At 39.7% G+C, this 125857-nt stretch overlaps 11 protein-coding genes and 1 long non-coding RNA gene across 22 annotated transcripts; 9 read left to right on the forward strand and 3 right to left on the reverse strand.

The window, feature by feature from the left end:
* The first annotated feature begins 2804 nt into the window (after nucleotides 1-2804).
* Nucleotides 2805-8827, forward strand: tmpob (thymopoietin b). Its single transcript, XM_038705437.1, has 6 exons — nucleotides 2805-3415; nucleotides 3561-3678; nucleotides 4672-4824; nucleotides 5073-5182; nucleotides 5269-5369; nucleotides 6870-8827. Exons 1-6 carry the CDS (start codon nucleotides 3182-3184, stop codon nucleotides 7252-7254), a joined length of 1101 nt encoding a protein of 366 aa, XP_038561365.1. The 5' UTR covers nucleotides 2805-3181; the 3' UTR covers nucleotides 7255-8827.
* Nucleotides 8828-9488: 661 nt separating this feature from the next.
* On the forward strand, nucleotides 9489-16579 carry LOC119893346 (L-lactate dehydrogenase C chain). 2 transcript variants are annotated; one of them, XM_038705439.1, is made up of 9 exons: nucleotides 9489-10823; nucleotides 11021-11161; nucleotides 13045-13181; nucleotides 13967-14084; nucleotides 14305-14478; nucleotides 14558-14731; nucleotides 14834-14951; nucleotides 15481-15604; nucleotides 16133-16579. In XM_038705439.1, the coding sequence occupies exons 3-9, from the start codon at nucleotides 13053-13055 to the stop codon at nucleotides 16298-16300; spliced, it is 1005 nt and encodes a 334-aa protein (XP_038561367.1). In that variant the 5' UTR covers nucleotides 9489-10823; nucleotides 11021-11161; nucleotides 13045-13052; the 3' UTR covers nucleotides 16301-16579. The 2 variants fall into 2 exon arrangements, with proteins under 2 accessions (XP_038561367.1, XP_038561366.1); XM_038705438.1 differs by lacking the exons at nucleotides 9489-10823; nucleotides 11021-11161 and adding an exon at nucleotides 12522-12666.
* A 2220-nt stretch (nucleotides 16580-18799) lies between these two features.
* LOC119894148 (spexin prohormone 1-like) lies at nucleotides 18800-22024 on the reverse strand. Its single transcript, XM_038706708.1, has 6 exons — nucleotides 21498-22024; nucleotides 20927-20998; nucleotides 20801-20846; nucleotides 20641-20700; nucleotides 19059-19142; nucleotides 18800-18975 (listed from the first exon to the last, which is right to left on the reverse strand). Exons 1-6 carry the CDS (start codon nucleotides 21609-21611, stop codon nucleotides 18926-18928), a joined length of 426 nt encoding a protein of 141 aa, XP_038562636.1. The 5' UTR covers nucleotides 21612-22024; the 3' UTR covers nucleotides 18800-18925.
* Nucleotides 22025-22845: 821 nt separating this feature from the next.
* golt1bb (golgi transport 1Bb) lies at nucleotides 22846-28144 on the reverse strand. The gene is made up of 5 exons (XM_038706948.1): nucleotides 27990-28144; nucleotides 26893-26984; nucleotides 26599-26777; nucleotides 26429-26510; nucleotides 22846-23429 (listed from the first exon to the last, which is right to left on the reverse strand). The coding sequence occupies exons 1-5, from the start codon at nucleotides 28012-28014 to the stop codon at nucleotides 23391-23393; spliced, it is 417 nt and encodes a 138-aa protein (XP_038562876.1). The 5' UTR covers nucleotides 28015-28144; the 3' UTR covers nucleotides 22846-23390.
* A 1454-nt stretch (nucleotides 28145-29598) lies between these two features.
* Nucleotides 29599-35136, forward strand: slc35b4 (solute carrier family 35 member B4). The gene is made up of 10 exons (XM_038705576.1): nucleotides 29599-29840; nucleotides 30868-30981; nucleotides 31085-31187; nucleotides 31316-31365; nucleotides 31502-31583; nucleotides 31693-31753; nucleotides 32877-32986; nucleotides 33111-33186; nucleotides 33270-33345; nucleotides 33441-35136. Exons 1-10 carry the CDS (start codon nucleotides 29764-29766, stop codon nucleotides 33688-33690), a joined length of 999 nt encoding a protein of 332 aa, XP_038561504.1. The 5' UTR covers nucleotides 29599-29763; the 3' UTR covers nucleotides 33691-35136.
* Nucleotides 35137-35309: 173 nt separating this feature from the next.
* Nucleotides 35310-44692, forward strand: LOC119893435 (proline-rich extensin-like protein EPR1). 4 transcript variants are annotated; one of them, XM_038705572.1, is made up of 9 exons: nucleotides 35315-35498; nucleotides 38167-39479; nucleotides 39597-39711; nucleotides 40913-41093; nucleotides 41208-41222; nucleotides 41434-41517; nucleotides 42826-42896; nucleotides 43144-43279; nucleotides 43949-44692. In XM_038705572.1, exons 2-9 carry the CDS (start codon nucleotides 38555-38557, stop codon nucleotides 43970-43972), a joined length of 1551 nt encoding a protein of 516 aa, XP_038561500.1. In that variant the 5' UTR covers nucleotides 35315-35498; nucleotides 38167-38554; the 3' UTR covers nucleotides 43973-44692. The 4 variants fall into 4 exon arrangements, with proteins under 4 accessions (XP_038561503.1, XP_038561502.1, XP_038561501.1 ...); XM_038705573.1 differs by lacking the exon at nucleotides 41208-41222 and having other exon boundaries at nucleotides 35314-35498; XM_038705574.1 differs by lacking the exons at nucleotides 42826-42896; nucleotides 43949-44692 and having other exon boundaries at nucleotides 35311-35498; nucleotides 43144-43274.
* Nucleotides 44693-55585: 10893 nt separating this feature from the next.
* Nucleotides 55586-62555, forward strand: LOC119894391. The gene is made up of 2 exons (XR_005442916.1): nucleotides 55586-55859; nucleotides 59611-62555. It is a non-coding gene; the product is annotated as an uncharacterized LOC119894391 (long non-coding RNA).
* A 3314-nt stretch (nucleotides 62556-65869) lies between these two features.
* LOC119893672 (neuroepithelial cell-transforming gene 1 protein-like) lies at nucleotides 65870-77024 on the forward strand. The gene is made up of 12 exons (XM_038705981.1): nucleotides 65870-66156; nucleotides 68398-68464; nucleotides 68611-68670; nucleotides 69222-69329; nucleotides 69416-69583; nucleotides 69683-69745; nucleotides 69851-69947; nucleotides 70066-70142; nucleotides 70244-70501; nucleotides 70654-70824; nucleotides 70943-71129; nucleotides 76005-77024. Exons 1-12 carry the CDS (start codon nucleotides 66011-66013, stop codon nucleotides 76331-76333), a joined length of 1731 nt encoding a protein of 576 aa, XP_038561909.1. The 5' UTR covers nucleotides 65870-66010; the 3' UTR covers nucleotides 76334-77024.
* Nucleotides 77025-77719: 695 nt separating this feature from the next.
* On the reverse strand, nucleotides 77720-84674 carry LOC119893673 (ankyrin repeat and SOCS box protein 13-like). 4 transcript variants are annotated; one of them, XR_005442834.1, is made up of 9 exons: nucleotides 84097-84674; nucleotides 83125-83324; nucleotides 82857-83007; nucleotides 82123-82257; nucleotides 81373-81564; nucleotides 80336-80949; nucleotides 79996-80048; nucleotides 79630-79913; nucleotides 77720-78162 (listed from the first exon to the last, which is right to left on the reverse strand). XR_005442834.1 is itself a non-coding variant. In XM_038705982.1 (6 exons), exons 1-6 carry the CDS (start codon nucleotides 84137-84139, stop codon nucleotides 80780-80782), a joined length of 891 nt encoding a protein of 296 aa, XP_038561910.1. In that variant the 5' UTR covers nucleotides 84140-84674; the 3' UTR covers nucleotides 80149-80779. The 4 variants fall into 4 exon arrangements, 1 of the variants encoding a protein (XP_038561910.1); XR_005442833.1 differs by having other exon boundaries at nucleotides 77720-78165; XR_005442835.1 differs by lacking the exon at nucleotides 79996-80048 and having other exon boundaries at nucleotides 77720-78165.
* Nucleotides 84675-87965: 3291 nt separating this feature from the next.
* Nucleotides 87966-101718, forward strand: LOC119893670 (protein TASOR-like). Of its 3 annotated transcripts, none has more exons than XM_038705977.1 (17): nucleotides 87966-88512; nucleotides 88800-88948; nucleotides 89186-89281; nucleotides 89374-89446; nucleotides 91144-91235; nucleotides 91342-91479; nucleotides 91786-91919; nucleotides 92041-92057; nucleotides 93002-93101; nucleotides 93210-93304; nucleotides 93424-93530; nucleotides 93878-93950; nucleotides 94070-94141; nucleotides 94269-96416; nucleotides 96795-97544; nucleotides 97717-98165; nucleotides 101265-101718. In XM_038705977.1, the coding sequence occupies exons 1-15, from the start codon at nucleotides 88485-88487 to the stop codon at nucleotides 97487-97489; spliced, it is 4017 nt and encodes a 1338-aa protein (XP_038561905.1). In that variant the 5' UTR covers nucleotides 87966-88484; the 3' UTR covers nucleotides 97490-97544; nucleotides 97717-98165; nucleotides 101265-101718. The 3 variants fall into 3 exon arrangements, with proteins under 3 accessions (XP_038561905.1, XP_038561904.1, XP_038561906.1); XM_038705976.1 differs by having other exon boundaries at nucleotides 87967-88518; XM_038705978.1 differs by having other exon boundaries at nucleotides 87967-88518; nucleotides 97233-97544.
* Nucleotides 101719-108344: 6626 nt separating this feature from the next.
* On the forward strand, nucleotides 108345-111228 carry LOC119893675 (protein TASOR 2-like). The gene is made up of 5 exons (XM_038705983.1): nucleotides 108345-108488; nucleotides 108574-108727; nucleotides 108823-108928; nucleotides 109912-110093; nucleotides 110476-111228. The coding sequence occupies exons 2-5, from the start codon at nucleotides 108691-108693 to the stop codon at nucleotides 110571-110573; spliced, it is 423 nt and encodes a 140-aa protein (XP_038561911.1). The 5' UTR covers nucleotides 108345-108488; nucleotides 108574-108690; the 3' UTR covers nucleotides 110574-111228.
* Nucleotides 111229-112575: 1347 nt separating this feature from the next.
* LOC119893671 (transcription initiation factor TFIID subunit 3-like) lies at nucleotides 112576-121252 on the forward strand. Of its 2 annotated transcripts, none has more exons than XM_038705980.1 (7): nucleotides 112576-112953; nucleotides 113417-113659; nucleotides 114795-116623; nucleotides 116706-116788; nucleotides 118216-118465; nucleotides 118763-118869; nucleotides 120386-121252. In XM_038705980.1, the coding sequence occupies exons 1-7, from the start codon at nucleotides 112788-112790 to the stop codon at nucleotides 120498-120500; spliced, it is 2793 nt and encodes a 930-aa protein (XP_038561908.1). In that variant the 5' UTR covers nucleotides 112576-112787; the 3' UTR covers nucleotides 120501-121252. The 2 variants fall into 2 exon arrangements, with proteins under 2 accessions (XP_038561908.1, XP_038561907.1); XM_038705979.1 differs by having other exon boundaries at nucleotides 112577-112953; nucleotides 118216-118480.
* Nucleotides 121253-125857: the final 4605 nt, after the last annotated feature.

Consider the following 125857-nt stretch of genomic DNA (forward strand, 5'->3'; position numbering starts at 1 on the left):
GATGCACTTTCAGTGGCTCTGACAGATCAAATTTGTCTTGATCCTTTTATGTCAGTGCATTACATTTTGAGAGGATGGATGGCCTACATTAAGTTTTCCCCCCAACGATCCAACATGGCATCCCATGGGTGCCTCTCTGGAGTCTTAATGGAAATGCTTCATTCACTACATGAAAGTTCACACACAGTAATGTTTGCCTTAAGTTCAGTGAGGACATGAGCAAGAGTGTCTCTGTACTCAATGGCCAAATAAAACGGGAAAAGCCCAAATCATAATAGCAATGCAAATATATGGAGGACTACTTATGATACAAATAGGCAGGAGGCCAACTAAGCATCAACAAGGGCAGAGAGGGAGTCTCATTTTTCCTCCTGACAGATATGTCTACAACTAAGCATGTGTCCTTTAAGTAGAGTTTGGATTGTCAACAGATGAAAATATACTGTGAGCACTACTAGATGGCTGTTCCTAGGCCAGGACACACAAATCTCAGCTCCTATGAAATACACTGCTCCTGCTGCCCGCATCCTACCCTCCGTTTTGCACAGGAAACTGCCCAGTACTTGATCTTAATTAGTTTGGCACTGGAGTAACAACATCCACTGAGGTTTAGAGATTGTTGTGATAGATTAGTGCTGGAAAACTTTTTTTTTAGTTTTGCATGGTACAACAAAATTTCTGGTAATGTAAACATTTTAAACGTGAATTTTCTAAAACAAAATAAACATGGAGAAAACAAAGTATTTATACATCTAACAACACATGTATGCCCATGAGGTGGCAAGGTGATCCCTGTGATCGTACATTGCGCTGAAATTTCATAACTTCAATTAATTTCACAAGTATGTGTTTTGTTGTGTCAGTGGAATTGGAACAGACATTCTCTGGGTGGTAAAGGTTGACTTTTCCTAAGCTACTTCTGTGGTTGGCTCAATTGGGATTTAGAAATGCCTAAAATCCAAGATAAACTCAACCCAGGAGTCTGTGTTCAACATTTGTCTAAGTGATCAGAAATCCACCTTTATTTTCCCATAAATTGCCTTTTGTCTTTCTCCAGCCACTTGTTTAATTTGTTCACTAGATTTATTTTACAATCATCTGTCAAGAAATGATTATACTGACTGTTCGACATCAGGTGGAACAATTCCACTTTAAATGAACTCATTCTGAAAATGTGAATGTTGACGATTAAAGAGCAGGCTTTGATCATTTTTCAGAGGCCATGACTGTTATGCTTAAAGAGGCACTCTCTATGATTCTTGGCCCGTGCCTTATTTTCTGTATAAATTACATACAAAGAAAGCTTAAGAGGTGTTTCTCAAGGGCTCAACATTTTTTATGCCTACACTCCATTGGCATATGTACTATGGAAAAGCTGAACTATACTTGAAGTGCCATATTTTAGTGTGGTTTAGAGCTGAGGTGGGGATCAATTGCTTGGTTTCTGCAGCAGCATCCCAGAAAGCCTCAGAGAGGCAGGTCTGAAAGACAGGTGGGGAGCCACATAGTGCCACCTCAAACCACTGTCCCCACAGCGGGAGGCGGGGGGGGCTTGCCGCAGAGTTAGAGACCTGCCCAGAGACTGAAGACAGGCGTGAGGTGGTCAAACACTGCCATGACTGTGTGTAGGGCTGCAACTTTATTTATTTTCATTATTGATTATTATATCAATTATTTGTTTCAATTAAACATTTAGTCTATAAGATGTCAAAAAATATTGAAAACTTTGCCTGCCTCCAGACCTCTGAATTACTGCCCTCATATTTATTCAGCGATTCCATAAGGTGAAACAAAATGGCATTTCAAGTTGATTATAACAAAAAAAAACTACATTACAGTTTCCCACAGCCCAAGGCGATGTCTTCAGATGTCTTGTTTTGTATAAAATAGCCTTAAACCCAAATATATTCAATTTGCAATAATATAACGACAAAGACAGCAAATCCTCCTCACTGGAGAAGCTAGAACCAGTTTATGTGTGTTCCTGTTGTGTCCCCCTTGTGTCATTGATTTTATCATTTTAATTAAGACTGTGTCTGACCACTAGGTTCCTCAGATCTTTTGTGCAGATTAACTGTTACAAGGTCAAGGCTGAAAACTAATGGTGATGCTGCTGTTGCTCCTCAACTATGGAATAACCTCATACAAAGTCCTACAGAAGTCCTAGAGAAGCCAAATCACTGCACATCTCTGAAAACTTTTTTAAAACCCAAATATCCTATATTAACCTTTATAACTTCTGTGCTATATAACTTGCTGGCTTGATATTGAACAGCATGACGCCTCAAATAAGACTAACTCGTGTTTCTTTTGAATAATGTGGCTCATGCTGCCCTCTTCTGTTACAGAGGCAGATTTCATCTAAATGGCTTCACATTCTCTCACTGCGACATTATGTATAATATGAAAACATTTAGTGGCACTGTAGTTATGTTGTATTAACTTCTAATCCATTATTTCATACAACAGACATGCTAGAGACTGAAACTGGCCATATATTAACTCGAATAACACCCGGTGTTATTCTCCCGCCATTAACATTGTTCTGTCGCCACTCAATGCGACTCGAATTAATTACTTAAACTCGCATTTGTGTAGTTATTAAAATCAATAAGGTCAGTAACGTCAGATAAATCAAACAACAGTGGAAATATCGTCGGTAAGATTTACATAAAGCTGTTATCTAAAACACACAGCCTGCGGTTTCTTTGTGGCGGCGGCCTGTGAATCTTCCATTCATAGCAAGCCAATCAGAGTGGAGCTTACTGGGGCGCTCCGTCCAATAGCGGAGCTGGTTGTTGTTTGGCCCTGTTGCAACCGCGGACAGACAGAAGCAAGTGGGACCGGTTTGAAGCTAAGCTAATTCAGTCACATTACAGCTGGTTAATTTAGATTTTTGCATTGGTTTCACTTGCAGCACACGCGTGGATCGGTTTTCGAAAAATACAAGCTACCCGCGAATGTTTTAGCTTTCAGGCTAACACGCAAAACTAGGCGTATATTTTGTTAAACCGCTTCTGTCCTGCTAGCTGAATTGGCAGCGGGTTAGGCGCCAGTCGTGTTTGACAACAGTGCTATTCGGTCACGTTCCCGGTGTTGTTGCTCATAGCTGCCGAGTGAACGCGCTAATTTCCGTTAGGTGGAAGCGGCAAAAACAAGAAACTAAAATAAAAGTTTAAACATGGCAGAATTCCTGGAAGATCCGTCGGTTCTCACGAAGGATAAGCTGAAGAATGAGCTCGCAGCAAACAATGTGCCACTTCCCAGCGGAGAGCATAAAAAAGAAGTGTATGTGCAGCTGTATCTGAAAAACTTGACCGTGCTTAACAACAAGAAGAGCCCACCTGCAGACACCTTCTCCAGCGACGAAGAGTTACCTGCCCCCGTGGTGTCCAACAAAAGTCGATCTGGAAGAGTAAGTTTTGTCAAACTGGGTCTTTGTTTTTTTTCATTTGCGGGAAGCGCTGTGATATGATGTGGTTGCCTGCATGATAGAACAAGTGTAAGGTATGACTTGCTGAGTGATATGTAACTTAAATCTTTATTTTCATTTTTTGCAGAAAGCTACCAAAAAGACAGACAAGCCTCGCACAGAGGAAATGGAGGTGACAGATCTCACTGATGAAGATTTAAAACAACAGCTGGCAAAACATGGTGTGGACTCGGGGCCCATTGTTGGTAAGGGCCGTCTCAGACTTTTGTGGGAGGGAAGAAAACTTATTTTTCCAACATGAGAAACAAGATTAGATTGGAGTTATTCTAAAATACAAAGAATCGAGGTAAGGAATACATCTATTGGCAATATTAATTCGTTTAGCATAAAGTAATTCACCTAAAAGAAAATGTATGTACTTTGTCTTTCTGTTGACCAGTTTATCCAATTTAACCAGTCATAACACAACTGACTAATTTGGCAATTTATTTGGTTCCAAATAAGTTTTAAACCATAGTCCAGCTGATATATAAGTTTTAAAGATCTAATAAATAAAAATACAGTATCTAACTTTCTTATATACTTGTTTGGTATGAATTCCTTAAAAAAAAATTTTTTAAAGAATCTTGACCAATAGGTGTGTTTTGACCGGGACATTTTACAATTGAAAAATAGACTGACTATGTAGACACCATTTCTGTTACCTCAGACATATCTATGGAATTTCAGTACTGCAAATTTTTGTTACTTATTGATCAACATATACATGGATACCACTTGATATGCAAAATGTTAATATCACCTGATCTATCAGCCCAGCTCAATAAATGAATACTCTATTGCCCCAGGGGTATTTGTTTTGCACAAAGAGCATAAAAGATATGAATGTCAACAACCAGACATAACAGCACATTGTATAACATAAACTTTGTAAAAACATCATAAAAAGCATTATTTTGGGAACTTGATAAAGGACATCAAGTGTAACTTCAAGAAAGTGCTAAATTCAGACCATGTGATCAGAGCTAGTTAAGCAGCTGAATGCTGTGTGAGACAAAGGATCTAGTTTGAACCCTCAAATTATCTACTAAAAAAAATATAATTTAGGTATTTGGAAAATATTGTGTGTTCAAGTAATCAAGATTTAAAAAATGACTTAATTTAACAAATGTAGAAATCCTTGAGTTAAAGTACAATGTGTTATGTCATTTAACCTTTTCTTCCTCTCCTCCACTCAGCCTCCACCCGTAAGCTGTATGAGAAGAAGCTGCAGAAGCTTTTGGACCAGCCTCCAGCTGAACCTCCTACAGACGTCACAGTTCTCCCCCCCAAGGCAGACAGTAACCAGAATGGCAACACAAATTCTGACCAGTACAGTGACAAGGAAGATGGTGAGCTCTGACCCACACATTCCTCATGATCATTTTAAATTTCACATTACTTACCAAGACAAATAACATGACCCGATTATGTCAGTATATTTTAAAACATGTTTTCTTTTATTTAGTAAAATGATCCAGACAGTTTGGTAAACCTGCTTGCTGCAGCAGGTCCCTGACTAAATGTTGAAAAAACACTGATTACTGTACTGATATTGCAATGTTGTCACTGTTGTTTTTACATTACGTGTGTTTTTCAGAGGAGATTGTTGCCCCTGAACCAGAGCCAGTTCCTGTGGTGGAGAAGCCAGTGAGGAGCAGGGGTAAAACCCCAGTTACCGTCAGAACCAGCAGCAGACGACAAACCAAGGTGAGGCAGTTTTGCCATTCCCACCTTCAAAGGTGGAGGAGTAAATTTTAAGTATGTGTGAACATGTTTTTATATTACACCAATAGGTGGTGGAAGAAATTATTACTGAAGAAACCCCGAAGAAGGTCAGCGAGAGTGTTGTTGAAGATATCCTTGCCAATGAAATAAGCACACCAACAGGCATGAGGTAACAATTGATGACTTTTCTAGCAATCTTTTTTTCCCCCCTTCTTTAGAGACCCGCACACAAATCAAGTTCTGCTAAATATTTGTCTTTTATTATAAACATTGAACATGAAAGAGCATCCTTTATCTTGGAAACTCAAGTTTCATTTAAGAAGGAGGAAAAAAAAAACAAACATAACACTTATTAGCTTATTCCGGGAGCTTTCAATTGCATTTCAAATACTCACCAATGGAAGCAGCGGGGTCACAGGGGCCGTGACCAAAGCTTCTTCAGGGTTGGTTTACGGCATCAGATGTGAAAACTGTGCAAACTTAAACTGCTGTTTAAGTGCAGCTGTTCTCATGAGGGAGAGGGATGGGTGAGCGAAAGCGAGAAAGGGAGGATCAAATCAAATCCAATTTAAATAGGCCTAGTAAGAAAATAATTCAAAATCAATATGTGGCCGTCAGCGTTGATATTGTGGCGGGCCGCCACAAATAAATGAACGTATGGGGAAACACTGAAAAAAAATTTTCCCAATAACATTAAGAAATGTTCAATAAATATTCATTTTTATTAAGATTTGATTTTGTTGAGGAAAAAGTACTAAAAAAGCATTTACCTAATTTTACTTGTGCGTATTTGTTAACAAAGATTTTATCATAATTGTTTTGAATGTTCTACCTCAGATTTATGAAGTGACCCACTGTTTGGCCTCAACTGTTGACCATAACGAAGAGTTTAAACCACAATTAACCATCAAGTTTCTTCAACTTTAGCTCAGGAGCAAAAATCAGCCTTTAAACTCGAAAGAAATAACTATTTGATACTTATCGTGATAATTATCAGTATCGAAAGATATGAAACTATTTATTGTGATAACATTTTTGGCCATATCATCCAGCCCTAGTCACTAGTAATTATTCCATTAGTTACTAGTAACTATTCCTGTTTTACTGGTGACAATTGATTAGATACTAGTATTTAATTTTAAGTTACTAGTAACTGTTCCATGAGTTACTAGTAACATGTAATTGCACATTTTTGCCATTGAAATCTATGGGGCTCCGTGGTTCATCTTTTCATTAGTTACTAGTAACTAAATGAATAATTACTAGTAGCCATTTCCATTTTACTAGTCACTATTATTTAGATAGTAGTGTGTATTTTTTTGTTACTTGTAAGTCTTACTAGTAAGAATTAAAATGTTACTAACAACATGCCATTTTACTAGTCATTAATGAATAACTAGTTACCAAAACAAATGTACTAGCAAAAATGAAAACGCTACTGTTAGTAATGTTAGTTAACTAGTAAATAAAAATTAAGTACTAGTATCTAATCAATTGTTACTAGTAAAACGGGAATAGTTACTAGTAACAACTAAATAAGTACTAGTAGCTTCTAAATATTAACATTTAAGTTTTAAGCAATACATTTTAAAAAGGCCATAGACCTTGAGTTAAAAAAAAGTTTGGTGTTGTTCTAGGCCTTAAAGTTTGATTCTGTTTCCCTAATCAGTGCAACCTGCAGGCGTCCAATCCGAGGGGCGGCTGGTCGGCCACTAAAACCAAGCGAATACTGGCTGGATGAGTCCCGTGTGCATCACGACGTCCACACTGAGACCCGCTCTTACTCTGAGTCTTTCTCCAGAGTCGGCAACACCGCCTCAAGCAAAGCGCCAGCTCGACGAGGAGGCTTCCTGTCTATTTTGCTCAAGCTCCTGCTCCTTGTTGTGGTGGCTGGTTCTCTCTACTATGCCTACCAGAACCTGGACGTCGATCACATCAACACCCTCAAAGGCCTCGTGGACACCGTCGTCGTCCCCCTTGAGGGAGCTGTGAACAACGCAGCCACCTACCTGGGCATCAGCAGCAGCAGTGCTACCGAGAGCCCCGGCAAGTAAAGACCCTCGGCAGTCTCTCGCCGTGCCCACGCCACATCCCTGCCTCAGCACACCACAACTCAAGCAGTAAACTTGGCTCACCTCTTCGTTTTACCTACATGGTTGGACAAAGGACACAGATTTAATTGGAACGATAAACTGTCTCCTCTCCGGACTCCAGCTTTCCTCTCACCACAAGAGGACATAGTAGCTTCTGGATAACGATGTTTTGCGGCAGTCAGAAGAGACTCATTTAAATGTTGATTTTAATCTGTGAATTGTTTGTGTCTGTGTGTATTTAACCCTCGTATGTAGAATCAAGTGCAGAATTGAGAGGCCAGTTTATCCGTGCATGGTTGTAGTTTTTGAAGGTCATACTGTAGTTTCTAACTCTCTGTGCCAGGTGTTTTTCTGACTGTGAAGTGCCTGGACACTGTTAGCACTTAGTGCCCTCCCATTTTCAAGCACAAAGCAGTGCTACTACTAATACCAGAATGTCTACATGTTTCTGTATGACGTTCAAAATTTGCTCTGTAGTTATAGGGTTAGATAGAGTGATTCATTATTTCTATGGTGCTCAGGTCAATTTAGATCAATCTTTTTAATGTGGTTTGTGCTGGGAGGAGACACATGGTGTAATCCGGTCATGTCGCTGCATGAGGAAAATCCGCCCATGTTCAGGATGAGGTATGAAAAGGTTTGTTTTTTTGTTTGTTTTTCTCAGTGGCTGAGCGCTGTTTGAATCATTGTATTTGGGACTCTATGATTATAACTAAAATGATTATTCTTGCCGCTTTGTATTGTAATCATATTTACTGTACTTATGGGATCGTTTATCAACATCTTCATCAATTTACAAACTATTCTAAATGACACTGCTTTTTAGTATTGATTATCTACCATTTATTTGACAATTACTCCTTAAACTGAAATTGCAGTGTTCGATCATAGGTTATTGATTTTTCCAGCGCTGCCAGTGTGCCCATTTGAGTTTACATGCTTTGGGTTTTAGTGCTCTGTTGTGCTTTTATTTTTATGTTTTTGTTTGTTTTTTTTTAAATTAGATTTCTGATCCTTCAGTCCTATATGCAGGATTGGCTGTTGCAGTGCACCCACATAGCCCACCTCAGTGACAGCATGTGTCCAGACATGACAGATCTGCAAAGAAGACACATGGAGAAAGTTAATCCTATTGGGACACTTCTGCCTGTGCAAATTACCACAATTAAGACACTGTAGGTTATTCTGAAAAGCGGGGTTGTTTATCGAGGAGGGAGGATGCATTCACTGCAGGTGATGTGGGTGGGAAGATTTCGGGGGCATCTTTATTTCTATTTTGATATTTTTCTAAAGTGGCGTGTTCAACTTTTTTATAGCAGATTTTAAAAGGTAACATTTAAAAGCAATATGTGATCCATGCAATTGATACTGTATCTTAATCTGAACCTTGCTGATTTAACACAAGTGATTCAACTCCAGGCAGCTCTCCCACGATAGACAGAAACGACAGGGGTTATGTGGGTAAGGATTTTTAATCTGTTTATTTATGATAATGTAGGCAGTGTATCATTAAATAAACTTGGTTGTTACCAGATAGTTTTTCTTTTTCTTCTGTAGCTCCATCTGGGCACATTTGTAATGAGCTATATCAGTATTTTCCCTTGTTTTAATCACTGTATGGCAACACGTATAAAATGCCACTAACAATTGCAAGTAATCCATACTTTTAGTATTTTTGAAAAAGTTTTCCATTCTTCTAGGCTGGTTCAATGTTTTGGGGGGTTTTTTCCACATTAAGGACCCCTAAACTGACACAAATTAGACCATGGGCCCATGTTTTGGCTTTTAGATGTTTTATTACCAAAAGTGTTTGAAACCCATGACCAAAACAGTCCTACAGTCTGTCATATTACATATAGATGGGATTACAGTGAAAATCAATTATTCCCATTTTTGCTGGGGACTCCCTGGAGCCCCCTCAAGGACCCCAGGGGTTCCCAGAACCACACTTTGAGAATCACTGTTCTAGGCAACCATTGCTTTCCACTCATCTGTATGTGTACGTTCATCACAGAGAATACCATGGCTACTTACAGTAATAAAAGCATGGTGTAATGGAGCATGTCGATGTGTTAAAGTGGACGTGGTGCATACAGTCTATGCGTGGTGCTCATACTGGAGGATTACGTTGCAATCTCAAACAAGCTGATTTGTTTTATGTAACGTCACTGAAGTCTGAAACCGTGACGGACCTGACGGGCGGGGCTCTCGAACTGGACCTCTCGCAGTTCGAAAAGAACAAAGCCGGCGGCAGAGCGGGGTTAAAATCAAACATCTTATTGTTTTAAAGGGAAACCCGTTAAACCGACCTAAACTTTTTACGTTGCTACAGACGGTGGTGGTAACATAGATGTTCGCTGAATACAGCCTGACAACAATATAACGTAATTCCTTTTAAACGCAGCTAGTTGACTAAACATGGACACCGGTGAGTAAACGTAACGGAAGCATTGCCAGCAGTTGGCCAACAACATAAACGTTAAGGTAATACATGCTAGCTCACGTAGCAGTAACGTTAGCTTGCCAGCCGTTTGGACAATGCGAGTGGAATCAGTAAAGATATTTCACCACAATGAGCGTTTCATTTAATTTTCTTACCGTGCTATGTCCCCCACTCGTGTCCCCTGTACATATGAATGTGACATAACTGCTTGAAGAAGAAAGATTAGGTCGACACCAGTCAGATTGGCAGCGGCGGCTGTGCATAATAGGATAGGATGACACACCCTGCTAAGTTTCCTCTGTTTATAGTGAATTTAAAGTGGAAACACACTGTGCTTACACTTAAAAGTATTCCTCTCCCAAGTGTCTTGCAATATCTCTCCAGATTTCAGTTTTTGTTTTATCTGACCATCTCTGTAAACCTTTTCTTATTCCACTCAGGGACACCATTGTCTTGCAGTGCTGTGGTGGCCTTTGTGAATGCTGCAAGGTGGCCTGGTGTCCTATATCACCTGTGTATTTTTCATTTCTACTACTAAAAAGTGACAACATTTGCCCTTTTTTATTCAGATCATCCTCTGAAACCTTACTTAGGCCATGGGACACTAAATTCAGACCCAGATTAATTATTCTTTCTTGTGTGTTGGCAGTTCTTGACAGCAGCACGTCTGGAGAAATAAATACAGACTCATTTTACATTTTGCATACTTATGCAGCCGTGGTTAGTAAGGAACTTTTTCATAACTGTGGTGGACAACATGACAGGCTCTGTCTTCTCTGGTCACCCTACTGTTTGTTTCTGTCTACCCCTGCTGGCTCAGTGGTGTCTGTGCTTGAGTAAGAAATGCTCAGCAGTCAGTGTCCTCAATCAGATCCAAGAGTGAGTAAATGACTGAACCTCAAAATCTGTTGTCTGTGGTAATAATACCTAAATTAAACCTAAACACATACTCCCAAAGTCCATCTGTTCTGGAGCAGCTCCCTGGCTCTGCAGTTGGAAGTTCTCGAGTAATTTTCATGTGAAGCAGCCAAAACACTGCAGTGGTCCTTCACTGGACCTTAACCAGTGCAGAGAAGCTATGAAGCAGGTATTTATTTGCAACTCCAAATGAAGTGTAATACTCAGTATGAAAAATAGATTTGATTTTTTTTGTAGGTTTGCAAAAAAATCTTATTTAATCAAACATGGGATTTAGGTAATTTATGACCTTTGTGGTAAATGGAACCATTTTTTCTGTCTTTTTCTCTGTTTTCTTTTTTCGAGTAAATATATTTGTTGTTGTAGGTGAAGGTTGTACCAGCTGACTGAGGTGACCAAACTGAGACTTTGTAGGGGATGGAGAGGCTTAAGTCAATTAAATCCAGCAGGCTGCAGTCTGACAGAACAGCAGGACGAGGAGCAGGCACACAGTACAGCACTCCAAGGGTAAGTCTTCCTGTAGTGCAGGAGAAAGAACAAGACATTTACACTTAAACTAACTGGACCAAAAATAAGTGACCAGCCCTGATATTCATTGTTATGTTTAACATTTGAAATATCTGCCGGAGGCAGATATATTTAGTCTGGATATGGTTGGATTTTGGTTTGTTTACACTAAACATGGGAAAGGTTATACTGTAAAACCTGTTCTTTTTGAAGCAGCTGAATTTGATGTGTTTGTGTCTTGCTCTTCATGCGCTCTGTACCCCTTGTGCGGATTTTAGGTTTTTCATGTTTTCTTTAAACCTCTGTAGAATTGCAAATTAAATGCATTTTAGTAATATTTTTAATGAAGTGGGTCTACAAACAGTTTTTTCATCACTTGCTTCCAGTTTTTGACACCATGTATTGTCCCTATAGCAGGCATACCGAAATTACATTTTTCAAGTGCTTAATGTGTGGTCAAACATTCAACAGTTGGCTCCACAGCTGTCTTGTCTGAAAATTTTGCATTGACAGGGCAATTCTCTGATGATGCTTTGGTTCTCTGATTATTGAGGTACCAACCATGTTTTTATTTTTCTGTAATTAACAGTCATGAAATGTACTGTCCCGTGACCTTGCAGGCTAAGCCCCCTCATTAACCGCTCGTGTTTACATGCGTTGAGTGTGCAACGATTACTCTTTGTAATCCAGTTTCATTCAGGGTGAATGAATGGGCAGTTCATCATTGCACTTTCAACGGGACATTATCCTCTTGCAGAGATGGAAATTTGTGAGATATATAGCTATCTTTTGCAGATTCCCAATAGTATGATTTATTTCAGGTTTGGTACACTGGCATCTTGTATAATTATTTATTAACTTTATATTCTGAACACCGTTGTTAACTTTAAAGGTGGAATCTCAGTTGGAGAGACAATGTAGTGCCTTTTGTACTACACAATCTGCAGCATAAAGTAAGACCAATTCCCAGATGTGTAATGAGCAGTAAATTCAGAGGCAGCTAGATCAGAAATCTGCCTATTTAACAGTGGCAATATTGTATTTGTAGTATAGGACAATGCATTATACTGTTAAATAATTTGTAGAAGAAATTTGTTATTGTGGTTGGGAGACGTCCTTTTAGTCACAAGGTTAATGTTCATATGTAGTTCAGGTGCAGCAGATGGAGACAGCGTTAAGGGATTACAGTAACTCCTTAACCGTCTGCAGTCAGTCAGTCAAGTTCAGCATCAGATTATAGTGCTTCGTCCTCCATTTGGGGAGGAGGGTGGAGGCAGAGGAAAGGAGAGGGGCCGGCCCAGAGTCACATGTGCTCTGTGCTACTGCTGCAGCTGACCGGATACCGGCCTCGGCTGTCTGGATTGCACAAACAGTGGCTGTGGGAGGTGTTGTGGATGCAGGGGGTACGCAGCTCTGTGAGAACACACCTTAGGTATCCATTCAGTTTGCCATGCTGATTACATGTTGGTATTTATACCTCGCTGCTCGGAGCATCGCAGAAAAATGCAAGTATTGCTGATGTTTTTGTGTCAGGCCGAGTGTCTTTTCAAGGTGAACTCTGCAAGGGGATAGTGTGTAGGACAGAGCTCAGTCAGTGTGTTTTCTTTTTTGTCTTGTAATGGATCTAGATGTCAGAGAAGTCATGCTTCCACTGACATAAATGTCAGGCTTAAGTTGTAATCCCTCTACACAATATAACACGCAATGTCCTGAATGCAGTATTTATGCAGTTTGAGCATGCAGCCTGCTCTCTAGGTGCAGGACTGTTTCCCTCAGTCGTGTCTCTGCTTTTTAGTGTCTGTCACTTGTCCTCAACATGTTTCATGACCAGGAACACTCTTCTCTTTTTCCTTCCTCCCCTTCTTCAATGTTACACTCCTCAGCACTGAGAATGGCCTCAATTATGCAGAAGCTGATCACCCCACTGTTCAGTGGTCCTCCTGAGCCCCCTAGGAATAAAGTGACAGTGGTGGGTGTGGGCCAGGTGGGCATGGCCTGTGCTGTCAGCATCCTGCTCAGGGTAAGAGCCCCACTGGTTATTGCCTCTGCTCGGATTACCTTCACGCCTGCTGGTGTCACAGGATGGGGTAATACCCAGGATCCTCCTGGACTGACACCAGATTACTGATCTCTTGGTGTCTGATGACTTTTATCCCTTCACTGTCCTTGTTAAAATGTGGGGACAATGACAGAATGACAGTACAGTAATAGTAGCAGCAACTTTACCATATTGGTTTACTACATTGAGAAATCCCTTTATCTAATTTTAACTGTCATTATACCATGTGCAAAGCAGATCACTGCTGACAAAGTAGCTAAGAACAGGGAGAGGTAAATATAGATTTATGATCAGGTTTTGATTTGTGACTAAATATATGTTCATCTTGTTTTATCTGAATTGAGTTTGAGAAAATCGTCAGACTGACCCATCCAGTTTTATATGCTAATTATCCTGCAATAAAATAATATTAATTTAGTCATTAGGCTTAATTTATGCTGTATATATATATAATTGAGTGTGATCTGTGTTAAAGTGATATAAAATGCAGCGATATAATGTCTTCTTATGGGAGAGCATGCATGCAGAAAACTATAGTTTAAAATAACCACTTGATGTGCCAGATGGAGGTCGTACAACAACAGTGAGTCAGATATATTTAATCCCTCAAAACAAACAGCTTGAACTTCTTTATTGAGGTTATTTCAACTTGTAACTTTGGCCAAAACAAGATATGGTGCTGAATGAGTGTACTGTGGGGTTAAAAGTGTTGTGTGTGTTGTTCTGAACGTCTGTGATGTGTGTAGGAGCTGGCTGATGAGCTGGCTCTGGTGGATGTAATGGAGGACAAGCTGAAAGGAGAGATGATGGACCTGCAGCACGGCAGCCTCTTCCTCAAAACCCCCAAAATAGTTGCAGACAAAGGCAAGTTTACGCGTCAGACATGGCAAGAAACTCCATCTTAGTTTGATAAACACAGATCGGGTATTTACAGGGTGCAGCTAACTGGCAAGCATTGTGACTGGAGCATTTATGTCACTATTGGCATTAAAAAAAGACATTTGAACCTCTGATTATCTAACTGTACCTGGGTAATCTGAAAGTGAGGACAAATCTACTCCTCCTCTTCCTCCCTGTCTCTCAGACTACTCTGTGACAGCAAACTCCCGCATCGTGGTGGTGACAGCAGGAGTCCGTCAGCAGGAGGGAGAGAGCAGGCTGAACCTCGTCCAGAGAAACGTCAACATCTTTAAGCACATCGTCCCTCAGATTGTCAGATACAGCCCTGACTGCATCATCATTGTGGTTTCCAACCCAGGTACTGTCCAACAAACATTTCTTCAGTCTTCTTTCTCTCACATACAGACATACTTTCTAATAACAACACCCTTCAACAGTTGACGTGCTGACCTATGTAACCTGGAAACTGAGCGGCCTTCCCAAACACCGCGTCATCGGCAGCGGCACCAACTTGGACTCAGCTCGCTTCCGCTTCCTGATGGCTGACAAACTGGGAATCCATGCCAGCAGCTTCAACGGCTGGATCCTGGGAGAACACGGAGACACCAGTGGTGAGCAAGCAAAACAAAAGTGTCACAATATATTATTGAGAACCAGATTATGACGGTGTGATGTGTGAAGTATGTAGTTAATGGTCTCACTGCGTGTCGTAGTGCCTGTGTGGAGTGGAACAAACGTGGCTGGAGTCAACCTGCAGACGTTAAACCCAGACATTGGCACCGACTGTGACGAGGAGAACTGGAAGGAAACCCACAAGATGGTGGTGGACAGGTAGGCTGAAGTTCACCTGGGTTACTCCCATCTCCTTGAGTAATACAATGTTTATTATACGCCTCTCGATGTAATCATATTGTGACGAAGTACTCATCTGTAACATTTTTGCTCACTATTCTCATGTCTAAATGAATGGTAACATCACAATAAGCTCAAAGTTTTATTAAAATCAGGTCACAACATTAGACCTTAAATAATAATTTAAATATGTTTATTTTTCAGCACATGTTTTGAAATGTAAAGGATTTTTTTACACTTTAGTTAAACTTTTTATCATCTGAATTTAAATGTTTTGATAATAAATGTCACATATCAAAACAGAGACAAAGTGATAACTATTGATATATTATATATATTCATAAATGTCATTATGCAACCAACCGCCAGCAGATGTTGCTTCTAAGAGTGTTATTGTGTGTGTGTTTTAAGTGCCTCTTATCTGCTTTATCACCATTTAAATCACCAAACTCTAATAAATCCAAACATTAAGCAGTCTGAAAATGAACTTGTGTCTTATGTCTCTCAGTGCCTACGAGGTGATTAAACTGAAGGGTTACACCAACTGGGCCATTGGTCTGAGTGTAGCGGACCTGACAGAAAGCCTCATAAAGAACATGAACAGGATTCATCCTGTTTCCACTATGGTGCAGGTAAAGGCTGCTTCCACACACAGATTCATTTTTGCATAAATTTTAGAAACTGCATCTTTAATTTAAAACAAATGCATCAACACATCCAGTTTGGAGATAAACCAAAAGCTAGTTGCTATGTAGCATCATCTAAAACAGTTTAGTACTGTGCACTAAATTACTTTTATGTTACTTTCTTAGCATTTTAGCATTTACATGTTCATTATTTTTGATTTATTGCAAGAAATGTCAAATGTCAGCAAATGTGGGTTTTAATTTTTATAAATTATAATTTTTCATGCTCAAATTGAGGTGTCAACATTTTTTATTTGTAAGCCAAAATCTGAAAGTAAATATTATTTCAAGCTGATTAAAATACAATGTTGAAAGTGTGCGTGTCACATTTAAAACATGGTTAGAACAGACAAATTAAGTAATATTGACTTTTAGTTTCAAACCTTTGCTTTCAGCTTGAAGTTGTGGCTTGGTTCAGTCTTTTCAAATATTAAGAATTTACATTCTCTCCTGACACTTGTTCATTGTCAACAGGGGATGTATGAAATCAGTGATGAGGTGTATCTGAGTCTGCCCTGCGTGCTGAACAGCGGCGGTGTGGCCAGCGTGGTCAACATGACCCTGACAGACGACGAGGTGGCCCAACTGCAGGCCAGTGCCAACACGCTGTGGGACATCCAGAAGGACCTGCAGGACATCTAACTAACAGCTGGGGGCACTGTACCTTCCTGGCTTCTCATCACCCGCAGTATTACATTCAGCTTCAATCCACTGCCCTTTGTAGATTCACAGGCGTATGGGAGTTTCATCCCGCCAGATTTAGCCATAGCTGTCAGTTTGCACACTTCTGCTCGCTGGACACCAAATGTGACATCAACTGAGTGAAACACTGCTCTGACTCATTTGTCCTCGACTATGCTGAAGTGCGGGACCCCTCATGTTGCTTTGATGTGTAATAAAGGAAGTTTGTGGTTGCTTGAACAGGAAGTGCATGTGGTCAGTTATTCCGCGCTAAAGTAGAATTTACAAGATGTTTCTATAATGCTTTTAGTTTAAATTGGTCAAACTGAAGCAGCATTTGGTCAAAATGAGCGACTGGACACATTGTATTATTCACAGCCGCCTACTATCAGAACTCTTTTCGGATGTCAGAAACTCCTGAGAAAAGCTGTAGTTCAGGTCTTTTTTAATTACATGGGCCCTTAAGTGAGTCTTTTCCAATTTAAAGACTTGGCAGAATGTCTTTAATCCAACAAGAATAAGAATATCACTCATCTTGCTTGCTAACAAGGAGACAAAAGCTACAATGTCCTTTTATACAGGTGTGGTGCAATTGTTTCTCCAGTAATATATCTCTGTCCACTCCATCTTTTAACAACATTAAGGATGGCCTAAACATGTGCTAAGGTTTGCAGGGGAACACTGACACATCACATGTAGGGGAAACATAGATTTTAGATATCCTGGCATTCATTTATTAGTTGTGGTGTACAATTTTGCATTGTAGGAAGGCATTTCTAGCACAAATATAAAATATTAGTGCATAGGTCGGTTGATATTTTCTATCTAAATCTTCCTCCCATTTCTGGTCAAGTTTGATGTAAACTAATGAAACTAAGCCATTAAAAGAACAGTGTGGTGTCATAGTATCACCACCAGTTGTGAAACAGGAAACCCAGAAAATTCAGCCTGTCCTCACCAGAAAAATTAACACATAGGCTGTTTGTTTAGGCATCTTATTACAACCCATATTTACTAGGGGTAGGGGGGAAAATTGATACAGATAGTATCACAATATTTTTTTGTGGCAAAAATGTATCGATACACAGACACCAAATAACGATCTTTTATAAAATAAATTGCTCGTGAGAAATTAACTTTTTGGCACTAGATTAATAAAATCAATTGCCTTAGATTAGAGATAACTACTAGATGGTGCTGTTGAGTTCTTTTTCTAGTGATGTCAGCCTGGGTGACAGCGGAGGAAAATACCATTCGTGTTTAATTAAAATCTATGGACTTTGGGGTTTTTAATAAGGAGGGGACGACGGAAATGGATATGAGACATGGGATTTGCAAGAAATGTCGTTTGAAAATAAAATACTCTGAATACCGCAAACATGATGGCTCATCTTACATGCCACCATTCAGAGGTAGTGAGAATGATGAAGCTAATGCTAAATGAGCTCCACCGAAAGTGAGATGAACAAACAGAAATATATTTTTTTAGATAAAACAGATGTTGACAAAGTTGATTGTGACAAAAGTATCATGATAATATCATATCGTGGGGCCTCTGGTGATTCCCCACCCATAATATTTACATTTATTGTGGCTGAGACCTCTAGTGGTCGTATGGCTTGTACTTGAGTCCCATGTGAAACCCAGTAAATGCTGAGTTTTTTAACATTTCAAGTAAAATAGCGTTACTCACTTTGCGTCACGTAGGCTTACTTACTTACTACCCAAAAGGTTTCCTAAACCTTACCAAGTAGTTTTGTTGCCTAACCAAAATGCCACCATTTCACAACGTTAACTACGTGTTAACTATGTCACCTGACTTAGGTAGCCTGTAGGTGGACTGGTAGGAATCTTATATGTGTCGTTTTGGGAGGTATTAACAAATTACCTATTTTGTCATCTAGGTATGAGTATATGTTGTATCACAACCCAGTCACAGTTGGGAAAATCTCTGTAGTGTCTTGGTGGAGATTAGTGCAATTTTGTAGTTAACTGGATAAATTCATGTGTTGCTGACTGATAAGCCTATGGTGAACATCTTCCCAAACTAAATAGTTGCTTTTAAAGAAAATTGTTCTGATTTATGTCAGGTCAAAAAAATACGATAAATAAGATAAACACTTAAATATGTCAGCTGGTGACCTTTGTTTGACCCAGTCAAGGCTAGTTCAGGCTGCCATTTCCAATAAAACTCACTGGGGCTCATCTCTCAGACCTCGGTGTAGACAGCGTGATGAATGACTGAATGGTGTTTAGCATGGTGTTAATCACCATGTGGTGTGAATGATGTAAGTGTTGCCCCAAGCGAACACAAGCCTTTTTCTTAAATCGATAACAAGTTGTACATACTGGATTCTTCAAGCTCATTAAGGAGAAGACAATCATAAAGTCCAACAATAAGTAAACACATCTCATCTTGCTCAGAGTTGAACAATCCTACTCACACACAAGGCAAGGGAATTTGATTCACAGCACATTTAATTTCAATTTAACTCAAATAGTGACAAATTCCTTGTTTAAAAAAACATAAATACAAGAAAGTGCAACAGTGAAAAAGAAAAGAAGAAAACAAGTGTAGTGAACGCTTCACAAATAGTTAAAATTCAGCTCTGGGTAACTCTCTGGATTGCCTCCACCTGGGGAAGAAAACAGATTAACAATTCAATTTGCTCAGATGAAGGTGAGACCAAGTGTTGGTGATAACTTTCAGGGTTTTTACCTTCTTCCACAGCTCGCAGCAGAAGCTCCAGAAGAATGGATGACAAAGACAGTCCAAGTCCATCAATGCTCTGGTTGAGAGTCACTGCAGATGCAGAGCAAAGACATTTGAAAAGACAAGAAAGGGCACAACCAAGACAAGAAAGAGAGAAAATACAAACATAGCCGGATGAGGAGGAGATGAATATAAGAACAGCTTTAAATAATGATATCAAATTGATATCATGCAAGTTCTTAAGTACCACTTTATAACAAAGACTCCTTTAGAAAGTGAATGTAACCATTAATAAGAGCAACTTTTGGGAAGCCAGGTTGTGAAACATTTAAAACTATTTTATGTAGGACTGAGTAAGCCATTTGATTCATTGAATGGTTTGTAAAATTTCAGAAATTATTGACATCTTTTCTACTCTCATTTAGTCCGAGCAATAGCACAAACCTCAAAATTATTAATAATAAAAAAAGCGAATCCTCACATTTGAGAAGCTGGAACCATGTAATGTTTTTACATGAAAATCAACAAATCGTTTCAGTTGTACTGTAATAATAATAATAATAATAATCCTTATTTGTAGAGCACTTTTCAAAAACAAGTTACAAAGTGCTTTAACAAGTGTAAAGAATAATACAAAAAAAAACAAGATAAGAGCATGAAAAATTAATATAAAATTAGTAAAATACAATAAAATAAAAGGGATAAAATAAAGTCAAATAAGATCGGGAAAGGCTCTCCTATAAAAGTATGTTTTAAGAAGGGACTTAAAAGAGTTCACTGACTCAGCCGACCTGATTTCCTCAGGCAGGCTGTTCCAGAGCCTCGGGGCCCTGACAGCAAACGCTCTGTCCCCTTTAGTTTTCAGTCGAGACTCTGGAACAGACAACAGACCTCTGCCCGAGGATCTCAAGGTACGTGCTGGTGTGTATGGGACTAAAAGTTCAGAAATATAACAAGGCGAGAGGCCATGAAGAGCTTTAAAAGTGATCAATAGAATTTTAAAGTCAATTCTAAAACATACTGTGAGCCAGTTAATGAAGCTAAAATAGGAGTAATGTGGTCATATTTCTTTGTTACTGTAGACCTATATATTGTTAGGTACAAGAGTGTTACACTAGCAGTACAGTAGTTACTTTATAACAAAACGTAATATCTTATAAGATTATCAAATGTTTTGTATATAAATATCTTAATTTATAAAGCAACTAGTTACTAAAGCTTTCAAATAATTGTAAAGTGAAAAGTATATTATTCCCCTTTGAGATGTAGTGCAGTAGAAGCAAGTGGCATGAAAAGAACCCAGTACCTTACACTGGTACTTAAAGTAAGTACAGTACTTGAGTAAATGTATTTGTAGAATGTAGTTATATTCCACCACTGCAATTAAAAATGTAAATAAGACATCAAATAATGATTTTTACTATAATCCAAGTTTGCTGTTATGTTAATACATTGTTATTAAATTAATTATGGTTTTCAGCTATACTGCAAATTTTTAAGACGCAAAAATAATACTGCACCAATGCTTACATAACTATTTTGTCTTTATTTATACCATTGGCTGCAGAGCATCACATTTTACACTCACCTAGATGTAAAGTGTCCCCTTCCTCCCTGCCAGTGCGCTCCAACACTGAGCGATGTCCTGCTGTAACACATCAGCATTCAACATTTATTTCTCTTCATTTGACAAGACAGCTAAAAACAAGGCAATTCCACAGTTTTACATTTCCTCTGCAAATTCTTACATGCTCCTTTTAGGTATAAGATGGCCTGAGGGGTCCAGTTTCTCCGCTGAGAAGTAATGAGAAAGATATGATTTTATTTCTTAAAGCATTTATACATGGAAGAGGAAAAAATCAACTTTTACCCACCTGAGGTGCACTCCAACACTGGGTAACCAATGTCACCACAAGGAATGAGACTATTAGAGACATTGCTGAACCCTGTAATGACATTTAGTTTAATTAAAAATAACATTATTACCACTACTACAACTACTACACCCTCACCACCACCATTTAATAAATAGTTTATAACACACTATGTAATTGTAAGCAATAATGAACAGTATTTGTCTGCAATTATAACTTCTTCATTAAAAACTTTTATATTGTTATATTTTATTTTCATTTAATTTTCATTCATTATCTGCTTACATACACATATGGGTGCCCACAGAAGGAGTAATAACGATAAACTCTTATTTCTGCTTGTAACTACATTACAGCGTGTTATAAAATTTTTACATATGCTGTATGTTTATAAGTATTAAATAGGGGGACTTTATGTTTTACTTATAACTCAATCTCAAAGTGAAGCAAAAGTTTAATTAATCCCTGACTTCTCTGGTATTTTAAGAAAAAGTAAAATAGTACAAACACTGACAAAATACAACAACTACTAGTACTACTACTAATAATAATAATAATAATAATATATTACCGTTAATTTCTGCTCTTCTGCAGTCTGCAGCTTGAGTTTAAATGTATGAGTTGTGCTTCGTTCTCCTCTGTCACTGCTGTTACATGACTTAAAAAACAAAGCAAAGCACCTCATTATACTGCGTCAGTGATGAGGGTGAAAGGTGGCTTCATTACGTCTCAAGCAATTTATCAATTGATGGCAGTGACAGGTGCTGTTAAAGCTGCCACTGTCCATTAATAAACTGTCAACGTGCAGTGGCAGCACGCGAGAGAGGTTTAAACCTCTGTGAACAGCAGAGTCTCTTCACAGGGTCGCCAGCGTGCTGACGTCACTGGTGAGATTTATGAATGAAGCGGATGTCAGTGAGGTAGGTGGGTGTTGACCACCCCCTGCACAGCAGTGTTGGGGAATGTAATTTAGTTGTGTAATTTAATTACAAAATAAATGTAACTGTAATTCTTTACAGTTACTAGGAAAAAATGTGTACTTAAATTACAGTTACCGAAAATGTTCATGATTACATTGGGGTTAAATCTGAATATTTTCTGTAAAAAGCTAGGCTATATGTTTAATAATAATTATTGTAATTTTTCCAGTGCACAAACTCTTCCTTTGCCATTTCCAGCCGTTTAGTAAAGTTTGATGCTATTCTGATGCTTTTGATTGATTCTCATGTTTGAATTTGCAACGGCCCGTGTCTGCCAGTAAAACTGCCTTTGTCTTTTGAAAATGGTTAACAGTTGAAAACATTCATTAGAAATTTAGAAAAGTAAATAAAAATAATTAAATGTAAGACATTATATACTTTGAAAAGGGAATTAAAATAGTTACACTACTATTACATTTTAAATAGGGAAACTTGTATTCGGTAACCTATTACATTTCCAAAGTAAACTTCCCAACATTGCCTGCACGATACCTGGGGCTCAGGAGTGCGTAAAAGAAATGGTAAAAACACTTCAAATTGTTGTGTACTGTATTGTTAATGTGGCTGTTTATATGTTCTAAAAATAAAAAATTATTTTAAAAAACAAACCAGTTCCTGTAAACATTTGGTGTCTTTATCCCTTTTCATTTGAACGTAACAGGTCAAAATGCACTTATAATTGCCTTCTTGCCACAAGTCAGATGAAAAGATTGTAGCACTAGCAGCCGGTTAGCTTAGCAAAAAACAGAGGGTGGACTGCTAGTCTGGCTATGTCCAACAGCTCCTACCAAAACTTCCAAAACTCACTAATTAACATGTTACATTCAGTCTATGGTTACATCTCGTTTGTTTTATCAGTACAAAAACAAAAAAACCTTAAAAACAATGGGAGGACAACACACTAAGTTACTGCTGTGTTAATGCAAAAAACACCTTTACAAAAAAAAAAAAAAAACACACTTTATTTCAAGTATGCACTTACAAAAGTTACAGTAAAACATATCCATAACAATCATCCTAAACCTTTTTACACAACAGGTCAGGTTTCCTCACCCACATAACATTTAGCTCAACATTATTTATTTTTTAATGTACAAAATTCCAGTAACACTTCATTGAAGAAAAGCTCTCAGTGACTGTTCAGGCACACAATCTGGAGGAGTATACGCTGTGTAGAGCTCCTGACTCTCCGCTGAGTTCATCCAGTGGCCCCAACTTATAAATATCAGACTGGAATGATACAAAACAGGAGACCTGCTTCCAGCTTTTAAAATTAAAGTTAAAAAAACTCTTGGTAACGTTGTCCAAGTGGCGGTCGGATACAAAACATCATGATGTCAAACGTCCACAGATACACTTGTGTCTTCTGTGCAGAAACATGTTTGGATTCACAGTTGTGGAGTGGCAATGACCAAAATATACAGTCACTATTGGAAACTAGGATAAATACGGAAACTCTTCTCCAGTACAAAACCAGCCCACTGTTATACCATATTGTTGCTCTCACCAATTTTATCCACCAGCTGAAAGAGAATAAGAGACCAATCTAGAGTTAGTTTTTAAAACTTTAAAAAATTCAATGCAAACAAAGTTTAAAGCTCAGAGGAAGATCACGAGGAAAATGTCTGTGAGGAGGTTCGTTTGAAAACAAAATATTTTACCTGAAAAACATTATTAATAAACTGATTGGGTGTCCGTCAGATTTTTTTATTTCACAGTTGCAGTTTCTGATCCATTCAATAAGACTTTCTGGTGTGAAATTACTTTGTAGAAATTGTTAAAATGATAGTAATGAAGCAGCTGGAAAGCTTTAGTTTTTCTTACCCTTCCTCTCCAGTGAAAACCATGTATCTCAATATTGTGATTTTGAATTAAAATAATTCTGGATAACTGAAGTATATCTATCCTAACTTTTTTTATTAAACTGGGATTAGCTGGAAAATGCATCATTACAAAGCTGACCACAGAGCTACTACAGAACAAATACTTTGCTTAAAATACTTAACATGCTTATACTTAAATAAGGTTTTCAATGCAGGACTTTTGCTTGTAGGGGGTATTTTTACAGTGTGGTATTAGTATTTTTCCTTAGAAAAAGAAGTAATATATTGACTGAAGTGTTACCATATAATGTAAACATTATTAAAACAAATAAGAGAACAAGAGGAGGCCTACATTTTAATTATCAAAGGTATGATTTAATTAAAATATAATGCACCACACTTCTTCCACCACTGGGAACAGATGATATCATGGTCTGAAAGTCTTTGGAAAGTACTAAGAAGGAAGTTTTCCCTAAAGAGGCAATTGTATCTGAAACTAAAAAACCCTCCAGATTTGTAAAATGTCTTTACCCTTTAAGTGTCTGTGGCTGAATGACAACAGTACACCACATACACCAGAGTTACCATGTTCTGATAACTGATCCTGAACACTTACAAAAGTCTCACACAGACAAGAGACTCTAAGTGAGGAATCCCACGAGGACGCGTTCAGAATAGCAGAGACATTGTTCTCCAGACAAGAGAGAAAGACTCACATTTCAGTAAAAGCCTTCCTATCAACACGTTTTAAAAGAATCTACAGGTTGGCAAAATAATCCCAACTATCCTAGTTTCATTCAGACCTTCATTAGTCTTCATTAGCAAATGGACTTCACCAAGTTCAAGAATCAACTTTAATGCTTGATCATAAACGGTATTTATTCCTGTTTAAGAAGCTAAAAACTGTGTTTACTTTGCAGTACTCTTTGCTATTTTAAAATGATTTCCAACTTTCCTGTCAGAAATTGATTTTAGTCTGTCAGTACTATATTAAAATCACTTGCAGAGACTTGAAACTTGCTTGAGATCTGTAATCTATCACGTTGAACATTTACTCACTTTTATTTACTTTAGTTATTTTGTTTTTGTCAATTTTCACCGAAAATTTTCATGATTACATTGGGGTTAAATATGAATATTTTCTGTAAAAAGCTAGGCTATATGTTTAATAATAATTATTATAATTGTTTCCAGTGCACAAACTCTTCCTTTGCCATTTCCAGCCGTTTAGTAAAGTTTGATGTTATTCTGATGCTTTTGATTGATTCTCATGTTTGAATTTGCAGCGCCCCGTGTCTGCCAGTAAAATTGCCTCTGTCTTTTGAAAATGGTTAATAGTTGAAAACATTCATTAGAAATTTAAAGAAGTAAATAAAAAGTAATTAAATGTAAGACATTATATTACTTTGAAAAGGGAATTAAAATAGTTACACTACTATTACATTTTAAATAGGGTAACTTGTATTCGGTAACCTATTACATTTCCAAAGTAACCTTCCCAACATTGCCTGCACGATACCTGGGGCTCAGCAGTGTGTAAAAGAAATGGTAAAAACACTTCAAATTGTTGTGTACTGTATTGTTAATGTGGCTGTTTATATGTTCTAAAAACAAAAATCATCATCATCAAAAAAAAAAAAACAGTTCCTGTAAACGTTTGGTGTCTTTATCCCTTTTCATTTGAACGTAACAGGTCAAAATGCACTTAGAATTGCTTTCTTGCCACAAGTCAGATGAAAAGGTTAGCTTAGCAAAAAACAGAGGGTAGGCTGCTAGTCATGGCCAACAGCTCCTACCAACACCTCCAAAACTCACCAATTAACCAGTCTATGGTTAGATCTCGTTTGTTTAATCAGTACAAAAACAAAAAAACTTAAAAACACTGGGAGGGCAACACACCAAGTTACTGCTCCTGACACAAGAACTACGTAGGTACATATTTACTTTAGTTATTTTTTGTCAATTTTATTTTGTCAAGCACTGTCAAGGTATTGTCCCCCATGTTGGTGCGTTTCAGACCTTCAGGGAAGAGATTATGGATTATATTTATTGATGCATGAACATGTTCACGGCTTGCAGCTAGTGAAGGTGGGGTTAAAATACTTAGATTACATACTGCCACATATTTAATAATACATCATAATTTATTAATTGATTTGTATTTATAATGTAAATCTGTAAAGTAACTAGTAACTAAAGCTGTCACATAGTATAAAGTAGCATAAAATGGTAAAGTACAATTCAAATACCTCAAAACTGTACTTAAATACAGTACTTGAGTAAATATACTTCATTCCACCACTGGTTTCATAAACTACTAAATTAATCTTTAATTACTGCTTGCCTTGGCAGCCTAATGTTTTTGTCAACAGCTTGTAAACGCAGTGTTTTTCATGATGTCCCTAACAATTATAGGATGTTGTTACTGCTTTTGATATGAACCAAAACCAAAGTCAAAAACATCCCTTAACCACATTAACACATACAATAAAGTAAAGGGGGCAGAAAAAAAACGTGTTAAATATTCTTTGTAATGAATTAGCCATCTCAAACAAGTCTAAAGTCTCAAATAACTTAAAGGGTAATTCCTGTACTTTTTAAACCTGGGCCCTATTTTATATATTAAAATACCGAAATGATCCTTTAAAGGGATGTTCAGTTTGCGTTTTGCAATTTATTGGTGGTCATGATAAACTTACTGTACTGATTCCTGGTAAGCCGAGCAAAGACCCAAGCAAAGGTACTCGTCTGATGAAGCCTACTGCCACCGGGAAGAATCCTCTGTTAAAGAGAGAGAGGACCAGGTGAGACCAAAACATATTAATCATGTTAATTAAAAAGGTTTTTACTTCTTTCTGTGTGAGCTGACCTGAATAAGAGGAAGAAACCATAGATCTCCAGAACGACTCCAATGATCGGCCAGCCGATCAGAACCACTAACACTCCTCCCAGGAAGAAGCTGGTGGCTTTTACTTTGTGTCTCTGGAAGAAGAACCTGAATGTTCGCTCCAGGCCGATAACGAAGGACAGACCTGAGACAAACAGAATCTGCACAAAAAAGCAAACACACACAATACAATCAGAGGTGTGACGTCTATCAGGTCATACAAGGGAGATGCTTCACTGTCACACAGTGTGGTAACAGTGTTATTGATCAACTTACATTTCCAATGGCGAGGAGAGCTTTATCAAAAAACAGCATCATCCCAAAGAAGAGGAAGAACACACCGAACCCTGTCAGCCCCATTCCAATTTCTGTAGATTTTAAGAAACAGAACAGTTATTATTACAGCCATGTGGTAACATCACACATCATAAACTGTTTTTAGGAAACTGAGCAGCAGCAGACACTAACAGGGTACAACAAGAAAGAAAGACAGAAGAAAAATAAGACGTTAAACTGGAGTTACTTAAGCACACAAAAAATATCATGGATAAATGTATTACACACGTAAGTAAAAATTACTTAAATACTAATAATATGGTTGAGACTATATTCATTTTGCCAAACTGTTTATATAAACATAGCTTTTCTTTGATTATCACTGGCTGTATGAGGTCATTGTTGGCAATGTTGCAAATCACCAAGGAGGACTGCTTAAGGACAATATTGGAAATAAGAGACAAAGTACCTTGATCTGTAAGGTATCTTATTTTTTTCCAGCTTAGCCCAAAAACAGACATTTCAATCAACAGTTTCTCAAATGACTCAAATTCAATACATCACACTAAAATAAATATGTTATCCATATTGCAAACTCCCAATTCAGTGTATTAAATATTCATTTTCTAAATAGTTTTCAATCAATTAATTTTAATCTAGTTATTTGTTGAAAATGATAATGTTAAGACTTGCTCACATTTCCATATATGCAATTACTTTAAATGGATTACTTCTGTATATTTTATAAAACCAGATTTAATACTTCTTTGCTTTTGCATGGGTGATTTATATAACTGAGTTATTAAAATGTTGATAAATTAATAAAAGTAATAATACAAAGCTTTAATGCAATAAAACCAATCAATAGTTGATACCATGAATGCATATCAGAAGGCTATCAGAAGTCAATAAATCAATATTTTCCAATACGTCCAGTTTTTTCTTCATTTAAAAAAACGTGTACAGCTACGTGACGTAACTATGCCCTCAGCCAATGGCGTTTGAGCTGCTTACCTCATCCACTCTGTTAAACCGGGTTTTACGCACAAACACTACAAAAACACAAGAACAGCGGAACGCATATAAACTGGTCTTACTTTGTGAATCCGTGAGGGAAATCATTTTGGCGACAGCTGGACAATTTATCAAATCACACGAAGCTCGTAGCGACTCGAACCTGCTGCTGCCGCCGTTAGATGCCAGCGATGAAGGCTAACGCTAGCGGTGTGTTACGTGACGTCTTCCGGAGCCACGCAGGCACGTATTCTTACAAAGATCGTCTATGTGTACAGATGTTCTCACAACCTTCAATTATTTTTCTGACAGCGAAATAGTTGCTTGTTACTTTGCGGGCTAACATCTACATTAGCTACAAATCATATCAGCTTTTACTGCAGGTCTGCTGAAACTCTCAGTTCTTTTAAAACAAGACCGTAGACTTTTCTTTTTTTTCGCTGCCTTTTATTAAATCAAATTTCAGGATGTAGAATAATAAATTACACTGCAATGTAACTTTTACTGTCTTGTTTTATCCTGTTTTTATTTTCTATTAAACTCTTTAAAAAATGTATCCTGATTTTAATTACTATTCTACTCTTTTTAAGAATATATAATAAAAAATGTATCCTGTTTTTATTTTCTATTTAACTCTGTTGTTTTTATGATTTATGGAAAGCACACAAATTGCCTTGTTGAAATGTGTTATACAAATAAACTTGCCTTGCCTTTAAAAAAAATGCACTTTATATGATAAAATACCCAACAACATATTAAATGGTCTCCCATCATTACATTTATTCATTTAGCTGACGCTTTTATCCAAAGCGACTTACAATTGCTATATAGATCATAGGTCGTGCACCTCTGGAGCCTGGTCATATTTTATTTTATCATTATTTGCTACATTAAAACCAACTGACCAGAAAACTGTTGTCAGAGCTGCACTGCTCACTGTTACAAGATGTTAGACCAACAACATTTCACATTAAGTCAAAATATTGAGAACTTGCATATGAAATTCTTTTGTTGACAGTCAAATCAAATATTCATTGAATGGCCTTGAATATTGTCTTGTGATGTTATGTTTATTGTGTGTGTCTTGGTCTCTGGTGTATGTCTGGTGTATGTCTATGGTGTATGTCTGTTATGTTGCAAATGGAGCTGCTTTGACACAAGAAATATTTCAATCTAACAGTAAAGTATCAGCATCATCAACATAAGGGCCCAAATATGTCCAGTTTTTTCACATTACAAGTATGAGAGACCCCTGCTGTTACAACATTTATTAGTGTGTGGGTCAAGAAGTGAAACATGCTTGGGAGATGTAGTCCATAGCGAGCAGTGTAGCGGTGTTTTCCTGCTCTGTCTGTCTCTGTTTTGATTCTAGAACTCAGAGATCCGGGCGGAGTGAGACCTCTTCACTTTTTTTAAACGAAACTACTAATCTGCGCATGCACGGTTGAACATTTCTGCGCTTCACGACTGCGCAGCGATTGCGCCGTTAACTCATTAATTAAAACAAATCTGTTCGTTAATTTTCCCACATTTGACTAAGATTTCCTCCTCCTATTGTTGACCAGACAATGTATTTAATTTGTAATGTTGTCTCAAATACATAGAAGGTCAAGGACTCTGCGTACTTTTATTTCCGGGTATTTCAGGAAAGGAACTACAATTCCCACGAGCCCAGATGACAAGGAAGAGCGGCGCGACCTCATTCAGACGTGTCCAACAGAAACAGGAGTTTGTGTGGAAGCAGAAGACCTCCTGCAAAACATAAACTGCTGCGTATTTGCAAAAATGTACCGATCGGGAATCTGTTTTATCAAGTGACACTTTTTCCCGCCGAGTTTTTATAAACAGGGAACAAACATGGGAACAGCTTTGGCTATTGGTCTTGTTTTTATCGGATGCTGTAGCAATGTGGTGTCTCTGGAGCTGCTTGTAAGGTCAGTGACAAACTTAGACTGCTAATGAACTCATGTCGACTATCCCGCATAAAAGGTTTCACAGCCGAAGCATATTTTTCTTGTGACTTCCCACTGCACAAATATTTGTTACTATGGAATTGATAAATTAGCATGTTATCAGAGGTGGAAAGTAACTATTTAGGTACTAACTGCTAAGTGGCCTTTACATGTTTTTCTACTCGGGTAGAACTTGTGTACTGTTCATGAAGTGGTAAACCGAGTGTGTGAAGGCAGTTACTGTAGTTAACCTGTGACACAAACAGCAGGACGATCCACTTAAGTTTGTCCTGGAACTGTTTTTCCCATTAATGCAATCTGTGAAAACGTTTAAAGATGTTTCCAAGAGCAAAACATAACTGTGGAGGACGAGGTTGGAAAGCTGTATTTACCCTGACATCACAATGGTTATTTCCCTGGTACTATCATAAAATAAGATACTAGAGAACTTAATTCATTCCAAAGGTAATTATTTTGGCCAAGTTGTTTGATAAACATAGTAAAATGCATATATAATATAAATGTAAAACATATGTATGATAAGAAACCAAGCAAGTAAAAGTCAGATAAAATGAGATAAAGTACGGCGCGAAGTATGACCTAATGAAAAGAAAGTATTAATGAAAGTGCAGACACTGGTTGGTTGGTTGTTTTATTGGATCCTCATTAGCAGTCGCTAATCCTCCTCGTGTCAAATCAATGTCCAAAAGAGAAAATACGAAATAGATAAAGAAGCTTCATACAACACAACCAAATCAATAACAACACTAAACTTAAGTATTTGTTTGACCACATACTGAACTATAGCTCGCTAAAATGTAACTGGATCTGTCGATGTTAGCCCGATTTTTCAAAGAAATTTCAATAATAATTAAACAAGCACATTTCCCTGGCCCATTTTAAAGTAGTCACTTTTTTTGCAGCTGCATCATATACAGCTAAAACATTTTTAGCTTTACTCTTGAATCTGGGTATTTTCTTGCCTGATATCTGTTGTTTTCTTCTTCAGAGAATTTCCAGGATGTGGCAACATAGTCACCTTTGCTCAGTTTTTATTCATTGCTCTGGAAGGTTTCATCTTTGAAACTAACTTTGGGAGGAAGAAACCAGCAATTCCTGTAAGGTAAGAAAAAAATCAATACATTGATGGAGTTTGAACTTCCTGCTGCAGGAAAGATTTTGAACAAACGCTAAAACAAACCTGTTGCGTCCCTTTTTACCCCCAGAAACTATGTGATCATGGTGGCCATGTTCTTCACAGTCAGTGTGATCAACAACTACGCTCTCAACTACAACATCGCCATGCCATTACACATGATCTTCAGATCAGTAAGAATTGTTGTTTATCTGCTTTTCACCTCCATTTTTTGATTTTTCACATTATCGCTTAACCTCCATCTGTCACCTTCACCTCTGTCTGATCTCTGAGGTCAACCTGCTGTCTTGTTTGTCTGCAGGGATCGCTAATCGCTAACATGATCCTGGGAATAATCATCCTAAAGAAAAGGTATAACTACTTTCTCTGACGTCTGACAACAATAATACTTAAGACCTTGGCTACATGAGGACGTGTCTGCAGGTTAAAGCATCACAGTGCATCAATATGCAGTTTGATTGCAGTGTTTCGCCTTCTCACCCTGCAGGTATTCTGCCAGTAAATATCTGTCTATAGCTTTAGTTTCAGCTGGTATCTTCATCTGCACCATCATGTCAGCCAAACAAGTGGTGAGACCTCTGCAGAACACATTGCACTATAATAATGTCTCGATTTACGCTGTCTTGAGCTTGACTTGTAACTATTTTTTATATTCATATTGTCATTTTTTTCATGCAGAATGTGGCCAGTGAGGGATCAGAAGAGCAAGGCTTTAATGCCTTGATGCGCTGGCTTATAGGTGAGTTTGCCTTTAAATGACATTTCATTTGGAGTAGGGCTGCAATTAAAAATTATTTTCAGAGAAAACGGCTAATCTGCACATTAAAGGTGCAATCTGTAAGCTATGGCAAGAATTTTAATTTAAAACATTTTTGTTACATTATCATTATCAGGAAAAATTAAGAAGTAACTGTTCTGTAGTTCATTGCAGAGATATCTACTAAAGTTAGCATTCCAACCAGCTAGCTGCGGGCCCGTCCTCTGTTGTAAAGTTCAGCCCCCATAGTTTCAGCTGGGAGATGTGTGTGAGCAGTGTGTTCGCCATGTTTCACAAGCTCTCTTAGCTTTTTTTTGTCTAATAAATAAACATAATAAACTTACAAAATGTCAAGAAAGGAAATATTCTTACAGCTATTTTCCTTATCAAACTGAAAAATATAACTGTACACCTTCTGAAATCAGGATTATCCCTTTTTGACTGAATGAATTGCCTCGATTACTTATCGTAAAAAAAACTTCATTCATACTCAACAAAAACAAAATAAAACTCACCAAAACTGTCTTGGTTAGTCTTTACACTGTTCCAGACTCCACTGATAAAAACAGTAATTTTACCTCACAGAACACAGGAGTTGCTGGTCGACCGCTGCCTCGATCGGTTGGTTTGTTATTGTGTGTTAACCAATCGAGGTAGCCGTAGACCAAAGAGATAAAATGTATTATTTTTGCCAAGGTGGCCTTGACAAGAGAAAGGATCTTACTCTTTGACTAAAGATCTGTCTCTCTATGGATATTTTCCAGGTTGTCAGACACTTATAATAACAATCTATCCCTGTCAGTGGCGAAAACAAGCACTTTAGTGGATGTACACTGACAGGGCACAACTGCCCACAAGGATTACGTTGCAACCCAGTTTCGCTGGAGTGCGCTCACTCAATACTGGACCAGTTTCAAAAAATGTTTTCCCAATTAGTAGACAAAAGCATGGGGAAATATATTCGATTAGATTAAACCTTATTGTCATTATGCAGAGTACAAGTACAGAGCTAATGATCTGTGAGTATATGAAAAGCGTATAGAGGAGAAGTGGACAGGGTTAGAGATTTGATTAGAGATCTGATTTTTGTTTTCTGTCCATTCAGGTATTGCCATGTTGACCTTTGCTCTGCTGATGTCTGCCAGGATGGGAATTTTCCAGGAGACACTGTACAAGCAGTATGGAAAACACTCCAAGGAGGCCCTCTTCTATAATGTGAGTTTTCTTTCTGCTCCGATGTACACGACACTCCCAAAAGACTCAAATAGCTTCAAGGAAATTCAAGCTTCATTTGCGTTGAATAAGTTAGACTCTGTTTGTCCATCTTGTCTCTTTGTAGCACTGCCTGCCTCTGCCGGGCTTCCTGCTTTTTTCCACAGACATCTACAACCACTGTGTCCACTTCAGTCAAAGCAGTGAGTCTCATCCATACATTCAAGGAAAGGTTGTTGTGGGTGGAAAGTTTTGTATCTTTACTAACTTTAAACTTGTTTCTCAGCTCCTGTAGTTGTTCCTGAGGTTGGATTGACTGTGCCGATAATGTGGATCTACCTGCTGGTCAACGTCATCACACAGTATCCTGCAAACAAAAGATTGTCTCACTGGCTTGTATATATTTATTGTATACATTTTCTCACACTCTTGTTGCAGACTTTAACCAGTTTTTCAGGTATGTGTGCATCCGTGGTGTGTTCATTCTGACCACCGAGTGCGCCTCGCTGACTGTCACTCTTGTGGTGACCCTGAGAAAGTTCCTCAGCCTCATCGTCTCCATCATTTATTTCCAAAACCCCTTCACTACCTGGCACTGGGTGGGCACGGCCGTGGTCTTCCTGGGCACTCTGCTGTACACGGAGGTGTGGAGCAGCGTGCAGGCGGCTCTGCGTGGACCCGACGTCAAGGAGAAGAAGGCGGAGTGAAGAAGAAGGGACTGGTGGTCAAATAGAAAAACAGCAGCTATGTTGGACTTCAGCAATTTTATACAGTTGTTTCATTTTGTTTTCATACTTGAACACACATCAGACACACAACGGTTTAAAGGAGAGGGCTGGTGAGATTATATATTTTCATCATTGTAAATAAACCCAGGAAAAGACCAGAAATCAACAGTGTTAGTTTGTATCAAAATACTATTCGACCTCCCGACTGTCTCTGTGTAATTCAGGACAAAGGACTTTTGCTCCAGCTACCTGCTCAGCACCAAACAGCAGACAGACACAGTTAGCGACCAGCTGGTCAACATAGTGGAGCATTTAGCCGACAGAGCTGGTGGAGACCAAAAACAGAGCAAAAAGTACAGTGAAAATTGGACTTTATCAGGTTGCTCTATAAATGCTGTGTGTAAATAAACTGGTTGCAGTTTTACCATATGAACTTAAGATGATATGTCTAGAGCTGCGTAGATTAATAGATTAAAAGCAAATAAATTGGCATATTTTATCTGTAAATAGTTTTTAATTTTTTAAGCAAAATCCCAAACAGTTGATAGTTTCAGATTCTCAAAAAATGCTGCTTTTTGTTTTTGGTCTTCACAATATCGTTAATTGAATATTTGGGGGCTTTTGACTGTACAACAAAATGTTTGATGATGTGACCTTCTGCTCTAAGCTATTGCGATGGGCTTGTTTCACTGTTTTATGATCTTTCATTGACCAAAAGGTTATTGGATAATGAAAATAATTGTTAGTTGCAGCCTTACTGTAGATATGTTGATGTTGTGTTCACAGTCTGTTTCCACAGTTATTGCAGGTTTAAAAACAACTAATATCTAATTTTATTTTTTCAAAAGGTTAAATAATTTCCTAAAACAGTTGGGAACTGTAGTTTTTAGCCAACACTACAGGAATGGGGGGAGCTATTTTCAGCTGCAGATTAATACACTGTTGGTACACTGATCAGTATTTAAAGCAGCAGGACTGTGTTTTGTTTAGGCTTGACTGAAAAACATACATTGGGCTTTGATCAATTCATTGTTGGTTTCAGTCTTTAAATGGGAGTTGTTGATAATAAAAATATTGAAAGAAAATATAGAACATCACCATCCCTTATCTTTGCCATTAGTATATCACATCCATAGATGCAAACTGTTGCAACTTTTTTTTTGTCTAGAATGTTGTTCAAATATTTATTTTCTAAAGGTGACAGCTAGTTTACTCCATACTAGCATCGATGCTACCATTCATCCAGTAGGTTTACACTGAACACTTGCACTGTTGGGGATGATTTATGGACCATGTAGTAGCTGTAATTTATTTTCTCTTGTGTCAAATTGTCTCAGGTGTATTTCTCATCTGGAAACAGTAGGAACAAATCTTTACACTCCGCACCCGCTGAAATTAAAATGACAACCTGGCTACAAACATAGAGTATAAGAGTCTCTGTAGCCCTCAAATGATTTATCATAAAATGTGCTTTTTTTAAGATGGGACACAATGTTCCTTTAGGTTTCACTGACTTTAAAACGCGTCAACCAATCCAGAGAGGCGGTGTTAAGCTCCATCCAATAGCAGCTGCTGTTGTTGTTGGGAGGGGCAAATTGTTGCAGCTGCTGGGACATGATTTCACTGAGGACACTAATCCACGTTGTGGGATTAAATCACTTCAGTATCAAACACAGTCTTGGTAGTATCTGCGGCTACAGGTGTGGATGGGGGGGAACAGCCCGAGTCATTTCTCTCATGAAGATGATGAAGAAGGCAGAGGAGTTACTTTTGTCAAGGGCATTCGGGTGAGTTTGAACTGGGAGTGAAATATTTAAGGAAAATGTATTTAACGCACAGTCCCTGCAGAGTGCGCGAGGCTTAATCAAATTCTGTGATGTAGGCTAAATCAGAATTATTGATCTCGCCACCATGTCTGTTGTCACTCTCCAGCACTGGTGGGGTGTCGGTGTTAGGCTATATATAGAGAGAAAATGGTCGGTTGTCACATGGACTAAAACAAAAATTATTCTGCTTAAATAATTGATGATATTAATTATAAATGCAGTTTTTTAATTTCTTAAAACTAAAATCACTATAATTAAAGGAACTTTAAGTCTGTAAAACAACACTTTTAACCAGTGGTGGAAAGTGGTGAAAACTAAATACATTTACTCAAGTACTGTTCTTAAATATAATTTTGAGGTACTTGTACTTGACTATTTCCATTTCATGCTACTTTGTACTTTCTTCTACTCCACTACATTTCGTAAGGAAATATTTTACTCCAATAAATTTATCTGAGAGTTCTAGTTAAGCCTACTCATAAATTTGCATATTCTGATTATAATTATATCAATACAAAATATTAATCTTAGGATGTGTTATTATAGGTTAAGATACCCAGCAGTATATAAAATAATTCAAATTATTCAAAACTTTGATCAGATATAACTTAAATACTTCAAATATATAACCCTTTGGCTTCTTTTCATGTGTCCAAGAGCCTTGTTTTGTAAAATCAAATCAAAGAAGAGGGATATTTTGGATAATAGCCAAAAAGCTACGGTGGCTCCCAGGGCTCAGTGAGGAATATTTTTTTGAGGACTACTTTGCGTTACCTCGCAATATGTTTTGCATTCCCTCGCAATATGTTTTGCATTCCCTCTCAATACCTGTCTTCTTCCGTTAGCCTACTTCCGAGCCATATGCTCAGCTGCTCTCAGCGCAACACTCCAGCTTTTTGAATTTTACTTTTTTTATTGAACGGAGAATTTCCTATGTTGATATAGTAGCCTGCTACTGCTCAATAGGCATATTTATGTAGGCTTTAATCAAAAAGGACACACCGGAAAATTGAAGACTGTTAAGCCGACATCTTTACACAGACCTGCCCCATCGATGTCCTGGAGCATGCAGCGGGCACACCGTGTTCTGTCAGAGCGCAAGGCTCCGCCGAGATGAGAGGAAGCTAATGTTAAGTAGCCTACTTCTGATGCTGCTATTATTTAAATAGGTTAGAAATGGGCTATACAGGTGAACATACTTCAGATTTGGGGTTGCACTATTAGGCTACGCACTTTATAATGCTCCAGCCCTGCATGCCATTCTCACTCCCCTGACAGTATACAGATCAGCTGTCTGGTTTAGTGTCATACTGTAAATTACCCACTTATTTGTGCGGGCCTGACAAATAGTGAAAAGCTCATAAAATAACCTACTGAAGATGCATTAAAAATTACAAATGATTCAATAAATGCCATTCTTTCTTTTGGCTGGCCAGCATGTCTATTTTTTGTTTTGTGTCTTGTAAGTTGAATAGGCTATTGTGACTGTTTTTAGCACATTGGACCGCATGAAATGGCATTTCGTTATTATTCGGTATGTGGATCAAGACCTTGCAACTCACATTATGCAATACTGTCCACTCACTAGCCTATAGGCTACATGTTCATGCTGCTACGGCAAGGTATTGCGAGGTAACGCAAAAGTATTGTGAGGGAATGCAAAGTAGTCCTCAAAAAAATATTCCTCACTGAGCCCTGGGAGCCACCGTAGAAAGCTAAGGATCTGTCAAGCAAACTGCAGGATCGCTATGCAGAATGCTTTGTCTTTTGTTGGCTTTAAAAAAAATAATCTTTTTTTTCTTTATTTCTCAATTTCTTGTGAACATGTTTAACTAGTTGTTGTGGATTCCAATAAATGTGCTACTGCACTGCATCTCTGGAATAATATAATATAGTGTAGTATAATTGTTAGCGGTGTTGAAAGAAGTAAGTAGTCTTTACTTAAGTAAAAGTACTAAACCCACTCTGTGAAAATACTCCATTACTGGGAATTGTCCTGCATTCGTAACCTTACTTAGGTAAAAGTATGTATTATCAGCAAAAAGTACTTAAAGTATCAAAAGTTAAATTCCCCTTAATGCAATAAAATGGTCCCTGTCAGTGCTTTACTATGATATATTATGTTTTTGGATTAATCTTACTGATGCATTAATGTGTTTCCATTTTACTGCTGTAGATGTTTATGATAGTGCTAATTATAACTAACTTATATACTCTTGGGTAGTTTAATCTACAGCAATGCATCATATTCTCAGTTTGTAGTGTCACTGTGCTGTGAGAACCACATATCTCTAAAAAGTCAACTTTTCATGAGGTCAGAAACTGCCCTGTTTTCAGTTTTTTTTGATGATGCATTTTCCAGCTGAGCGGGGGTTTAAATAGTTTAAGCTTAGGATTTTCTGAACACTAAATCTCTAAGTTTATTCGAAAAAGTTTTATTCAAAATCACAAAATTTGAAGCTACATGATTTTCACTGGATAGGAAGTAATCGGTAATTGTAATCTTAAAAGTAACTTGTAACTAAAGTACAATATTCACATCAAGAGATGTAGTGTAGTAGAAACTGAAACAGGACAGAAACAAAGCTGCATTTAATAAGTATTTCTGTTGCTTCTCTTCTTTTGTCAGCTTTCGGAAAAGTCATCAACCGGATGAAACCGCCTTCAAAGGTCGTCGGCCCTCGGCTCTCACAGAATGAAAGTCCTCCTCCACCTGAAACACAAACACCCACTCCAGTTCCCGCCCCCTCTGTCAAACACTTAATACCTCTTCTGACACCGCCTCCTCCATTTATCCCCCCTCCACCTCGTCCTCAGGAAGCCCCATCCACGCCTCTGTCAGTGGAACCTGCTCCTCCTGTAAAACTCATCCCTCCTCATCCTGTGAAGTTTCAGTCATTTCCTCCTACCGCTGTAGAGCCTGCAGCCCGCCTCCACCTGTAGAGCCCAAAACTCCACATGTAACTGAGCCTGTTGTCTCAGCCCCTCCTCCACCCCCTCCTCAAGAAGCCCCATCCATGCCTTCTGTAAAGTTTCACTCCCTTCCTCCTACGTCTTTGGAGCCCGCAGCGCCACCAAAAACTCCACCTGTCACCAACCCTGTTTTTTCAGCCTCTCCTCAACCTCCAGCTGTACCTACTCCTCAAGTAGAAGCACCTGTACAGCCTGAATGTGCTCCTCCTCCAACACCTGCTGTAGTAGAGCCAGTAGTCTTACCTCCTGTTGAATCCTTGATCCAACTTCATGTGGAGCCAAAAAGCCCATCTACACCCCCAGAAGCTGACCACATCATCAACCCTATTATTCTACCTCCACCTGTGGAGTCCTCCACAGCAGCTGTAGCTCCACCTGAACCTCTAGCTTTATCTCTGTCCTCTGAACCAACTCCTGCAACTACAATTGAACCTGCTGCTGTAGCTCCCTCTGTTGAACCTCTTGAATCCCTTGTCCTGTCGACGCCACCAGTGGAAACGGTCCAGCCTCCGCCCACTGTTGAATCTACACCAGTAGAAGCAATAATCCCACCCTGTCCTGTTGATTTAGCTCCAGTTGATGCTGTAGTTTTGTCTCCGCAAGTGGAGCCCACTCTTGTGGAACCTGTAGTCCCATCAGCTGCAGTTGAAGAAGTGCCTCCACTCATGGCTCCAGCTGACGACACACTGCCTCCATGTGAACTGGCTCCACCTCCACCTTCTCCAGAGCCTGTCGCAGCACCCTCTGCTGTTCCAGAGTTCATCTTTGAAGAGCCCTCCCCACCCTGTCACTGTGTGGAGGTGGCAGTCGTGCCCGCTGATGCACCTGTAAGTGAACCTCTCATAGACCCTCTAGCACCACCTCCACTTGATTCAGCTCCACCTGCTGAGGAGCCCACTATCACCCTGTCTCTGCCGCCTGTTGAGGATGAAGTGCCTGTTGTCGCCTCTGTGCCAACACCTGCAGCAGGTGAGCCAAACATCACAGGGTGGATGTTCATGATTGTAGCAACTGTTTGAAATCAATCAACTCAACTTCTTTTTCTTTTCTTTGTTCCATTCACAAACTGAATGTGTTTACATGCAGCTTTGCCCATTTCTTCTGAAGTGTTGGAGGAAGAGATGAGGCAGAAGATCAAAGAGGAGATGCAGAGAAGTCTGGAGGAGGAGATCAGCCAGAAGAGGCACGAGCTGCAGCGACAGTAAGAATTAAAATTACTGTTAAGTTATACTGTGTTTCTGTCATTTGGGTCCTGACTTTGACTGATAAGATAAAATAAAGATGAACCGTAGATATTATGTCAACCTGAAGTAAATTTTTGTGTAAATTGAATATCTTTTTGGTTTTATTTGAACAAAACAAGGAATTTAAAGACGTAAGCTTCTTGAAAAGTTAATTTTCTTACATTTATATAGACGAAACAAATTTTCTATTTAGAAAATAATAAGCAGATTAACTGATAATGAAAATTGTTAGTTGCAGCCCTAATACATGTTACACTAAATGTATATGAATGTCGGTAGCGTAACATAATTGTGATTGTCCCCAGTGGAAATATTTTTCTTGTGGCCCTCGCCCCAAAAAGCATTTTTGTGTATACACGGGCGTACGGATGCACAGCGACTCCACACAATCGCAAACCTTCAGCACCACAGACGGCAGCTAAAATGCAAATCTTATGGGCTGCCCTTGACTCAAACCTGCTGTCTCCGACCATCAAATAACAAGCACAGCAACTCCGTATATGAATGGGTGACAGCATCTGATCACAATCCAGGTGGCAATTATTCCTGTGTCTGCACTTATGCCACTGATGAATATAGTAAAATAGAAATTAGAAAAACTATGAGGCACAACATACAAGTGTGGGTGCACCACATGAATGAAAGGGCAGGTTATTGTGGCACCATGGTCCCGGCGAAATGCTGTCTTACTTCAACGTGTACTGTGTATATGGCTGAAATGGCAATGAAAGCCTACTTAGTTAGTTACTTATCAGATGCTATATTTCAAATGACAAGCAATGAATTAACAGAAAGAAAGTGTCAACTGCCGGAGGTGTAAGGCTGCAGCTTAATACTCCTTTCAGTTAACTGTCAAATACTGTTGTCGGCCGATTGATTTGAATTGTTTTGTGTATAAAATATTAGAAAATAGTGAAAAATGTTAATTTAGTCACTTAAGTTTCCAAATCCCATGGTGAAATCTTAAATGTCTTTTGTCCAACAGACAGTTCAAAACCTAAAGATATTCAGTTTACAGACAAACTAAAGCAGGAAATCTTCGTGTTTCAAGAAGCTGGAACCAGCTGATTATTGGCAATTTTGCCCGAAAAATTTGTTTTGCATCACACTGCAAGAAGAAAATGTAATAAAATGTGATCTGTGTGTGCACGTGTGAAGGCTGGACGAGATGAGGGCTCAGGCTCAAGCAGAGGCAAAAGCAGCAGCTGAGGCTCAGGTGGAGGAGCAGGTGAAGAAGACGCTGGAGCTGGAGAAGGCGGCGTACATGGAGAACCTGACAGACGCCATCACAAAAGAGCGAATGAAGACAGAAGATGAGAGGCTCATGGTGCAGCTTTATGTAAGCACAAAGAAAACATGCCTGATCTATGTGTGCCATGATCACTCTTGTAAATATGTAGTTCTTTCCTTCCCTTAATATCTGTTTCTTTCTTGCCCTCTTGTCTTATTTCAGTGGATGGAGATGAAGGTAAGATGGGGGAGAATTTATACATGCATGACTCACTTTTTCCACTTTCGTTCTGCTATAATCTCACTTTAAAAAGCTGCCACACAGCTGTGTTTTTTCCCGTGTGGAAATTTGGTATCGTCGTCTACAAAATATGAAATGATTAAAATGTAGTACTTGCATGCGTGTACTGGTTTTAGAGGTGTGATAATGCCATTTTAAACCCACACAGGCTCATCAACTGGAGGAGAGGGAGAACCATTTGAAGAAGCTAAACACTCTGTACAAGGAACATGTCGCAAAACTTGAATCAAAGGTGAGCAACAGTTTGAGTATTTCTCATCCTGACAGCTCCCTCTCTGGACTCTTTCAAAAACCTTCTAAAAACCCACCTCTTTACAAAGGCATTTAACCCTAAATGACTTTTATTGTTCTGTCTCTGCAATTATGTGTAAAGCGCCCTTGGGTCTCGTGAAAGGCACTATATAATAATTTATTATATATATTATTATCTCCTCCATAACATTAAATATTTATGACTCAAGCAATGCTCGGTTAAAGTTTCGGTGTTTATTAGTTTATTAGCTGTTACCGATATTTTTATACTAGCAATGTATCAAATGACAATTTGAAAGGGGTCGCTCATAGTGAGGAACCTACAAAGAATTATCAGCTGAATCTGCAGCTCCCCTTGGCTTTAAAGAACTGTATAGTTTCAAGTCTTTGTTTATCTGTCCAGCCCACAACTTTACTGTTTTGGATCACTCTCGCTGATCCCATAGTGTTGCCTTCAGTGGAAAAAGCTCTAAAATCCACAGGCACAACCTGCTCAGCACCAAACTGCAGACAGACACAGTTAGCGACTAACTGGTGAACACAGTGGAGCAGCTGAAGAGCCACATATTTCCCTTAGGAGTTGATAAGAGACTAATAAAGGAGCTAAAAGAGTGAATATGAGACTTAAATTCATCAAGCGATCAGACTCCAAAAAATGTTGCCCTGTAACAGCTGGATTTGTAAATAAGCAACTCTTTAACACAGCTAACACTTTGTCATATCAACTTCAAAGGTGATGTCAATGTTCACAACTTGTTTCTGCTGCCTCCCAGTGGCCCAAAAAATCTGTTATTGCAGGTTTAAAGTGAGAATGTGTAAACTTTAGTCTGTCGTGTTTTAAACTTGTGTAAACACTATATAATAGTGACAATATCATTAACAGTAGTGGCAGTAAGTGAGAATTAAAGGATAATGGTAAATGCGTAAACATAATGTAGTAATAGCACAGGTAGAGAAGAGTCATAAAGTTTGGTAACATTAGCTACCGTAAGATACTGGTGATATCAGACTAAGACTAAGACAGATTATTTTGTGTTTGTGTAGAGCCCCATCGCTCTTAGTAAGAAGGTGATTGGGAAAATGTGTTTTCAGGGCCTTAAAGTAATGTTTTTGATCAGTAAGGGGCAGTGCAACTCAACAATTGGATTATACAATTTTTCACAGACAAATATCAGCTTTGTGCAAGTAACTTCCCTCAGTATTTGTTTACAAATGACAGTTTGATTGTATGATGCAGCTGTGATATTTGACCTTAGTGGTAACGTGGTATTTTTACCACTTTTGACAGTGTAACGAGTTTTACAAAGTGACCGCTGAGAGCTTCCAGAAGGGCAAAGAGGAGACTCATAACCGTTTTGCGTAAGTTCAGAATCACTGCGTTTGTATAAATGCAATAATTATCTGCAAATCAATAATCAACTCCTAATGATAAATAATCATTTTTACAGTTCATGGGGTTAGATTAGTACGGTTACAATTTGGACTGACATACGGTACAAGGACAAAATAACTTGAATTAGTTTGAATACATTTGTTGGTATTAACTACCAAACCAACATGATGTTTTGATATTTGCATCTGTGTTTTCTCTCTCTCTCGCTCTCAGGCGCTTTGATATCCAGCCAGTGTGTGGTGACTTGCAGAATCAGATTTTAAAATGCTATAAGGCAAACACAGGAAAGACTCTGTCCTGCTCGAGTATCGCCTCGGCCTACATGCAGTGTGTGGACAACGCCAAGAAAGTACGGCTTGATATATAAAATGATTTTTTTTTTCTTTCTTCTTTAACCTCTCCCACTGTCCCTCTTTACTATCCCGTTGTTGTTGAAATTCTTGGAGCAGTTTATTTTTTTTTTTCAGAATAAGATCCTTAGGATGTCTTACAAAGCAGTGTTTATTGAAGCCTAGCCGGGTGTCTGGCAGACAGAGTGAGAACATAATGCAGTGACTACCAAATCTCATGAATACCACTTGGTCCACAATATTTATCTCTCTGCTGTCCCATAGTGTCTATGGCCTTTCCCTACAAGGTCATTTTTACTGGCCTAAATCTGAACAGCCAATCTGCAGGAAACATTACCTAAGTCACGTTGAGATCAGGAGGTCACATGTATTGCATTGTAAGAGGACACAGTGAGTCTGTACATGCGAGATGGGAGAAACCACCGTTATCTGCTAGCCTTGAGCCTGAACTACAGTGTCTCCCTATCAGCCCAGCTGTCGTCACCCTGACAGGGAGAGGGACAGAGGCAAATAGCTATGTCTAAGGAGTCTACTTCTAGGCCTACAAGTGACCCCGAGTGTGACCTGTATATGACCTGTTCCTCTCCTGTTACCCACAAGTAAAATTTCCTCACACCCATCACTCAGAGTTGGTAGCATTTTAACCCATTTCTACCCTGCGTCTACAGAATAAATTCAGCACTGGAGGTTAATGCGGACCGCTTGGTGAGGACGACAACGACACCTGAAAGCAAAGACAACTTGATGGACAGAAATCAGCAAACAAGACGAGTTACAGGAAAGGCAGGAGAAACAACTCCAGCTTTTACGTGCATCCGGAAGAAGTGCCAGATATCAGTCAGACTTGTCAGGTCAGTAGACAGGTCTGGCACTGGTGTCACAAACATTAGCAGCAGCTGGGTATTTAGCTTGGAAGCCATGTTTGCTACCTCTCTGGTTCTTGGGATCGTCTTAAAACCAATTGTGCCGCAACAGTAACCGATGAATGACATAATTTTTAAATGTTCATGTTTGTAAATGAGGCAAAACACAACAATCAGAGGAGCAGTTTGTGTGTGTGTGTGTGAGAGAGAGAGAGAGAGAGAGAGAGAGAATGACATCCTGCAAAATCAATGTTTGTGTGCCTTGACATCTATGAAGGTTAATTATCAGATTGCAGATGCATGGAAGAATTGTTTAAGGAGCAGAGTGTGACATAACAAAGACCAGTACGTGTTTTTGGTTATTGGATTGTACATACATTATTTCAGGGGTTATTTCTAAAGCATGTAAAAATAAATAAGTCTCAAATTTTGTTGTGACACTTTTTGTAGAAAGTGTTGGCAGGTGGTTGCTGCCATCTTGATGTAAATTAGGAGCACAACTGTGGAGGTCTAATCCATATGCCATTAAAATATAATTTAACCACATGAGATCACAAGATCTCCAGTATTTTCTTCTGCTGTTTAGTGCAATCAAATCCCAGTTTAGATGCAGAGAGATCATGAGCAAATATGGACTCTATGATATCAAGAATGACGAAATTATGTACAACCAAAAGAAACTACATTAATTCTTTAATGTGGCCCATGTTTTTGTTTGTGACAATTAATGACAAATGAAGAGCTATATTGAAGAAAAAGCCCAGTGGCAGAGAAAAAACAATACGGGGAAAGCTTTAACAGAAACATCTTTGTCATTTAGTAACCTTTCACCTTTTTATGGTGCAGCACAGCTGAGATTTATACATTAATTCGTATTAACTGTCCAATAACATAATAACCAGTGGTAAAAGAAGTACTCAGATCTAGGCAAATAAAAGTAGCAATACCACATGTTAAACCCAAATACAGTTATCAAAATAAACTAAATTAAAGTACTCATTAGGCAGAATGGCCCACATCAGAATATTGTATATTATATCACTGGATTATAATTATTGATGCACAAATGTGTACGTAACTTTAATGTTGGAGCTGGTAAATGTGGTCGATCCTGTATAAATAATACTGGGAGGTAGAGTGATGCACTGTGCAGGACTCATACTGAGTAGAAGATTTTATGAGAGGATTTTGAACACGTCTTCATGTCATTGAAGTTCTGAGGAAATCCTCCATGGATTCCCCTCATCGCCCACCAACCCATGGATGAGATTGGCTTACTCAGCCTCTTGACAACTGAAGATTAAAAGCCCTGTCTGCAGTTCAGTGTCACCAACACAAAGATTTATTTCAAATGATCAATCTTATGAATTTAAGAATAACAAATCATGAGATTTCTTACAGCTTGAATTCTCTCCTGAATTTTAGAAATTTCCAAAGGTCTCTTAAGTCCCAGATGGTTGCAACACAGACCTGACAGTACCAAATATCATTAGTCATGATAATAATAGCAGTGGTGGCCTACTATTTACATTTTATTTTATATCTGCCAAGAGGTTGCAAAACTGTTCCTGTTTTAACAACAGGAACAAAGCTTGCATCTTTAATGTCTGCCCTTGTCAATTTGGTGTTATTAGTATATGATTTCCTGATGTGTCTCATCCATCAACAGCAGAATTTCCTTAACATTGATATATGACATGCTATATGTATAGACATACATATGCTGTACTGTGCATAAGTACTGTTTTGAAGGCAAAGGGGGATCACACCAAATATTAATTTGATTTAGATGTTTCTTCTGTTCACCCACTTTGTCTTGTGTTAACTGATAAATATTAACATGTACTTGACAGCATTTTTCCACACCTGCCTAAAATGTTTGCACAGTACTGTAAACATGAGTAACATGTAAAAATTCTATCAAAGAATGAACAGTAAGGCAGATGTAGGGCATATCTTTATTGTTTTCCCAATTCCATGCTACACACTAAATCTAAGCAGGTTTTGAGTATATAGTGTACATTGGAAAAAGGAAGTATATGCTTAATTTTTAAATGCGCTGTTGATTATTGTCCCACAATGCAATGCACAAAGGAAAAGAAGTAACTCCTCCCTGCTAGCTGGTTTGTTTCAACGGACCTATAAAACAGGTAAGTGTGTTGATTTCTTTTTATACTAACTACAAAATACATACAATTAGTATGTACAGGAGTATGGAATTGGGACACACTGCTCGATTGGCTCTTCCTGTTCTGAACATACATGTGATTGATCACTTGAGACTTGCGTGACAATGTGTGTCACAAAGTTCAACACCATTAAACCGGACACTCTGATAACGTCACCAGTAGAGGGCCCTCCACCTGCAGCTACAGGCTCCCAGTTAGTCATTAATTCAATTTCTCGGACAGCTGCTTGAGTTCAGTGTATGTCTATTTTACAGGCAAATGCAATGTCATAGCACATGTCAACAAGGCAATTGAGTGCTTTACATAAAACCTAAACACGGGGGATAATAAAAATCCATTTAAATACAGAGTTACATAGAAAACAAAACCAGACAGGACAGTGCAGTGCAGCATAAGATAATAATCAAAACCCTCATTTAAAAGAACTGAAAGTTTCAGCAGACTTTTGTGGAAGTTTGCTCCAGATATATGGTGCATAAAAACTGAAGTACCCATCACAATATTTGCTGCTGAAATGTAGCGAAGCAGAAGTTTAGAACAGCATAAAACGGAAATACTTGCAAGTAAAAACAAGTTCTTCAAAACTGTGCTTATGTACAGTACTTTTTAATTCTGTTTAATTACATTTCAACACTAGTCATTATCCAATCTTTGTGTCTTTCTGCTCCTAACTTCGGTAAAACCACATTGCAGACTTGCGTGTCTGTTAACATGTGAGTGTCTCATCTAATTTTAGGTACACCATGTCTTGTTCGATATGAAGAGGAAGTGAGTGTTTGCATGTGTGTGGTTGTGTGTGACTGCAGACATATACAGAGATGACGGGTAAAAACTCAAATTTAATCTTTTGCATGTAAATTCCCAAAATTGGAGGATTTCATGCTCTTTATTTAAGTTGAGGAAATTCTTGAGGCGTGGAAACTTCCTGAATAAATTGAGTTTTGGATGGCGGTCAAGTTAAAAACAAGGCCAGTTCTGTAAGTTCGTACATTTTTTGACAATTTGGAGGTAGAGTTTCTATGATGCAACTACAAGAACATTTTGTTTCTATTTTCAGTCTTACGGCATTAAGTTGACTAGCTCTGTTGCGTTGACCTCATATGGTAGTTTGTCAAAGCTTTAATTTTTGATGCCTTCAAAAATGACTTCTACAAACAGCGATGCCTTGAGACAGACATAAAAATGTTTGTTTTACTTTTGCATTTTAGAGCATCAGCTTTTTCATCCACTCACTATACAAGAAAGGCCAGGAAAGTAAAACAGAAGTGAAGCTGTGGTCTGCAAACCAGACCTGACGTCATGATCTCTCATTAGCCACAGAAGAAGCAGCAGCCAAACTCCACAATGTTTATCTATGGGTTTTTGTGTTTATGCACATGAGTGGCATGTGTTAAACATTACGTAATTGCATTACACCCATTCCTTTTGGGAATAGCACTTCTCTATATGTATCAAATATATAATCCAAAAAAATACAAACATGGAAGAGTGTCCTTTGTGAACAATGATTTCACTGATTCCCCAAATTTGGTTTGGTTTTTGAGTGACTGGTTGATTGTTTCACTTCTTGTATATGCAAACATGACCAGATTAGAACAGTTTTAAACCAGAGGGTAAGACAAATTCACAGGCAAAGTTAAGCTGCTCTGATATTAATCAATATACTGTAGGCCTACATCAATATTTTTGTGTCTCTAGGGATGGCAATGTCCATCTGTTGGTCCACCACATTAGTCCATACCAAAATATCTCAACTATTGGATGGATTGCCATACAATTTTGCACAGACATTCGTGGTCTCCACATGATGAATGCTACTGACTTTGGTGATTCCCCACACTTTGTGTTAGCATTACGCCCCATTATCTGGTCAAATGTTTAGTTTGGTTTACCAAATACCTGCAAAACTAATGACATTCCCATCAGCCTCTACTACACTTTGTGTTTAGTGCTAATTTGCAAATGTTAGCTTGCTAAGATGGTAAACATGCCTGCTAAACATCAGCATGTTAGCAATGCTGACATTAGTATGTAGAGGAGGGGCTTTGCGTTTCAAAACTTCGGAGGGCGTTTTAGTGAAGACGGGCCAAGGACTTTAGAAACGATGACGCAGCCGCTCACGCTCGGCTCTCTGATTGGGTCTTGCAAAGCAGAAACAAGATGCTGCATCATATTTTTATTAAAATATTCTGTACCGTGCAAGTAACACTCATCTGCCTACACTTGTACTGTGCATGTCGCTGTTTACTTTGCAACAACTCCCAGTCTGTTTTCTGCCGCCACATTCTCGTGTTACATTCAGTAACAGTCCCAGCTCGTTATTGATCCATGCAACAATAAAACTGGTCTGATGCTTAGTCTGTATTTATTTATTCTTTAGCCAAATCTTCTGTAACTACGGAATAGACCATCTGCTTTGTGTTTACACTGGCACGCGCATGCCCTGAATGGGTCCTAGCTGTGTGTTTTCAGTCGTTTTAATGTAGACAACCCTGCTGTGGAAGGAGATTGTATTCATTTGTAAACTAAAATGGAGTAGTGTGGATGGGGCCTAAGTAGGTCCTCACAGAGCCACCAGCATGGCCACTCTTGTTATATTAACAATGGATGAAATTAGTAGGCCTGTGTATATATACACTGCTCAAAAAAAATAAAGGGAACACTTAAACAACACAATGTATCTCCATGTCAATCACACTCCTGTGAAATCAAACTGTCCACTTAGGAAGCAACACCGATTGACAATCAATTTCACATGCTGTTGTGCAAATGGAACAACAGGTGGAAATTATAGGCAATTAGCAAGACACCCCCAATAAAGGAGTGGTTCTGCAGGTGCTGACCACAGACCACTTTTCAGTTCCTATTCTTCCTGGCTGATGTTTTGGTCACTTTTTAATGCTGGTGGTGCTTTCACTCTAGTGGTAGCATGAGACGGAGTCTACAACCCACACAAGTGGCTCAGGTAGTGCAGCTCATCCAGGATGGCACATCAATGCGAGCTCTGGCAAGAAGGTTTGCTGCGTAGTGTCCAGAGCATGGAGGCGCTACCATGAGACAGGCCAGTACATCAGGAGAATTGGAGGAGGCCGTAGGAGGGCAACAACCCAGCAGCAGGACCGCTACCTCCGCCTTTGTGCAAGGAGGAGCAGTAGGAGCACTGCCAGAGCCCTGCAAAATGACCTCCAGCAGGCCACAAATGTGCATGTGTCTGCTCAAACGGTCAGAAACAGACTCCATGAGGGTGGTATGAGGGCCCGATGTCCACAGGTGGGGGTTGTGCTTACAGCCCAACACCGTGCAGGACGTTTGGCATTTGCTAGAGAACACCAAGATTGGCAAATTCACCACTGGCGCCCTGTGCTCTTCACAGATGAAAGCAGGTTCACACTGAGCACATGTGACAGACGTGACAAAGTCTGGAGACGCCGTGGAGAACGTTCTGCTGCCTGCAACATCCTCCAGCATGATTGGTTTGGCAGTGGGTCAGTAATGGTGTGGGGTGGCATTTCTTTGGGGGGCCGCATAGCCCTCGATGTGCTCGCCAGAGGTAGCCTGACTGCCATTAGGTACCAATGAGATCCTCAGACCCCTTGTGAGACCATATGCTGGTGCGGTTGGCCCTGGGTTCCTCCTAATGCAAGACAATGCTAGACTTCATGTGGCTGGAGTGTGTCAGCAGTTCCTGCAAGAGGAAGGCATTGATGCTATGGACTGGCCCGCCCGTTCCCCAGACCTGAATCCAATTGAGCACATCTGGGACATCATATCTCGCTCTATCCACCAACGCCACGTTGCACCACAGACTGTCCAGGATTTGGCGGATGCTTTAGTCCAGGTCTGGGAAGAGATCCCTCAGGAGACCATCCACCACCTCATCAGGAGCATGCCCAGGCGTTGTAGGGAGGTCACACAGGCACGTGGAGGCCACACACACTACTGAGCATAATTTTGACTTGTTTTAAGGATGTGTCAGGTGATTATTGGCAAACATGTTCAGCATTGACCTTATATGTCAGTGCTGTGTTCACAGCTTATTTCTGCTGCCCCACTGTGACCAAAAACAATGAATGATTTAATCAAAACTAAAATATTGTCTCTTCATTGATATATAGTTTCATGTCAATGGCGCACATCACAGACAGGATCATCTGACCCTCCAGATTGTAGTCAGACATACTCCATTTGCTCGGGCTTTGTGACTTCACAAACTTCCTCCCCTCAAACTCCATGATGGTGAAATGATTGTGGTTGCCCCAGGGCCTGTATGTCGATCTGCTCCAGGTGAACTGGAGTCACCAGTAGTACCCGCATGCTCTCTAGCTGGTGAGGCCTTCTTCCCGTCCTCTCAGCTCCCTTGACACTTCCGTCTTGATGATCCTTTGCCTTGGCTGTACATGATAACCACCTTTGCTTTTACCAAATCAAAAATAATTCATGTAGTGTTAATTTTTTTAATATTGAAAATGTATACTTGCAAAGTCACTCAGGGAGTTTGGATTCTCTGTAAAATGTGCAGAATGTTTAGATTATAGCATACCTGCAGGATCATTCCTGTGGCATTAAAGCAAGTATCAAATAAATATTAGTAAATATTTCTTCTCTTTCAGTAAGAACTTGTTCAGAAACAGATTTATGTGTTAGCAACACATTAGCTCCAGACAGCTAGTATAAAGGCTTGCTCGTTTAGCACTAAGGTTATTACAGAAAGATTAGTTTAACATCTTAAATTACAAACAGCAGTCACAAAATAGCTTTAAGAAAATGAGCATCTACAAGTGAGACCCATTAGGACATTTAGATGCTAGTTATTAGAGATGCTGGTGAATATTTGCTTGGTCATAGATTTGGCTTGGTGGATGTAACAATGTCAGTTAAACTCTTAACTGCTACAGAATGTGCCGGTGGCACTGCTGGTGGCAGAAAGGGCCAATACTAATTCTCTTTTGCTGTTGGTGTGGGGAAGTGTGCGTTTGGCTTTGCTGAAATAACAAAACAATGCTAAATGCAAAGCTGCAGGGCTGCATGTACACTATATTGATCATAACATTGGTGACTGAAACATAAAGATCCAAGCATCCAATTCTTCACAGTATCACCTGTACTGTGCAGGTTGAAATCTGCTTTTGAAAGGCATTGAGGTTGTTGTTATGCAATCCTGTCCTTTTGTGGTGCTACAGTGATTGTTACCAAGGACAAGCCTGCAGACTAATCCAGTAGTATTGTTATATAATGGTACTTGTTTTGGGGTGTGTGTGTGTGTGTGTGTGTGTGTGTGTGTGTGTTCTCTTGTTGCCTGCTGGCTGAACCCTAGGGAGAGTGTGACATCTGATGGGATATTACATTAACCAGCCCACCAAGCACAGGTCCTATACACAGTAGGTGCAACATAATCCACTTGAAATGCAGAGACATACAGTAACCATGCAGCAGTGCTGTTTTTGCAACTTAATGTTAACTGGGTAAAGACTTTCCTTACCCTCCATCTCTAACCCATTTTCCCCCTTCTGTGCCAACATCCTACAATCAGTCTTTGTGCAGTCTGTCTGCACTGCACTTCAGTGGCAACCATCCTTTACCATTCACCCACCCTATCAGTCCTTTTAAATTGCACTCTTAAAAGTAAATATGGAAAATGTGTTATTGTTAATAATATTGTCACTATTCAGTCAAGTTTAAATGTTTTCACTTTAAACCTGCAATAATTTTTGGCCACGTGGGGCAGCAGAAACAAGTGTGAACACAACACTGACATATCTTTGAAGTTGACATGATAAACTTGTCAGCAAACAGTTGCTTTTCACACATCCAGCAGTAACATAGTTACATCATCATTCATTTGTAGTCATGTTTCTGGGCACTTGATGAATTTAAGTCCAATATTCATTCTCTTTTAGCTCACATTTTAGTCTGATTGATAATTTGGTTGATTGATTATAGCCACTTTAAAGGAATAGCTTGACATTTTGCAAAATTCAACTATCATCTTTCTTGCCAAGAGTTAGAAGAGAAGATTGATACCACTGTTGTGTTTGTACGCTAAATATTAAGCTACACCCAGTGGCCACTTAGCTTAGCATAAAGAATGCTGTGTAAAAGTGTAAAAAAACACATTGTTTAACAGGAAATTACGTGCCATAGTATTTCTTGGCTGTGTGCAGTAGCTTAACTTCCTGGAGTCTCTGCTGGTTGCCTGGAAAACCTCACTGTGACAGTAAGACACGTCACAAACCACAACTTGTCATTTTTATTCTTTGGTGGTTGTACCATTTATAAAACAAGACATTTTGTTAATTGGCGCGCTTTAGAGGTGCTGTTAGGCAGATGTTGTTACTTTTGGAGAGAACCTGTTTCCCTTTGTTTCTAGTCTTTGTGCCAAGCTAAGCTAACCAGCTACTGGCTATAGCTGTATATGAGAGCGGTATCGATTTTCTTATCTAACTCTCAGCCAGAAAGCGAATTGGTATATTTTCCAAAAAGTCAAACTATTTCTGTAATTCCACTCGGATACTTCAACTTCTGCTTTACATTCCCTCAACAAGGACAAAGGTTAACACCCACCAAGGCAGTCAGGCTGTCTTTATGTGGCTCTAAGTTCAATGCAGACTGTGATGTAAAGCGGAGCATTTGACAGTGCAGTAGGCTGGGTCATTACAGGATCTGCACTGGAATAGCCTCGATATAGCTCAAGTCTGCTGGTTGTCAGAGTTACACAAACAAAGCGATAGAAGAAGAAGGAGGAGAAACACTGAGTGCGTCAGAGTGAAGAAAGGAGAGATATTTTCAGTTGCTCTTTATAGCAGAGCTGTCCACTGGTGATGATTGGAGATCGTGCTAGGATGGTCAGGATGTTGGGTAGCGGGTGGAGGCTGACCGCAGGACTGTGGACATCTAGAGAGGCATTCCTTGCAAATGCTGCGGCTGTGGATTCACACACAGCGCGAAGGATGCATTAAAGTGAAAGATAGGAGAGTAAGTAAGAGGAGGAGAAAGAGTAGTTGCACGTGCACACAGCGCTGCAGGAGGATGCTGGATGACTGACAGCAGGAGTGTGGATGTGGTTGTAGGGATGAGGAGGAGGGGTGAGACCAGGGTGAGAAGTTGATGTGACTCAGCCCTCACAGCCACTTCCTTTGGCATCTTCGGGATGGACAGATGAAAGAAGAGAAGGACCCACTCATCCTGTGGTCAGCTGACTCACCATATAGGAATGGATACTGGTAAAAGAAGCACGTGTTTGGTAATGGGGGGGCTGGGCTTATGTATGCATGTATACGTTGCTTTGGTCTTTGACAGAGGAACAATTATTCCATTTCCTGTCACAGCAGACGAACACAGGGTGAGATTCCTGCTCTGTGAGTTGTGCCCTCTCACCTGCCGTCACCATGCGGATACTATTTCATCTGTCCATTTCCCCCTTGGCCGGGGAATTACCAGTTTGTTTGGTTTTACTCACGGAGGAAGTTAGAGAGATTGTATAAGCTGTGCTGTTCTGGTAATAATTAGATACTTGAAGTTGTGGTTAGTTTAACAAAACTATGTTCCTGTTCTCTTCTTCTGCACACAATTTATTATGCTCATTTGAAGGTCGGAGTCTTATCCAGTCGTAAATTAGGGAAACAAAGGAAAAATACTGCTGTGTGGTGTTTTCACAGCATTTTGGAGCTGCTCATGTACAAGCATGGAGGTAATAGCTCTGGAGGATTATGTGGGTGAAGTGCATAAATGGAGTAATTGCTTGTTTGCGTTGGTAAAAGCAAGGGTGCTTTGTCATGCTGGGTGTGTGATGTTTGTGAGAGAGTGAGTGAGTTGAAGAAGTTGATACTGTAATTTTGATTTCCTGTATGGTTAATTATCTTGTGAGAGCCAGGGCTGGCGGAAGTATTTACTTAAGTAAAGTAGTCCTGCATTGAAAATGTCATTTAAGTAAAAATATATATGTATAATCAGGAAAAGGACTTAAAGTATTAAAATTAAAAGTACTCAATGCAGAAAAATGCTTCCTGTGACTGATTTTATCATTGGATTATTATTGTTCAGGCATTAATATAAAAGCAGGAATTTGCTGTAGTTGTTGAGGTGCAGCTAACTTTTAACTACTTTGTATCGGACTGCAACTAATGATTATTTTCATCATGGATTAATCTGCTGAATATTTTCTCTATTAATTTATTGATTATTTAGTTTGTAAATATTAGTGTATTATAATAGTGAGAAATGCTGTCACAAAGTGACACCTTCACAAGGCTTGTTTTGTCCAACCAGTCCAAACCTCAAAACCCTCACATTTGTAAAGCTGGAATCAATTAAATAGTTTTGCTTAAAAAAGACTTTGAGACAATTATCAAAATAGTTGCCAATTAATTTTCCTAATCTTAATTTGTAAAGTAACAAGTAACTAAAGCTGTCAGATATATCTAGTGAAGTGAAAAGTAAAGTTTTTCCCTCTGAAATGTAGTGGAGTAGAAGTAGGAAGTGGCATTAAAAGAAGTTCTTAAAGCTAGGATAGGCAATTTAGTTCTGAAGCATTTTGTGTTATATTTGTTGAAATTCTCTTCCTATATCCTGACAGCAATTAATACATCAAATGCTCTAACTCAAAATCCAGAATCTGTGGCTGCCGCAGGACTGTAACCAGCAGGGCTTACCTGCCCTACCTGCCTGTCTAGCAGCCTGCACGCGCTCAGCCCGTGATTTCAATGCCTATAAAAAACTGTTTTGGGGGGAGTGGCTTTGGAGGGAGGCCAGAAGGGAGGTCTAACGTTATCGACCCCAGCTTTAAGTACAGTGGTTGAGCAAATGTACTTAGTTACATTCCACCACTGGTGAGAACTGGTTTCTAAGGCTTATAAAACATTCATACCTTCAGTGTTTACATCCTTATAACTTACTGAAAATATAGATATTAATATACTGTGTGTGTGTGTGTGTGTGTGTGTTGCTCTTATGTCAGTTGGAGACTTTAACCTGAATGCACACTAAATCATGGGGACTTTTGTCAAAAATGTAGGTCCCCATGAGCAGAGACTACTTTTTGAGGGTTAAGATTTGGTTTTAAGGTTCAGTTTACCATTAGGTTAGGGTTAGGGTTAAGGGGCTAGGGAATGCATTATGTAAAAAGGGATGTCCCCACAGGGATAGGGGAACGAACATGTGTGTGTGTTTTTGTGTGTGTGGGAGCCCGTGTTGACTCACAGTTACAATAATGACTCTGGCTGAGTGGTGGATGAACAGCTCACTCTGACTGTAAAGAGCAGAGAGCGCGAGAGAGAGAGAGAGAGAGTAGAGGGGGCTGTGTTCTCCCTGGCATCTCCATCTTATAAGTCCTCATCCGCTCAGTGCGTCCATACACACAAACACACCCATACAGAGAGAGAAGACAACCGTGAGGATTACAGCACCTACAGTGCAGTAATACAGTACACCTCAGTACAGTGCGGGGCGGGACAAGCTTTCAGTCGGAGCAGCAAGTGTCTCCAGAGAGGAAATAGTGCATTGTGTGGGAGATGACAGATCCTTTGCAACAGGTTAGTGTCACTGTGCCCATATATGTATTCATTTTTGTGTTATTCAGTGTTGTAAAGACAAATTTTTTATATTATTTACCTTTCTACTCTTTCACAACTTTTGTGATAAATTGCGTCATGAAATGGGATGTTACACAAAGTGACATAGCAGTTTCACTTTCTGTCTATTTTTGAAGCACCTGTAGCTATGCTGGGTGACTTGACTTCTATCATATCTTGAAAAACTTGCTTTCAAGGCTTGTTTAAACAAAGTAAATGCTTACCTGTTTACTAAGAAAAGAAACTCTACTATAAACAAGAAGAACAGGTTTGTGATAATGGTGGAAGCAAATGAATCAGCAATCTCTCCATGAGGAGATCTAGCATGGAAGTTTCTTCTGTAAGTTGCTATCTAGTGATCTCAAATACAAAGATAAAAGCATTAGACACAGTCCTGTCTCTTAACTCTTTCACATTTTTGTCTCTGTCTGTACTCTCAGAAAAATGTAATGCCACTTTGTGAGTCTGTGAGATTGATTTTAAAAGCTCAACATCCTTCCTTTATGCTAAATTATCTTGGGTATGTGTGTGTCCATATGGCACTTTCTGTCTTTATTCTGCTGTCTTGCCAGGTGACCACACCTGGATTCTGTCCTACATTGGTGCGGGTTTATATATAGCTACAGAACACACTCCCTGCAAACCTCATTCTGTCATTTAAATCCTTCCTGTGATGAAGTCTTCCTTTGTCTGCACATAGTCACTGATCTCAGGCAAGGCGATAAAGGTCCAGACTAATTAACGGCAGGCGAACAAGTCTCTAAAATCCCCTGTTTACTCATCCTCCAACATCAAATATGATGACATTTATTCATTTAAGTAATTCAATTTCCATTCTGTTTTTGTCTCGCACACTTGTCTTCATACATAACCATCACCAGGAGACTGTCCACCGCTGCCTCTTCAAAATGTAAAGCAAAGGAAATATTTTTTATGACTCATCTGTCACAAGGTTGATTCCTTTAAGTTAAGGTAGGAGAGCTGTTGTCTCAGCACATGAAGCACATCGCAGTTGAAGTGTTGACATCATAGACTTAAATGGACTTTATATATTTTAGGAAATAAGCCTACTGCGTTCTTGTCAAGAGTTTGATGAGAAGATTATTACCACTGTCTATTAATTAAGAAGCTGCAACTGGTTAGTGCAGCTTAGCATAAAGACTGGGGAGAAACAGCTAGCCTGTCTCCTCTGTACAAAGGTAACATATTCCGCAGTACCAGCACCTCTAAAGCTTACTAAAACAACAGCTTGTTGTTTTAACACTTTGGTTTAGTATGGATTAAACAAATGGAACAAATGTATTGATTTGTGAGCTTTATGTTACCTTCAGACAGAGCCAGGCTAACTTTTTCCACTGTTTCCAGTCTTTGTGCTAGGCTAACTGGTGAGATACAAGAGATACGAGAGCAGGATCAAACTTTCAATATATCTTTAGACTGGAAAGTCAATATAATTTCCCAAAATATTAAATGGCTCCTTAAACCTGAGGGAGGTACCTGATTTTTCTGCTTTAATGACTAGTAAAAGTGTCATTTTGGAGGGCAAATGCTTCAAATCATTGGTTTACGTCACTCCAATTTGTTTCTGGCTCATGTTCCCCTCACCCTAATTCATCAGTCAATACTTCAGGAACCTAAGTGGCAATTCTGAGCCTGTGTTCATGCCATGATGAATAGGAAACCATTCTACTAGATTCACTCCCTCCTCCCTTCCTCATCTCTCTGCCTCACGAGCACATGATTGCACATGATTGCACATAGTGGGGTTATACCTTCTGCCATTAAGAATAATTGCCCAGTTTGTCCTAGGTGTGAACTCACTTAAGCACTCTGAAGGGCATTTATTCTGATACGAAGCTGCAACGAGATACACACCACCTTAAGAAAGAGCACAGGGGAACAATACACATCATATCCTCCTCCTCCATTGAGCGGAGTCTCCGCCGACTTCTGCTCCTCATATCCGAGTGATGACTGACTGACTCACCTCTAAATTCTTGGAAGCTTGATGACTACAGACAAAAATATTGGAGCAATGAGAGACAAATTGATGACTACAGTTTCTTTGAAAGTCCCTCGGGGTCTCTCTAATTTAGCTGTGGCTCAGTCATCATCCCAGTTTGTTGACACAGAGCATTTACCATCAAACCTAGGGGAGGGAAGAATTTAATTTCCTTTCTCTTAACTCATCCAGGGTTGTTTTTGTGTGATGTGGCAAGATTGCTCTGCGACAAATCTTTTCCTTGAATGAAAACATATATTATCCTGTCTTTTTGTCAGTGTCGTGTTTATGTTTATTTAGATGAGATTTATCCCATCAACGTGGTAGAAAGCAAGGGGAAGAGTAGATGTGATGAGCAGTGTGTCAGATGATAAACCCTCATTCCTCTCAGCTCCTGTTCGAATGAAACCATTTGGGAACAAACATGAGTCATAGCTAGTATGATGTAAGCATTATTATTAGCCCTGCTATACCTTTATGTTGCACCTTTAATGTCAACAGTCTCTCAGTTATTTCTATAGATCATGTTTATTCAACCATAAAGCATGTTTTTTAATCCTATTCCTGTTCTCCTCCAGTTTTCTGTCACATTTCTATGTTTTCATATTATGGCAGTAGTTTATAGACGGCAGCAATGTCATAAAACCTTCTTTGATATTTCAGACAAACCTGAATGGAGGATTTGTCCTTGTAAGAGGATGACTGATTTTATTTTTGGCGAGAGACAGAGGAGAAGAATGAAACCCCTCTCTTCTTTCCCTTAAAAATGAAGCTACAGCCAGCAGCCAGCTACCTTACCTTATCATAAAGACTGAATAAAAGGAGAAACAGCTATTGCCTGGTTTTGTCCAAAGGTTACAAAGTCCAACCACCAGCACCTCTAAAGCTGACTAATTAACACATTATATAAGCTTTAGAGGTGCTGGTAGGTAAAAATTGTTTATCTTCTATCGGACAGTCAGACTAACTGTTTACCCCTGTCAGCAGCCATTTAGCTTAGCTTAACATAAAGACTGGAAGGGAAACAGATAGCCCGACTCTGTCCAAAGGTTACAAAATCCAGCTACCAGCACCTCTGAAGCTTAATAATTAACATACATATTGTTTGTTTAATCAGAACAGAAATCTAGTTGTGGTTTTATGGGGTTGCGTGTGCCAGAAATCATTGTGTCCTGTAAAGATGTTTGTAGGAATTACACAAATGAGATATAATGTGTTAATGTGGAAACTTTAGAGGTGCAAGTTGTTTCCCTCTGTTTTCTGGGTTAATGCTAAGCTAAGCTAAGCTAAGCTAACTAGCTGCTGGCTGTAGCTTCATATTTAGCACACAGACTTAAGAGTTACCAATCTTCTCATCTAACGCTCAGCAGGAACATTTTCCAAAATGACAAACTAACAAAAATGACAACTTCTTTCCAGACGTATCATGATGTACAATGCCATGTCAGTCTGACACCTGATTTGACTGTTTGTAATGATGTTTGTTTGTGAAGAGTTTGGTCTCTAGCAAAGGACTCTGGGTGCGGCCTGCTGACCTAGGTAGGTGGAGTACCAGGAGACACCAGGGGGTTTCCTACAAGCTCTGCTGACACTGCCTGTTGCTACAAAAATATCCCTTTTAACTTCATGAGGTTAAATTTCTTCCACCACTGGGTCACTAGTTTGACTCTTGCTTTCAATGTAACCACACCCTCTGCTGTTCATTTGTAGAATGGACCATCGTGCAGGGAGAGGAACAACTACAGACAGCTGCCTTCTTCAAACAACAGCTACTTTTGACCTACATCTGCATCCAATTAGCAACACGAGGCTCACCGCTCCGTATTACACAACATCACAAGGATCTTTTTTCCATATCCAACATGTCTTGTAATGCATGTTTCAAGCTTAACATGCTGTCTATCAAATCGGATGACTTGTTGAGTTGAGGACTGCACTCAGAAACTGATTTCATTTGGTGACATAGATGTTTGTACCCAGTCTCTAGCACCATATGAAATCAGTGTTTTGGGAGGTGGACTATCAGCATGTGCAGACGTTGTATATGAATAAACTGAAATATGAGATGTTCTTGTGATACCAAAAAGTAGGTCACATTTGTATAAATTACTCTCCTACTTCATTCACTGGTCACAGGTGCAACCTGCTTCTTATTAAATCTGTTTCTCCATCTTTGTGTCTCTGACTCAAACATACATGCATCATGAATCCACTTTCACTGATAAATTCTGAACCCATAAGCTTTGTTGTTTTCTGAAGCCCAAAGCGGCCATCTATTCAAATATTTTTTTTATTCTGTTTTCCCATGTTAAGGGATAATTATCTCGAGATAACGAATATTGTTTTCCTGTGATAACGGGATAATTTTCTCAAGATATCAAGATAATGAAACAGTAGTTTAACACAAACACACCCATATATCACAATGGTTTAATTGTAATTTCAGTGTGAATGTTAGTGTTACTGGTTAGCCCAGTTGGTAGAGCACATAACTCATATTCTTAGTGTTGTTGGTTTGATCCTCACTGAACACCAACTTTTTATTCTTTTATTTTTTTCATAATCCTCTTCAAGAAAGTTCATATGGAGAGACTGTTTCACATGCTCACAAAAAAGCATGTGCTGGACTGTGTGCATCCCAGGGATTGGTCTACATCCATCAACCTATGTACTTTTCATTTCCCCATCATTCCCAGGCAGACGAAATTCCTGCTTCTCATTCAGGGGAATGTTTCACATTCTTGACTGCTATTTCAGAACCTTTGAAATAACCATGGAAATGTATGAATGGATTCCCTTGAATCTCTTCATAACAACTTTGTTGAAGAGGATAATAAAAAACACACAAAAGAAGAAAAAAGTTGTTAAAAGCAGGGGTCAAACACACAATCTTGGATTACAAGTCCTGTGCACTACCAACTGAGCTAACAAGTCACACTGAAAAGTACTAATCCTAAAGAAATACACAGGTTGACCCCTGTATTCAGCAATGTTTTGTTATCTCAAGATCCCAAGATAATTATCCTGTTATCACAGGAAAACTGTAAACTTTAATAAAAATTTAATGGATGGCTGCTTAGGGCTTCCGTAGTTGTTTAATATATAATATTTAAGTCTTCCTGAACAGTGGCCATAACTGCCAATTAAGAGATGATGGTGAATGCAAAAGCATTGTGTAAGTAGTAAGTAGAGAAATCAGAATTGGTGATGTAAGTTACACAAGAATACCTAAAGTTTGCTAACATTAGCCACCATATGTCGATATGTTATGACCACCAGCTAATTGTCATAACATATCAAGTAAGGCTGTAGCAGCAAAGCCCCTGAGTGTAGCTGTAGTGCCTTTGAATTCAACTTTTCCTTTATAAGCGGAAGAAAACAGCCTTTTGTATTTTAAAAGCTAGTCTCACACTGCAGTGAGGTTTCAGATTGCAACCACCTCTCCAAGCGTGTACTCCTGCATGTGCTCGAACTAAGAGCGAGCACTCCACATCGGCCAAAACAGAGACTGACCTACAAGAGATGGCATCACACGAAATGCTGGAAACTCAGGCAAACTCCCACTACAACGTTACAGTAATATTTTAACAGCTTGACATTGAACTAATCCATTATGGTTGTGTGATTGTACGTTACATTAGCTTGCCTGCCGGGTTTTTAATAACTATTTGTGTATCATTTACGGAGAGGCTCAGCAATGTCAGCACAGCTAAATGTATTGGATGAAACTGTTAGTGAGCTAGACTTAGTATTATAAATGAGATTGTTGCCAAACTTTGGTATAACAATTAGACCGCAGTAAGTAACATTACTCTAGTGAATGGGTCTTCCACCATGTTGTTGTGTTGCACTTTTATGTTGCATTATTGTATATTATGTGGATCATGTAAATTACAGCGATTGAGACCGGCGAATCTGAGATCCGTGCTAGTCTAGCTAGCTGGCCCTGCCTTGCATCACTGTTGGCTTGTATAAACTGTTCCACATTTGCTTTGTACTGTTACATTATTTCTTGCAGGCTAAAATCAACACTCTGACATAATACTGATGATACACAGGATAGTAATATAGGTCGCGTTAGCTAGTGAAGTAAAGTGGCAAACGATACAACTATAATATTTTTCAATGGATAACTTTAGCAACGGGGCGACATTAAGGCCGGTAAGCTAATGTTAGCAAACTCGAGCCAACTAAAACACAAAATCAGAATATATTCACATGCTTTGTGGTAATGTTAGTTTACCTGTCCAATAGGATGAAAATCAACTCTGGGTCGTTTTTTTTTTTATTTAAAACAAAACGGGGTCTCTCCGTGACTCAAACATCTTTCCTATGTTGACCTGAATTTTCCCTCGACTTTGATCTGATAGGAAATGAAAAAGTGATTGATTTAATTTTAAAAATCGCTGACATAAGTCTGTTACCACCTACTTGCATGCTTTTTAGATTGTATTAAAACAAACAAGTGTAAGTGACAATACTTTATACAGTTTTGGGGCACTCAACAGTTGCTATACATATTTATGAAATTTACTTGTATTTCGATGTAATAAACATGTAAAATAATATTTAGATGTTTGTCCTTAAACCATGTCGGATAAAATAACTACATTTCAATAAAGCTTTTCAGTGCAGCTACCTGCAGCTACCTCACATTTACATGTCCCTGGTCTTCTTTGTTACACTCACCAGCATCAAGGTTTTTTAGCTTAAGCTGAAATGAATAGAAATGGCTGCATTCAAACCATCTGCCTCATTTAACCTGATTTATTTCTTTAAAATATATTACATAACATGTTATTACATCACATAAGACCTGTTTAAAAGTCTGATCACCTGTTAATGGAGCAAATAAATGACTTGTGAGTGAAAGTTTGTTCTTAACCTTGGAAACAGCTGATGACAAAACATTCTCACTACAAAGTCTATTGAGTAGTTGTTATGGAGCTTTTGATCGCGCAGTCTTCCTCAACAGTGTTTGACTAGTTGTCTTGGGATTGTAGATTTTTAAAACACATAGACTTCTCATTCATGTTGTTTTAAATTTTAAGATTGACTGTACACGACTGAAAGCTCCAGAAAAGCTACTAAATGGACCTTGTGGTGAGATTGTTTTGTCAAATACTGCTTCCGAGTTCAAAAATGAACTTTCAGTCTCAAAAAAAGAATTCAGGACAACTGGAGAAACATCTGCTAAGGAAGATTGTGAGGTACAGTTGCAAGCTCCAAAAAGCTACTGAATGGACCTTGAGAGGGGATTGTTTGGTCAAATATATCCATTGAATTGTTTTTTTATTTCATCCAATTTCAAAATGGTCTCTCCACCTTGACTTCATGAAGACACTACAGCAGTGATGTCAGGCACCATATTTCATGTGACCGACAGGTTTGCTGATTGAAGTGGTATGGATGGCTCCACTAAGGGGATAATGTGCTCATGAAGAACAGAGCTATATGGTCCATGGAGCTCATCAAGTCATGTTTGACTGATGGTCGGGCTGCCAATAGAGGACGGTCCAACAGGCTCACAGAGTATCTATAAAATCTAATCCTGATCCTTACATGGAGGTACCAAAAAGTATCACGAGTATCATCCAAGAAATTTATAAGCAAATATAGACCTCACAGTTTTCATCCAGTATTTGACATGTAGTTTGACAATAGTTTCTGAGTGGTAGATTACATATCAAAAGCAATACACATGAGAGAAGTTACAGGCAGGCATCCTGATCTAACACTGAAATGATTACATTAATTTTCATATTTTTTACATCCCTGTCTTTGAATACAAACCAGTATTTGTATTCAAATGAGACATTTTACAAACTGGTTTATTTTCTTTGTGATGTCATACAAGTTTACACTTTTTCTCACTTCAGCCCTTCAGTTTAGCACTCATGGCAACATTAACCAAGAAGGAGGACTTAAGATGTGGGCCCCTATTGACCCCCCTCTCTACCACTCACCACGTACCCCAGCTGTCATGAAGACTCTGTTGTTTGTTTATTTTGCCTGGTCTGGCTCTCTGTCCCTGTTTCCAGCTCCTGCTGACTTCCCCCAGGCCATGTACTCTCTTCCAACCCCCAAGACCTGCCATTTTGCCTGCCTGCCTGTATGCCCTACGGCCATAACTTTGTAGTAAAAAAAACAGTTAGACATACAGAGACACAAAGACAACACAGCTAAACAAAGTTAAAGCTAAACATCAGAATGTTGCTGCTATGTACAGGCTTGTATGAAAATTTTAACATATGTAAACATTTTGACAACAAACGTATAGCAGCTATATACAGGTCAAATTGTTACTGTATATTGTTTACATAAGGTCTTGTCTTGTTGTTGCTGTGCTATAAGTCTCCAAATAGTGGAAAAGTGTATGGCAGAACTGACTACTAGAATAAATATTGGATGAGTAATGGAGTAAATGAATCATATGCAGAGGTGGTATGTGCATTTATTGATGAACACATTGTAGTACAGTATATTACATTTTACTTTGTGCCCTAGAAACCATCCAGTGCTCCTCCTCAATCTGTTACAGGTAAAACTAAATGAGTGTGAACTCCTTTATAACGATGTTCATTCTAGAAACTACAACAAATATGATTTATATAGAAATCATATTAAATTTAAAACTCATTACATTTTTGCAGTTTTCCTTCAAATTCTTCTCTGCATACTAGGGCTGTAACTAAACACAATTTGATCCTGCAATTCTTTTCATTTTCTTTCAATATGTTTATTCTTTTTAGATTATTGGGTTAACAATTTAGTCTGTAAAATGTTAGGAAAAAATGAATAACACCCATTTATCAATCATCGATTATCAAAATGAATTAAAATATTAATACTCTGTATTTGTACATACACATTGTTTTGGAATACAATTTTCACTGTTGTGTCACATGCAAACAATCTGAAATAACCAGAAGTGTCTTACCTTTATCAGAATCAGAACCAGGTTTATTACCAAGTAAGTTTTCACATAGGCTACAAGGGTTTGGCTTTGGTAAATTGGTGCATAACAATAACCATAGTAAGAGAAAATAAAAGTAATAAATAAAAAGCAAGTACTGCATTCTAAATACTATCTGTATTTAGAATTAATATATATACTTGTCTGTGAATGAATTGATGGTATGGGTGTTGTGCAATCCACTACTGTTTAATTACCTGCAACATATACTGTATACAGAACAAAGAAATATGACCACATTACTCCTATTTTAGCTTCATTACACTGGCTCCCAGTATGTTTTAGAATTGACTTTAAAATTTTACTGATTACTTTTAAAGCTCTTCATGGCCTCTGGCCTTGTTATATTTCTGAACTTTTAGTCCCATACACACCAGCACGTACCTTGAGATCCTCGGGCAGAGGTCTGCTGTCTGTTCCAGAGTCTCGACTGAAAACTAAAGGGGACAGAGCGTTTGCTGTCAGGGCCCTGAGGCTCTGGAACAGCCTGCCCCTGGAAATCAGGTCAGCTGAGTCAGTGAACTCTTTTAAAGTCCCTTCTTAAAACATACTTTTATAGGAGAGCCTTTCCCGATCTTTGACTTTATTTTATCCCTTTTATTTTATTGTATTTTACTAATTTTATATTTATCTTAAACGTGTATTTTAGTCAATGTTTTCATGCTTTTATCTTGTATTGTTTTTGTATTATTGTCTCTTGGGTATTATTGTCTTTACACTTGTTAAAGCACTTTGTAACTTGTTTTTGAAAAGTGCTCTACAAATAAAGATTATTATTATTATTATTATATTATTATTTATAAATCGTGATATGTTTTACGGTTGGCCTGTTTCCCATTATTCGTCGCTGGTAAACCAAAAACAAAAAGTCAATAACATGATTATGCTACATTCATGGTCCTCTTACAGAAGCCCCTCCCACCTCATGGCTCTGAGCCCTCTCCTGATTGGTCTATTTCCAAGAATCCGCCATATTCAAACTTCCGCCGAAGTGTGTGTATGTCTGTTGTCATCGATCTTATGCTTTCTTTGTACACATCGGGCCAGTTTTCATACGTCTGGGTTTTATCTTTTATTCGTTTGGTCATAACTGCGTATCGGTGTAACTGATTTCAAAACAAAGCCTCCTCCAAAATGGAAGAAAATGAAGAAGTTTGTGGAAGGACGGTGGAAAACAATAAGCGTAAACTTCGCAGGATGTCATCGAGGACGTCCATTACCAGTCACATCAGCGCAGCAGAGCCGTCTCCAAAAACACTCCGGAGAAATAACTCCAAGAAGTAAGTAGACCATGTCAAAATAGGCGATATCATTATATATAAGTATGTATGTATTTATGTGTAAGCTTTGTTTGCAATATAATACAACTTTACCACATTTCGAGCTAACGTTAGTCAACTGTGACGGGCAGGGCTGGTATTGTAACTGGCAAACGATGCCTTCAGGTGCAGCTCGGGAGACGTAACGTCGAATGTTGTGACCACGATTTGACATTTAACGGCGTTGGTGTAACTAAATGTGTAAGAGAAACTGAATGTATGAAAGAAACTGAATGTGTAACAGAAACTGAAGGTATAACTGAAACTAAATGTATAACGGAAGCAGAGAATCACCATGTAGTCAGTAGCATAATTTATCAATAAAAACTTGTGATAACGTCAAGTAAAACTAAGAGTGAAGATATGATCTACAATAGCTGTGACTAATGATTTTTTTTCAGTATTGATTATTTTTATTATTTATATACAATACACAATGTGAAATACCATTTACTATTACAAGAATTTTTGAAATCGAAATTACTTAAAATAAATCAGTGGCATTTTTATTAGTTGTCTAATAGATCAATTGATCAGTCATTTCAGCACTTGTGTAAGTCATATGCAGAAATACGTTACATCAGCATATGTTAAATATCTGCGATTTGATCTTTACCCATTCTGTATTGTTTGTCCTGCCCACACTGGCCGACTGGAGAATTTCTCTGCCTGTATTTCACTTGTAGCAGTCGCTTGAATAGCGACACAATAGTATTTCATCATGGTCTAATATAAACTCAGTTGCAGATAGAAAGACATGTCAATGCTGTTAAGCCTGTACTGGACCTATATTTGTTCTTGCAGATTAGATTAATGTCTGCAGGTTGGGCTGAGAAAATATACTCAATATTTGTGTTACAAAGTGCCAATTTAACCCAAGTGATTATTAGCTTGTAATTATTACTCTACACTTTGACCTTTTATTTTCATCACTTTCTTGGAACTTTCACTATCCACTCATAATTCTGTCATTTTCAACATGACTTTAAGGCAGGATTACAAGAAATATGTTGTTTAGCAGTGTGGTCAGCTGACCTTGGCCTTAACAGCAGCCTCAGGGTGTCAGTCACTAACAAGAAGACATTGTAACTGTCTGTAGCTGCATTGTTTTGTCACCATAACTGATTTTCTTTTTCTGCAGCAGAGAGCGGTCTAGCTCCTTATATGGTTTTAAATATTAACATTATTCAGTTATTATCCACAGTGTTTGACATATTTGAAACAAAACAGTGACTATAACAAAAGTGGCATACAGAAGGCATCCATCATATGAACTAGGACTGCAACTAACAATTATTTTAGTTATCTTTTGATTATTTTCTTAATTAGTTGTTTGTTTCTATGAAAATGGTGATAAATGTTGATCAGTGTTTCCCAAAGCCCAAGATGACATCCTCACATGTCTTGTTTTGTCCACAACCCAGGGATATTCAGTTTACTGTCATAGAAGAGTAAAGAAACTGGAGTATTTTCACATTTAAGAAGCTGGAATCAAAGAATTTTAAACCTTTCTTCTCCTTGAGCTATGAGGAGTTATAAGCTAGCAATCCAGAACAAACCAAGGTGTTGTCTTTGAAATTCAGGTGATGTTCAGTCATGTTTGAATTAGAGCCCGACCCATACATAATTGCAGGAATATCAGTATTGGTGTTACAGCTGATAAATGACAATAAGAGACAGAAAGAGGGATCTTCGATCATGTTATGAGTGTTGTCATGCATAGTTTGTCCACCAGAGGGACTCTGCACCTCCCCTGTTGGTAGTTGTCAGGCTGTAGTTTGACAGCCTTGACTTGTTGTTTGTGGTGTGTTTCAGACGCCATGTTTGCAAGTGTAATTGGATTCTGTCCATGTTTATCAATAGAAAACAAAGAAACATCCTCAGCAGAGTATTTGATACTCTGCAGTAAAGTAAATATGAACTTAGGGCTAAACGATATGTTTATAAAAAGTTTCATATCTTTCAATATCGATAATTATTAGGCTCTGTTTAAAATCATTATTCTTTAAAGGCTGATTTTTGCTTCTTTATGGTCAACACTTGATGCCAAACAGTGGATCACTTCACAAAAATGAGGTAGAACATAACAAATATGATAAAATCTTTGTCAACAAATATACATGAGTAAAATGAAGTAAAAGCCTTTTTTCAATTCAGTTTTCATTGTGCATGACCATTGCTTGTTTGTCTCTTTTTCTGTAGACCTCCACTGCAGAGAGGCAGCTCCTTCACCTTTCTCACTCCTGGGACTCCGTGGGACTTCAGTCTAGTGAGTCTTCAACACTATCATGTTATGAGCCCTGCATGTGTGTATTTTGGGCTGTGACACATTTATATTGGAGATGTTGCTGCAAATGTCAGACTTCACAATCAGACTTGTGAAAGTAACCAGTGTGTATTTTTTTGTTGCTGCAGAAGAGAAAGCGCAAAGAGAAGGAGGACGACACAGTCAGTCTGTCCAGCTTCCACCTCAAGGTGAGAGTCAGGACAGTTTCCTGTCTGTCTGTTGGGTGCACCCACCGAACTTTAATCCGTCTGCATGACTCAGGTAGTCGCCGCAGATAGCCATGATGCTCTCGTTTGTTATGAGCTCAGGATAATCCCGCTATCCCTTACAATGGCACAAGTGTCTGTCTGAGGAAATGATATTAATTATCCACTGCATGGGGGTTAGGTCAGCCAGAGAGGGAAATCTCTACTGAAACCTGATCCTAACATTTAAATGCCAACAATATTTCAAGGTTCACAACTATTAATAACCCCCCCGGAGGAATTTATGCTCCCCCAACATTAACTAAGGGATCTGGGCATGTGAAAAGGTTCCCTTTTGAAATCTCAAATATTATATTGTAAGCATTAAAGGAAAACCTAGATGCGACAGAAATAGTAAATATCTTATTTCTGCAGCATTTTTATTAGGTGCAATGAGTTGGTAACAGTTTTATTCACAGTGTGTAATTAAGAGCCAGTTTTCACCTCACTACTATCAAGTGAAACTGAAGATGTTTTATTTTCGTGATTCCCAGGAACCCAGTAACAAGCGTGTGCGACCCCTGGCCAAAGTTACATCCCTGGTCAACTTGATGTCTCCTTCAAAGAATGGAGCAGTGAGGCGCTTTGGCCAGACCATCCAGGTAAATGCTATACTCTTCTGACACTCAACTCTATATTGAATAAGTAGAATTTGTGTTTGGCTGTAAAATCTTTTCCATCCCCCTAGTCAATATCATTACGTGGTGATGCCAAGTCACCAGGGATGTCCCTCAAAGCCAGCATCAAGACAGCAGGTCCCACTCCCACTAAACGCAGAAACAGCACTCTGTGGTCTGAGACACTGGACGTCCATCAGAAGAGCACATTCTCCACCAAAGAGATCAAGAGACAAGAGGTTTGTAGTTCAGTGTTTTTAAAGTCTTAAGAGCGCGGCCATCTTAAAAGTACGGAGAGCAGAGAAAGTAACTTGATTTCTGTTGTGTTTCTTCTCCAGGCAATTCATGAGCTTTACAGGGGAGAGCAGGATCTCATCGAAGATCTCCAACTTGCGCGGAAGGTTAGAACATTTTTATTTAAACTTATACAAAGAAATAAAACACTTATGCTCCCTTTTGTAAACTTTTTGTTTTTGTGCTTACGATGCTGCTTTTCTCACATTTAGGTATACCATGATCCAATGCTAAAGCTCTCCATCATGACAGAGAAGGAACTAGCTCAAATATTTGGGGACCTCGATGCATACATCCCCTTACATGAGGGCAAGTTACCACCAATCTTACTTGGACTTAAGCTGCTAGTATAGTTAGACTTGTTGGTGTCTCTTTATGTGCTTACAAGTGTTTCTGATCATGTGTGTATGCTTTTTTTAATCTGCAGACTTATTGATGAAACTGACTGAGGGAACTGGCCCCGATGGAACAATCAATCAGATTGGACAGATAGTTATAGACTGGGTATGTATGGTAGCACACTATGTTTACTGTACACCCATTATCTTCAAATATGATCAATTTCAGCATATAAAAAGATTGCAATTGCTACTTTTTTTTGTTAGCTGCCTGGCCTGAATGCTTACAAAGTCTACTGCAGCAACCAGCTTGCAGCCAAAGCACTGCTGGACCAGAAAAAGCAGGACTGGCCGGTCCAGGATTTCCTGCAGCGCTGCTTGGAGTCCCCCTTCAGCAGGAAGCTGGACCTCTGGAGCTTCTTAGACATCCCACGTTCACGCCTGGTGAAATACCCACTGCTGCTGCGAGAGATCCTCAGACACACTCCTCCTGATCACCCAGACGTACCCAGTCTGGAGAGAGCTGTATGTTATCCACCGTACCTACCTTTGCAGTCACATACAGTGTTGTAGCTTATATTTAGCTGATAAACAACATGGCTATAACATGGCACTTATTATTTGGTCTTGTGTCTTTTGCCAAGTTGCACAACTGACATGTCTCTTTAACTATCCAGATTACTATAATCCAGGAGATTCTGTCTGATATCAACATGAGAAACGGGGAGTGTGAGTGCCAGTACTATATAGACAAACTGGAATATCTGGATGATAAGCAGCGGGACCCTCTCATAGACAACTGCAAGATCCTACTTTGTCATGGAGAGCTGCGGAACAAGAGTGGCTCGGTGAGAATTATGATACTCTGCTTATTATTACTATCCACATGCAGTGATGTTATGATCCATATGTTGTTTGTCGCATATACAAATAAGTTTCATTCTCTGTTAATGTGTTACTTCACAGAGGCTGCATGTGTTCCTCTTCTCTGAGCTCTTGGTTCTGACCCGACCGGTGACCCGGAACGACAGGAGCTGCTTCCAGGTGTATCGACAGCCTATTCCAGTCCGTGACTTGGCTCTAGAGGACCTGCAGGATGGAGAGATTCGCATGGGGGGGTCCTTCAGAGGGGCTTTTACCAATGGAGAGAAAGGTCGGTTGAGCTGCAGAGCCTCTGCAGTTACTCAGTTGTGCTGAGACATTTTCTGTAAAGGTTTATGTCACCTATTAACTGATATTTTTAAGTGTTTGATTGTTTCGTTTATCCGACAGAGATGACTAACATGCTGAATTCAGCTTCTCAGATGTGAAGAGTTGCTGTTTGCCTCTCTTTTATATAACTGGAAAAAACATTTTTGGGGGGGTTTTGGACTGTTGGTCAGACCAAGCAATTTGAAATATTAATGATATTATTAATAATTCACAGATTAATCAGTAATGAAAACAGTCATAAGTTGACGGCTTATTGTGGTAGTAGAGGATCCTACAGACTCTTTGGATTTTCAGTGTTTGACACCTCTTTGCTCTCTGCATGGCCTGAGCTGTAAGTGGGAGGGATGGTGCAGGACTAAACTTGACTTGGATCTAGTCCTATGTTGCAACATTAGATTTGCTGTTGCACAGGTCTAAAGACACTGCAGGCCTTCCTTGTGAAAACTTATATCGATTTACAGTATAATGATCTTTTTATACGTTTGATAAGGCAGATGTGTTAGCTAACAGTTGCTAATTTATTTACACATCAAACAGATACATAGCAACACTATCATTCATTTTGAGTCATGTTCCTGATCATGTTGTGAATAGGGATGAAACGATTACCGGTTTAACAGTAAACCATGGTAAAATTCCCTCCAGTTATTATTACCATACACATTTTAATTACCATGATAACTGGGTACGGTTAACCGCGCGGTTATAATCTCACGGCAAACACAAACACTGTCCAACTTCTCCCAGAAGCAGGTGCGCATGCGCAGAATGCAACGTGTGTTTGGGTCATTGACAACACTATGAGAGCGCTGAGGGAAACTTCATTGAACCTTATAGTGAACGCAGGGTGAGTTCACTTTTAGCTTTGGTTTGTCTCTCTGACTTGATAACAGCGCGTAAACTGAAGCTATCAGTGTTGCTGCTCTTGTAAAAACGCTACACGTTGTTCTGTTTCTGTGTGCGTCCTGTGTAGGCAGAGTCTATTCGTCCACTGCACATGATAACACGTTACGCAGTTCAGTCAGCCAACCAGCATATCTAGAAACGCTACAGACTCCTCTGTATTTATCAGTTGTCAGTTTTTGGGCTCATTGCAGTAACTATCACTGTCTTCTAAAGACTTATTTGTTTTCATGTAATTTTGCACAGGGTCATTGTATTACCATATATATAATGCACACTTAGCTGATTTTCATATGTTTACAAAGGGTATTTGATGTTGTTTTATTTTTTATGCAAACATAATGTCAATTGTATTTGTAGTTTTCAATATAAAACTTAAAATGGTTTCAGTGTGTGTATCGGGGGTTACGTACTGTAGCCTGGATTCTATGAGTACAGGCGCAGCCCTCTAAGGCTATTACTATTGGATTTACCCCTTCCGCACGCCTGCGCGGCACTGAAAATTTTAGTCTACGCCCACCCACAGCGTGGGTCTCTCCTACATCCGCACCTTGTATATATACAACGGTGAGACCCAGCCTTCGGCTCCCAAGTGCCTTTTCTTCAGCACTGAGAACTAAGGTCCAGTGAGGCCCACAACTTAGAGGGCTGCACCTATACTCATAGAATCTGGGTTACAGTACGTAACCCCAGTTCTATTTCGTATAGGCCTCGCCCTCTAAGGCTATCGCTATTGGGTTAGAGGCGAAGCAGGATGAGTCAACGCCTCACTGGCCCATACGGTACCACCAAGCACAACCCACCTGCTCAGAGCCATAATGAACCACCCAGTCACCCGCTGACCGTGGCAGTGGTGTCGGCGTGCGTGTGAGCACCGATGCCGCGGCATGGGAGGCTGAGGGCCAACCCATGCGTAAGACGGGAAACCGAGCGGGGTGCCCCGCAGCTGTACAGATGCAGACGGGGTCACGACAGCAACCACATCAGCTGCGCCCAAGGCAGGGCCATGTAAGCAGCGCCCCCCCCACCCACCCACCCACCTTGGCTTGGGTTAGCGCACGTAAAACTAGCGGCAAATCCCACTGTGGGGCAGAAGGCCGCGTCACCTCCCGGCGCCTTCGCACCCCCCTAAGGAAGCGCTTCACGAGGGGGTGGGAGAACACAGTCCTGTCCCCGAAGCCCTCACGGCGGCAGTGTAGGTTTTAATCGTACTGAACGCCAGCCCCCTGTTCATGAGCAGCTGAAGGAACGAAAGCACCGCTGGCAGCGGGCAGGAGACCGGGTCCGTCCCCTGGTCCAGACACCAACGTTGGAAAGCCGACCACTGAGAGGAGTAAGAGGACTGAGTGGAGGCAGCTCTCGACTCCTGGATGGTGTGAACCACCTCACGGGAGAGACCTAAGCCCTACAGGCGGCAATCAGGAGCGGGTAGCTCCTGATCGCTCCCAAACCAAGACTCCCAAACCAAGACGCGCTGGTGCGCTCCGGGGCCACCAGAATCACCACCAGAGATGAAAATTGCAGGCGTTCCAGAAGGCGCGGGATCAGGCATACAGCAGCCCGGGGGGCCAAAGGGGGTGAGCGAAGGCGTCTGTTCCCAGCGGGGGAACATCCCGCGGGCTCAGTGAAAACCAAAGGGCGCACTGAGCATTCTCTTTGTTGGCAAACAGATCCACCTCTGCTCTGCCGAACCGGAGCCAAATCTGAGCCACCAGATCGGGATGGAGACGCCACTCGTCCGGACGAGGGGCTCCCCTCGACATGATATCCGCCCCTCTGTTCAACACGCCAGGGATGTACTCGGCTCTGATAGAGAGCAGGTGAGTGCGCGCCGAGATGTGGGATGTGACCCTGCCCAGGGGGACCGAAAGATAGAGGGGGTCCCGCCAGTAGGCCAGATCCGGAGTCACCGACCGGGGAACGGAGACGCAGCGCCGTCTCTGTCTCACCGGGTCGACAGGCAGGCGGATGAACCACCGCTGTAGCCTCCTCATGTGGAGAAGGCCCAGGGGAACCACCACGTCAGCCGCCGACATGAGGCCCAAGAGCCTAATGACCGGCTGCCACTGTCGCTCGCGGAACAACATGGCGGAGCAGCTCCATCAGAGCGTCCACCCTCTCCTGAGAGAGCCCTCAGGAGGGAGGAGTCCAGTACCACGCCAAGGTAGGTGAGTCTGTGGGAGGGAAGAGGAGCACTCTTCTCCCAGTTCACCACGAAGCCCAGGTAAGACAGGTGAGCGACTAGCTGGACTGTCTGCACCACTGCTTCGTCCCGGGACGGCGCCAGCAGCAGCAGGTCGTCCAGGTAAAAAAGGACCCTGATGCCAGACCGCTGCAGTGGCTCCAGGGCCGTCTCGACATACTTGGAAAAGGTGCGCGTGGCCAGGGAGTAACCAAAGGACAGGTGGTTGTATTGGTACTGGGCACCCTGAAATGACTGCTTAATCGGGGAAAGCGCGGCCAGACCAGATCTCGCTTAGCGGCCTGGCTAAGGGCGAGAACACCGGCCATTTCATCCGGTGGGGCGAACTCCTGGGCCGGGGGAACAAGCAGGTATGATGGCGGGGGGCTCTCTGACGAGGCCGCCAATGGATGGCAGAGAGGTGGCGGTGGACTGCAGGATTGAAAAATAGCCGGCGGGAGCCCCCTCGAGGCTGGGATCGCCCTCATGAAGGCCAGATTCCTGGTCGATGTTCTCTGAAGGTTGGAACGGGGGGAGAGGGGAGTGACTGGGGGACCCGTGAGGGAGAGGGCGGAGTCGTCCGACTCCTGCTCCTCCGGCAACAGCATCCCCATCACTTCGTCCAGCAAGTGTGTGGGCTGCCACACTTCCTCGTCAAGGACGGCAAAGTTATCCGCCCGGCGTTGACGCTCCTCGGAGGAGAGGAGAGCACAGTATGGGCAGCGTGACTCGGAGGTGAATGCCCGCCCGGCGTGCACCGGGCCGAGGCAAGCCTCACATCGGGGATGGAGATCCCCCGGCAGGATGAAGCCCGTCTTGCAGACCTCGCACAGCCAGACGGAAGTGGCATTGCCTCGCCCCGCTCTAGCCGGCAGGTAGGAAGACATTGTTCTTCTCGCTGCGGCAGATTACTGTTTTTCATTCTCTTCTCTTCTGTCTTCTATGCTCTTTAGACTTCGAGCTCAGTGCTGAAGAAAATTGGGAGCCGTTGTGTGTGTGTGTGTGTGTGTATATATACAAGGTGCGGACGTAGGAGAGGCCCACGCTGTGGGTGGGCGTAGACTAAAATTCTCAGTGCCGCGCAGGCGTGCGGAAGGGGTAAACCCAATAGCGATAGCCTTAGAGGGCGAAGCCTATACAAAATAGAACAGTACATTTTAATCTTTTTTGACACATTTTTACAATACCGTGATACTACTGATAACTGTGATAATTTTGGTCACTATAATCGTGATATGAAATTTTCATACCGTTTCATCCCTAGTTGTGAATGTAAGTCCAATATTCACTCTTGTTTCACTTTGTTCATGGTCACTACTAACTCCTGAGGGAAATAGGACTCTTTGGCAGCTAAATGTGCAACTGTTTCACTAGCTAATCGCTGTAAACCCGTAGGCGGTAAACCCCTTTCACAAATACATACGTCACTTGATCCATTGTTAATATGAAAATGTTAAATAAAGCTTTAAATTAAATTTGCTGTTCTGACAAGTGATTTCTAACAATGTGATGAATGAGGAATATAAATACTATATAGAGGGGAGTTAGGGTAGTACATGGGTTCACTAGCTTGGGCTAGGGATTCCCTGGCAGGATCAAAGTTCACAATCCTGAAGGCATTGGGAAATAAACTATTTTTGAAAGGCCATTACACTAGATGTTTGTATCCTAGACTTTCCTGCCTTTGAAGAGCCTGATGACTGTATTTCTTTTCTTTCTGTGTCCCTCTAGCTAAGAACGTTTTTCGTGTAAGCTCTCTAGATCCATCCCATGGCCAGTCCCACACCCTGCATGTCAACGATGTCTACCACAAGCAGCAGTGGCTCAACTGTCTACGTTCTGCGATGACCCAACAACAGGGGGCTCCGCCTAACATTCAGCAGGGAGAAGCTGTCAGAGCTAAGCGTCGCTCCTCCACCATCTCAGCCACCTATGGCGATGAGACAGACGAGAACTGTCGGCCTGTCTCTGGCCCTAAACTCAGGCCTCAGACACTGTCCAAAACCAGACTGGACCAGAAGTTACAAGGCTCACTAAAGAGGAAGCAGACTGGAGTGTAGACATTTAACCTGACACAAAGGTTCACAAAGGGCACATGTCCTGTTTGGTCACAAGTCTGTCTGTGAATTTTCCTGCGTCCACTATTTTTTGTGCTTTTGCTTTGTCTTTGTAGCTGCACTGAAAAAGTATTTCCAATCTTTTCCGTCCAAATGTACATCAAAGTTTAGTTTTTAAAAAAGTGTAATTAGTTTACAAAAAAAAGTGATGTGTGACTTAAATGTATGTTTACACCAGCTAAATGTATGTGGAATTAGCGTTTTATGTGTCTACCTAAGTTAAAGCAACGTTTTTACCACTTGTGGCTCTTGAAATTTAGTTTCATTGTTTATCCCAGTTTGGACACATTTAAACTATCTTTAGCTGTAATCAAAATGTCAGTGCATCTATGTTATAGGCAGCGTGTGTGCAAGTTGTCCGTTGCTAAGTGTTATCTGTGCCAAGATAAGGGATCGAGAAGCTGAGAAATTGCGATGGTCTCAGTTGTCTGTGCAGGAAGCCGCTGTGTGAGATGAGTCTAAAAATGTTTAAGATTAAAGACAAGATAATGAGCAGAACATGAGTGAGAACATTAGCCATGGAAATGATAAGGAAAAAACTTTTCTTGGGGGAAAATAAGTCAAATGAATCTAAATGTATTCAGTGAAAAGTTGTTACTTAAAAAAATAAAACATTTACTTTGTACTTTTAAAAGAGTCCTGAGTGTTACTGACTGACTGCAAGACTGTATGTTACAACACACTAACATCCTCGTGTTGTACTTTGACCCCTTGGTCACTTCCTTTTGCTGTTGAGCTATGAGCTGTTCCACAGTGTGTTGCAACATACGTTAAGATAAACAGAAGCTGAGAAGAAGAAAACATTGACGTTCAGTTTAGAATTATACAACTGTATAGGCAGTAAGCACTTAAAAAGGTCTTGAGCTTTACCATTTGATATACTGTCCTGAAACTCTGTGAAAAACATTTTTTTTTTCCAGTTCAGAAGCACATTGATTTTGTACTTTCTCACTGTACTTCCTATTACCAAATGCTCATGACTGCTTGGTGAGACTTGTGTATAAGTGGGCTTGATGTGCTCCCCCAATAAAGCAGGTTTCTGGCCTGAAAGAAATTTGAATTCTAAAGAAGGGACTATTTGCATCAGCAGTTGTTTTACATACCCGCAAAGCTAGATTTACATATAGCTCCATATCCCTTATTTTGCTTGTATTTGTCTGGCGTTTGTACTGACTGTGAAATTGATGATTATAACTCTGGTGTGTCAGAGTGACACGTCAGCACTCCAGATCAGAAAAGGAGGCTTTATCGTATTCGACTTGATCAGACTTATTTATGCAAAAATACAGCTAATGTATAGCATTAATGTGTTTAAAATCCAAACAGACAACAAAATGACTGGAGATTTATTAGGTTACAAAAGCACTTAAGGAACCAAAAAATGAAACCACACAAAGAGGAAGTACCTTTAGAATTAATTCTGTCCTGGAGCGGGACAGACTTGAGACACCATGAAGATGACTTCCTCCTGTGTGAACTGCTCTTATAAAAAGAGGAAGGTTTGACTCATCTAGCACAAGGGTCTGGAATTTGGATTTAGGTTACAAGGACTGGATCAGGGCCATGAAGTTCCAACATGTCCACAGCTACCTGTGCACTTTAAAGTCCTGCCACAAGCTCAGCTGCACGCCGGATCACTTAACCATATGGCTGCAGGGGGCCTCTCGCAGTGTCAGCCGTTGAACCTGCAGTATTTTTGGCTCTTGGTGTACCACCAACACAAGCAGCTCCTCAACAACTTTGCTGAAATCTGCTTCCTCAAAAATACATTTCTGCTGAAAAAAAAAAGACACTGTTAGATGCGCAATTTACAGCTGACAATGTTGGGTGTCCATGCAGTTTAGCAGTTAGGGTTACAACCAGTGAAGAGAAAATATTTAAAATTTTCAACACCTTCAAAACTAAGGGATAGAGCTTTTATACAGTCTATGGGATATAGCTATAAATGGATTAGGTATTAAATATATTGGTGTAACTGTAAAGTGATGTGATACATTTTGTGAACTTTATGCAAGAAAACAGTTAACCTCCCAGACCTAATTTCACAAATCTTTATGTGGCTTCTTTTCCATTACATCATTTCCTACCACACTCCTTTAAAAATCTGTCTATTCTTAGGCTAACCTGATCTGTTAACTACTATGCTGTGTCTCCCCCCCCCCTCCCCAGTCAGCTACGGCAGGTATCAAGAGTATTTCTTGAGAATTTCTATGTGCGAATTAGTTTGCAGTATTTGCTGTTGCATAACAAACAAAAGAAATGGCTTCAGATTACTTGATTCATCCCAAATTAAAAGCGTGAAGTCATTTCAGTAGCTGTAACTGGTTGATGCAGTCAGTCGGGTTAAACAAGAAAAAGCACTTAAACTAGAACATTAGCAACAGGTCAGCAGCTGCAGAGTTAAGATGTATGCACAAAATATTGAACAGCAGCTTATATTTTCAAATTACGAATGTTATCACATTTGGTAAATTGTGAAAAAACTGTTGATTGTCGTACACTTTTGATGTCACAGAGCAAATGAATGCGTTTATTATGTGCTCTTTGGTGCCTCTCATTTTCATTTCAGGATGTGGCTGCAACTTGCTATCATCTAATCTTCACTAGGTTCCTCTCTAACCGACCACCCTGATATATCTGCACTGGATGTCATTTCTGTGACAAACTTGACAAGGACAGTGGGGATGTCAGTCTGTTCCAACTAATCTTTGTCTGCCCATTCTCAGCAGCCAGTGTATGCCTAACTGAACAGATCCCCTTTGTAAGGCAAAGTACTGTTGTCCAGCCATTTACAGATTTACTACTGCAAATTCACCAATTTCGATAGACCAAAAGGTTTTGGAAAGGTCCCTTTTCACCTAGTCCTGTGCAGGAAATCTTCACTTACTGTAATGTTTCCCGCCTAATTCTCCCTAAGAACATTACAGAAGTGGACTTGGATAAATGATACCAGTGATGTCCCTGAGTTTATAAACTGTCTCAAAAATTTACAAATCAGCTCCCCACTATTTGAAATTCTGAGGGGCTGATTTCTATACAGTGTAACCCATGTTTAAACTCGCAACGTAATTGTTGCATTTTTTCCTGCCCTTCATTTTTGCGTTAATTTGGACAAATATTCATTTGAGCCCTATTGAGCCCTGCATGTTTGTTAAAGTTTATTCTCAAGAAAGATGAATTCCTCAGATCCCTGTGGCCATCCACATGGATGCATACAAGTACAAATCATGTATACTTACTATACATCCATCCATCTTCAACCGCTTATCCGGGGTTGGTCGCGGGGGCAGCAGCTCCAGCAGGGGACCCTAAACCTCCCTTTCCCGAGCCACATTAACCAGCTCTTACCCAAGGGCCTCCTCCATACTTTTTTTTTCTTATAATTTCAAATGTATATCATGCAGTTTTTGGATGTGTTGTCCTAATTTTCCAGTGCAGTTTCCATTGATTTCCATGCATTATGTAAATGAATTTGCAGGCTCTTGTATCTCGACTGACTTTTGTTTTCCAGCACAGCGAAAGTCTGCAAGTTTAGACAACATTACATCAATACAGGTAGTCATTTTAGCAATGCAAATTGGTTCGAAAAGTCTGGACTAAATTACCTCATAATTATAATGCACCTTTGACAAGTATGGCTCTTTGAGGGAATATTTTTCTGAAAGGACCGTTTTAGAAACCAACATTACAACAACAACAAAAAAAAAGACCAATTTTGATGCTTGAAGTTCAATTACAATAGAAGAGGCAACACTGAATAATTGTTTTCCAGTAGGGGTCTATATTTACACAATTTATAAAGAAGTAGAACACACCATCTGTATTTACAAAGTTACATTAAAAATAAATAGTTACAGTGTTTATACAAATACATACAGTGATGAACTACATGTTCCCTCCAGGTTCAATAAGGTGTTACGGGATCTATGATGAAATCACACTTACATTTCATATTATGGGGATTGACTTGCTTTTGGAGCCAGCATCAAGTGGCCATTCAAGAAGCTTTTGGCACTTCCGTGTTGGCTTCTTTTTTCAGCCCCGGGAGGTTGCATCTCATTTGGTGAGATGTTCCCGTTTCTGCTGGCCGTATCAGTAGACAGTTGTTAGCTTACAGCTTAGCCATAACATTGACAAGCTGATGGTATATACACAAAGGCTGTCTTTCTGTTCCAAAATGGTCAAAAAATCTGTTCATGCAGGTTTAAGTTAATAAGAAAATAAAGCACTTTTTAATTTGCTTGGGTGAACAGTCTGCTTATTTAAAGTTAAGACATTTCTCTGCACCTGACTAGTCTGGCTGTGTTACGACATTGCATTTCTGCCAACTTGACTTCCCAGAGAGAGAACCATCGAGCCAGCAGACATAACTGGTCTAGATTTAACTTTCTAAACGCTGTTTTCCATAGGTGATTCAATGTCAATAACTGGAGGTGGCAAGTAAGAAAGAAAACTTATGATGCGATTGGGCAAGTTCAGCTTGGAAACTTCACGTGCTCTGGTGCCAAGAGTCACTCTCACAGCCACTCTGCTGATCTGCTGTAGACTGAGGGGGTTTTCTAAAGGAAAAGAAAACAACAGAGGGGCCATTTTATCTCTCATCATATCCATGCCTGCTACATGTAGGTTTCAAAACACAGGAGTTTTTTTTCCAACTTTGCAAGTGTATTTATATTTATAAGTGGAACGCAGTCCTGCCCTGACATTGTTTTCCCCAACAGCTTATGATAAGTTAGCTGAATAATGGCGATTATATAATAAAGTTTGAGAGCCATGAAATTACGTGAGTTTTTCCAGGAGATACAACAAAACAGCTTCAACCAAGTCCAGTTGCCCTTCATTTTAACCTTCGTTGGATAACTATGACCTGGATGACTGAGAATCTTCATAGACAACAAAACAGGACTTGAAATACAAGAGAATCCTAGTAAATAATATATACTGACAGTGACATGATGTATACTTAAATAAACAGAACTTACTCTCATAGAACTCAAGGCAGAGATAAGAGGGAGAATCGACGCTGGTGTAGTGGATTGGTTTTTTGTTCAGGTTATCCCGGGCGTACACGTTCCCCCCAAACAAGACAAGTAGATCAATCAAGTCAGTGTTCTTTGTTTTGGCTGCATGATGAAGGGCCGTTTCATGTAGCTTGGCAGCATTCACATTTGCCCCTTTGAGAAAGAAAGACAAAAAACTGTATAAGAGAGAGAGAAGTACTTCTCTTGTCTGTAGCATTTGTATTTATACACTAATTATAACTACAGTAATAATCACTTTATAAAAACAAGCAAGTTGGTTCTAAAATGAAATCTACCTCATGAGGGATGAGTGGATCCCTGTGGCAAGCAATGCTTAACCAATTGATCTAAACTATTGGGCTCTCAGCGTGTTTAATAGTGACATGAAATCGCACTGGCACACTGAAGGGTTTCACTTTTCAAATCAACTGAAAGCTACAGTAGGCACAAAGCTACTTTCATAGTTTGCAGAAAAGCTGTGAGATAAGTCAATGTGATGGAACGCTGGTTCCTCTAAGCGTTAATTGTTTGATAGGTAATAGTTACAGTGTTTTTCAGGTCATGGGTAAAGTAAAAGCAGAGGTACACCTTCCTCTGTGAATCACAGATAGTCACAACCAAAATATCACATTGTAATGGCAAATTATCTAGGTTTCTATAATATTTTAGCTTTACCCCGCTGGTGTGTGCAAAACACAAAAATGAACTTACCTGCATTGAGGAGAACTTTGGCGCAGTCATAATGTTGCCTCGCACAGGCTACATGAAGCGGCGTCCCATAGTGGCAGTCATGGGCCTCCATGAAAGCTCCTTGATCAATCATGAGCTGAACACAATCTGAATTACCTATTGTGAGAGACAGGGAAAGTTATGTCTACTTAGAACAAAAAGAAATGCTCTGCAGCTGAGTGTCTTTCCAAACAAGGCTGAAGGGAAAACTCCCATGAGGCAGGGAGTCACATTTGAAATAGAGATGCTACACCCCAAACTCTGTCTTTGAGTATCCAACACTCAGTTCCTGTGGGCTATTAAAAGACTGCAAAATGTTTGTAGTTTCATCCCTGAAGGATTACTGAAGCTATTGTCAGCTTGAATACATTTTGGCTGGAGTTTCACATTAAAGTTTTCTCCTTAGTCTTGCTTATTTCTGTTTTCAAATCAATACTGAAATCACCGGGGTGCATTCCAGTGCCTTAATAAGCATAGTCCTCCAGCATTATTTAATAAGAACACTGATGACCTTAGTGTACTTAAGGCCTGCCTAGATGATTCATTTACTAACTTTTTCCCAGAAAGTTAACTAGATAACTACTCTAGCATTAACGCAGTACAAATGCTGCAAGGCATTTTGTTTGGCAATGCAAGGCTGATGAAGTGAAGACATCTTGACGGACAGATACATGGCTCAAAACACATTCCTGTGCGATGTATGTAACACGACATACCTCCCATGCAAGCCTCATGAAGAGGTGAGAAGGTAAACAGTGGAGGATTAACTGTTGCTCCATACTCCAGCAGCAGCTTCACACATTCCAGGCTACCAGCGGCACAGGCATCACACAACGGAGTGCTGCCATCGATGTTACGAGCATCCACCTGGAAGGCACAAAGCCACACTGTCAGTCAATCATGCACTGATGAAGAAAGCAATCAACTTGGCTCAAGTCTTCTGGGAAGCAAGTCTGTTGTTGCACATCACTGACACAATCTCACCTGTGCACCAGCATCTAGCAACAGTCTGACGCATTGGGTCTGTCCCTGTATGCACGCCTCATGCAAGGGGGTGATGGAGTCGACTGCCACGATATTAACTGCTGCACCTCCTTCGATCAGCTGCTTCAGCTGGAGGGCCCTGCCCTGTGCAGCGGCCTCATGCACTGCTGAGCGGTCCGTCCAGAATCCAAGACCATGAGCTGCGAATATGTGAAGCCAAACAAGACTGGCTATTCAGGATGGTTAAATTTTCTGGGTGTTGACTTTGTTTTGGTTGAGTTTATTTTGTCATTGCAACCATACAAACGAGCTTAAATATTGTATGAGGTTACAATTCCTCAAAAAGTGTATATATTTAGGTCTTGATCCTGTAATGAATGTACTTCACCTTTAAGTTTGTAAGCTTTACATGTCTTACAAGCTTTGCTACAAACTCTCAGACAATGGTGATCATGATCGTCTACATTAACTAGCACAGAAAGGGGCACAATAAAATCACTCATGTATAGTACGATCGAAACCATAATACTAGTATATTGGATTTTATTATATTGTAAGGTGTAAGTTATTGTGTCAACTGAGCTCTGCATTCATGCAGTCGATGTTTCATCATATATATCTGAAGACAGGTCACATTTGCTGTTACAGGGCACCAAACATTTCACTGAAGGACCGATGCAGTTGCTCAATGTGCACTTCAGTGCCTGCTGGCGTCACTAACGAGCTTACAGCTTGCTGTCATGCTCTCAAACTAAAGTCAGACACTTTATGAGAGCATTCCATCTATGGATAGCTAAGCTATAAGGTTAGGTCTGACAAGACAGTGAAAGGTATTCACCGTGAAATGAAGGTGAAAGCCAGTCATTGTAGCTTCCAAACCCAACCAATGAGTCGCTTAGCTAACTCAGTTTTAAAAGGCAGTCTTGGGTTACTGCTGGTCACCAATAGTAAAGTTAACGTTAAGCTACTTACCGATTTCTCCATACAATGACGGTCTGGCCCGAGTGATCTCCATTTCATGTTAACCGTTTTCTTCTGCGTAACGTTAACTTACACCACGAAGATTCAGCCGAACATGTGATTCATTTTGAAGCAAAGGAATAAAGACCGAGAGGGCTGCCGTATTTCAAAACACGATGGACTCACGAAACGCCAAGCGCTCATTGAGAATGACGCTCAGTCCAAATAAACATTGGCTGGGAATTCTGGGATTTGTAGGCGACTGGCCTACGAAAGAGGGAGACCCCTAAAGTTTTCCTACATTCAAGCTAAATATTTTACTGGTTAAAAAAAATAGGACACTAACAAATAGTGAAAAACAAATAATACAAGTGTATTGAGAGTGTTATTTAAATATGAAAAAGAAATAAAACGAATTTATTTACTAGCTAGCTTACTTCATTTTAGCTAACGTTAAGTTAGCGATTAAATTTATTAATATTACGACTTTTTGATACCTAACATGTTAATTATTAAAGAAAACGTTTAACTAATTTAACATGATACAAAACTGCACAGACAATGACTTTTCCAAGTGCACAGGTAGGAACATTTTTTTGTTTTGTTTTGTGTTTTTAAAAGCTAACATGGCTACCTTTAACTAGCATTACTCTAGCCAATCCATCATCTGTGGTGTTGTGTCTTTTATGGATTTGAATTTTCTGTGGCTCTATCATTTGCGTTTCAACAGCAGGGTCTGCATTCATTTTATGTTGAGGAAGTGTAATTTTTAAACATTGATGCGAACATGATTAAATTTAGCTGAGAAAGAGTTTGCAGTGAATGAAAGCATTAGGCTAATTTAGGCATATACTTAACCCTTGGAAGGTCATGGTGGGAATTCCTTTTGATACATTTTTCCATTCACTTGCAATATTTGCATTACCTCACAATACATGCGTCATTGTGATTTTGGATGTAGCCACCGCTTTGCTTTGGTTTTTATGATTATGGATGTAACACAGTTTATTTGTTTATAATGGGTGTAACACTAGCTATATGCAGAGGTTGTGTGTGTGCAGTGAATTGACATGGTTGTGCTGTCTGAGCGTTGTGTTGTGGCATTCCTGTATAACACATCTGTCATATCTGATTGATAAGTTCAAATTCTGTGTGGCTTAAAGAAGCTTTCTTGGCTAATAGTAATAGGAGCAGTAAAGAGTAGCCACAATACAGCTATTGTAGCCATATCTAGAGCATCATAGATTCGACCACAAATGCTACTGAAGTCTGAGCAATAATCAAATCCACAGCCACAAGTTCACCCACCAAAGCCAGGCAGAGAAGCTGGAGCTGTGCTCGCAGCCTGTAGGTGTGTATACTGTCGGAGCTCAGCCTTTTCAGTGGAGTAATGAGCTATAAATGCATAACATACAGTGTCACATTCTCTCTCCTTTGTGTAGTAAATGCAGAGTGTTATCCCTAAACTGGCAGTGTATTTTAGCTGGACTGGAATCGAATCAGAGGCGACACAACATTTACTGTGAGGGGGCTCTGTATTATTCAGCGACTGAGACAATCGGCCAACATTTTCCTGTGAAGTTTAAGCAACATTATGTAAGATTTGGTGTGATTTGGGGCTCTTACTGTTTCAGAGTGTAATTCAGTGTTGTCGTAAGTAAGGATAACTGTACACATGCATTTGTTATGATGACATATTTAGCTGCAGCTAAATATGTTATTTCCTCAGATGACCCAGACACTCCTGGAGTTCCCCTTGCTAAAACATAGAGCTTGGGTTGATACATGCTGCCTACATTTGTTTGTGTTACATTGCCTACCTAGCAACCAATAAAGCATAGAGTTCAAAAACTGAGTACATTCCAGTCAGAATTTGTTGTAGTTGTCTAGAGTCTAAACCCTAACCCAGCGTGCAAATCAATTTGGATTTGTAAGTTCTGGTCTGGCAGCAGGATCAGTCTGGCGGGAGGAACCAGTTTTATTTTTATTTTTTATTTGACCTGTCATAGATGGACTGGACCAACACACCGGACTGTTCCAATGGATTAAAGCGTCATTATGCAACAATTGGTTTTTGTGTGAATTGGCACCCCCCAGTTTACAATGCACTTATACACTGCTGTCGTAAAAATGGATAAATGTACATATGCATTTGTTATGATTACATTACTTATGATCAAAAACTAGCCAGTCACAATTTTTATAACACAGACAACCGTCAAGCAAGTGCACCAACACCAGACATTGCAAACCAGCTAATATTACTTACTAGTACACCTTGCAGCTCTTTTAACTCAGGCCAATGAGTAAAAGTCAGTCCGCTATTTACCTTTTGCCCGGTCTCCTGCTCAGTCACTCTCTCTTTTTTCTCTTCCTTGCTTCATCCAACAAGAGCTTCTTTGGTCTCTTCACAGCCTCTGCCATGATATCCATACTGAGAATAGTGAGCTAGCTTGCTGTAAAGCATTACGCTATTCTTGCAGTTTTATGACACGGATTCCAGTGTTACATAGTGCAAAACTAGGTACTCCGGAATGATTTTGAAGCTTTTATTTTAAGATAGAATTACTACATAATGTTGCTTTAAGGGGAATGAAAAATATTGCAAGCAAATTCAAAAGTAGTTCGTAAATGTTTTTTCCCCACTGTGACTCTTTGGGGGCCACATTATTGCAAAAATCTGTGTTGCCAAAAACCGCAGACTGCAAGTTCTGGGGGTAAGAGACTCAACCATACAAGCAATGTATGGGACCACATGACTAAAATCAGGAAGCAGAAGTGGCTTAAAGTTATAAAGGATAATTGGCGGCTAATCGATTCTCAGCTGGTTCGACGCTACTGGTAACCATTTCATGTTACACACCGATTCAAGGTCAGCATCAAAAATACTCCAGTACTCATTCCAATGAGTAAGATGTAGTAGCATCAAGGGGTGAGGTTGCAGATTGCAACCAACTGAATATGCCTCTCCTCACCCTTCCCTTCCAAGCGTGTAGAAGAACAATACGGTGGCTGTGAAACTTGCGAAAAACACTACATGCCCTTTCTAGAGACGGTGTTTGGTTTGTCCGTTCTTGGCTACTGTAGAAGAGGACCCTCTGTAGACCCTCGGGTGTGTTTCATTTACCTCGGAAGTTGGTGGTCAGAGCTGGGAGTAATGTCACACCCGAGTTAATGGCTTTCCAGTACACAGACAGATGTGCAATAAACAGTATAATACTACAGTTTTCACAAATTTTGAGTCAGGGATCAGCCATCTCTGATTTTGAGGTTGGGGTTGGTGAGGTGTCCCGACTTTCCTAGTCAGAAATCCAACTTAAGGGGGCGTTCCAGTTGAAATTTCTGACTTGGAACTTGGAAATTCCAACTTCCTATGTCAAATGGAACGCAGCCAAATGAAGGGCTCATTCTAAGGTCACGAAAACACAATTCTCATATTCAGGGGATTATAGGCTACACTAATGAAAACTGAATGAACTAATGAATTTTATATTCCATTTCTGACATATTCTGCCAATAGATCATCGTAAATGTTACACACGGGACATTTAATGAAGCTGTAGTGTAAACCTCCATCCGAAATGGTTTATTCAGTTCAAATACTTCACCTTAAATTATAATACCAGCAAAAATTAAACTTGGTCCTTTATATTTGATGCTGCCTCGATGCGGGTGTTGGCAAAACTGTACAAGTAGCTCACTCAGAGTAGCTGCACTTAATGCGTAACATGCTAAATATGTGTTAGCACTGATCACAACTTCCCCTACAGTCTGTATAGTTGCACTAAACTACACTACACGCTTACAGCATTGCAGAATCAACATTATAACCTTCTAAAGGAGGAAAGAAAAGGAGGGTAGAAACAAAGGCTTTATCGTGCCTGTTTCTGTACATTTAGCAATCATTAATTTTTAACTGGAAACAGGAAAACAGAGACGCAGGCAGGAGAAGTGAACCGCAGGCGCAGACAAGCCTCGGCAGGGCTTGAACTGCCTCTCCACCACCACCAGTTTGGTGTGGACTTTCAAGATGGATGCTTTCACCTCGATAGGTTTCTGTTTCTTTTTCGATACGGACTATACATGCGTTCATCGCTCTTGCGTGGCAACTGATGAGCTTTCATGTTAAAGCGGATTTATTTCGCGTGAAACGATAAAAATTGGATTGAAGTGGATGTTATTGTGTCTACGTGTTTGGACTGTCGGGTTATTTTTTTAACTTCCTGGTTGTCGCATTAATATGTCTTTTGAAACTGCGGATAAAGCTGAAGTTATTTTTAAAGGCTCACTGGATGCAGGATACGTGGGACTCGATTTTTGCATTGTAATGTTTAAAACCAGACACAGCTGTTATCATCGAAGGGCAAAGCGAGAACGACAGATTTCATAAGTCTTCAGCAATGGAAAGTGGGAATGGTTGTGTCTCGGGTAAAGGTGATTAGCTTTTTTCTGCCCTCGTGTAACTTTCACTAATAGAAACAGAGATTAGAATCGCTGTACTTGAGATATAAACGTACTGTTGCTGTATAATTAACGTTAGACGAAAAAAGGACGCGTGTATTAGGTTTAGTCTATCCTAGGACAGACCGTCCCAGGCTTGTGAAATAACTCGAAAACTTTTTTCCCTAGTACTAGAGAGCGGAAACGTAGTTTTCTGCATTTTCGCAAAGTCGCTTCTATGTCCTGCTGATGTTTGTATTTTTCTCCACTTTCAGGTGTATTAGTACCTGTGTCATCAACTTCTGACGTCTTTCAAAGCAATATTTTGGCTCCACTTAAAAGTGCGTACTTGTATGAGGAGTCTAAGCAGTCCTTCAGATATAAGTCTGCTGCCTTGATAAAGAATCCCGCATTGGAAGAAAAGGTCAGTCCAAATGATGTCATTAATGCAATAACTACTCCCTTCATTTAATCTTTAGCAGTCAGTACCAAACAATCTGATTTGTATATTTTGTCCTTTTACATAAGAAAACCTGGGCAATGGGGACAGTGAATGCAATAAAATAGGAACTGCCATTTAATCTTATGAGAGGAACCTAAAACATGAAATGAAAACGACATCTGATAGCTTCTAACTGATTTCTTTTTTCTTTTATATAAGTATAATGCTTTCCGAGCAAAGAGGAGACAAGTAGGGTATTCAGAGGAGGATCTGGATGAATCTTATGGGTTTTTGCTGTTTGATGATGTCAACAAGGTAAAGACTTAAAGCACAGTCACACCTAATAGAATACATGTTCCAACACATCTTCTGATCTTGCTGATATTGATATTTGTATTTGTTTAAAGGCTAATGCAATTGGAGAAACTGGTGTGCTCACTGGAAACAGCACATGCACAACTCTGGGAGATCCCTCAAATGGTAAATTAATGATATGTGATTCCCCCCCCCCCCCCCATGCTAAACCAGGAGTGAGATCACAGTGACATTTTAGTATCTACAACTCAGCCATGAACAAGCAGATAGGTTCTATTTCTATTCGCATTAGTACACAACAAATGTTGTAACAAAGTTAGATGTACTTACTGGTTATTTGATTCCTTTCTTGTTCATTTTAAGAATTTTATCCCAAGGTTTTGCCTTGATTGCCATATCCATTGTTCAAGCATGCATCCTGTCCGTTATATTTGTAGTGCAGACAAAGGAATAGTCCATGTTTAGTGTGTGGTGCCCTGCTGCTTTTAAAAGTGAAAGCAAGTTGAATGTATGAATCTATACAAATGAAAGTGGAAGAATGTCGGATGTGAAACAGAAACTATGAGTTGGTTCACAGCATTTCAGGATATGAAGTTGTAAGGGAGCATAAAGAAAATGAATTCAGAATGTAATGACTTTCACTGTACATTGCAGCATGGATCTCATTTATCTCTAACATGTACCCCTTAAATTTGTTTGTCTTTATAACTTCAAGTTTGAAATGTTGCCTCTCAAAAAATGTGTTATCTCTCTACCCACTCTAGGCTGTGATAAATGTGGAAGTTATCAGGTATAAACATTGGTCAAAGTCCATTTTATGGAGCTGTTTTTCTTCAGTAGTATGAAACCACACTGGAGTGGCACATGAAAACAAGAGCTCCATTGTGTCGCATGTCATTGAATATAGAAGTGTTGCACAAGATTAATCTGTGTTTTACTTCACATCCTGTGCCTGTTTTGATATTTTAGTTCCTGTGCAGATTGCAGGGGTACTGAAACAGTTTCCTTCAAACACCTTCTCATAACAGACTCATGAAATCTAAATATTAGGACTGCATTTCTTATTGACTTATGGACACATTTGGAAAGGTCATACTGTTAGTAGTTTTATTTTCTAATATGTTGTAGTGTTCTTACAGCACAATGCTGGTGAAGGAGAGGAGAATACTCACTAGACCTGCCAAACCAGTTATTTGCAGTTTGTTTAGCTTCCTACGTTCAGATTTCCAAGTTACTGTTCTACATTACTCAAAGAACATTCCTGAAGGTCACTCATTGTCAAGTGTCTATCTATCCTCATTCATGTTTCAGTGCATTTTTAATTCTACTTTTTATATTTTAACATGAGGTTTGAAGATCTATTGAAAATAACTAGATTTTGTTTTGTTTTTTTCAAAAAACTGGTCCTCGCTTAAGTGGCTTTTAGTGTGGAAGAAGCAACACCCACCCTAAATCCTTCAGCCAACTGGTGTCAGACTCATCTCAATCAAGCTAACAAGATCCCAAATGTCTTACTTTAAGATACATATGAAGTAGTGAAACAAGCTTTTAAGAACCTATAATTTAGTTGTAGAACTTCTAAAATCCATAAAGCTTACTGATTTACAACAATTTGCGTGGTTACTTCTGAGGTAAATTCAGTTTTGGTCTACAGTGCCCAAAGTAGGCTACCGTGTTCACCTGTTGACAGCTGTGACAGATTCATCGATCAGGGTGTGGCCTTGCTGCTGTCGGAGTGTAAGGTGGAAAAGCCACTTTGAGTTAAACATTGTAGTTTTTCCCCAAATCTCAGCAAATGAGCCTCTCTGTGTTTATTTTTAGCTAGCCATGAATTAAGTTAACAGTTTTCTATGTTTACTCAGGTGTTTACATATCAATGTACTCTGACTGTTTGGATCTAAATCGCTGGTATCATGGGAAATCTGGATATATTGCCATCATCAGGCTGACAAAGGTATTGAAGAGTAAAATATAGTTGTTTGAGATAGACAGCCATTGTGTTTTTTTCATTCATAGAAAACAAAGTATGAACAAAATCATTGTCCTTTTGTTACCAACAGGGTAGAGTTAAACAGGTCTCAGAGAACTACACCCAGAATTTCACTGCACCCACTGAGGGCTTTGACTGTCATGTGTCAGAACAGTGGCCTTCAGTTTCAGCCAAAACCAGCTCCTTCCTTGCCTTCGAGAGAACCCAGGTAAAAAGAGTCACCTGACTGTTGATGAAGATCATACAGTACAGTTATTCCTACTCTCCACCCCACTGTTGCATAGAGCTACAAATGCACAGAAAATTTAGATGCATGTAAATTAAAAAAAAAAAAAAAAATTACAGTATTGTAATACAATAAAGTGTCCCTTGTTGTAATGCCCACATGTTGTGGTGGTTGTGCCATCTATGTGTATTTCTTACCTGTCCGTGTGTAGACGGTTCCTTCTGAGCACAATGTTGTTGAATACATTAAAGTGTACATGCTAAGAAGAAAATTTTTTTGACCTTGCAGTATTACATGTACGAACTGCTGGAAGATGGAAGCAATCAGACGACTCAATCTCCCAGCGCTGCATGTCCTTTTGCCATTGTATCATTTTCATATACGGATACCAAATCAACACTTATAGCATCACAGGAGAAAAGGTACTATGTCCACAGCAACACATGGCTCTGTTAGGCCATGTGCTTGATCAAACACCATTTCATACAATTTGAGAACATTTAATTCATATTGATTAATTCTTTCCTGGTTTCCTTTTTTCAGTGAGGAAAAAAAACTGGGTAAGTAATGTGTAATTAATAGCAAACCTGATATGGTTTCTCCATATGTACATTACATATTGCTGTCAAACAAATACAAAAGCCCTGCTATGAGGTAGTTCAGCCAAATAAACGTGTCATTTGGACCACTGTTTAAAGAATACACCGATCAGCCATAACATTAAGACCACATGCCTAATATTGTGCAGGTCCCCCTTTTGCTGCCAAAACAGCCCAGACCCGTCAAGGCAAGGACTTCACTGGACCTCTGAAGGTGTGTTATGGTATCTGGCACCAAGACATTAGCAGCAGATCCTTTAAGTCCTGTAAAGCCTAGTTCACGCTATACGATATTAAGCCCGATTTGCAAGTCGCTGAGCTAGCCGACCATCTGGCTGTGATCGGGGGCAAATCAACGAACGAACCAGCATCAACTTTTTCAGCAATTTGACTACAGTAGTTTGTCTGTTGGATCGGACCACACAGGCCAGCCTTCGCGCCCCACACACATCAATGAGCCTTAGCCGGTTCACCGCTTTTCCTTCCTTTGGACCACTTTTGATAGATACTGAACACTGCAGACCAGGAACAGAGCTGCAGTTTTGGAGATGCTCTGACCCAGTTGTCTAGCCATCACAATTTGGCCCTTGTCAAAGTCGCTCAGATCCTTACACTTGCCCATTTTTCCTGCTTCTAACACATCAACTTTGGGGTAAAAATGTTCACTTGCTGCCTAATGTATCCCACCCACTGACAGATACCGTGGTAACGACATGATAAGTGTTATTCACTTCACCTGTCAGTGGTCATAATGTTGTGGCTGATGGGTGTATGCCATTGCAACAAATCCACAGCAATATACTAATAAAAGTATCTTACTCCATTTAAATCATGGGAGTGTTTTATTTGTCAGTGATTTGTATATGAACATATTTAATTTACTGAAATTTTTTTATTTTTTGCAGTTTGTCATTACTTTCCATGGAATGGTCAACTTCAAATAGGCACAAACTTCTATGATGTTGGGCTGAGGTCTACAGCAGGGGCCTTGATCCCTGCAGAACTGTAAGTTAAATGTGCTCTTTGAAAATACACACAGTATTCTTAAATTACTTTGGTCATTTGGATTATATAACCTGTTTTCTGTGTTTTGCCTTATTTTTTCCATTTAAGGCCACCAGTGGTGAATGTTGACAGAGCCATTTCTATGTTTGATCTGAGACAGCTGTTGCCAAGGGCTGTCTTTGAAACCTGCTTCTCTGGTGAAGGTGTGCTGTTAGAAAGTGTTTTATTACGCAAGAATTACATTTGCAAGGGATGTTTCAACATAATTTTGTTTTTTAAAACGCATTACTGATGAATTTGTCTCTTTGAATTTGTCTTTCAGTCTTTCTGGATGGCTTATACTACAGTATGTTTGAGTTGGTTTCTTCTAAGGCAGAAGAAAGCAGCTCACTATTTCTGCTTCTGTGGGAGATAAAGGAGAAAGATGTTGTGAGTTTCTGTTTATTATCAACCTTTGAGACTGTAGAGCTTAGTCATTCCTTCCATAAAATGTCAAAAGTAATCACACATACCCATGCACATTTATCAGCACCCAAGTGGTGTTTTATTCAGTGTGGACAGTCGGAAACCTGAAGTATTCCATTTAAACTTTACATCTGCTGATTGGTATCAAGAGTTACTTGAACAATAAATTGATTGTAATAATTGTCATTAATAATTTTTCTGTTGTTTCAGTTGGTCTACTTTCAATGTCAGTTTGCACTGCATAATAATATGTTGAATTTTACTTGCTATCCAACATCTAAAAACCATACCTGACGCTCATTTTTGCACAGGCTCTCACTATTCCGCTTAAGGATAGTGGTTTTCTTATCTTGTTGCACTCCTCCCATTTCCTCACATATGATGGTAAGATATAAAAATTACTATTATGTTGTCTGTCTTACAACAAAACAAATTTTGTCTCATTAAAAACAAAAATTCAGCTTCATATCAGCCATGTATCTTTTGTGCTTTTTTCCCCCAAGATACTGGGTCCAGTGCAGCTGAGGTCCTGCAATGCATGTTTGTGTTTCCAAGCTCACGAGTTATGCTGAGAGGTGATTACAGCATGTGTTTAACAGTGAATATTTCCATTTGATCTGTTTCTCACATTACTTAAATGAAATGACATTTGCCCTGCTCAGTCGCACTTTTAAACAAGTATTCTTTCTTGATTTATCACAGACACAAAATTTGGACAGAGAAAATCTGCCATGTCATCTGAAATCCTGCGGGTTCTACCGGTACTAAGTTATGCAGAGGGCGAAGTTGAGAAAACACCCATTGACCCAAGTGAAGAACTATGTGAAGTTTTGGCGCAGCATATGCAGAGTTACGCAGCACTGATAAATCCTGGGTTGGCATTAAGTCCCTCTAGGGAAGTCAGCATCTTTCCAGATCAGTATGATGTGCCGGATGCCCACAAGCACCTCTACTCATCCCCGGAGTGGACTAACAGGGCATGGCAGAGCTTCACATCATACCTGAGCAAACCAGTCTCTTTTCAACTGCCAATGTCCAAGGCTTCAGAAATCCTGAAGGCTGGACAAGAGGAGCGAATAGAAGACCTTGATGATGATGTCTACATCTGTCTGTCATCTCCTGAGGAGGCACCAGCCAATTCTGTTAGCATGGGATCAGAAGATCAGTGGACAGGCCAGAAGTCGCCTATAAATGAGACTGTAGACAGTTGTGTAACAAGTGCTGAAGCACAAGTTGACTTAACAGTTGTGTCTCAAAATGTTGTACCAGAGGTTTTGCAAGCTGGAGATACAACCAACGACCTGACTTTGTTGATCAAACCTGATGATATGGTGGCAAAAGATCTCCTGACTCCCTCTACATCAGATGACCTTCCAGCAGAGCTGATTGTCAGCATCACTTCGGCAGAGCAAACTGTCACTGAGAGTTTAAGTGTGGACAATACAGACTCTGCAGTAAAGCACAATGACTTTCAGCTGTCTGGTTTTTCAACAGCCAAATTACAAACAGCTGGAGTAAACTCTCTGAATGGTGAAACAGTTAAAACCAAAAAGCTTTTGGATTGCTCTGAGATCACCAGTCCCACAAAAGCAAAACGTAGAAAACGACGCAGGGGACATTTCAAAGGTCGGAAAAAGGTAACTAAAGCCTGTGTTGAAACTCACAGTTTACAAACAGTCGAAATAGCCGTGGAGGAAGACAACTTGAAGAGCCAGGAGGAAGACCAGGCCAAGGAATCATCAGACCACCCACAGTTGATTAATCAAAATATTGATTGGAGGAAAGTACAAAGACGAAAGCTATCGTCAAATAATAAAAAAGTGCGATCTGCTGTAGCAGAGGATAAAAAATCCGACCCTGGACAAGAGAGCTTGGAAAGCACCGTTTTTATGGAACTTGAAGCTTGTCCTTTGAGGAGGAAAACGGAGCGCTGGGACTTGAAACCGGTTACCAGCGAATGTGGAAGAATCTTGGTTCCCTTTGGCTCTGCAGATATTGCTGATCAGATTAAGTCTTTAAAGGATAAGATTAAATATACAAAAGATGAACAGTGCCCTGAAAATATGTTGGTTGATGCCCCTGTGAATGCTCATGACACAGTCAGAATGGAGCAAGATTCTAGCACTGCTTCAGAAACAGCAGTGGATGAAACAGAGGCCACAACATCCAAAGATGAAGGGAACCATCTTCAAAATGTTGGTTTCAATGACATTAATCTTGAACAAAGCACTTTGAGACAGTCGGATAATGGCAATGGTTCATTGATTTTGAATCCAGAGAGAAGGGAGCATTCTTCAAAAAAGGATAGCACAGACACGCCTCCATTCTCGGAAGCAGTTAAAGAAAAACATGCTGATACCCTCTCCTCAGAAAAGGGTAGAACAAAGGGTGAATTTCTGTTGAATAAACTAAAATCGGTTCTTCTAAGGGGAAAGAGAAAAACGGGTCACCTTGTGTTAGAGGAAACAACTGCTGATACTACCCAAGATTCTGGGCCTTGTCCCAAGATGAGCAGAGTTGACTCAGACACTGGGGTGCTGAAGACTAATGATTCAATTCCGAGTGTCCCGAATACCAATTTGGGTGTCAAGGAAGAGGCAAGGATGTCAGTTGATCCTCTTTTTGCATATGCCCTAGGCCTGACCCCTAAAGAGACACCAGAGAAGATAAAGAAAACTGAAGGTCAGGACACTCAACAAAGGAAAGACGTATCAGAGACACAAGAACAAACCATTCCTGACAAACAACCTGAAGTCATTCAAAGACCTCTATCAATGTTTCCAAGAAGGGGTAGGATTAAAACACTCAAAAAGCATCAAGGCATCTCTGCAGAACATGTTAAAAAGAAATGTAAGTTTGTTTTTTGTGTATGTCTAAAACTTCTTCAGTATTGTGTATGACATTGAAACTGACTTACCCTTTTCTTGGCTCTGTCTCTTCTGCAACTATCCTTAGCATGCTAGCAATTTGCTTTGCTATGTATTTCTAGTTCTTAATTTGCTTTTGCTCTTGCTTATGCTGCATTTTGCCAGTCCTATGCATCTGCACCCAAAGTGACATTATTGGCTTAATAAACCAATCTCTGTGTTTGAAACAATGGCATAGTTTACTGGTTAGTGACAAGTTCCTATTAGTGTATTGGTATATTTTATTTTTTAAATGCTTTCAATGTGCTACTTTCTATTTTCATGCAGTTTCTCTTTTTTCTCCTCTGTTTTGTCTTCACAGGGTGGTTGCATTTTCAAACCCCAGCTTCTTTTGCAAGTGAAAAACTCAAAAACAAAGAGTGTACTAGGGATAATTCTGTCAGGAACCCTGTTAAGGAAAAAATGAACAGTGCTTGCTCATCTACAGATGCTTTGAACTTACTTGCTGACTTGGCACTCGGTGCCAGTAATGACCAGGTTCCACCACAACCAGACCCAGCACTTGAGAGAAAGCCTGAGACAAGTTTGAAGAAGTGTGACCTTACAAAAGATGTTACCAGTGCTGAACAAGAGTCAGTTCTTCATGCTCTGCTTAAACAGCCTGCTGCTAGACCCATTCAGTCTCTTGATTCTCCTTCACCAAGCCATCTTGTGGGAGGCAGTGAATTGGTTGATTTGGTATCTAAAGAACATGCTTACTCATTGCCCCCATCTTCTTTTCTACTATTGGGTTTGTCAGGTACACCCTTGCAGATATCCCCTTTAAGTGGTTCTACCAGACTGCTGCATCATCACCAGACAATGTATGGCGATGGAATAAAAACACTACAACCCTCTGTCTGTCAGGAAGACCGCAGTGAACACCACATGATTCCAGAATACCTGAGTAAACGCATGGTACGCAGAAGAAAGTTCAGGCACTCCCGTACCTTTGATATCAAGAATGGATCTGTCCAAGTCACAAAGCAATGGAGGAGAACTATGACTTTAATCTAGACAGCAAGTTTACTAGTGACTCAAAGGATAGAGCTATCATCCGAGCCTTGCATGGGTATGTATGTTGTTTCTTATTTATTCAACGAATCTCAATATAAAAGTAAAAAATGTATTACAATTTCACATAATTTCAGTTCTATACCTGTGTTTAGTTAACAAATAGGATGACGATTTATCAATTATTCAACTGAAAGAGTTCATTTTTGTTCGTTGTACACCTTCGATAGCCCATGGGATTATTCCATTCAAGACACCAGTGAAGAGGTACAGCTCATCGTCCACATGTGGATAGGTCTGTTCTACAGCCGTTCAACAGAAAGGTTCTTTCAAATTGACTCGAACTCTATAAACTCATGTACAGAAGAGAGTGCTTTTTTGGAAATGTCCAGTGGAATAGTGTTCAAGGACAATTCATGTTCTCCTTTCCTGAGTGTAAGAGACTCTTCAGACCCTTCAATTTCAAACGCTTTGGACCTTAGCAAAAAAGTTAAGTCTGGCTTGGACGAAGAATGTGTTATTTTGGACTTGTCACAGAGAGACTCCAATGCAAAGATTGTCACTTCAGAGCCACAAGTTGACAGAAAACACTTCTGTGGTGGGTGAACTGAAAGAAGCTGGTGAACCATTGAACACGTTCAAGTCATCCATGGGACTACAGGAGGCAAGCAAATCTCAGGTTTGGTTCTAATGTTACTATTACATTACAGATAAACTATCATGTTAATGTCTTTGTCATGAATTACAGATGGTCTTTAGAATACAGAACAATTTAAGGACCCGGCTTGTGTGCTTGTCATGTAGTAATAGGCATCTGAATGGGAGTCACAAACTCAAATGCCAGCTGATTGACACTGCAAATCACCTCAGACCTTTTGGCCGGCTGGTTCGAAACAGACCTCCGACGGACATTAAGAGTTCAATTCCCTTCCCCATTTAGGTTTACTCTGTCAATGTACCAGTTTCTACCACCATCTGATATAAAGACTCTGAAATACTATTTGGCACATAGGCACAAAGAAAACCTACACACAGTCAGGACTTGTTAGTATCCTCACACCCACAAGGCCAGCACCCTGGATGACTCCAGACAAGGAGAGGCCATCTTCTATCCAGTTGTACTAAAATGAGCTACTAGTTTTCATTTGGACAAAGCCTGCACATTTGCCTGCTGCCCAAACATATACCAGACCCTTTATTCCTTTCCTTGTGGGTGGTGACACAAGAGGCCCCATCTTTGTTCGGGTTCAGACTGGCATAGTCACTTGGGGCTAGGCCCAGCTACAAAACAATCCTGTGTAGATTTCTTTCAAAGCTTGGATTTAAAGAGGTGTTATTATGCTTTTTGGCTTTTTCCCTCTCCTTTATTGAGTTATATATCTCTTTTGTGCATGTAACAGGTTTGCAAAGTGAGTTCAAAGGGAGTTCCCATCTCCCACAGAAAACACTGCTCTTAACTGCCCGAAAACAGCTCGTTTGTAGTCCAACCGTTTCCCTTTCATCCCTGTGACAACACAGCAAAATGCGCTTCATAATGCTCACCAAGCAGCTAGTCCGACACGCTCTCAAAAACAGTTGCGGCAGCACACAGTGACAAGACGTCCGCCTGCTGCCTCTTCTCTCCATTCCAAACATTAGCTACCCTCCAGTCAGTCAATGGACATAAAGTAGTTACCGTGATGTAGAGACAGAGCTCAGTTAAAACTTTATGGATGAAAGATACATTTGTTACAGATTAATAACTCACCACTCTGAAACTGTTGCTCCAGTCCATGTTGTTAAGCTGGTAAGGGAACGTATACAGCTGAACCGAAGCTGTACCAGCTTCTCAGGCGCCCCCTACTCTGCTTCTGATTGGTAAATCATCCTTAACTAGGAACTGCACACGTGCAACTCCCAACAAAGATCATGTAGAGGCAAAATGTATTACTCCATTGCTAATACGAAAGAGGAGCTGCAGTAATGTGCAGTATGACAAAAAATATGCTTTGTTTTGAAAATTAAACCATGTAAACCTGTTCTGGTACAACCCCTAAATAAGATTATGAACCTGAGCATAAAACCACCTCTTTAAGAGGGAGCCCTATATCCATATTCCAGATACAGTGGCTTTGTCCTGTTTGGCCTTTGGTGACCTTTATGGCTAATGAAGGTCTAGCACCTAACATCGCAAATAAATGTAGTATTGCAAGTTAGACAGTTTGCTGGAGTTTATTTGCAACTTTTAAACTACTCTTGCCTCTCCTACCACCTGTCTCATTAAATAGATGTGCAAAGTTTTTGTATGTTCAAAATGAGACCAGGTCAGGAACTATTGTCCATGACAACACAGCTCCCAGACGCAGGATATGCAAAGCCTTCAATCATGTTGGCATGCATACTCCTGTCAATGCAGGAATTGATTATCTGCAGGTGAAGTAAGGGTGAGCTTCAGTAATCTATCGTATCAAGATGCTGATTCCTTTGCTCTGTATTAACCATATACCAGAAAAAAGTATTGATGTTTGTATACTTAGTTCCAAGAGCCCGATGTAGTGTCATCTTGTGATATATGTGTGCCACACTCTGGTAATGTACACATTCCCCAGATGGACTGCTTATGTACTACAGGGATTTACCCAACTGAGAGGGAGTGCCTTCATGCCTATTTATTGTATTAAGGCTCTGTGCGATTGGTGGGCACAAAGTGGATGAGTAGACAGAAAAGCAGGCTCATTTAATGCCAATATGGGTACCAAAATTACCCCAATTCAGCTTTCTCTGGTTTGACATGAGTAGTGAAGATTTTTGTGGGTTTTCTTTTTGCTACAATTCTGGTTTAGTTATGACTGATGCACCTGCTGTCACCATCCTGTCCTGAGCGTGTCTGGGTTTCAGTCCTGTCTGTGTGTCTTGTTGCGGAGTCTGGGTTTTTGTTCCATGTCTGTGTTCCTTGTCCTGTGTTTTAGTTCTTGTCTTAGTGCCACTCCTGGTCGGTTTACTTCTGTGTTTTGCCCATGTCTGAGTTCTGTTTTACCTTAGCTTGTTAGTTCATTTGTGATCTGTCCGCTTGTTTATATTACTCTGATGTTTAGTGTTGAGGAACTTGTGTTTTGTCTTTTCCCCCCTCAGTAATCTGCCTGCCTGCTAGTCTCTGTTTTCCTTTATGTCTCTCCGCCTCGTTAACCCTGATCCCAGTCACCTGTGTTGCTCCTGCCCTGCTCATTAGACACTGTGTATAAATGTATGGTGTTTCTGTTCATTCCCTGTTCGGTCATTGTCTCATGTCAGTCCTGTCCTGTCGGATATCGCATGTCTGTCCTGTCGGATGTTGTGTTGCTACCCGGTTACCTGCTTTTTGGATGATACCAGTTCCTGTTCCCGTGAGTTTTGTCTTGCCTGTTTTGTGAGTTGGATAAATAAACCTTGAACTCCATCTCAGCTCACAAGTGTCTTGCGTTTGGGCTCACTCCTGCTGCACTCACCCAGCGAATGTGACACCTGCATGTCAGGCAGCAACTATCTGGCCTGATTATACTTCTATTGATGTTGACACACATTTCTAAATAGTAGGCAATGTAATATAATACACGTGTAGCTACTGTTGTAATTGTCATTTCCAGGATTCATTGTTTGAATTGCTAGTGCATCAATAGTGACCTTGAAGAATCATGGCAAAATGTTTAAAACATTGAAAACTACATTACCAGAGAGAAACAGCAGTCATGGTTTTCACAGAATGAAAGACAGTTTATATAATATGTAATTCTTATATTCTGTTTTCTCTTTCTTTTTCCAGTGTTACAAAAAGATTGTACCCTCTACAGAGATTATCAATGAGGTGAATGGTGTCAGAAGGATCTATGAAAATAATGCAACTTGTACCCCTTCACAAAAAGCTGGCCACATGGAGCACACGGTACCATCTCTTAAATGTGATAAAGCATTCATTCCTGTACAGGAAGAGATGGAAAGTGAATCCATTCAGCCAAAAAAACATGAGACTGCTTCAGGAATTGGCCACGTGTTACATGAATGCAACAATGAGAAGAAATTTATGAAAGATGGCATTGAAAATTCAGAAGCTACAGAGATGAGTTTAGGGCAAAATCATGGAAGGGGTTCTTCTAAATCCATGACAGATGAAGAGGTAGATTCCAAAAAAGAAGCAGGTGATGTAATTCATACAGGAGAGCATGATGAAGTGGAATCCAAAGATGGGGAAAACTGGGAAGTGAATGAAAAGCCATGCCAAGATGAAAAAATTATTAATAATGGTGATGATTCAACAAACGAAGAACCAGGTGTAGTCTGCAATGGAAATCTGTTGGAGAATGAGAAGTGGTTATCTAGGGAGGAACCTAAAGCAGTCTCACCAGGCAAGGCTGAAAATATTAATGAAGATGTGGATTGTTGTACAGCACATGAAGGTAAGGTGATTGAAGGTTATCATTATGGAAAAGAAGATGGACTTTGGAAAAGAAGACTGAAAGACAGTTGCGTTTCAGCTAAGGAAGGTGAAAGTAATTTGGGTCAACCATTACCTTTGATGTGTGATGGCCCAGACTCTGTAAAGATGGATTGCATCACAGAGTGTAATCACCAAGGACCATTGGAGGAGCAAACACTTCAAGCAGACAATGAAGAAGATGCCTGCAATGATGATCATTTGGAGAGACCCTGTGCAAATGGCAGTGCATTGACAGATGAACATGCCATTTCAGAAAAAGCTCATCACGCTCAAGCAGAAATGGAGCCTATTTATGATGAACATGCAGTTGAGGAAAATTCAGGAAATTACATTTGTTTGGCACATAAGCCACATTATCAGAAGGCAGCAACACCCATTTCTGATGAGGGCACCTCATTGTCTTCTGCAGCTGGGTCTATTCCCCAGACAAATGACAGTGTTGAAACAGGAAGCCAAAACAAAGTAACAGGAAACTTAATTCTAAGTAGTGATGATCTTGAAGATCAGGATACCAAATCGATTGAGGGAGAGCAAAAGGTTGGTAACACAACTCAAAAGGACCTATTTAATCATCAGTCTCATTCACCTCAATGTGAGGTTATAAACAGATGTGAAGCTGAAGTGGCATTAACTCAAAAAACTGATCTCAAAAGCAACAAACAAATGAGGTTCTGGAAAAGATCCATAGTGGGGTTGTAATTCCATTTATTGGAATAGATGCCTCTGGAGAGGATACAGTACATCCACATGACCCACACTCGCAAGGCAAGGTTGAAGAAGTTGTTCAAGGCCAGAAGGAAATACTATTCATCAGTGAAACTGTCCTACCCACAGAGGTACATAGTACATCTCAGATGTACAGTAAAAAGGCAGAACTGTCTGCTAGCAAAATATCACTGTCCAAAAAACTTGAAACTCACCAGCCAGAGGTCTTGGGAAGTGAGTCTGATGACCGGTGCCCTACCCCAACTATAGATGAGAACCCATTTGTGTACTTAACTTGTTCTGGCCCTACTGGTAGTAGCACTTCTGCTTTCAGTGGTACTGACACCTGCAAAAACATGACTGAGAAATGTGTTAGCAGAAGCTCAACACCTATAATGATGAGATGATGATGCCTCTTGAGCGAAAACTTCCCAAACCTCACCGTAGTCTTCACCCTGATCTTGAGCTAAGAACTCTTAGAGTTCTACAATGTATAGACAAGTTCCTCTCCAAATCAAACCACACTGACAAATCCAGCCAGATTGAAACAGCTGATTTGAAACGGTCTCTTGATCAAACCCCTAACACCAGCATCAAGCACATCCCTACTTTCTTAGCCCCAAGCCACACCCCAGCTGACTTTAAGGACAAGAAAATAAACAATACAAAGCCAGCAGCGGTGTCACCTTCTACCTCACAAGAACTGCACACAGAATCATCGGGTCACTTTCATTCATCACCTTTCTCTAAATTAGAGCAAGTACTTGGTGTTAGGTTGCAGCTAAAGAAAACGGACTTATCACTTCATCAACGCTATATTGGAAGAACAGATGTATTACAGGAGGAGAGCTCTGTAGGACACAGATCCTCTACCTCTACTGAATGTTTGCAAGCTGTTAAAACAAATATTGACCAAGATGAGCATAAAACAACATCACAGACAAATTTAAGTAATGAACCAAATTCATACAGTCAGCGTCCTGTCATGGCTGTAAAACCTTCTAAGAGTGAAGAAATTCAAGCCGATTGCATCTCTAAAGACAGAGAAAATGAAAACTCTGTTATGTCATGTGTATTTAAGATTAAACAACGTAAAACTCCAGTAGTCTCATACACCACACCAGCTTCCATTCTCTTGGAGAAAAAGACTCATGGAAACTCAGACTCAGAAAGTCTCATGGGAAATTCTGAAGGACTAAAAGATAAGCACAAGGCCAGGGAGCTTTCTTCCAAGAGCAGTTGGTTATCAAATGTTAGTGACGGTAAGTCTAACTCGGATAAAGCTAAATTAGTACTTCTAGATCCTTTATATCAACATGAAGGATGGGACATAAACAAATTCAACAAGATTCCTGCAAACAAATCTGCAATAACTTCCTCTAATTTTGTTAATGGAAACCAAGGTTTCTTGGAAAATAGTTTAGTTGAGAGAGTTGGGCAAACAACTAAAGAGAGCATTGAAATGGATCAGGAAGACTTTTTAGGCCCATCAACATCAGTTGCGAGTCACAAAAATGATAGCATAATAAATGACAGTCTCTTTCTGGGACCTCAAAGCTCACTTTCATGTACAGTCTATAACGCCAGTTGGATGAGATCTTATTCTTTAATAGAGCAGCTTTCTCAGAGGTGCCTACAAGATGACCTCACTCTGGCATCAATGGAACAGGAGTGCCTGATCTTCTCCGAACAAATGAAACAGCTTTTGAAAAGGAGTAAGATGGGACCCATCCGCCCACTGAATGCACATGATAAATTGAATTTGTCTTGCTCCAGTCCTGTGACTGTTCACTTTTCCAGTCTAGAAGAGCAGGAGGATTTGGTGGATCACTTGGATGTACCATCACTTGTTGGACAAAAAATTAAGGTAGACATGTCTGACAGGAAATACCCGACAGACACAACAGAGGAAGAAAAGGCTTTGCATCCTCAAAACCTATCTCAAGGTACCGGCAACCCAATGGAACATGCTGGAGTTTCTGATGTGACTGCAGAATGTGCCAGGCAGTACGAAGCAATGATGAAGGATGTTTGTGCTGTCAAAAAGGTCCCACCTAGACCTAAACACTTAAGAATGGATAGAGGTTACTCAAAGAATGAACCATCCACAAGTAACCATTTTGACTTCTGTGATCAAATGAAGAGAGAGATGGATGAGAGTTTTCGCAGCAATCTGAATTCCGTCGTGAAGAAATCCTGTAAAACGAAGTACAGATTCTACATACTGGTGACGTCAGATGCTGCCTTCTTTGAGGAAACCAAGGTAAGACGAGTTTTCAACCAAATTCCAATGCAGATTTTCTATTAACTATTTATTAACTATACTGTTTATAGCCTGCATTCCTTAACCAATTAAAGTGATATGCCGCCTAAAGTATTTTTTGATAATGTAACACTTACTCAGTGGCCAGGAAAGGAAAATAAGAGAGAAATCTGAATTTACGGTCACATGTTTAGTGAAGATAAAGGCAAATGAACAAACATCACATAAGGTGGTAATTTGAACTTGAGTGACTAGTCAAACCAACCTTTAGTTTGCAGGCTAGATTGAAAATTAGCTGCTGAGCTGCAGCACATTAAAAAGCATGTAAATGTACTTGCAAATATTAGTTTTGGGTGTTTAGATGCTGGTGTGGTCTTTACACTTCAATACCACTGCTTACAAAACACTGTCTGTCAATGGCTGGTAAGCTTCAGCCCAAGATGGCTTACATTGGCTGTATTCAAAACCGCCTACTACACTATAGTATGTTCTGATTTGTAGTATGTAGTGTGCAGTATGCAAACAAAAGCAAAATCTTCAGTATGCCAAAAATACCCGGATGTTGTACTGATTCGGAAAATATTTCCAAAATGCATTGAATCAGTCTACCTCACTTACTGTGTCCCATAATGCAAAGGGCTAGAACGGTCACGACAACCAGTATTTTTTTAAATGTTATTTAATCAGGTAGTCTCAACAACCGGTCATTGTTGAAATCACAAGGGGTGGACAAGGAGGAATCTACTGTCTTTGATAATAAAAAATATAACTCATTAGATTTAAGTTCTGTATGTCGTGTTGTTTTCTTGTTGACAGCTTGCTAAGTAACTTAACTTTAACTTAAGCATTATGGCCTTTTGTGTAGTAGGACAAATTCAGCTAACAATAAAGTTACGTATCTTCCATATGTTCTCCTAACACAAGATTAAATTAGAAAAAAATGTTATTAGTGGTAATTATATTTGTTCTATTGTTTACTTCTGCTCTCCAAAACCAGAAACTGGCAGTATGTAGTACTGCAGACTACAATCACTGGAAGTATGTAGTAGGCGGTTCTGAATACAGCCATTGTCTCTCATTCCTCTGCCTCAGTCTGCCAGGTGCTGTCAATCAAACACAGACATTAACATCCTATGCTGTACCACTGGGACGAAAATGAGCATTTCTGATATTTACAAAAAAAAAAAACTTTTTCCTTCATAACAGAGAAAACTGCAAACATTTTACTGCTCTTTTTCAAGCCTATGGGGTTTCGTGTTTTCATAATCAAAATGTAGTGTTTTCACTACATTCTTTCACTTCTCACCCCAGAGCCCCAGTGTTTCTTTTCTGTTGTTCATTTGCTGCAGTAAACTGTTGTTGATTTGTAAAGCAACTGGTAATACATCTCAATACTTCCTGCATGTGCTTCACATGAAATGTGTTTGAATGTTAAGGGAGAGGGCCAATCAGATGCTTCCCTGATAGCATTGCATGATGAATGTGTATAGGCATCTGCCTGTATTTCTCAGCATTGAGGAGTCCATTAATTCTGACCAAATTCCCAACTCCGTTTGCAGAAATGCAGCCCCAAACTACAAGGAATCTTCACCAGGCTTTACTGTTGCCTGCAGACAGTCATTCTTGTACCGCTCTTCAGACATTTGGCAAACAAACTGCCTTCTGCTACAGCCAAATATTTCAAATTTTGATTCAATAGTCCAAGTCACCTGCTGCCATTTTTCTGCATCCCAGTTCCTTACCTCGATGTTGGAGGTATATTTTTGGCCTTTTTTGGCCACAATTCTTCCAAGAAAGCCACTCCTGATCAGACTTCTCCGGACAGCAGATTGGTGTACCAGGGATTCAGTTAATGATTGTGTTTCAACCTACATATTGAATTGGTGATCATTAGCACGAGTTAGCAAATATAATCTATTAACGTCTATTTTTGAAAAGCATTCTTTCGCTGCTACTATATCCTCCTCATCCAACTACGATCAATCATGAACACACGTTTTGTCCTTCACTTATTGCTTATTGAACGAGCCACTAAACAAACATTCACCAGAGAAAAGTTCACTGCTAACTTTAGTGTGCAGGCTAGATTGAAAATTAGCTGCTGAGCTGCAGCACATTAAAAAGCATGTAAATGTACTTGCAAATATTAGTTTTGGGTGTTTAGATGCTGGTGTGGTCTTTACACTTCAATACCACTGCTTACAAAACACTGTCTGTCAATGGCTGGTAAGCTTCAGCCCAAGATTGCTTACATTGGCTGTATTCAAAACCGCCTACTACACTATAGTATGTTCTGATTTGTAGTATGTAGTGTGCAGTATGCAAACAAAAGCAAAATCTTCAGTATGCCAAAAATACCCGGATGTTGTACTGATTCGGAAAATATTTCCAAAATGCATTGAATCAGTCTACCTCACTTACTGTGTCCCATAATGCAAAGGGCTAGAACGGTCACGACAACCAGTATTTTTTTAAATGTTATTTAATTATTTAATCAGGTAGTCTCAACAACCGGTCATTGTTGAAATCACAAGGGGTGGACAAGGAGGAATCTACTGTCTTTGATAATAAAAAATATAACTCATTAGATTTAAGTTCTGTATGTCGTGTTGTTTTCTTGTTGACAGCTTGCTAAGTAACTTAACTTTAACTTAAGCATTATGGCCTTTTGTGTAGTAGGACAAATTCAGCTAACAATAAAGTTACGTATCTTCCATATGTTCTCCTAACACAAGATTAAATTAGAAAAAAATGTTATTAGTGGTAATTTATATTTGTTCTATTGTTTACTTCTGCTCTCCAAAACCAGAAACTGGCAGTATGTAGTACTGCAGACTACAATCACTGGAAGTATGTAGTAGGCGGTTCTGAATACAGCCATTGTCTCTCATTCCTCTGCCTCAGTCTGCCAGGTGCTGTCAATCAAACACAGACATTAACATCCTATGCTGTACCACTGGGACGAAAATGAGCATTTCATTATTATATTTACAAAAAAAAAACAGAGAGAAAACTGCAAACATTTTACTGCTCTTTTTCAAGCCTATGGGGCTTCGTGTTTTCATAACCAAGAAACACATTTTTGGTGGGGTATCATTAACTAAATATAACTAAAGTGGGGTTTAAAAGAGGTTATGACTGACACTCATATATTCCCATATATCAGCTTACAACTTAATCATTTGTCTTTTTTAAAGTAATGTCTTGTTGTTGTTGTTGTTGTTGTTGTTGTTGTTGTTGTTGTTGTTGTTGGTTGATATTAAGAGGTCACTGAGGAGACATTAAGTAGGAATCAAATGAATGCTGAATTCAGTGATATCATACAGTCCTTTAATAACCCATGTACATACTCCCCAGATATACTATAGCAAGTTAAGAGAAGGGACTAATTTTTAATGTTAAAGCCTGTTAATGGAAAATGGCTTTTAAAGTTTGGATAATCTCTCCTTGGTCTTCAAAAGGCACAGTTGGAGGCAGAAGGCCATACTGCTGTACAGCCATCTGAGTTCTTCCTGGGTGAGGATAGTTCTTCATCGCTACTCATCATCCTCAGGAATGAAGACATTGCAGAGCACATTTGTGAGGTAATTGATCAGCTGGTGAAAAAGATAAAGACAGGACTTTTGCAGTAAACAATCAGGAATTAATGACTCTGCCGCCTTCTGTCAGGTCCCACATTTGCTCAACCTGAAGAAGTCGCCAGGTGTGCAGTTTGCTGGAATTGACGAACCAGATGATGTTGTGAATCTTACCCATCAGGAGCTCTTCACCAGGGGTGGTTTTATAATGATCGACAGAGCAGCACTGGAGTCCCTCAGCCTTTGTATGTGCACTTTCAACGGAGTACCAGCTTTATTGTTGTTCTCTTTTAATTCATCCCAATTTAACTCATGATGTCTACTTTGTATGAATCTTAAGGCAACATGAAAAAATTGTCAGAAATCTTGCAAGAGCTAAGCAGAACGGGGAAGTGGAAATGGATGTTGCACTACAGAGACAGCCGTCGGCTGAAAGAGAATGCAAGGTAGGATCAATGTTGAAAAATAACTACAGAAAAGCTCTTGTTGCTCACTTCCCTCAATAGCAGGTTACAGGTATTCTAATAGCTGGTCTTTTATGTAAGTTTTGATTTGCTAGCTTTTCCAAAAGCTAAATCACATACACACACGCACAACAACAAAAAATCAATAAAGAACAGGTAATAGAACAAGCCCAACAAAACACATCTATACATAGAAGTATCACAAAAGAACAGAAGTACAATAAGAAAAACAAAGAAAAAGTGGCAATGAGTAAAGTTAAATGAGATGGCACATTTTAATTATTGGCAAAAATTACATTTCAAAATAAATTAGGAATATTTACTATGTTATGTTTATTTCTTTATATACAACATATTACAAAATTGACCAAACTTCATAAAACTTTCTTTAGTAATTATTAGTCCTTGTAGAGATTGATAGATTCATAATATATGTCACCAGGTAGTTTAACCAGAAAAGTCAGGCTTTGTCTGACATCCAATTGCAGAGAACGATCCTTGGAAGTGCCACTAAAGCCTGCCAGTGCAAGTCCAAATTCTTGTTTGGGTACACTTCTTGGTAGGAGAGACCTCTCTTCTAACAAGCACAGCTGGGAGATTTTGGCAATGGTTTATACAACCACCCTCCAAGACTTTTAATTACTTGTTTCCAGAAAGGAGAGACAAAAGAACATTCCCTCATCAAATGAAGTAGCTGCTTCATTTATCTATGAGGCTATTTTTATTAAGTATACTGGTGTATAATATGTGTATAATTTTGTAGTGTGTAAATTTGCCCACTGCATATCTAACAGACCTCCTACCATCAGGCCCTATCTCCATGTATCCTCTCGATCTATTTCCCAGATTTTCACAGTTTGCTATATTGCTTTTATTAAAAACTGATGCTGATTGTGCACTTTATATAAACCTTTCTGTTAAAATCTTGTCTATCTGAACATTATGTTTGCTCTTCCCACATCCAGGTTGAGTGCAGAGGCAAAAGAGAAGAAGCACTTCCTAAACTGGTGCCAAGAAGCTGGAATAGTGGAGGTGCTGCCTTACCATGAGTGTGACCTCACGTCAAGAGATCAGCCTGACTATCTCACATGTTTGGTCCATTTGCAGGTCCAGAATATATCAGCCCGTTACCCTGTTTTTATTACAGGTGAGAAACTACTGCACAAATACATTAATTGTACATTTACATTCAATGAGTCACATGACACTGTGGTTTATCTTGAAGATGTTGTTTTCATGATTTAATATATAATTAAGCCTGACTGCTTTCAGTGCTTAATTGGACTTAATTGGACTTTTTTTTAAATCCCCAAAAGTCACATGCCTTTGGTGTGGGAGATCTGGATAAGATTCCCACTGTGACACATACACCAATGTTTCCCTGAGGAAGACACTTAACATTTAACATATAGAAATTCCAAGTCTCTTTGGAGCGTCAGCTAAATGTGTAAATGCAAATGTGGCTTAACATGTAACCGTTTTAGTTCATGTAGAGTGCAAGGAATGACATGTTTTTCTTATTCTTACAGATACAACAACAGACAGCACATTTGGAAAGAATGGAATTTTAACAATGACTGCAAACTCTTTCCTGACATGTTCTCCAAGCAAAACATTTACAGTCTGACCTGGAAATATTAAGATGGACAAAATTCATTTGTGCTTATTTAAGGTACCCAGCAGTCAGAAACTCACTGAATACACGGAGAAACCAGTAATTAACCAGTAATGGTGATTTCAAACATACTATATATTATTGTTTAGGTTCAGCTCTTTTGTATGCAGTAATCTTAATATTTTTCTTTTTTTATTCAGTTAATGAATATAGGGACAAAAATTCCAATATACTGGCAGGTGAATTGTATATACTGTATTTGTATTGTAAATTGTAAACATAAAGATCATTTTTTGTCACATTTTGTATATTTTGTCTTTTCCCTGACAATCCTGACTTTATACAGTTGTAGCACAAGCATTAGTAGTGTTTGTTTAATTATTACTTTTTGTGTTCAAAGTTTTGGTCTCTTTTTAGATAAAAATAATACTTTTTCCAAGCCTTGCAACAAAGCTAAATTAGGCTGTTCAAAGTGGTGTGTTTTTGACATTTATGTATACTACTGTACACTGTTATGTTAGACAGTGATTCTTAACTCATGAGTGTTAAATTGTTTGAACAACAAGTTAACATCATCACTAAGTTCTAAACATGTTAAGTTATCATTGCATTCACAATGTTCAGTGCAATGACTGAAAATAAATAGTTTTTCTATATTAACAATCGTCATACTGGTTGAAACATCTGCTCTTCCTGACTACAATGTGTTCACACTTACCACCCTTACAGCAAAAAGACCTACAACATTGTTTACAATGGAAGGATGATGTGCACCCCATCTTGCTGTAAAAGGAATCTTCTCAAATAAGTCTTTACACAACTAAAAAATGAATGTAGGCTTGAATGTAAACTTGGTTTTGGCAAGGAAAATCAAGTTAATCTGTTCTCTATGTGCATGTAGAGGTATTTATTATGTTATGGATCTCCTACCATAATTTATTTTAATCTTGTTTCTCTTTCAGCCTTGCAACTCCGCTAAAATTAAAATTGACAGTGAATGAATGAAAACAAAGTGAAATCTGACTGGTGTGAGATGTAGTATTCTAAGTAAATAGCCAGGATGTAAATGTATGCACAGTCAAATAATAACAGTGTGTGTTGATAAAGTGACACATAAAAGTATGACGAAAGAACTTTATTTAACCAGGAGAGGGCCTCACTGAGAATAAAGATCTCTTCATCAGCACTGTGTCTGGGACATGACAGCAGCAGCACAGAAGATAAAATGTGAAGGAGCAAAGTGTTCAAATTCTTCATAAAATGGACCAAATAAAGACTTGGAGATATTCTAAATAAATGTGTGTCCAGCTCTAAGAAAGTTGAGACTTTGGGGCAATTAAGGTTGGCTGGATTTGTATCCGCAACCACCCACTATAGGCAGATTACTTTACCTTCCGTGAAACCACTGCTGAGTAATCTGCGACCATTATGAGTGAGACAATAAATTAGATCAATTGATTAATCATTTATCAGGCCAAAGATTTTACGCTTTTAGAAATGCAAGAATGTGTCCAAGTCACTGCCTGCTTGGTATTCTAAAACACCAACAACAGGAAATTAAATTTGACCCAATCGCTTGTCGTTTTTAATCAAAACGTTTAACTATAAATGGGTAGTATTTTTGTCCTAACACTCTGCACTACTTTCATCCTTGAACAGAAGCTGAACTAAACTGTTTCAACTTGTTCAATCAATAAAGTTTTGCGGTGACAGACTCAGAGATCGTCGACTGTTTTCTCCGACTTGTGTGACATAGCAATGAAACGCTAAAACCGAAAGTCGTCGATGTGTTTTGTACGTTAATACTTTTCCCGCGCAAATCGCTGATAAACCCTTTAAATGCCGTCCTTTTCAGCTATGAATACAATGTCTGAACACTATACCGATCCAACAAAATCGTACATACAGTAACTTAGTGGCTACATTTTAAATACTAACGTTACTTTGAGCTCCTGCGCATCGTCAGCCGTTGATGAACCCCTCGAGCACAGCCGAGCGCAGAGACTTGTGCGCATGCGAGATCTAGACTTCGGGGATGGGTCTATCGATGGAAACAAGATGGCGACTCTGGCGAAAGCGCCAACATATTTACTGAAGTAGATGTCCAAAATTAACCGCGGTAGCGGGATTTCTCAAGCCCCTCTGGGGTTCCGTGAAACATGAAGACCGGGAGCATGTTTTGGAATAGGAACTGACCGGGTTTAATACCGTAACAAAGTCAGCGAGATGTGCGAGAGCTATGCCCGCTCGCTGCTGCGTGTTTCGGTGGCGCAGATCTGCCAGGCTCTGGGCTGGGATGCGGTTCAGCTCACTGCGTGCGATCTGCTGTCCGATGTGCTGCATCGATATATCCAGCAGTTGGCCAGGGCCTGCCATCGGTACTCTGAGCTCTGTAAGTGCTTCGTGTGCTACCCCGATTACTTTTTTAGCCCATAAACCTGAAGTAGTCGATCACGTTGTTGTTGACTACCTCTGTAGCTGGCGCCCCCTAGAAAAGGTTGATGTGTCAAAAAGTACAGTAACGTCAGTTACAGAGCTAAGCAGCGTCCCTGTATTGTTATAATTGTGTCTGTGATGCTTTCCAGCGTCTGGTCAACACATTGTACATAGTATATGTCACATGCATTAGCACCTAAGCACTATAAAAAGATCAGTCTATCAATCTGAAACCTGTTGACTTTAGGCTGAGTGTTGATGCAGCATCAGTCAGAGCACCTCCTTGTATGTGCAGCACAAGCATTAGTATGTAGTCAAACTGCTGACCTGTAATCAACGCTGACAGTATACTTTAGTGAACAAGAGGCAGTCAAAGTATGTGCTGAGGTTTAATGGCTTGTTTTGATGCTGCAATTTAGATGGAAGAACAGATCCAGTCCTGGATGATGTCAGCCAGGCCTTCAGGCTGCTTGGAGTGAGTCTGAGTGAACTGGAGGACTATGTCCACAACCTGGAGCCTGTGGCCTTCACCCATCAAACGCCACTCTTTCCTGTTAGCAAAAACAATGTTCTGCAGTTTCCCCAGCCTGGAGCTCGAGATGCAGAGGAAAGGAAGGATTACATTCCAGACTACATGCCACCCCTGGTCTCCTTACAAGAAGGTCAGTGCATACAATTGCTATATGAACATCTGTGTGCGTGTTTAGCCAGTGTTTCCCAGAGGTCGATATTCTATAGTTTAAATGTCTCAACTAATCCACAGTTGAATATACATAATACAAATATGCACTCACTTGCCAGTATTTGGGTTTATCTAGCTATAACTAATGCAGCCCAAAACAGCCCTGCAATTTATACTGTGTTGCTATGATGCTTATAATTTATCGCTTTTTGTTGGTTTGTTTTTTTCCAGTATTTTATCATCTCCATTTATATCACTGAGGATGGACTACACATTAGAAACACCTCTCAGATTAACACAGAACAGCTCAGTAGCACCACAAACTACTACACCCAATCCCCCCCCACCCCACCCCGTTTTTTTCCGGTGGGTGGGTGGGCATTATTATTATTATATTCCAAGATCACTCAATCATGACTGGACCAAAATATTCACGAGACGCAGTTGGAGGAAAATAAAATTGGTAGAAGTGTAATATTTACAAAATATTGGCCTACAGCTTGCACTAACTTTAAATACAGTGATTTCGACATATACTTTACTTGAACGGGCAGGCCAGGTATATTAGCACCTGCCAAAGTATATTTGCCGACCATTTTAGCATTTTGCAGGGAAACACAGAGAAAGAGATGTTAATTTGATATTATATTAAGTGGACATTTTACTTTCGGTTTCCATATACATGCGGCGCAGATGAAAACAAAGTCACGCGGCAATTTAGTAAATACGGTGACTTTATGAAATGTACTGCTGATGGAGCGGGAGTGTCGCGGTTCTGTCTCTCGGATCCCCGACACGACACTGTGGACTTCAGTGTCGCGGTTTCCATCTCAGTTTCATAACCGTTATAGTCCTACAAACTACATCCTACAAAATTATCATAAAGTTGAGTCAACATATCTCGTTAAAATTTTATCCTTCATGAAGGTAGGATTGTATTAGACTGCGGTTCTAGTTTTAACTTAGGCTTACCTAATAAACTGGCAACTGAGTGTATAAAACTATATCTTTGGGCCATTATAATAACCATGTATATGTTTTAAAACCAGTGTTGTTGTGGGAATCCTTGGAGATGAATTGAAACTCAACTCATTTTATGTCTCTTTCCTCTCTAGAAGAGGAGGAGGAGGAAGTCCTTCCTGACATGGGCACCTCAGCTGAAGCTATGCAGGTGCCACTGGAAGAGGATGAGGAGGACATGGACGACGACGAGACGGTCAACGATGAGAACCACCCGCTGAAGAGGCACCTGGACAGTCCTGATGCAGCTATGGGCATGATGCCTACCTCCAAGAGACCACGCATGTACCCTGGCCTCAGCCCAGAATGGGGGGTTGAGCCCAGGGAGCCCCTTACCTCTCTTAACCCTCAACGTGTTCCTCCAGGCATGCTGCCTTCTCATGATAGCCTTGACCCCATGTCACCTGAAACACCTTCTGGAGCCCTGGCTCCCTTCAGACCTCAGCCAGTAGTACCAAAACACTCTGATCAAAAGGGCCTCACCACTCCAGGAAGAAAGCCTAAGGTTTCATCCCCTGGCAGACAACGGACTAAGTCCCCTAAAGGGGTCATTCCTGTTCCGGTGGGTGGTAGTCCCATCCATTCTCCAAAACCGTCTAAGGAAAGAAAGAAATCCCCAGGGAGGACGAAGAGTCCTAAAAGCCCCAAGAGCCCAAAGATGGTTTCAGCTAAAGCATCCCAACCCCAGAGCAAGACAGAAGGTGTGCATAAGCTACCGCTGTCTGCACTGAGTGAGAGGATGGGCAAAGAAAACATCCATATGCGTCTGAATATAGAGGACAGGGAGTTATCTGAGGGCCCCTTCAAGAAACTAGAGCCTGATAATACAGCCATTGATGACTCCATTGATGCTGTGATTGCTAGAGCATGTGCTGAGCGGGAGCCTGATCCTTTTGCTTTCTCCTCGGGCTCTGATTCAGATAGCAATGGATTCTCCAGCCCCAGGAGGCTGACCATCATGGAGCCGTCTACGCCTAAAGTCCTGATTGGGCCCGGCAACTCTGTAAAAGATACATCGACACCACTTCACCTACATGCACATGCAGGCCTAGGAAACTGGACTATGGATGACTCAATCAATGAGGTGATCCGAAAGGTCAACCAGGGGGGTCCGTCCGCACCCCCGCCAAACCAAGGCGAATATGTGTCCTCTGGATCAGCCTCACCGCCTACTCCTGAACCTCTGCTCAAGGTGTTTGAGGAGAAGAACAAGATGGCATCATCAGTAGATGTCAAGAAAAAGCTGAAGAAGGAGCTCAAAACTAAAATGAAGAAAAAGGAGAAAGACAAGCCAAAAGACAAGGACCGGGAAAAGGAAAAGGGCAAGCTGAAAGAGAAGAACAAGGAGAAGAACCGGGATAAAAACAAGGACTTTTCCAAGGATGGCAAGATGCCTTGGAAGGAGTTTGGAATGAAGGATGATGACCTTTTTCTTCAGCGAGACTATACTCTGCCTGAGGGCTCCATCAAGATAAAAACCAGAGATGGAGATGGCCCTAAGAAGGAGAAGGAGAAACACAAAGACAAAAAAAAGGATAAAGAAAAAAGTAAAAAGGACAAAGATAAGAGGGACAAGGGTAAGGACAGGAACAAGGAGGACAGGCAGAAACAATCTGCATTAGCCCCCTTTGCTCTGAGTGAGGTCCCACCACTGTTCAGCCCCTCTTCCTGCCTGCGCATACCCTCCATGCTTCCTCCTTTGGCCCCGATCCTCCAGGACAAGGACATAAAGAGCAAGGAAAAGGACAAGAAAAAAGACAAGAAGGAGAAGAAGAAAAAGAAAGACAAGGAGAAGGATAAGGAGCGAGAGAAGGCCAAAGAAAAGGAGAGGGAGAAAGAAGAGAAGAGAAAAGAAAAGGAGAGGGAAAAGGAAAAACGGGAAAAGGAGAAGGAAAAAGAAAAAGAGAGAATTCGATTGGAGAAGGTAAAACGTCTTGTGCGGTGTGTCATTATGTTTCTGTGTTTGAGTGACACTGAAATTTACCTTGTACTTCCTGATCCCTCAGGTGAAAGTAGAAACTCCTGCAGCTTTACCATCTCCAGTCATCCCCAGACTGACACTCAGGGTGGGAGCAGGCCAGGACAAAATGTAAGCATTGAATGGATGTCTCTGGTGATATTTCTGGTAATGTTCCTTCCAACACCTCTTTGCATGTTACTGGAGGTTGTCGTTTTCTTGCAACATAAAAAAAAAAAAGGATGTTTGTTTCTGCAGCAATATTATCATGACACATAGTACTAGAGCTACAATTATTATTATAGCAGTATTGAAAACCGTCAAGTAATGTCTGGTCAGATTCACAGTCTTATTTTTTATATGATAGTTGAATGATGATGATTTAAATCTTTTAAGACTACTTAATTAGGCAAAGTTATTGTACTTAACATGTGAAAATATTTGGCTTCTTAAGTGACGTGAAAAAAGTTTGTATTACTCTAAGTTTTTAAAGAAAGTACTGTTTTGGTATCTGTACTAAAACGCAAGTATGGTATTGCTACTAAGGCCCCATCCACACTACTCTGTTTTAGTTTACAAACGTTTTGGAGTTGATCTCCGTCTACATTAAAACGAAAACTGAAAACGCACAGCTAGGCAGACGGTCTGTTCCGTAGTTACAAAAGATTTGTCGAAAGAATAAATAATACAGACTAAGCATCAGACCATTTTTTTTTTTGTTGTTGCATGAATCAATAACAAGCTGCGACTGTTACTGAATGTAATACGGGAGTGTGGCGGCAGAAAACAGACTGGGAGTTGTTGCAAAGTAAACGCCGACATGCACAGTGTCCGTGTAGGCAGATGAGTGTTATTTGCACGGTACAGAATATTTTAATAAAAATATCATGTCAAAACCTGGTCAGCAGCATCGTGTTTCTGCTTTACAAGACCCAGTCAGAGAGCCGAGCGTGAGCGGCTGCGTCATTGTTTCTAAAGTCCTTGGCCCGTCTTCACTAAAACGCCCCCGGAGTTTTGAATGCAAAACGGGTCAGCAGCTTTTCCAAACTTCTCCGTTTTAGGTCTTCGTTTTCGTTGTTGTAGTCTGGACGGGAGGTGCAACATAGCAAAAGGTCTCCGTTTTAATTCGAAAACGCAGTAGTGTCGATGGGGCCTAATATAGAAGAATTGCAAATATGTAACTGTGTTTAAGCAGGTGAGTTTTACTGAGATTGAGACCTGAGTAAATGTAAAAAAATAATACACTATACTGAAGAACAAAAATATACATTAGAATATAAGAAAGAACTGTACAAAGCAGTACACTAAATGAACAAATTAATAATAATAGAAATGACCAAGAATAGACATCACTCAGCTAAAACTAAAATTTAACTAAGAGTTTAAACACGTGTTCCTAAAATGGCCCAAGGATACCATGCTGTTTACTACATTACTACATATTTAAGTAGTTAAAATGATTCTGACATGTATTGATATTCTTTACATTATGTAGTTAACATAGAGATAGTAAAGTCTTCTATTTGTGGTAACTTGTATTTGTCTCTGTCCATTGCCAGTGTTATCAGCAAGGTAGTTCCAAATTCAGAGCCCAAGACGCCAGTACCCAAGACCCCCGCTGCCAAGTCTGGACCTGGGAACCGACCTCGGACGCCCCCACCGCCTCCAATACTCTCCCCAGTGGCACCCATTCTGCCCCCACCTGCCTCGCCTCTTCCACAAGCTCCTGCCCCTTCATCGTTGCTGTCCCCTGCCTCTGTGCTCTCTCCAGCCTTCAAAACACCAGTCCGCAGCGTAGTAACTGAGACTGTCAGTACCTACGTGGTGAGTATTCATACTCACCACTTTTGTTTATTGATATTTGATGCATATGACAATAGTATTTTCATAAAGTGTGGTTTATTTTCTTACGAATAAAAAGTGCATGCAATGTGTTTTTCAGTCTAGGTGGACAGTAAATGAATTAAACCTATGATAAAAAGGGCTACATGTCTATTAATGTAATTTTTGCCCCCTTTTCACTAATCAGCATTGTTTCTGTAATAGCTATTTTGTCTTTCATAGCGGAGTGTTGCTTATGCTTTCTGCCATGTGTATTTACTCAAGATCCGAGACGAATGGGGAAACCAGATCTGGATATGTCCTGGATGCAACAAAGCTGATGATGGCAGTCCTATGATAGGATGTGATGACTGTGATGATTGGTATCATTGGTAAGAGAATTGTTTTTTTTTCTGGCCTAATGAACCTTCATACTATGATTTGCTTTTATATAGAGAGCCTAAGACCTTCCCCTTCTGGTGGACTACCATAGCAGCTTATTCCGGATATAATATGTACGGCAAGAGACCACAGATGTTTTGATCCCATTTGAGTTGTGCCCTGTGTTACACATTACTGTTTTACGATAAACTGCACTTTCTTGACAGACAGAATTATATTTTAAATTGACAAACATATGTGTAATTCAGGGAACAATTTAAATGGGATAATGCCTCTCGTTGTTGACTCCGTACATTTTTTTTCTGAAATAAGGGCCCGTGGAGAAGAAGGAAAGGACTTAGGCTCTCTATAGGATTATACTTTTGCATAGTTGATAATTCAGCACCAATTGTTTCCATCATGTCACATCTTGTGATCTGTGTTTGTGCCTGTTTGTGCTAGTTGGTGAAAATGTGGGTTGTAATTGTACACTGAAATTCGTGGTTTGGTACATTTTACGTACAACAGTGAAAACATAGAAACTCAGATAAACATATTTTTGTCATTTTAAAAAGAATTAAAAAAAACAATTAGCCACTGAAACATTGGCAAATAGTCGGTCAATATATCAGTATTGCACAATTCTTATTACAAGACTCAAATGTGCATATTTACAGATATACAGTAGATGGTGAAAAAAAGTTAAAGATCAGTTTTTATATTTATAACAAGCTTAAATCAATTAGAAACAGCAGTATGCGTAGTTTAAAGTTTCTTAACATGCAGTGTGATGTTTTTTGTTTAATATTATACTCTGGAAGTCCATGAGTAATTCCTAGATGTCTGCAGCTTGTTTTTGACTGGATTGCACATGTAAAGAAACATTTGCAGTGAAGCTCAAGCTCTGTAATAGACAAATTCGGGTGATGGTGGTGCCAATTGTCATGTCACCAAACTTAATTCAATACACAGTTTCTGTCCATTCAACTCTTTCACCAGTGTCATTGTATCTTACTGGGAAACTAAAGCATGCTTCTAAATGATAGATGGAAATTACATCAGCTCTGGTTTCTCATTTGTCATTTCACATCAGTTGTCCCACTTTCAAAGCTTCCACACACCTTAAGACATGAACCTAATTTGACAGTATCAGGCTTATTTATGTATCTGTTTGTTTATTTTAGTCCAATATATTTATTGGGTTAGAAAAAAATACATAAGTAGAGTATAAAAAGCAATGCAGATCCATACACACACACACACACACACACACATCAAAAACTAAGAATTAAAAAATGATTAAAAACCTTTTATGGTTCATTATACAGTCATACACAGGTTAGCATCCCCTTATTTTCAGAAAATCTGTAGGTGGTCTTTAGCGGCGTACATCAGTGTTTTTATAGATTTATTTGAATGTAAATGTTTTACTAACGGCATACCGAACTGAAGAAATAAATAAGAAAATAGATGCATCCTAAGCATCTTTGCACTAACATGAACTCTATTCTTGTCCTCTCTGCTCAGGCCTTGTGTTGGGATCCTTACAGCCCCTCCCGAGGACCAGCAGTGGTTCTGTGTTAAATGTTCCAGCAAGAAGAAGGACAAAAAACACAAGAAAAGGAAACACAAACTGCATTGAGAACTATGCAAAAAGCACATATTTTGGACTTTTTTGCCACATCACTCGTGGCACTGCTGTAAAATAAAAAAAGAAAGTTTAACATTGTGGCTGATGCTAACATCGGATGATTTTTTTAATGATGTCAGCCACGATGGGTGGTGAGTTGGTAAGAAAAAAGGCTTTAACCAGCACATATCCAGCCTTAGTTCTCATGTGGTTTTCCCTTTTTCACCTGTAAAGTGTTTGCTTGTTGTTTCGGATGTCCAGTCGAAGGAGATCATGACAATTATGTTTGTATAAGGAGACCACGACTTTGTCTAAGATGAGAGCTCAACAAAGCAGAGAACAACTAACATCCATCGTCTTTACTTTTGTTTCCTTCGTGTTGTCACAAGAGGAATGACCTGCAAGTCAAACCTGTCCCCAGTTTTCTGCAGTATCATTGAAATGTCATGTATATAATGATGATGGCATCAGGTGTGTATAAATGTGTCAATACCAACATCCAAGCCAAGTGCATTTTGTTCTTAGGATTCCGATTTGTTAAATCCATTTTCAGATATTGGTTTTTAATGATTTCCTGTAATTTCTGTACATTTTTTAAATTTAAAGTTTGTATTTTTATTTTTTCTTCATATGGATTTGTCTTGGAGTTATACTGTAGCTGTGCTTGTAATGTAATTAATTTCGCTGATATTTCAATATTAAAGATGAACGGTCTGTGTACTCACAGACTTTAAGACGTAAATCTCATTACCATCAAAACTGTACTTACATTTTCTGTCATTCTTATTTAATTTTCAACCTGGACAGTCTATGTTTACCCTCTTTTTTCCCCCTCCCCAGTAGCTGTTTGTTTACATTTGCTTACATATAGAATAGAGTGGAAATTTTTTTAACAAACTGAGTTTCTGATGTTGATTTTGTTCCTGCTCATTTCTCACTGGATGACAAAACCACAAACGAAGCAGTGTGCAGTTGGTTACAGATGAAGTTCCAAATCCTGTCTTGCAGCAGTCTGTGCAATGCATTAGCCTAGATTTGGGGGCTATTCTGCTGAGTTGTCGTGCAGCACTTCACCTACATAAGCTATGTAGGAGAATGCTTGGCAGTCACATTGCACAGAGTGGCTTGTCTAAAAAATTGATTGTGGATTGTGGGGAACTGATTTCTTGTACCTAAAAATGTCTCCTGTGCCGTTTGCAGCTGAGTTGTTTTTTGCTCTCCCCTCAGTGACCACACGGTGTCATTCTTCATGCACAGACACTGCCACTCATGCCGTGTATAGTGGCAACAGCAGGCTCACAAAAAAAACGTGTTCCACCATATTATGAATGTAAGAAATGTTAACAGGTGTCCCTCTGTTGATGCTTTAGAATCTTTAGCTCGCTAGGCATGCCTTTAAGTAAAACCAGCTCCAGTAGTGCTCTCCTTCATGAGAGAATCTGTAGAGAGACTGTAAACATGATTTACAGTCGCTCAGAAGCTATTAAGACTTCTTAATTAAGATTTCTATAGAAAAGAATTCACTGTGAGATAGTAAAGCATGTCTCCCCAGTCAATAGACTTCTTATTTTTATGGTGCAGGTTTTGCGTGTCCAACTTTTTCCGTTCTCAGAAGTAAAATGTCAACTGTTATATCTATAGCAGAAGGTTTTATTATCAGTCAAGCTTGACTGTACATACTAGATGTTTATCAGATTCACTGTGCTTCTGTTTATTTCTGGGAACATTAGCAGACCAGTGTTGGCTGACCTCAGACATCTAGTTGGCTCATATTACACAATATCAGAAATTTATTTTTGTGAAAACCTTTAATGCTTTCTGATCATTAGATGTACTCAATCTTTGAACTGAGTTTAAGAGTTTAATTTTCAGAGAGCACTTAGGCAAACCTAAGAAAAGGCCATTAAAGTCGTTCAACCTACTGTGGGTAAAGGCATGGTTTAGTTTGATTGAATCTTGTTCAGACATTAATTCTCTAATTCTGCTATATTTGTTTTTGGTGGTGACTTTTGACTTGATTTCTGTTTAAAGATAGGTCAGACTCAATGGCTACACCAGGATGCTTTTCAGTCTTTCTGCTTTGCTGCAAGCATTTATTATTTCAGTTTTACCCTCATTTAATTGAAGGAAACTGTGGCACACCCAATCACTGACTTATTCAATACCCTTATTTGGTGAGTACAGTCACAGAGACAACATCCTAGTTAATAAATATGATTAAACCTCAGGCTCTAAGACACCTTCGTTAGATATGGCTGCTTGATATGATATGCACAAAAAAGCACGTGACTCCTTAACTCTTTTAAAATGTCAGATATTCATTTTACGTATTCACCTCTCTCTATGAGCGGGTTGCGCCCATAGATGGATGGAAATGTCTTTCGATAACACTAATTAAAGAGGAAGTGGAAAAAATGATGTGTGCCTAAAATAAAGGGGAAGTAAAAGGACTTCTGCCCATGCAAAACAAGCTGACATTTCAATGTGGTGTATAGCTTTTTATCATATGAAATGCATTCACTCATGCAAGCCCACATGAACAGGGGGAAATACAGTATGTTACAGATGTAATCAAGCAAGATCAATTATTTGCAAAAAACCTACATATGAATTAAAGTGTCAGTAAGGTCAAAGATAGCAGAGCTGGCTGGCTGTGGGCCTCTTGCTGTCGCTCTCCCTCTTCAATCACACATGCTGGTGTCAGGTCTCATGTTGCTAGCATCTGCTGGATCATAAGTTACTGCCCAGTGCCTGTAAAGATGGAACTCCAGTATGTCTGACATAAAAAGTATTCAGTCTTTATTTCTTATTATGTTGCTGTCCAGATGCATCTACATCGCCTCATAAACATGATATAATGTCGCATTCGCTGGGTGCGCAGAGCAGGGGAGAGCCCAAATGCAGAGAGCAGAGGTCTAGAGTATTTAATACGGGGCTAGACAGACAGACATAAACAAAAACTCATGGGTACAGGTAACTGGTACATCCAAAAACAGAACAGGTAAGTAGCAACTTGCAGAACATACAATAACCAACTGCACATACATGCAACAATGACCGGACAGGAAAAGAACAGAAACACCAAACATTTATACACAGGGACTAACGAGCAGGGCGGGAGCAACACAGGTGACTGAGATCAGGGTTAACGAGGCAGAGAGACAGAAGGGAAAAACAGAGAGACTGGATGGCAGGCAGATTACTGGAGGTGAGCAGACATAACACAAGTACTGAACACTAAACATATCAAAGTAAGATGTAACAGATCAGAATAATAAAAATAACAAACTAATCCAGACACAAGCAGACAGAATACGAATACACTAATAACAAGGAACACAGACTGAAGCAAAGATAAAACAAAACTCAGAGCAGACATGGGCAAAACAACACAGAAGTACACAGACCAGGAGTAGACACTTAAGACATGAACTAAGGTACAGGACTAAGAACTAAGACACCAAACTTGGAACTAGGATACGAGACAAGGCAGATACGAAGTAACTTAAAGATGTGGATGAATGAAATAATGAAGGCTACACAGAGACTAAAGCAAAATTATCAAAATCAGATTAATTAATGAAACTGGCGGAGAGCATAAATTGACATCTAACAAACAGATAGAACCTAAGCATGATGGTAGAGATCTAACACAAGAGGGACAGGAACAGAACTAAACAAGTACTAAAGGCAGACATTGAGATAACAGGACAGATCAGAACCACCACACAGAACAAGCAGAAGACTGGATACAAGACCACAGACAGGACTGAAACCCAGACACAGAGAACCCAAAATCAAAACACAGAGAAGGCATGGCCAAAATAATATAACCCAGACATGCTGAGGACAGGATCGTGACATATAATGCCGCTGTAGTACAGAATGCACTGCTTGTTTATATATAAACAGGTTTCAAATTCATTTCACTTCTTCAATTTTAAAAACTCACCGCGTTAGCACACGCGACAGAACACAATGTGCACCGAGCTGGAACAGTTTCAGTTTTAACCCATAAAAAGACAGACAGTATTTGTTGTGCAATCAGTCTCAGAGGAGCCCAAAACTGGTAAAAAGGGAAAGCTGATGAGTGTTTTCACTCATCATGAGACCACCTGCAGTTCTGTAAACATGTGCTGCTATTTGACTTATTACATGCCAGGCATGAGTGCATTTTGTTCAACCGCAGCATGCACTAAGACAGACTAACAACAGCTTTCTCTTCACTTTGGATGTGAACAGGATGTGGTTGGTTTTTTTTTTTATAGTGGTGCATCTTTGCTGTGTGATGTTACAGCTTCCACAAATTAATCATATTACAAATGCATTTCATATAGCATTCACAGACCATTTTGTCTTGTATTATTTTTTACTTCTGGAACCTCTTTAAATGGGATTTCAACTGGAAAGCAATAGTGCATGCAACATTGCCATACTGAGCGTGTGTTTATGCTCTTACATGTTGGTAGATCTGTGCAGGAAGAAAGGCCTTCAGTTATTCTGCGCTCTACATGGCGCCAGTAGCACTCACAGTTATACTAAGCAGCTACGCATCATAAAGAACTGGATTTCAACATCGGTGTTTAAAATATTCATGTCAGCAGTGAGAGCATAGCTGAAATGAAGAGGATTTTGTGTGATGATCAGAGGAAGTGGAGCCCCTTCATGCTGGTCTTCTCAACTATGATACCAGCACACACCGACATGACCCTGTTTCAGATGACTTTCCTACTTAATGTCATGTCACTCTAACAGGACACAGCACCTATGGGAGAATGAGACCTAGATTTAATTTCTCCTGGGTTTTGTGCAAAGAATATCATGAGAGATTACTTTCAAAATTTTAATCGGATGGCTCTAAGTGTGTTAGTTATGAGATAGTACTGTATGTGTCCTGCAATGTTCAGTAACTTAAAGGCTTGGCCTTCGTCATATTCCCAACAATATGGCTCAGAACATAGGCAAATGAGCGATGTCCAATGCAAATCAACATGCAATATGTTTTTTCATAAAACTCTGTTGTTGAGCCTCGTCGATAAGCTCTGAATCCTGCCATCGGTTGATGATCAGGGCTTTAACTGTAACGTGGAGAACCATTTCCTGTAGCATTACATACATGTCATTTGAGTTTTTATACATTATATGCTCTGGAATACTGTAGGAGAGTCACAGGCAGTTAAATACACTTTCAGCTACTGCAGGTATTTCAGATTGACTAGTCTGAAATGGTGAACGACGGGGGCCATACTGTACTCTGTTCCTTATTTAACAAGTTGCTGACTACCATGTTGGCTCATAATTCGAGCAGGCTATCTTTATCCCTATCTACTCCAGAATAATAATGACATGGGGTTGTCAAGGAAAGCTCT

The sequence above is a fragment of the Micropterus salmoides genome, unplaced genomic scaffold (genome assembly GCF_014851395.1).
Source record: "Micropterus salmoides isolate LMB-PRFRI ecotype aquatic unplaced genomic scaffold, ASM1485139v1 Ms_hic_scaffold_8, whole genome shotgun sequence".
Classification (NCBI taxonomy): domain Eukaryota; kingdom Metazoa; phylum Chordata; class Actinopteri; order Centrarchiformes; family Centrarchidae; genus Micropterus; species Micropterus salmoides.

Coding starts and splice junctions, on each gene's coding strand:
- LOC119893675 (XM_038705983.1), top strand. CDS start 108,691: ATGATCGACAGAGCAGCACTGGAGTCCCTCAGCCTTT. Junction 108,728..108,822: donor ACTGGAGTCCCTCAGCCTTT/GTATGTGCACTT, acceptor ATGAATCTTAAG/GCAACATGAAAAAATTGTCA. Junction 110,094..110,475: donor TTACCCTGTTTTTATTACAG/GTGAGAAACTAC, acceptor TTATTCTTACAG/ATACAACAACAGACAGCACA.
- LOC119893673 (XM_038705982.1), bottom strand. CDS start 84,139: ATGGAGATCACTCGGGCCAGACCGTCATTGTATGGAGAAATCG. Junction 82,258..82,856: donor TCATGAGGCTTGCATGGGAG/GTATGTCGTGTT, acceptor CTCTCACAATAG/GTAATTCAGATTGTGTTCAG. Junction 80,950..81,372: donor CTGCCTTGAGTTCTATGAGA/GTAAGTTCTGTT, acceptor CTTTTCCTTTAG/AAAACCCCCTCAGTCTACAG.
- LOC119893435 (XM_038705572.1), top strand. CDS start 38,555: ATGCCTTCTGTAAAGTTTCACTCCCTTCCTCCTACGTCTTTGGAGCCC. Junction 39,712..40,912: donor AGGCACGAGCTGCAGCGACA/GTAAGAATTAAA, acceptor GCACGTGTGAAG/GCTGGACGAGATGAGGGCTC. Junction 42,897..43,143: donor GAGACTCATAACCGTTTTGC/GTAAGTTCAGAA, acceptor TCTCGCTCTCAG/GCGCTTTGATATCCAGCCAG.
- LOC119893671 (XM_038705979.1), top strand. CDS start 112,788: ATGTGCGAGAGCTATGCCCGCTCGCTGCTGCGTGTTTCGGTGGCGCAG. Junction 112,954..113,416: donor CCATCGGTACTCTGAGCTCT/GTAAGTGCTTCG, acceptor GCTGCAATTTAG/ATGGAAGAACAGATCCAGTC. Junction 116,789..118,215: donor GGAGCAGGCCAGGACAAAAT/GTAAGCATTGAA, acceptor GTCCATTGCCAG/TGTTATCAGCAAGGTAGTTC.
- golt1bb (XM_038706948.1), bottom strand. CDS start 28,014: ATGATTTCCCTCACGGATTCACAAA. Junction 26,778..26,892: donor CTCTCCTCGCCATTGGAAAT/GTAAGTTGATCA, acceptor TTTTTTGTGCAG/ATTCTGTTTGTCTCAGGTCT. Junction 23,430..26,428: donor GCTTACCAGGAATCAGTACA/GTAAGTTTATCA, acceptor ATTCTCTTTCAG/CTGGTGGATAAAATTGGTGA.
- LOC119893346 (XM_038705438.1), top strand. CDS start 12,612: ATGCTGATTACATGTTGGTATTTATACCTCGCTGCTCGGAGCATCGCA. Junction 14,952..15,480: donor CACAAGATGGTGGTGGACAG/GTAGGCTGAAGT, acceptor TATGTCTCTCAG/TGCCTACGAGGTGATTAAAC. Junction 15,605..16,132: donor CTGTTTCCACTATGGTGCAG/GTAAAGGCTGCT, acceptor CATTGTCAACAG/GGGATGTATGAAATCAGTGA.
- LOC119893670 (XM_038705976.1), top strand. CDS start 88,485: ATGGAAAGTGGGAATGGTTGTGTCTCGGGTAAAG. Junction 93,531..93,877: donor AGATAAAGGAGAAAGATGTT/GTGAGTTTCTGT, acceptor ATTTTTGCACAG/GCTCTCACTATTCCGCTTAA. Junction 93,951..94,069: donor CCATTTCCTCACATATGATG/GTAAGATATAAA, acceptor TTTTCCCCCAAG/ATACTGGGTCCAGTGCAGCT.
- slc35b4 (XM_038705576.1), top strand. CDS start 29,764: ATGGGAACAGCTTTGGCTATTGGTCTTGTTTTTATCGGATGCTGTAGC. Junction 31,754..32,876: donor CTTGATGCGCTGGCTTATAG/GTGAGTTTGCCT, acceptor CTGTCCATTCAG/GTATTGCCATGTTGACCTTT. Junction 32,987..33,110: donor AGGAGGCCCTCTTCTATAAT/GTGAGTTTTCTT, acceptor GTCTCTTTGTAG/CACTGCCTGCCTCTGCCGGG.
- tmpob (XM_038705437.1), top strand. CDS start 3,182: ATGGCAGAATTCCTGGAAGATCCGTCGGTTCTCACGAAGGATAAGCTG. Junction 3,416..3,560: donor ACAAAAGTCGATCTGGAAGA/GTAAGTTTTGTC, acceptor CATTTTTTGCAG/AAAGCTACCAAAAAGACAGA. Junction 5,370..6,869: donor AGCACACCAACAGGCATGAG/GTAACAATTGAT, acceptor TTCCCTAATCAG/TGCAACCTGCAGGCGTCCAA.
- LOC119893672 (XM_038705981.1), top strand. CDS start 66,011: ATGGAAGAAAATGAAGAAGTTTGTGGAAGGACGGTGGAAAACAATAAG. Junction 69,584..69,682: donor AAGAGATCAAGAGACAAGAG/GTTTGTAGTTCA, acceptor TTTCTTCTCCAG/GCAATTCATGAGCTTTACAG. Junction 69,746..69,850: donor ATCTCCAACTTGCGCGGAAG/GTTAGAACATTT, acceptor TCTCACATTTAG/GTATACCATGATCCAATGCT.
- LOC119894148 (XM_038706708.1), bottom strand. CDS start 21,611: ATGAGGTGCTTTGCTTTGTTTTTTAAGTCATGTAACAGCAGTGACAGA. Junction 19,143..20,640: donor AGGGGACACTTTACATCTAG/GTGAGTGTAAAA, acceptor CTGCATCTGCAG/TGACTCTCAACCAGAGCATT. Junction 18,976..19,058: donor GCTGCGAGCTGTGGAAGAAG/GTAAAAACCCTG, acceptor TTTCTTCCCCAG/GTGGAGGCAATCCAGAGAGT.